Below are 130158 nucleotides of genomic sequence, written 5' to 3' on the forward strand. Positions count from 1 at the left end.
TAAGAAATATGTTTGAAAAAAAGTTTTAAGAATTTAGTGATAACTCAAGTTAATGAGGTCATAGGTCCATGAAATTTGATGCGCTGGGCTTCTTTTATAATTTAAGGTGTACCCTACGTTGAAAACTTTTTTTTATTTTCAATGGTTCTTGAGATATGAAATTTGGTACTTTTTCGCGCGTAATCCATTGTCATCATTTTTTATATCTCAAAAGTGCTTTAAGATATAAAAAAATTTTGAAGGTAGACCTCACTTGAAAACTCATTTGAAGACGATTGCAGAAATCTGATTGCATTTATCTTCATTATGAAGCGAGATATGACCAAGGGCGGAAATTTTTCAAAAATATTCATTGTTCTCGACTTTTCAGTATCTCAAGAAATACTTATCCTATGAAGATGGGACTACTTTCATTCGATTTCTATTCAAAAGTAGGTCTAGGTAAATGATTTTTATAGCTATAGCATTATTATTTTCAGAGATTCAGAAATTGGCTGAAAATTTTCTAGATTTATGATTTTACCTCTAAAAATGCGATCAAAAATGAACAACTTTTTTTGGATTTTGAATATGCAACTATAGTCATTCGATAGCCCTTGAAATGGGATGAATTTTGAATATAATCAACAATATTCTAAAATTAAAATTTCATGAGTTATAAGGATTCAAAGTTGAGGGGCGAAATTGGGGAATATTTTTTCTTAATTTTGATTTCTATGATAATATTGTACTTTTTTTAAATAAATACTTTATTCTAGGTCACATTTTTACGAGAAATTCATTGCTGCTATTCTTATTTTTATAGGACTTCTAAAAATGACGATATGATAAGAAATAAGTTTTAAAAAAAGTTTTAAGAATCTAGCGATAACTCAAGTTAATAAAGTCACAGAATCATGAAATCTGATGCGCTGTGCTTCTTTTGTAATTTAAGGTATACTCTACGTTGAAAACATTTTTTTATTATCAATGGTTCTTGAGATATGAAATTTGGTGCTTTTTCGCGCGTAATCCATTGTCACCATTTTTTTATATCTCGCAAGTACTTAAAGATATAAAAATATTTTGAAGGTAGACCCCACATGAAAACTCATTAGAAGACGATTGCAGAAATCTGCTTGTATTTATCTTTATTTTGAAGCGAGATATGACCAAAGGCGGAAATTTTTCAAAAATATTCATTGTTCCTCACTTTTCAGTATCTCAGGAAATACTTATCCTATGAAGATGGGACTACTTTCATTCGATTTCTATTCAAAAGTAGGTCTAGATAAATGATTTTTATAGCTATAGCATTATTATTTTCAGAGATATAAAAAATGGCTAAGAAAACTTTTTAGATTTCCGACTTTACCACTAAAATTGTGATAAAAAAATTTTTTTAATTTTATTAACTTTTTGAATAAGTAACATCGTATAATAAAAAAGATGGGAATATTATCATAAGGTACATCAATTTTTTTTTGAGATATAGAAATTAATGGCAATAAATAAATACAAAAATAAATAATTTGTCTAAAAATTATTTGGAAATCACAAAATGTTCTTCAAAGTACAGTAAATCAATTTCTATAAGAGGTCTTTTTAAAAAGTATGAAAATAATTGTTGGAATAAAATTGAATATCATAAAAACTAACTTGATAGTTTGAAAAATATATATCTCTTTTAGAAACACATTTTGTGTTAAGAATCTTAAATTCACCTTTGATGAATGTATGCGATCAATTTAATTTTAATTATTAACTATTTTTTATATTTTTTTTAAATAATTGAATTGTTTCCATTAATTTGATATAAATACATTTATACAAAAAAAACTATTAGTTTTACTTATATATAAAGTTTGAAAAGCAATAATTGTAAAAAATTATTTATTTCAACTTAAAAAATTAAACTCTAATTTTTTCAAAATTAATTATTAATATTACATAAAAAATAATTTATTATTAAAAAAACCTAATTATTTACAATTATTTAAAAAATTAACTTTGTTACTAATTATAATATTTCATTCATTAAATGACAAAAGTTGTTTTGCGTGTATTTTCAATATTTCATCTTTATCATCTACACCTTTAAACATTTCTTTGTATATTTTAGTTTGCCTTCTTCTTCTTTTTTTTCTATCTTCACCAATAAATTTCTTAAGTGGCAAAATTTTATTATATGCTGAAAGTGGAAAAGAACTCCAAGGAATAGGAACATATGAATTATCAACTAGTTTGGCAAGAATATGTTCTACATTATTTATTGTAACCAAATCAAAACACTTTTTAATTGTTTCATTTGAGTATTTTTTTGTAGTATTAACTTTATTTTTCCAAAATCCTTCAAATACTGTCATACGGGAATACTTTTTTTTTTCATTCAAATTACCAATCAGTCCTATATTATTATTTTTTATAAAACTGAAACTAGCAGGAATAATAGATTGGGGTAATTGGTCAAAATGATTACGTTTGACGGGTTCTGAAATACTAGAATTTCTATGTTCAAAAAACCCTTTTCCTCCAAATTTTTCCAATATTTTCTTCTTATTATTTGCAACTTCATTTGAAGAATCTACAGGTATTTTAAAGGAAAAATTAATTGCAGAAGCTTCCTCGACGCTAGCAAAAACTTTAATACCATCTTCTTTTTCTAGATCAAGATTAAAGCCACTTTCAGAATCAGATATGTCATAATATTCATCTGATGAAAAATGTTCTTCTAAATTAGAGTCTTTCAATTGAACAATATCATTTGCTATTTTATCTTCGTAGACTATTATATTTTCAATAGTTGTATCATTTTCATTTAGCATTAATTCATTAGTTAAAAATGAATCTTCCATTGACAAAGAATCTTCCATAAAAAAATCAGTAAACATTGTATTATCCATAGTTTTTTTTTATTGGATTTAACATTAATATAAAAAGATATAAAATAAGTTTATATAAAAAACTTTATAAATAATTTTATTATAGTGATGAAAGATATTTTTCCAATAGTTTTGAAACATCAAGTAATGTATCATCCATATCAAAGTTCATCATCAATTGAACAGACAAAGAAATCCCATTTGTTTGATTTTTAAAAGCAGGTAATGAAATAGCGGGTATACCCGCCATATTTGCTGATTGTGTAAAATAATCGTCTTTTCTTTCACAATTAATTTTATCCTCATTGTAAGATTTATATGAAGGAGGTGTTGAAGAGGTAACTGGTGTTAAAATAATATCGCATTCATTTGAAAATGCATTTTGAAAATCATTAAATATTAATCTTCGTACTTTAAGAGCTTCTATATAGTGTTTTCTATTTTGCTTTTTCATGGTAAAATAATTTCCAGCAAATATTCTTCTTTTAACTGTTTCATTAAAATTTTGTGTTCTATTATTAGCAATCCAATCATTAGCAAATAAAATATTTTCATTTATTTTATAATTTGTTGATTCACCATAAAATAAACCTGTATACCGTGCCATATTTGATGTTACATCAACCTCATTAATAATATGATAACAAACTATAGAATATTCAGTATGAGGTAAAGAAATATGTTTGATTTCATATCCCATACTATCGAATATATTTGCCACAATATTTATAGCATTTTTAGCCTCTTCTGTTAAACTATCGGGAAAATATTCTATTGGTATACCAACACGCAATTTATTTTTTTCACGTTTATTTTTTTTTAATGAAGAATCGAATGAAGTACTGTCATGTTTGCAAATACCTCTCATCATATTAAAATAGTTCTTTGTTGATTCTACATTTTTTGCTATAATAGAGGGACAATCCAATGAATTAACTAGTGGAACAAGGCCATATCTTGATAAAGCACCAAATGATGGTTTGAAACCAACTAAACCACAAAATGCTGCTGGATTTCTTGATGAACCACCAGTATCTGAACCAATACCTACATCAGCTATTCCTAGTTGAACAGCAACAGCAGATCCACCCGAAGACCCACCAGCAATTAGCCAATTATTATCTAAATCTTCAGGTTTAGTAAAACCATTTTTTACTCCTCCAAAAATTGAATCATTTGATGATGCTCCCATGGCAAATTCATCCATATTTCCTTTTCCAATAATACAACCACCATTCTTAAATAATCTATCAACAACAGTAGCTGTATATGGAGCCTTAAAATTTTTTAACATATTTGATGCACATGTCAATGGTAAATCTTTAACTCTTAAAGATATATTTTATTAAAAAATTTTTCTTAAAAAACATACGCAAAACAATCTTTTATAACTATAGGAAAAGGTGTTAATCCTTTTTTGACTGCTTCTAATGCTTGTTTTTCAGCTAATTCAAATGTTTCACAAACTAATGCATTGTAAATTCTATTTTTAGCAGCATTTTTTATAGCATTGGTAATATTTTCCATAATATAAAATATAACTAACTTTCAACAAGATTTTTTTTAGAATTACGCTTACTTTTGGAATAATTTTAAAAATGATATTTATTAATAATAATTAATTTTAATAAATAAGTTGGTTTTATTGTGTTAATGGGTTTTTAAAAATTAGTAATTTACAAATCCTTAACATTGTTGTTAAATTTTAATTAATTATTTATAATTTTATATTGGATATATATTTAAGAATTCTTGTATAATTAGATGTAATAAATATTGTTCATAAATTAACTAAATTTATTAACATGAAGATTGTTTCAAAAATGTTAATTTAGAACATTTGATAGAATCTTTCAATTGAAGTTTTTCTATTTTAAAACAAATGTTATCAACTTCTTTGTTTAAAGTTTCATCACCAAAATTATTGTAATCACATGAAATATTGTGAATACTTTTTTTATTTATAATGTCATCTTGAATAATTCCCTTTTCCTTTCGTTGTTCCTTATTTTTAATAAATTTATTTGAAATTTTACAAAATAACATGGATAATTTGTACTTTAAATTTAATATATTATAATGGTGGGTGGCAATTTTTATTCTACCAAATGGAAAAATTATAACGCCTTCTATACTCCATACAGCTTTTCCTGTTTTAATAAATTTACAATTATTTTGAATTCCAATGACATCATTTAATGGTAATACTAATCCTCTATTCTTTGAAAAATATATAATTAATTGTTTTTGCATATTTATGGAACAAAATTGTTTTCGATAATTTTTATTTAAAAATGTAACTTTACAATCATTAGGTCTTATTTTTATATATAAACTATCATTAATATCATAATAATTACATCCTTTTTTATATATCTCTATATTTGGAAGTTTAATAAACTTAAATTTTTTTATTACTATATATTATTTAATTATCAAAACTTACATCACCAAAATCTTTAGAACAAACCCATGAAACTGTTGTATCCATTTTATATATTAAAAATTACAATAAACTATTTAATGAGAATTACAAAAATAAAAAAATATTTTCGCACAAATAAAATTTAAATTTAGTAAAATAAAAAAAATTTAAAGGTCAGTATCAAACCAAGAATTAGTAGCATTACTTTCGTGTTTTATATCCGTGATACTAGAACTATGATACATTTCATTAAATAATTCAGGTTCCAAACCATCGTGAATCCATCCTCCATAATCAGAACCTGGGGCTGGTGGAGGAATCATATTAGATGAAATATTATGTTGTTCATAATTTCTATAATTTTGATAATCTCCAGTTTCAAGTTCAATATTTTTTATGACTCCATATGCATATGTGGAAACTGATTTATGTCTTGATCTTAATGCTTCTTTAAAAATTCCCATTGGCCCAATACGTTCTATAATTCGAGCACCCTCAGGTGATTTTGTCAATTGATAAAACAATCCCATTAATTCACGCATCATTAAGTCATCATCATTATTATTAATTTGTTCCATTGAAACTAAATCTCCCAATAATGATATTATTTGTGGAGATTCTAATAAAAAAACAGCTACATCATGATTTGTAGCAAGTTGATGTAAAGCTGAAACACTACCTTCAACCATTTCCATTTGTGAGACACCATCTTCCATTGCAGTAAAATCCATTCTTAGTTGCATTCCAGATCTAGATAAAACTTCAACTGCAATTACTACAATATTTTCTCCATCTTCAGTAACTTCTTTAAGCATTGATTGTAAATTTTCTTGTAATAAGGCACAATTTCTTAATAATCCTAATGCTGCTTTAACAATAGGTGCTCTCCTTGTTGCAAGAAGTGATAAAATTATTGGAAATGCATTACCAATTCTTACCTCCTTTTGTGCTTCAGTAGCTAAAGAATGTCTGGCAGTGCAATGACGTAATGTACATAAAACAGGTTCAGTTACATCTTCAATATTAGGAAAACGATTTAAAATTTGTGATAAAAGTTTAACTCCACCACTAGCACATACAGTATGTTTATTAAGTGTATTATTACATGTAAGATTAGATAAAATTCCTGATGCACACGCTACTACTTCTTCATTAAATGATGCTTCGATTAATGATAACAAGTCCATAATTAGTTCTTTTAAATTATCTAAACTTGTTGCTACATCAGATAAATTTCTCATGCCATTAAGTATTGCTAGTTGTCTTTTGACATCTATAGAACTTTTAACAAGATGATAATGAAGTGTTTCTAAAGCTCCTAACTGAATAAGTGCTGTCTTCGTTAAAGGACATGTACTGATACTTCGAATTACTCGAATTACAGTAGCATATAACTTTGTATAATTTGTAGGAGTCTTGAGAATATCAATTAATGCAACAGGCCCTTGTAATGATAAAAATAATTGTTTTGTATATGGTCGATCTAGAACAAGAAAATAAATAGAATCTGCAACCAATGCTTGTAATTTAACATTAGAAGATCTTAAGTGTGGTGTTAAAGCTTCTAATCCACCACATGATAAAATTTCTTGTTTACTACTTTCAAGATATAAAAGTAAATTATGAAGAGTTGTTACTGCATAATGTACTACCTGTTCAATTGGCCATGTTAACATTCTAACTAATTCAGGAATACCTCCAGATCTAAAGATATGCATTCGTCCTTCACTATGATCACTTATATGGCTTATTGCTGCAGCTATTTCTCTTTTTGTATTACCATCTTCTGTACAAGCAGCTGCATCAAGTAATGCTCTAATTAATTTATTATTTGTTGCAAGAGTTCCAATAAATTTTTCTTCTCTTGATAATAAATATACCATATGTGCGGCACGACTAACTACATCAGGATCTCTATCACTTAACAAGGCAATTAATTCAGGTATTGCTTTTGTAGTAACTTCAACACCATCTCTAAGACAAAGTAATTCTATTATTGAATCTTTTAAATATAAAGCAGGTGTACCTAATTGAACAACAAGACTTGTTGTAGGTATATCAATTATATCATCATGTTCTTCAAATCCTGAATCAATAGAAAATTCAGGAAACATAACTTTTCTTACTCTATCTGCTTTAATCATATCATACTCATCAATTTCTCCTGCATAACCGTTACTACAGTCAGAAGTTAATGTTCCATTAAAGTTAAAAGATGACATTATAGTGTCATACATCTTATTTATTCTAAAAATAAAAAAAAAAACAGATAGGATTACATGTATGTTATATTAACTTTTAATATCACGTGATAATATAAAGAAATTTTTTTAATCATATATTCTTAATAATAACAAATCATTTATATTACTAATGTAGTATTTGCATATACTTTTAAATTATTCTGGAGAAGATTCCTTCTAAATGGTGATTTTATCTTATAGCGATTTCCTCGTGCTTTCTGGTACCAAAATACTAGTGTAGTATGGAAGAGAGGGAAGAGTAGGAAAAGTATATATTTATAATGGCATTATATTACATACATCTAAAAATTTTTTATCGAAAAATGTTTAGTGATAATTTATAAAGTAGTCTTAAAATTACTATTAATATTTTAAACATATTTTAAATTTATGTAAATTCAAACAAATATAAATAATAATAGGAATGCACAAAGGAAGAATTTAATACAATAATCTTCATTGATTCATAATTCATATTACACGTGTGATATTGACCTACATTTTAAGGCGTTTCACTTTTTCATCACTACATACATTTTTTTATAATAGTAAATATACTAAGCGATAAGGTATATTTTTTTTACTCACCATTTTCTGACCACAGTGAAAACTAAAACGCTTTACCTCACAATATTTTGTTGATTGATAAGAAAAAATACATTGGAATGCGTTCTTTATGTCTTTATTCCTAATCAATATGTTAACGCGCAAGCTGCCATTTTTGGCAAACTTTGTCACAGATATACTTTTACTTTCGATTTATATATATATATATATACATGTACTACTGTAATAATGGTTGTGATGAGGATGCTGTGTTGAAGGTGGACTTAAGAAAATATGAGAGGTCAACTTATGCCTCTGTATCTAGGTCTTTCTTTATCTACATTAGTGCAACTCAAATGTGTTGCGAGAAAAGAATAGTATAACGTGCGCTTCTGTCAATTTATTGCATTCTTTATCAATTTTGTTTTTTGTTACACTGTTACCATGATGATAGAAAGCTTATAAGTAATTTTATTTTAGTATATTTATTTTTTGTTAACAACAACTTATTTAATTTATTTAAACAGCTTTTGTTAATGAAAATATATTAATATAGATAAATAAAAGTTTAAAATAGAAATTTAAATTTGCTTTTAATATAAAATTTTATCATAGATATATTGTATATTACTCACTATAGTTTTTTTTTATATTTCTAATTAAAATTTGTTTAAATAGTTTTTAATCTATTTCTATTATTAAAGTTAATAATTACTTTATTGAGGAAGTATTTTATTGTTTTTTTTTATAATACATTGAATATTTAATAAATGCTTCATTTCAAAAATAAAAGTGCTTCCACGCGTACAATGAATCAAAAAAGAATTATAATATTATTTATCTAAATGCGAAAAAAAAGACATAGTATTTAAGTAAGCCAAATTTAAAAACTATATTATTAATAAAACCCTATATTAGGAAAATAATACAAAACATAAAAATATTCACAAAAAACTAGCAATGTATTTCTATCTAAATCTCATTAACAAGAAACACATATACATTAAAAAACACCTCCCACACTGTATAGTTATTATTTTTTCTTCAATCAAAAGCTTCTCTCTATCAATTTTTTTAATACAAGTTTTAGATAGAACTCCATTCATAAACAATCACTGATTTCTTTCTCTGTCGTATATTTTGATTCACATCTCAATCAATTTTTAAAATATATATAGTTTAATTTTTTTAAATAGATATATAAAGTGCTTTTATATATAATTTTCTATACTAAGTAAAGTTTATCAATTGATAATTTTAGGTATTTTAGTTAATAAAATATTTTTTATCTATTAAATATCTATCTTTCAAAGTAATTATACTCAAAATAATATTTCATTTATTGACTGAAGATACACATAATTTAATAAATCTTTTTTTTTTCTTTTTTTTTCATAATATCAATAAAAACGTAGATAAACATGTATAGATATATTCTACATGACAAAATTATAAAAATTATATTGAAATTTTTTTTTTATTCTAATTTTATTTAGATAGATATGTTTAGGATGTTCTACTCTCAAATATTTCATAACATTATTGTATCCTTTATAAGTTTAAATATGCCCTATGTCAACGATATATTTCCAATGATAGAAATGACGTGTTTATAAACATTCTAGAAGAATGCTTAATAAAAATACATGATTTAGAAATTTTTTAATTTATAAAAGGGGGATTAATTATTAATGTATGTCAGCTTTCATATTTCTAATATGATTTTTTCTTCATAAACTGGTGAGTGTCACATGTATATATGATCAAATAAATACTAAAAGCTTTTAAATAGTTAAAAAATTTATTTTCTTATTTTTTTTTTACTGTACCTAAAATTTATTTCTTTTTTACTTATATTTTTGTCTAAAAATATAAAATTTTCTAATAGTTATATTTTTTAATTATTAGTTATTAAAAACTAATTTTATTTTAAAACTATTACTTATCTAATATTTTTTAATACTGTAATTTTTTTTATTCTTATCAATTGTTACATACAATAAACTACCATAGAAAATTTCCCAAAAATTTAATAAATTAAAAATTATTTTTAAATTTTTTTAAATATCTTATAACGCAAAGGTAAGCTTTGCACCACTATGCGTTAGGAGTACTAAAAAAAACGGTCATCAGTTACTCATTGTGACAAGATGAAAACTGTCACTTGTGTGCTTTGTCTTATGACGAGCGATTTCATTGCAATTTTCGTTACAATAAAATTTTCTACGAGCTTGTGTTGTATTAAATACAATTTATTGTTTAATTATATGTTTACATAAAAAATAAAATTCGTGACTTTGGTATTTTTTTATCTATGTTATTTATTTTTATTTTTTAATTTTTTAAATTTTAAAAATTTTTTTAGTTTTTTGTTGTCAGTCTATATTTGCGATGGGCGCAAAAAACGAATTCTCAGATATGAAGTCTAATAAAGGTGTCAGAAACAGAAATAATCAACCTAAAACAATGAAGGAACTGATTAAAAGTGTAAGTTATAAAAAAAATTTTTTTTTTTTATATTTATAAAAATTATTAAAGGTTGTTGAAACTGCTGGATGTTCAGATGAACGAGCTGAGGCAGCATTAAAAGACCATCAAATGTGTTTAGAAGATGCCATTCTTGAGATTGTCGCGGAAAATGGACAAGAATCTTGGGTGGAAAAAAAGTCTAAGAAAACGAAAAAGCAGGATACTCAAGAAGATTCAGATGGACCTAGATATGATCGATCTAGTAGAGAAAAGTTCAATACAGCAGGAAATAATAATAGAGGTTCAAGTCGTCGCGGACGTGGTGGTATGATAAACGACAGGACAACTGGCCGTGAAGATTCTTCCAATATTGATTGGAAAACCGGTAAGGATGTTAATTTTGATACTCAACCATCAGATGAGAATCAGGGTCCTACATCAGGAACGTCAGCAACATTCAGAGGAGGACGTGGCCGTGGTCGTGGATTTTCAGGACGCGGTGGGCGCGGTGGTCCGAGTAATGGAAGAGGTGGTTCTAAAAGTTATACAAATAATTTTACGAGAGACAACAACACTGATAGTAACAATGTAGCAGAGGAAAATGAAGAATTAAATTGGTCTTCCGGTCCCCTTGTTTTTACTAAAAAAGACGATGAAAAATCTAAAGAGGAAGAAAGTGAGTCTGTTGGAACATCAAGTAACAGAAAAATTACTAATGATCCTATATCTTATTCGTCAGTTTTAAAACCAAAACAAGCTTCTTCACAACAATACATGACATTCACTGCAAGTAACGTTAAAACAACATCTATTCCACCTCAAAGTTCTCCTCAATCAGCAGCGAATAATTCTTTACCGAACAAAGCAGGCACTTTATCATTTGCACAAGTATTGGCTTCAAAACCCAAAGTACCAACAGTAATTTGTAAGGATAAAAATATTGATCAATGTAAACACACTGACAAGTTGCCTAGTGAATCTGATAACTCAAAGATCTCAAATCAATCTGTTTACGATGAAAATCTTACATCTGTGAATAATATAGAGAAACAGCATGAATCACGTCGAAAAGAAGCATCACCGATTACTTCTCCTAAAACAACAGGAATGATGGATGATGGAGTTACCACAAGTACTGGACATCAACAACAGGCTCATGCATGGACGAATCAACTTAAAAAAGATCTTGGAATCCCAGGTCAGGCTTCAAGTACGGTTAAGTCTCCTAAGACTCAGAAAACACTTGAATATGTAAATGAAACAGCTACTGGTAATATTTATGGCGGACAATTTGAGGCTTTTAATAGCAACGATGCATCTAAAAATGTAAATGAATCTGTTTTGTCACGACGACACATTCAACAAGATGTTGGAGGTAACAATAGTCAAGTTGGTGTTGATAATAATCCCCAGAAACAAGGAAATCTGTCTTCTAATACTTATTCAAATAACATTCACCAACAAACAGTATCTCATCGTGCACCAACAGCATTGTCATATGTCGATACTTCTACGATGAGTTTTCCACCAAATGAAAGATCTCTTTCTAATTCTAACAAAGCTGTATACGGTACACAACCTGGAAACAGTCAACAACAAACGCAGCAAAGCCAACAGCAACCTCAACAACATCAATTATATAATCCACCAGCACAGCAAGCTTATTCACCGTATTCTAATGTTCCATATTATAACATGAATTTATTTAACCCGGTTTCTTCAATGAGAGCTGATGATCCCCAATATACTATGTTCCAGTTTCCTCTTAATATGGCACACCTTGATTTAAATTCACTATCTAATTTGGTACCTACAATGAATTCAAATTCTGGTGGTCAATCTGCTGCTCACAATCAAAATAATGTTCCTTCTGCAGGACCATCGCATCAACGTCATAATGATTCAAGTAACAGTTTCAATGATTTCAGATCATATACATCTAATATACCTAATACAACGGCAACATCTGTTGCTCCTGTTACAAATAATACACAACAAAGAGGTATTGATACCTCTACAAGTGTTGCCCCCCCTCCTGGTTTTAATGGACCACCAGGTAATATGGCAGCAGGAAGTGCAGCCTACTTTACACAACCTAGTAGTTACCAGAATTTGTTCCAATACCCTCCAGCGGCGTTCCATCAACATCAACAATATCCATTTAATATGATGTTTCCAGGGGGTGGCCCCAAAATGACGGCAAATCAAATGGTTCCTCATCAAGTTGAAGAAAGTAATGATATAAGGCTATCATCTACCCCTTCAGGTGGTAATCAACAACCAAAGCGCAATACATACAGTGGGCATCATCAGGGACCAGTTGACTATGCATCTAACGTTAGTAATAATCGTGATAGGGAACGTGGATCAAACTCAAATGTGGGTGGTCCCGTACAAAATTCATATACTTCTCAATCATATACTCAAATGAGAGGAAGTGGTAATAGTGGTGGACATCATCAACAAACACAAAATCACCAAAATGAGAGAATGATGCAACCAAAATCTAATTATAACTCACATCATTGGAACACATAGAATTATATTATACCAAGGTGACTGACATATGTTAATTATTTTTTGAGAGATTCTATTTTTCAAAATTTTCAACAACATTTTCCACATGTTATATCGCGCATTGAAGAATATTTTTATCACTTCGCATGGTATTTTCTATGTTAATTATTTTGTATTTGAGTAAATTAAAATTAATTATAATAATTTAATTGTTGTTTATTTCTAACTAAAGTATTTTTTACTAAACAAAAATAATAATTTATTACCATAAATATGAAGTTATAGTAGAAAACCATCCTTTCGATGATGATTCAGCTTTTCTAAGGTCATCGTTTGTGATAATACAGTTTTCAGGGTTAAATATATCAACATGTTCATCCAAATATTGGGGTAAGTTATCCATTAAGTTATCATCATGAAGCTGGTCTCTGTAAAATTCAAAAATTTCCATTTCTCCATCAGAAGTACTAATAATTTGCTTAATCATATCAAATCCTGCTGTAAGAATTCTATAAGCAACATCTCTTGATTCCACTATTTCCTTTACTCTAACAATACATTTCAAATCCTCAGTATCAACTGAAACAGATAATACACCTTTTAAACTTAAAAGTGCCTTCTCAACATCATCTCGTTGTTTTTCACTAAGTTCATCAAATTGATAAACTAATTGTTTAGCATCCTTCAAGTAAAACATCTTTCTACTTAGATTTCTACAAGTTGTATTACGTTGTAATTTACTTGATTCTAAACGTGATTGAACAACAAGTAAATATTTGAGTACCTTAGGAGGAAAATCATGTTCTGTTGCAGAAGCTAATTTAGATTGTAATCCTGATATTGATGCAATTTTTCTGGCATTATCAACTTTCTCAGTTAAAATAAGTAATATCTTTAAAAAAAAATTATGTAAAAATATAAATTAAATAATATTCTTACTTTAGTTAAATATGTAATAATTGAATGCCTTCTGTCATCCATTAATGTTACCAAAATATTATTAAAGGTATCATCCTATAAATCATTTTTTTTAATATATATTAATAATTAAAGAAATAATAAATACCTCTAAAAAATAAGAGACATCTTTAGTTTCCTGTAAAATTTTGTAATAAGAACGTAATGTTTTTAAAATCATTCTTTCATCTTCACTTAAATCCGAAGCTTTAATGGTTGTTTTTCTTTTAATTACATCTTTATTGTTGTCATTGTTAATTATTTCTTTTTCCTTCTCATTTATCTCCATATTCACTTGTAAAATAAACACTGAAAAATATTATATTAAATAAATTTAATATCAAACCGATTATATTTCAAAAAAAAAACATAATGAATAATCAGTGAATAATAATAATGGTATGCAAAAGAAATGATAAAAAAAAACTAATGATCATATAGTTTTAAATTGTCATTTTATAATAAAATAAATTATCCTTTTAAATTAGATGTTTTAAAAAACAGTTTAACAAACAATTTGTAAATAAATAAATACTAATTAAATAAGTTGTCGGAAAAAAAAAAAACATTAAAAGATAAAAATATAAAATAACAAAAATGTTTGAAATAAAGAAATTTACTGCCTCGCATTTCATTATTTCCTTATCTTGCAAAGACTATAATATAGAATTGGAAAGGTATGTCTTGTTATAATATGTAACTATATGTTTATGGAAAGTTTTAATGTCTTCAGAAATTAACAAATAAAAAAATGTCTTCGAACGAAGTTGTATCAGTTAATCCTCCACTGGACGAGTTAACTTTGACTCCAGAAAATTTACAAAGTATTATTAATTTATTAAGAAAAAATGGTTTAATAGTAAGTTTAAATTTTTTTTTCAACAAGATATTAATTGTTTTAGCAAACAGAAGAATCATTAACAAAAGAAGCTGGTCATTTATTAAAAAATATTGGCGGTGGTGATGATGGTCAAGATGAAGAAATTTATCTAGATAAAGTATCTTCTGAGTTTGAAGGACTTTTAGATCATATACAAAAAACTCCTGACTATTTAAAAGGTGACATTGCCACTCTCATATATCCTATGTTTGTTTATCTTTTTATTGATATGATTATGGATGATAAAGCAAATATTAGTGTTACTTTTTTTGAGAAATATAAGGCTAATGTTCCAGAATGGTATCAAGAACAAATTTTTACTCTTTCAAGGATAAAATCAAAAATTCAAGCTCAAAATTGTGAACTTGTTAAAATTTTATGTAATAGTAAATTTACAGTTCGAGTTTCTAAACAATGTTTAAAAAATATTGAAAATTTAATGAATTTATTTCCAATGTTACAAAAAATAGAAAAAGAAAGATTGAAGATAGAGAGTTATGATCAAGGGCAAAAACATATATCAACACTTGAATGTGAATTAGGTGGTTTGTTGGGACAATCTGCAACAGGTGAAAAAGGTGATAAAAAATACAAAGTATTATATGGTACATTAAAAGAGGATATAACAGATAGTTTTGCTTCTGATAAAAAAAGGCAAAAAATGAAAGAAGGAAAAGAGAATAAAAAAAAAGATAATATAATACCTGCAATAGACCGAATTCCATTACCAACATTAACAGAAAATATGAAATCTGATAGAAGGGCTGCTCAAAAAGAATATCAAAAAAGGTGTAAATTAGGTAAAGATCAACCACCTACAATATGTATGTATACATTTTTAAATGGTAGAAAAGGAGTATGTTCTGTTGATATAACAGAGGATTCACAAATTGTTGGAGCAGGACTTTTTGATTCTAGAGTTTATGTAACTTCTATAGGAGATAATGAATTAAAATTAATAAAACCAATTTCTGAATTAGAAGAATTAGATCAAGATGATTTAATAAAAGATGATGATTTATATGATAATAATCATACACAGAAAAATTTTTATATGTATGGTCACAGTGCTCCAGTTTATTCTGTAAATTTTTCACCAGATAAGAAATTATTGTTATCTAGTTCTCATGATAACACTGTAAGATTATGGTGTTTGGGTATAAAAAAAAATCTTGTTGTATATCATACAACTACTCCTGTTTATCAAGCTCAATTTTGTCAACGAGGTGGATATTTTGCTACAGCATGTGCTGGAAATACTGCAATGATATGGAGTACTGATAGACTTCAACCATTGAGAATTTTTGCTGAACCATTATCAGATGTAACATGTATTGATTATCATCCAAATTGTAGTTATTTAATTGGTGGAAGTGATGATAGGTATGTAAGAGTATGGGATATTTTAACTGGAAGTTGTGTAAAAACTTTTGCTGGTCATAAAGGAAGTATAACAGGAGTAAAAGTTTCACCAGATGGAAGGTTTATTGCTTCAACAAGTTCTGATGGAACACTTATTATTTGGGATTTAGCAACAAGTAAAATGATAGCACATCAATCAATAGAATCCAGTAATTCAATGGGTGCTATAGCTTTTTCAAGAGATTCTGAAGTTGTAGCTGTTAATTCACCTTATCATGGTATTAGTTTTTATGGAATGGAAGCTTTACGGCATTCACTTCTTAATCCATCTAATGATACAACTTTAGTAGATCAAAGAGTTAATCCAAAAGGTTTTCATTTATATTCATATGCAACAAAAAATACACCAATGTTGGGAATTCATTTTACCAGACGAAATTTGGTTGTTGGTCTTGGCGCATTTAATCAGTAATATTTAATTTTTATTTACCAGTAATTAATTACTCCTTTTTTTTTTGTCTGTTATAATATACTTTTAAAAAGTTATTTTAATAAAAATATATTTTTTGATATATCAAAGATTAATACAGAGAAAGAAACATTTTACTTGAAATATTACGCCATCCTCTTTCTTTTCCCTTTTTTTTCTATTAGCAGTTATATGAAATTATCCAACAATTTAAATAAATGTACACCCCTTTCAGTCTTCTTACTTTTTCTAGTATTTCTACAATTTCTTTTCTATAGAGAGTATATATATATAAATAGTGTAAATTTTATATATTTTTATATTTTCAGTTTCTCACTTTCTAATTCTTTTTTTTTTTTTAAGAACTACATTTTATAAAACTATGGATGAGCCACGTTTTGACATTTATTGTGATCCTGACAATCCATTAAAACTAGAATATAATGACGTCAAGGAAGCTTTTGAAAGAATAAGAAATGGTGTATTAAAGAGTGATTTGAGATTTAGTCATAAATTATCAAAATTAACAAATGCTAATATATACTTGAAGATGGAAGTAAATCAGGTAACTGGAAGTTTTAAAGAAAGAGGTGGAAGAAATGCTTTATTGAAGATGACTGAAGATGAAAGAAAAGCTGGAGTATTTGCTGCTTCAGCAGGTAATCATGCATTAGCTTTATGTTTCCATGGGCAACAATTAGGTATTCCTGTTACTGTTGTCATGCCAAAAATAGCACCATTAATGAAAATTGATAATTGTGTTAGTTATGGAGCTAATGTAATAGTTGAGGGTGAAAATTTAAGTGAATCTAGAAATATTGCATTAAAAATGGCTGAAGAAAAAGGTGGAAAATATATTAATGGTTATGATAATATTGATATTCTTGCTGGAGCTGGAAGCATAGGTATTGAAATTATGGAACAACTTCCAAATACTGATGCAATTTTGATTCCAGTTGGTGGTGGTGGTTTGTTAGCTGGAGTTGGTGTAGCTGTTAAAGCAATAGCACCAAATGTAAAAATTATTGGAGTTGAACCAGAAACATGTGCAGGATTTAAAAATTCATTAGAACATGGAAAACCAACTTTAACACAAACAAAAGCAACATTAGCTGATGGACTTGCTGTTCCTGTCATAGGATGTAATTCTTTTGAATCAGCTAAAAATGCTATTGAAAAAATTATTACTGTAAATGAAGAACAAATTGCAATTGCTATTCTTCGTTTAATTGAAGGTGAAAAAATTGTATCGGAAGGTGCTGGTGCAACTGGATTGGCAGCATTATTTGATCAACAATTTATTAAAGAAATTGAAGGAAAAAATGTAGTTGTTATTATAAGTGGTGGAAATATTGATACAACATCTCTTGGAAGATGTGTAGATCGAGCTTTATCTCATGATTCAAGATTAATACGTTTTAATGTTGTAATTTCTGATAGACCAGGGTGTATGGCAGAGTTGTGCAAAGTAATAGGTGATGCCGGTGCTTGTATAAAAGAAATATTTCATGAACGTGCTTGGTTAAAAAAAGACATTTTTTGTGTTCGTGTAAAATTTATCGTTGAAACTAGAAATCAACATCATGTTGATGAATTAGAAAAAAAATTAAAAGAACATTATGAAGATGTATTTTTTTATAACAACATTTATTAATAAAAAGTATATATTTTTTTTATGTTTTTACAAAAGTTTTTTTGTTGAATAAATGTTTTCTTTATTATATAAATAATATATAATTGTTCGATATATATATATATTATATATATAACTTCTTTATTGTAACAGATAAGTTTGTATAACTTCTGTTCTCAACAATCAACATAACGATGTTTAAAAATATCTGGCAAGACACATTTTGTAGAATAAATGTTGACTACTCCCAGAACGATTTGGCCAAGATATTGTTGGCATTTTAATTAAAATAATATATTTATATATAATATTATCCAATAAAAATTTTTTTTTAAATGTAAAAATATAATATTTTTAAAATGAATTTACTACTAATTACACTTGGAGTTGTTATTGCTCACCAAATTCTAATATTTGCTCCTTTTACAATATTTTTTACATCTCCAATATTAAATATCAGTAGATCCCATGAAATTTCAACTCAAGGATTAGCCAAAAGATTAGTTATTTTTAGTGCTGGTAGGTTATATTTTATTTCATTGTGGTAAAATTTTTAGGTGGTATAAGAGAAAATGTATTTTATCAAAATTTACCTAATATAACTTTCTTAAATAAACTTATTGTTGATGGGAAAGCATTATTTGGAGTTGGTGAAACTCATTTATTTACTCATGATACAAGAGGAAATTATATTGTTTCAACAACTGGTTCATATGAAGATATTTTAGGAATGATATTACAAACAACTCCAATTAAAATTGATACAATTTTTGATAGATCAGCAAAATCTTATATTTTTGGTAGTCAAAGTATTGTAAAATTATTTGATAAAAATAATGAAAAAATTAAAACTTTTCCTTTTATTCAAAAAAGTAAAAAATATCAAAATTATGAAATATCATCAAGATGGATTTTTGAAAATGTTAAACAATTTTATAAAAATGATTCATATAAAATACATGAAAGTAAAATAATTACATTTATACATTTAGAAAGTACAGATATTGTAGGACATATATTTAAATCTACTTCTAAAGAATATCTTAATATGCTTATTGAAATTGATAAAAATATATCAGAAATATATAAGATAATTGAAAATATTTATCCTGATCGTTCAACAGCCTACATCTTTACTTCAGATCATGGAATTTCAGATTTAGGAAAACATGGTGAAAATTCAGAATATGAAAAACAGATTCCTTTTATTGCATGGGGTTCAGGTATTCAGGTTTATAGAAGAAAACAACATATCAAACAAATTGATATTTCTTCATATTTATCAAGTTTAATTGGTATAGCTATTCCTAAAAATAATCTTGGTATTGTTCCTCAACAATATCTTAAATCTTCACCAACATATAAATATCAGGCATCATGTGGAAATTTAAAACAAATGGTTGAACAATATTTAATTAAAAGAGAACAAATTTATAATCATACATTTTTTTTTAAAGAAAATACTCAATTTACAAAAGAAACATTATCAACATTAACAAAAGAAGTAACAAGATTAGTTGAAAATCGTCGTTATGATATTGCTGCTTCAATGTGCCTTAATATGATTCCACGGGTAAAAAAAGCTTTATATTATTATCATAACTATGATAGAAACTTTTTAACTTATTGTCTTTCAATAACATTTATTCTATGGGTCTTTATTATTCATGAAATAATTGGAAGATATAATTATTATAATGCAATTGAATATCATGATTTAATTCCAAAACCTTTATTTCAAGTTTATTTTTTTATAGCAATTATTATTGATATTTATTTAGGAAAATCATTTTCATACTCTATACATCATCTAATTCCTGTTTACCTTCTTTCTCTTTTTAATAATATTTTTTCTATAACATCATATATTGGATTTTTATTTAGAATTCCATTAAATATAGCAAAAGGTTACCTTATTGAGATATTTATAAATTTTATTACAAAAATAATTCCTTTAGCATTATTTTTATGCTCATTTTATGATCGACGTTTTCTTTCATTAATTTTATTAGCACTAAGTTTACTTCCATATTTACATCATAATAAAACATATCCATATAACATTATTTGGTCTATTGGATGTGTATTTTTATCAATATTTCCATTTTTACCATTACCCGTTTCACAGGAATATTCAAAAATTATTCTTTTTATAACTTTTATTATAGGAACAATAATATTTATTTATCATTCATGTAAGATTTCATTAATACAAAGAAAACTAAAAAAATCTATATCATATATACTTATATGTTTTCCTTTTATATTAATAATAGCATATTCGATTGAATCAACAGTTCTTACTTGTATTATACTTTTAATATTACCCTTATATATCATAATATTTCCTTTTCTATCAATTTTAAATTTGTCAGATAAACTTATTATATCATTTACAGGCCTCTTTTTATCATATTCTATTTTAACTATTTCATATGAATTACTATTTCTTCTTGTCTTTATAATTATTCTTTACTCTTATGTCAGACTAGAACATGGTATATATTTTGAAAATGAATTTTTAAACATAAAATTAATTTCAATACCATCATCATCTGATGATGCAATTTTTGGTAGATTCTCTAACCAAGAATATCAAAGAGCATATATAGCTATGTCTTTATTTCTTGTAGCATTCTTTTCAATTGATAATATAACTTCATTTAAAATTTGTAATATTTCTATTCCATCATTTTTTAAAATCTTTCCATCTACAACATTATATTGTTTATTATTTCTTAAAAAAATAATACCTATATTTATTGTGACATTAGCTATTTCTAGTACATTAGCTAGAAGAGCTGGTGCTTTATATAGATTTTCAATTCTTATTATGATATTATCTAATATAATGGCATTTTTTATGTTTCTTAATCTTAAAGATGAAGGAACTTGGATAGAAATAAGGGTTGCTTTATCTAATTATCTTATATCTATAACTTTGTCACTTCTTGTTTTTATTCTTTTAAATATATCTAATATATTTATGCTTTGGGATTGTCCTAATATAAGAATATTCTTTCAATTACAAGATCCATTATTTGAAAATGAAAAAAAAAATAAAGAAAGTGTTTAATTAAATAAATATTTATATATATCAATATAACAAAATTCTTGAATAATAATTTTATTTTTAAAAATAATAATTTAATTTTTTTTTTTAATTTAATTTTATTGTTTATAATTTTAAATTTATAACTTTTTTATATTTAAAGGCGAGTTCTGTCACTAAAAACTCTCATTATACCACCATGTCCACAACGTTCAAAGGCATGAGAATGCCATGATAATAGTGAATTACACACACTTCCATCAGGCATAATTTCCATTCCTTTATAAATATACTTCATTAAAATATCTACTTCATCATCATTCAATTCTTTTATTGATTCTCCAATTTCAGCATTTCTATGATTTGTTAGTGTTTTAATAACTGTTCCTACAGCTTTCTCTAATATACCATCCTATAATAATTTATATATATATAAAAATTATTAAAAATTTTTAAAAATTACTACATTTTTAACATTTAAAGGAGCATTACATAATGCAGCCTTTAGAGCCTCTGTATTTTTTCCACTATTTAATAATTGTTGTACTAACTTTTCATCAGGACCAATAGCAGAAGGATTTTCAACAAACATTTCCTCATTTTCATCATATTTCTCTGGATCAAAAGCATCTACATCTAACTTTCTATAACTAGTATTTGAGGTATTTTTAGCCATTTTTTCTAAAAAAAAAAAAGAAAAAAGTATTAATAAACAAATATGCCAAATATATAATATATAAATAAAAAAAACATTGTAGTATAAAAGATTAAAAAATCAATAACTATTTAGTTATTTCACCATAAATATCTTATTAATATGCCATTTAATTTTTAATAAAACTTTTCAATATTATTATTTAAAATATTTAAAAAAAATATATATATATTAATTAAAAAAACAGGTTATTTGTTTTTTTACATGAAAAAAAAAAGATAAATACATTTACTTAGAATGTATAATACTCCAATATTCTTCCATTTAAAATAAACTTAACATTATCCTTCTTCCTGATTACATTTTTTTTTTTTCTTTCATCTTTATATATAATTTTAACATTTGTATTTTATGGTTTAATTATTTATTTTTAATAGATGTAAAATAAATGACATCTTTTAAAATTCAAGATGAATGAATAATTTAAATGTTAGAAATTTAATTAATTATTTTATCTCAATGAATAAATTATTTACTTCTAAAGAAAATATTTTGTCTTGTTTGAAATATTAAAATTGTGTATAAATTTTTATTATCTTTCCTTATAATTAAATAAAAAAAATATATATTATATTTATTGATTAATTATATAGATATTTTAATAAAATTTAAAGAATCTATATATTAAATAAAAACTTATACTATACTTTATATTATTATTTAATAAATTCAATTATATATATAATATATATATTTAATATTTTTAAAATTATATATATGGAAAGATTTTTAAGAAAATTTAATATTAAGATTATCGATATTTAAAAATTTACACAAAATTTTGCGTTATTTTAATAATACTACATTGTGATAAGCAAACAGACATTTCTCAAATGATAACAAACAAAATCAATTATATATCATGATTTTTACAAAGTATTACCCTAAAAATATAATACTATATAATGGTGTAAAATAATAATATATATAATACATACTAATAGAGATAACAACAATAAAAAAAAAATAGAAAATTTTACTAAGTTAAAGTAAGAAAATTATTCATTCTAATGTTGAATAATTATTATCTTATCATTAAATATAATTATAAAGATTTATGATTAAAAAATTATTATTAATGGTTTATATATATATTTATTAATAAAATTTTAATTTCATTTTTAATATTTTATAAAAGTGGTTTATACCATTATTATTATTTTAATTTTTATTATATTTTATTAATATAGTTAATAAAATAATTAATTATATATAGCCTACTGCAATCATTAAGAATAATATTGGATCACCATTAAAATATTATACGGAAAATAATCGTATAATAAATTCACCATCTACATCTTCATTATCAAGGAGGGCAGTAGATGATGAGAAGAAAATTCCTTTAATTGAAAATAAAGAGGAGGAAGATTTTGAAGAGTGTAGTTGTTTGGGTAAGAAAAAAGGACAAAAATTTGATATAATGGGAATGTTAATATATTGGAGAAATTTCACCATTATTGGTGTTTCAATATTTCTTATCATAACATTATTAATGATATTTGCAGATGAAAATAAAAAAGCAATGATAAAAAGATTACAAATAATTATATTGGCACAATTTGGAATGTTTATTGGTTCAACAATTACAATGAAAAGAATTATTCTTCTTGGAAAACATTCACCAATATGGTTTAAAATATCTACACGTATTATAGCATTTACAATATGTTTAATGACACATTTCTGTTGGTTAACATTTTATATCAAATCTCCTGAAAATTCATTTTTTATAACATTATGTTTTATTGCATTTTCTATATATTTACATTTTAATTTTTTAATGTTATTCCTTTTAATTAGTGAATATATTGTATTATGTATTATTTCATTAACAAGACAACGAGTTGTTACAAAATTTATTCCTGAATACTATAGAAATATTATAACTATTTTTGGAATCTTTTTTTCTATTATTCTTACAATACATGGATATACTGTAACTAATTCTGATTATACATTAAAAAGAATTGATGTCAAAATACCTAATCTTCCTCCAGAATATGAACATTTTTCTATTGTCCTTCTTACAGATATTCATATTGGTCCAACTGTTTACAAAGATCGTGTTAAAAAAATGGTTAATACTGTAAATAAATTAAATCCTCATATGATTGCAATATCCGGTGATTTAGTTGATGGGTATGTTGAATATTTAGGTGAAAGAGTTAAATTAATAAATAATTTAAAATCAAAATATGGAACATTTTTTGTTACTGGAAATCATGAATATTATCAAGATAATATTGATAAATGGATGAAATTTTTTGATAATAATGTAAATATGACTATATTAAGAAATTCAAGACAAATTATAAGAAGAAATAATTCAAAAAATGTTATTTGTGTAGCAGGAGTTGATGATATCTTTTCAACAAATATAAAAGTTCCTGGTCATGGAACAGATGCTAAAAAAGCATTAGAGGGATGTCCTGATACTAATTCAACAAATATTTTACTGGTACATCAACCAAATGCTGCAAATGCAATATTAAGGTCTTCATTAATACGTACAAAACCGGTTCATCTTACTCTTTCTGGTCATACTCATGCAGGACAATTTTATGTTGTATATCCAATAGCTTGGCTTTTAAATACCTATATTTCTGGTCTTCATACAGTAATAGGAAATTCACAAATATATGTTTCAGCAGGTATAATTTTTGTTATTTTTGATTAAAAAAATAAAAATAATAAAATATTTTTTTTTTTTAGGTACAAACTTTTGGGGACCACCAATTAAACGTTGGGATTCTTGTGAAATAACGTTGATATCATTAAGAAAAGAGTAATTTTTATTTTTTTATACTAATTGGTAAAAAAAAAAATTTTTATATATTTATGAAAGTTTAAAATTTAAAAAAATTAATTTTTTTTTATATATGACAAATGAAGTACCAATAAAATCAGATAAATATTTTATTTTTTTTTTAGTTTTTTAATTATTTGAATAAAAATGTATAAAAATTTGTTAATTTTATTGTCTTTTCTTTTAAATAAATTAAAATAATATGATTTTAATACATTAATAACATTTGGGTAGTTAAGATAGGGAAGTAAATCAAATAACTTTAAATAAAATTTATAAGTTATCTTAAACATTTTTAAATATTCAAACAAAGATTTAGTTTGTAAATATATGTCTTTTTCTATTCATAAGTTTATTGTAGCTGAAATCCATTTTACAAATATGAAAAGTTAATTACTTTTTAAGTATTGTGTTTCATGGTAATATTAAATGCCGTAAAGGTCAATCACACTCCTATGGATAGAGAAGTGTTTACAGAAATGTTAGGATGCCGTTGTGTAAATAAAAGAATAGTCAATATTATTTCTTAAATCTTATTTGTAATTTATGATAGATTACATGTATATGTTATTCTTCTTAGTATATTGTTGATTCTTTATAATATTTGGCCATTTTATTATTTAAATGAACTATTTAGGAGGAGATTATCTCTTTTAAATATCCACTCCTTCATAACTTATTAAGTACCTTTAAAGTTATAAAAATTTTAATATATAGACTATTTTAACAGTTTATATAAAATATCAAAGTATGATAATTTATAGTTTTTCAATAATTTATATTATAACATTTTTATTTAATGAAATTACTGGAAATACTATAATTATTCCACAAACTACAATTGATAAAGTACCATTATCAAAATCATCATGTAATATAATTGAAGAAGGAATTGCTATAAATTGTAGTGCTAATTTATTAGATTATGTTGATATTATGAAAGTTTCACTTCATCCATATTTAAGTGATATTGATATTATATGTGAAAAATTAAACATTTATAAAAAATGTTCAAAAAATATTAGTAAAAATTGTTTGTAAGTTTAATAAAAAAATAAAAATTTATTATACAAAAAAAAAAATAAATTTTTTATTATAGAGAATCTATAGCACCAAAACAAGTACATCTTTTTGAATATCTTTGTCAATTTCCAGTTAAAGATTCTATACTTGCTGAAAAAAATTGTTTTATGAAGGTAAAAAATGAAGAATATATGAAAAATTGTTTAAATAATATAACATATGTTTATAATTCATCAACTTCAAATTCACTTTTTAATTATGATAATGGTGTTCATTCAAATTTTACCATAAATAATGATGAAGGAAAAGATGAAATATGTAAAATTATTAAAAGTACATCTAAATGTTATACTCAAAGCAAATTTTTAAAAGAATGTTCTAAAGCAAGTAATGTAGAACATGATATTTTAACATTTATTTCTGATAAAATTAGTCAAAAAGGTAATTGTGGTCTTGAGGTATTCAATCAAATTTTAAGAAAATTTGAAGAAATAGAATTAGAAAAAAGTATTGGTACATGTAATGAAAATGGAACATGTACATGTATTAAAGGATATCGTGGAAATAATAAAACAATGAGTTGTGAAGATATAGATGAGTGTATTGAAGGAAAACATTTTTGTTCACAAAAATGTATTAATACAAAAGGATCTTATATATGTAGTTGTTATGAAAATTTATTTAAACTTGGAGAAGATGGTCATTCATGTCATCTTATTGATGAAGAAACACAACCATGGCTTTTCTTTGCCCATGGACAAAGTATTTGGAATATTTCTGATGATGGAAAAAATTTTCAACTTCAACGATCTGGTTTACAAAAAGCAGCTATGATAGATGTTGATATTAAAAATAAAAAAATATTTTATGTTGATATAGAAACAAAAATAATTGAAAAAATTGATATTGATGGAGCATTTCCTGAATCTGTTCAAACTTTTGAAGTTGATGGTGTTGAAGGAATAGCTGTTGATTGGATTGCCAGAAATTTATATACTGTTAGAAAATCTGATATGTTTGTTCAAACACTTGATGGAAGATTTAGAAGAAGATTATATAAAAATATTTTTACAACACCAAGAGCTCTTGCCTGTCATTCATTAATTGGTAAAGTATTTGGTACTGATTGGTCATCAAATGCTTTTATTGCATCTGCAAATATGGATGGAAGTAATTTTAAAAAAATTATAACTGATGGAATTGTATGGCCAAATGCTTTAACAATAGATATTTATAGTAATAAAATATATTGGGCTGATGCATTTTTAGATACAATACAATCAGCTAATTTAGATGGATCATTAAGAAAAACAATTATTTCTGATCCAGCCTCTGTACCACATGTATTTGGTATGACAATTTATAATGATTATATTTATTGGACTGATTGGACTTATAGAGGAATTTTAAAAGCAAATAAAAAAGATGGTAATAATGTTACAGTACTTGCACAGACAGCACTTTTACCATATTCAATAAAAATATATCATAAATCTGTACAACCTGAAATAAAAAATCCATGTGATGAAATGAAATGTTCACAACTTTGTTTATTAAAAGAAAATGCTACATCTGCTGTATGTAGTTGTAGTGATGGATTTACACTTAGTGATGATGGTAAAACATGTAATTCTAATTGTGATAATCAAACTGAAATACTTTGTGGAGGAAGTGATCCTCGTTGTATAAGTAAACGTTATTTATGTGATGGTGTTGTTCATTGTAAAGATTCAAAAGATGAAGAAAATTGTGATCCAAGATTATGTCTTCCAAATCAATTTCAATGCCATGACAACAAAAAATGTATTTCTGAAAAAGAACTTTGTAATGGTATTTCTGAATGTTTAGATAACTCTGATGAATTGTATTGTTCAAGTAAATAATTAATTATTATATTATTTTTTTAATTTACATTCCTTTTTATCTAATTAAAAACATTTTTTAATACATTTTTTTTTTATAAAAATATTAATACTTTTTTTTTTTATAAAAAATAACAATATAATATTTAAAAATTTAAAGGTATTTGGAAAACCTACAATTAATATATATTGTTTTTATTAACAAAATATAAATTTTATTAAATAACAAAGATAGAATATATAAATATTATTATCAATTAAAATTATTTCTGGAAATTATATCTTTTTACTAAAATTACAAGTACATTATTAAAGTTAATAACTACAAATTTAAATTATGTTAAGTTATATATTATAAATTTTTATAATTAATCAATGTTTAATTATTTAATTTGAAAAAATTTATTTTACCATAAGTTTAAAATAAAATATCATTTTGAAGAAATATATTAAACTTATTTTATTTAATAAACTATAACATGTGATATAAACACTATCTAATTATATATTATTTCTAATATGTTACTTAAAAAAAATTAATAAATAAAAAATAATTATTTTATTAAATGAATTATATCAATTTTATACATTTAACAACTAGTAAATATACATTATATTATGTACTTTATTTCTAACATAGTGATAATAACTAAGTTTAATGTTGTAAAACATTTTTTATTACTTAGTTTTTAAATGTTATTCATTAAAATGAATTATTGTATATTAATAATAATGTATATTTTTTAATATAAAAGATAAATTTATAAAAATTTGAAATATACTTTTAAAAAAATTTTTTTACTTTTTTTTTTAAATAAAATGATATCATTATATATTTTCAAATTTTATATTTATAATATTGTTTATTCACCTTCTTATAAATAAAATATCTCATTAAGAAATAAAATATATTTAACAGTTATAAATAATCTTAAATATGATAATAAAGATATATTGTTGTAAAAACATTTATTATACTTTTATGATATATATATATATATATACATATATATATATGATAAATAGAAAAAAATATATATATATATAATTCTATGTCACAAATGCTAATTTTTGGTTAGAGGCAACCTGATCTGCCTCCTGTTCTCCTGATTGACGTACAGATTTAGCGGGTATCTCTTTTGCCTCAAAACCAGAATTTCTATCTGATAATTTATTTTCAATTTCTACCTTATTTTCTTCGTTTTTATCTTCTTTATCATTATCTTTAACTTTCTCTGTTTCTGGTTCAATTTCTAAAAAAAAAAATAATGTATAATTTATAAATACAACAACAAACAAACTATTTTTTAGAATTGTCCCAGAAATTATATCATTTTTTGAATCGGAACAACATGGTAAAAAACGAAACATATTTGTATAATAATGTTATAAATTTGATTTGAGGCACTTCTAAAAATTTTTTTTTTTTATTACATAAAAATAAATATACATACCTTAAAAAAATTTAAGTTTTATATACACCAATAAAATTTTTACTACTAGTTATCTACACGACAAAAGCAAAACAAAAAAAAATAGTAATTTTAAATATTAAAAAATATTTTAAACTGGTGTTTGATTTTATGAATTCAAAATATAGCAATAGTTTAATTGGTCAAATATAGCAAAATATGTCATTTAATATAATATTATTTTATTTTTTATTTTTGAAAATGTTAATAATATAGAAATGCGATAAGAATATAATACTGTATGTTTCTCTGAAAATATAAAGAAATATTACTTATTATATAAAATAATTTTTTAAAAGAGAATAAAAATTTTATCCTACTATTTTCTTGGTTCAGTTAATAAAACATATTATTAAAAAAAATCAGAAAAATAATTGATGATTTTTTTTAAAATAAAAATTTTGTCCAAATTAATGATATCATATTTTAATTTTTTAATCTATATTTATTTATATGTATATACTAAGATAAAAAAATTTTTTCTTCAAATAATAATAAATTTCTATTAGTTTATATATAAATACATGTAGTCACACATATCTTTTCAAAAAGCATAATATTCTGCTTCTATTACAAATATATTTTTGGCTTTTTTTTACCTTATTGTGAAAATAAAATTAAAATTTTGAGAAAATATATGTGAAATTTAATTTAAATGAACTGAAATATATAAGTTTGTTGTGCATATAAAAAAATAATTGATTATTAAGGTTAAACTTTAAAGACATAGAAAACAGATAATTTAATTATGGTATCTTTAGGATAAAAGATAATAACATCATATTTACATATATAGAATTAACATTAATAATTATTTTTATTATTAATATTTTAAATTTACTAAAAAATAAATATAGACATTTAAAAGTGTATCCTTAAATTTATTTAATTATTATATACTTATTTCTTATAATATATGAAATAAAAAAAAATTATATTATTACAGTAAGGTAAATGAAGTATATTAATAATTATATATTTTAAGGATAAAGAACAAATTTATTATATATAGTAATATATTTTAATTTTTATATTATACTTATATAAATGGTAGTTAATTAAAAAAAAAAAGGTAAATTTACATAAATTAATATATGTATTATATTATAAAAATTGTTTTTTTTTTCTTTCCTTTTAACTAAAACTTATACAAAGATAGGTGTTTTTTTTTAACAGACAAAACAACTTTCACCTTCAAATGAAAATGATAACGGAAACAAGTATTTTTAATGATATTCTATATAATCCAAATTACCTTTCAATTAACAATTTGTAAGCGGAAGGATAATAAGGTTTTGTATTGGAAGCTATGTGAAATTTAGTACATTTAATACATTTTCCCTTTCATTAAACATTTTAATTTCAAGAACGTTAATAAAAAAATTTTTTATGATAATTTTATATAACAATGGTAGTTCAAAGATCTTTTTAGTATTTTCCCCAATTTTAAAAAGTAATTTAATAAAAAGATATAGAGCGAACAGATAAAATATAGAGTGATATTCAATATATAAACTTACAATTATTAAAAATAACTTCCATGATCCTATCAATTGAAGCGTATCGTATTTCATTATTATAAAAATATTTAAAATGATAAGCAGATTTTCAACTATTTAAGGTTTATCCGTAATATGTAAGTTTAAATATTAATGATATAAATTCAAAGATTTTTCATTCATTTTATCATTATTATAATTTTTTAAAATAATTAATTTTGCAGAATACCATTTTTTTTTTTCAACTATTATTTTATCTATTATTTATTCTTGTTAGTTTATGATTTTTAAATTTTAATATAAGTTTATAAAATATATTTTTTGTTTTTTAAATAAAACTTAAATTGGTAAAATAAAATATAAGTTTCCTTGACTACAATATTTAATTTAGAAATATTATTTTTTTTATTTTGTTAAATATATAAGAATATAAAATATTTGCGCTTTTTTTTTATAAAATTTTTATTTCTTTTTTATATTAAATATTAAATTATAATTATTTTAGATTTTACACATATATAAGAATTAAAAAAATGACATCATTTTCAAGGGAATTTTTAATTTTTACTTTTTTTCTATCAGTTTTTTTAATAAATAATGAATCTCTAATCTATGGTGTTCAGATACCAAGTAATTCAACTACAAATACTACAACAATTCCATTGACTACTTTAAGTGATAAAAATATTAAAAATATTTCACGTTGTTCTCCTATATCAGATGTTCCAAATGGAAAATTACGATTTTCAAATTCACTTGTAAATAATACTTATATTCATGGGACTATTGCAACATTATCATGTAATTCTGGATACCAACATATTGGTGATCTCATTGCAACTTGTCGTGAAGGTACAAATTGGACAAAAATAGGAAATTGTGTTAAAACAGACTCAATGGATTGTCGTCCAATGAATGTAAGTCATGATAATGGCTATATAATTTATGTTTCTTCATCTATTGATCAATTAATGAAAAAAGGTACAATTGCTAAATTAGTATGTAATTCAAAATCTAAACCTACTGGAGTTACAGAAATTAATTGTACTAGTAATGGTTGGGATAATAATGTTTCGTTTGGTAAATGTTCTTTAAAAACAAGTGTAAGTTAATTTTTATAATATTTTATTTAAAAAATATATATATATATTTTTTTTTTTATTAATTATTTTTATTGTAGGATGATAGATTAAAAAGAGATTCAGACGATGTAAGTTTTATATTTTCAAATATTATCTATTAACCTTGAAATAATTTTATATTTTATAATTAAAAAAAAAATATTTTTTAGATACTAAAATTTAATACACAAATTACATGTCCTCAATTAATCATTGATCATGGTGCTATACAATATTATCATGATGGTATAACTAATAATGGAAATTATCCACAAGGAACAACAGCAATTCTTTCATGTGAATCTGGTTATGAACCTGTTGGAGTAACTTCATGTATGTGTTCTAGTGGTGTATGGAATCCAGCAATTGGTTCATGTAGATTAATTACAAATATTAATTTAAATCAACAAATTCCAACAATAGTTCCTCCAGGAATTGCAACAAGAAAAAGGAGACAAGTAACTCTTCCATCTATTATTGGAATTGGAACAACAACAGGATTATGTTATCTTCCAATGCCATTTGTTTTAGGTGGTACAATTTCTTATAGTAACAATCAAATTTTTCCACCATTTACTTCTGGTACTGTAGCTACATTGACATGTAGTAATGGTGCTGTTCAAGGAATTTCAACAGCTACCTGTAATAATGGATCATGGAGTAGTTCAAGTCTTGGAACATGTAATACAACAAGTAATATAGGTATATCTGGTTTATCAGTATTTTCACAATCATCATGTACACTTCCAGTAGGAAGTGGTCTCGGTGGATCTATTACATATACACAAGGTGCATCATATGGACCATTTCCACACATGACTATAGCAACTTTAACTTGTGATTTGGGAGCAACAGTATCAGGTACCTCTACAACCACATGTATGAATGGTGTTTGGACTCCATCTACTCTTGGAACATGTGTTTCATCTGGATCAAACAATTTACTTGGATCAACATCAATGGGATTAAATAATATTATAACTCCAACATTAACATCAACAACCAATGATCAATGTTTTTCTGGTGTTATTGATCCATTAAATGGTAGAATTACATATTCAAATGGAGCATCATTTGGTCCTTTTCCAGCTGGAACAGTAGCTACATTAACTTGTAATGATGGATATGTTCCATTAGCACCTTTCATTTCAACATGTACTTCTGGTGTATTTAGTCCACAAGCAACAGTTCCAACTTGTGTTACAAGTTCCCTTTCTAATGGTACAGGACAATTAAACGGTAAATAAATGCTTTAATATACAATTATGCTTTGCTTTTTGCTTCTCACATTAATGCTTTTCAAATATTACATATATAAATCAAAATTTTGTTTTATAATTTTTAGGTTCTTGCTTTGCATTAGCAGCACCATTATCAGGAACAATAGAATATTCATTACCAATTTCAAGTACCACACAGCAATACCCTGCTGGAACAGTTGCAACATTAATTTGTAATTCAGGTTTCATTGCAAGTGGGACAATTTCAAGTACATGTAACTCATCTGGTTGGACACCTTTTGGTTTAGGAACATGTGTTCCTTCAGGATAAATTTATATTTAGAAAAAAAAAATAAATATATATTTTTCAGAAGAGTACAATTATCTCATATTTTTTTGTTTGTTTGTTTGTATTAATTGTAAAAAAAAAGGATTTTTCTATAATCAATCATAACCTCACCAGCTTTTTTTTTTTTTAAAAAATAAATATTTTTTTATTTTTATTTAAAATATTTTTTATTTAGACTTTGAGATAAAAAAAATTAATTGTTTGAGTATAGGAGAAATTGAAAATGGAGTTATTACTTATGAAGGTGAAGATATATATAAAAAAGATAATTTATATCCTCATGGTACAACAGCTTATTTATTTTGTTATTTTAATTATAATCCAATTGGATTTGGAAAGACATCATGTAATAATGGTAAATGGAAACCAAAAAATATTGGTAAATGTATTTTTGAAAAGAAAAAATGTGATGAAATAATAATTGATGGTAATAATAATTTTGAAGGCGTATTATTAAAATATTTAAATGAGTATGTTGAAATTAAATGTGATTATGGGTATCAGTTAAATGGAATTAAAAAGATAAAATGTCTTAAAAATGGAGAATGGGATATTGATATTAAAAAACATATATTTTGTACTAAAATAAAAAGTAAAAATGAAACAAAAGAATTTCAAAATACTTTAAAAAAAACAAAAAATATATATAATCATAAACCTTGTATTACACCATGGGATGGAAATTCATTATATAATTATAAATATAGTGAAATATTTTTATCTCATTCATTATTAAAAAATGGAATGCTTCCACATAATACTTATATATCATTAAAATGTAAAAATAGTCAATTACATGGATCAAATGATTCTTATTGTGTTGATGGTAATTGGTTTCCACACCTTGGAATATGTAAAATTATTGAAGAAAAAAAATTTTCATCCACTAGTTGTCAAGAAATATCAATTCCAAAAAATGGGATAATTAAATTTATTGAATCTTCAAAAATATATAATAATGAAATAGGAACATATGGAGTGTTACATTGTGAAAAAGGATATAGAATAAAAGGTAATCCTTTAGTCACATGTACTATAAATGGATGGGTTCCAATAACAGGTTTAGGAAACTGTGAAATATTACTTAGATAAACATATACTTAATTGTAAATATACTTACAACAAAAATCATGTTATATTTATTTTAATAATAATTTATTACAATAAAAAATTTTAAAGTATGACATATTTTTAAAATTTTAATATAATAAGTGAAACTATGATATAAAGTTTTTCATTTTCATATAAACTTTATCACAATAATTATATAGATATTTTTCTTATAATGAAACTTCTACATTTATTTATTGAAATAATTTTAATTAAATTATTATCACCATTTTGGTGGGGTTGCTGTGGTGGATGTTCAAGTTGTGGTGGGATGGCTTATCAACCAACTATTAGCTATTTAAATTTTCCAATTTATCAAAGAATACCTAATCAAGAAATTCCAGATGAACCACAAAATCCACTTGTAATATTACATAGAAAAACAATAATTAAAGAAGTACCATATGATGATGAATCTGAAGAAGAAAGACCACGTTATATTTATAGAGCAAGAAAAATTAGACCACAATATGAAAGTGAATATGAACCAGAAAGATATATTCCTGAAAAACCAGTAGAAAAAATTGTATATGTTCAACAACCACCACCAAATTATAATATATATACAACACCACAACCACCTATGTATATACCACAAGGAGGAAATATAAATATGGGACAATCAGAGATACCATATAATTCACAACAATATCAACAAAATGTACCTCAAACTTCATATCAACAACCTCAATTACAACAATCATATCAAAATTCTCCCCAACCAATTATGCAGACTGGAAATCAACAACAATATAGAAAAAAATATTCTTCGTAAATAAAAAAAAAAAAAGTGAATTTATATTATTTAATTATTGTAGTAAAAAATATATATAAATATAAATTTTAGTATGGTATATCATTTTGTAAATACTGAAGTTGATCATACATTTTACTTCTTACATTCATATAACAATTATTGATAACAGTCATCATGTATCTTGCAGCTTCTCTTTCATTAGTATCTGGAGAAAATCGAGCTCTAAATTGTTGAATTGTTTTACCTCGGAAACATGGTAAACCTGTATCTAGCATTAATGAAACTAAAGCTATAAATGATTCATAATATGGTCTTATTGCTAAGTATGATTGAATACAATACTGTACAAATTGTTTAAATGGTGCTGCTTCCATTTTACCACCCATTATTGCTACCATTTCTTGAGATAATTTAAAGTCTGGTTCAAAACCAAGATTTCCACCTGGACTTGATTCAAACATAAATCCAAAATCAATATGTATAATATTACCAGAATCATCTATCATTATATTACCATTATGTCGATCTTTTATTTGAAGAAGAAAAGAAAAAACACTATATGCAGCCATTGATCTAATAAAATTTCTTCTGGCTTTTTGAAATGCTTCACCAGTTTCTTCTCCATATAATTGTCTAAAATAATCATATAATCCATAATCTGTTTGTCTTCCTAATTGATCTCTTGATTTTGAATTTGGTACACATTCAATAACACCACATCCTGGAGCTGTAGCAACAACTCTATATGGAAATAAACATACATTTATATTATTTACATCAAAAATATTTTTCATTAATTGCATTAATTGAAGAGCTAACATATCTTGTCTAACATCATCTCCAACTTTAAATATAGCACATTTCCATTGAATTGAATGTTCATAATCTTGTATAATAGTTTTTTTAAAAGCATTAAATGTTCTTATACGTCTTTCCTCCTCTTCATGATCACAATTTTCATCATAAGGATTTAAACGATTTCTTTCTAAACATATTGATTCAAGTTTATCAACACCACATTGACATACTGAAAATCTTGCAAGAAATGGTGCTTTTGCTGCAGATTGCATTGGTGTACCAGAAGCATAGTCAATTTCAAGTAAAAATGATTCTGGATTAGATGGTAAATAAGAAATTGTATCAAGTTTTACTTTTGCTAACTCTGCTAAACAAGCTTTTTTTCTTTCAGGACCTTTTGGAAAACTTTTTATAATACCTGATATTCTAGTTATTTTATTAAATAAACTAAATTCAGCTGTATGAAAACTTCTTGCAGCACCCTCAAGATTAGATAAAATTTTATTGGTAATTTCAGTAAGTGGTTCATATAAAACTGAATCTTTTAATTCACCCTCTTCATCTAAGTAGATATTAGCTTGCATATTCCATAATAATTGATGTGCTAATAATTGTGAATGTCCTGCTAACCAAATTATAAAATCATGAACATATCCCATTGTGTCATGGCGAATTGCTTGAACAATTTGTGGAATATATAAAAGTAAAACATTTGGTGGATATCCTTTTAAAACACGTATAGCATATTGAACAGTAATTGAATGAGTTGGATAAAGACGTGAATTTAAAAGTGATAATGCCATTACAGGAGAACATTTTGCCCATGTAAGAACATGAGATAATATATTATCATTTCCACCATTTTCAAAAACACTTCCATCACCAAGAAGTAATGGTAATGCTTCTGGTAAATGAGATACATATGATGGATTTTCTTTTGTTAATTCTTCTAATGTACTACGTATACATTGAATTTTTCTAAATCTAGATGGTAAAAATATTGCCATTTGTGGAGATATTTCCCATGCATTTTTTGTAACATCTCTCATTGTTTTTTGTTCAGTTCTAGCATCTGGAAATGTTGTTTTATACCAAATATCAATTGATTGTTCACTTTGTTCTGTTGGTATAAGATCAATAGAAGCTTGACTTGATTGAATCCAAACAGATAATCTTTCAATTTCATTACATAAAAGTAAAAGTAATAAATGTCTTCTTCTTGAAGACTCTTTTATAGCTTTATCATATTCATTAATTTTATTAGTTGTTCGATCTCTACGTTGTTGTTGTTGTTGCTGTTGTTGATGTTGAGAATCTGTCAAAACACTTCCTCTTGCTATTGTTTTATTATGTGCTGCTACAATTGTAATTGTATTAGCCCATGATGAATTATTATTTGTCAAATTATGCCAAGTAAAATTTTGTGATACACCTGAACTAACTGGATTTAAAACAGATGGATTAATTGTATTACCATTTTTAATACTTCCTCCAAAATCACTAACATTATCAAAATTATTCAAAAATGTTGCTTCTTTTTTTATATATTTTAAATCACTATATATTGCCTGCCAAAATACAATAAGTTGTTTAAGATCATTTTTTAATTGTCCAATTGATTGTGTTGGTACCTGAGGACCAACAGAAAAATAGTCAAAAGCAGCAGCATATATTCTTTGTCTAAGAACATTTTTTGAAATTCTATTAGGAGATGTATCTCCTTGAATCATTGATAAAACAGCATTTAAAATATTAAATCTTACTCCAATTGTTTCAATATTTCTTGTCATTAATGGAATATGATTTGTAAGATAAGATCCACTATCACAATTACCATTACTTCCATCATATGAATAAGAATTTTTAGTTATTTTATCTCCAATAGCTAAAGAAAATGATTGCATAAACATCATTTCAAATAAATCCATCTCTGCTTGATTAGAGTATTTGGCAAGAGAGACACGTTCAGCAATAAATGAAATCCATATTGCATGTGGAGAGACATCTGGACTTTGACGTTTTTTAGCATATTGAACAGTTAATGGATCTTTAAAATGATCCTCTCTCTGAAAAAGTCCAATTTTTTTATGTATTATCATTTGCCAACAAGAAGACATTTCTTGAAGAAATTTTATTTCAATTCCTTTTTTTGCTACAAGAATCCAATTCCAAGAATGAACACATATTTTCATTGTAGATTCAGTAAAACTTTTAATTGGAGCACGAACAAGTGTTTGAAGTAAAGAAATATTTATTTCATTTAATGAAATAAATAAGGCTGTCATTAACATAATTGATGTTTTGATTCCTTCTTTATTTTGAGAAAGGCAAGCTTTATCAAAATCATTTTCTAATTTTAAAACTAATTTTTTAGACAAAAATTCTTCATCTATATTTACAGATGAAAGTTTTAACATTTCAAGCATTCCATTAACTTGACCTAAATATAAACTTCTCATATTAAGAGATAAAAAGAATTCTGAGATATCAGGAGAGTATGGAGAAGAATGATAGATGTCTGAAGAATTATTTTTACAATTTTTAAGTACTGCTTCAATAGTAATTTGTAAACTATTATCATTTGTTGAATTTGTTTTACAAATATAATCTAAAATATATGAATGTGTACTTCCAGGAGCCCAACGCATTGCTTCACTAAGAATTTGTTCACAACGACCTGTAAAATCTTTAGCTATTTCTTTTCTTTCTTCTAATGTTGATTGTAATTGAATTTTCCAAGGTAAATCTTCAACTGCTAAAAATATTTGTTTACATTCATTGTCATTTTCAAGATTTGTAGATAAAGATTGAAGTAATTGAAGTCCTGTAAATAAAATATCACCATTCCATAAAAGATAAGGAAAAGCATCAACTAATTTAGATAAACATGCATCAGCAATTCTTCTAACTTCTTTCATATGATGATTAAATTGGACAAGAAAAAATCTAGCATGATGTACTAATTGTTTTTTAAGCTCTAATGAATTTGAATCTTGTTTTATTTTAGCTATATTTATATATTCCTCAAATATAATATGTGATGCAGCCATTATACAGGTCCACATACCATTTTTGTCTTTTTTTATAGCTGGATTTTCTACATATTTTAAAAAAAGATGAACAGCTTCTACATCATTACTGTAGACAACTCTCATTTTTTCCATTCTAATAACTGATAAAAGATAAATACAATAAGTAAAATCTAATCTATTTATTATTGAAACAGCATCAGGATTTTGGCGAAGTTCATTACAAAGTGTTAATCGAAGTTCTTGAAGTTCTGTAGCAGATATCATAACTGTACTTATACCAACATTATCAATTAATTCAGTTTTTAAATTTTCACTAGCAATAAATATTGGACTTTTTGTAGAAATTTCACAAACAGCTTGATGCCAATCTTCAGGCCAAAGATTAGCTGCACTAACATCAAATCCAAGAACGGTACAATAACTCCAAAATTCTCTAAACATATTTATTAACTTTTGATTAGGTGTTTGAATAAATTTTGGAAATTTTCTTAATATGCTTGCAATTTTAGGAATAAGAACACCTAAATTTCCAGCACTTGTTGTAATTTTCATTGTTCCTTTTGAAACTTTTTCTCCGGATTTCTTACTTTCAATAGCTAATTGAACAAATAATTCAAGATATCTTGTTAACAAAATTTCTTTTATACTTTCATCTATTGTTACTGAATCAGCAATTTTAGATAAAATTTTATCTACTTCCAAAGAAACATGTGAATACTTATTCTCACTTTTTTCATTACCATCTGAAGAATAAACATGATTACTACTTTCAACAATAACTTGAGTAAAAAGTTTCATAATTTGTTCAAAAATAGTTGTCGCTCCATTTAACCACATATCTGCTAAACAATTAACTATAACAATATCTAATTTTCCTTTTGGATTAGCAAATCGTTGAAGAAAAATTTGAAGAACACTTTCAGGAACACTTGGAATATCTTTAAAAAAAATACCTAATTTTCCTAATATTAAAATAGCTGTTTCAGCAACAAAATAATTTGTTGCATTTTTAGTTATATTAGCACTTAAATATAATTTAACAGATAATGAAGCCATACATGATTTTTCACTATTTTCTTCAACTTTTTTAGCACTTTTAACAGCACAACATAATGCATCAATGGCAGAGTTTCTTAAACATACTAATCCTTGATACTTATGATGACTAAATTCATCAAAATCTCTACTGTCTACAGATTTACCTAAACCGTAAATATCTACAATAATTTGTTTTAACAATAAACATGGTTCAAGAAGAAATTTTTGTAATAAAGGAACAATTGAAATATTGGAAATTGTTGGAAATGTTTCAGACAAAATACCGAGGCCTCGTAAAGCCGATACAACAATAGGAATATATGCAGTAACATTTCTATGTGGATGAAACATATGATCAGAAATAGTTTCTATAATAATATCTCCATCACTCTCATCTATAGCACTTTCAGCAATAATATTTAAACAAATGGAATTTGCTATTATAATTTGTTTAATTTTATTACTCCATTGAACACCATCATTTTCTTCTTCTTTCAATTTTTTAAGTATTTTTTCACCACGTTCAAACATATTCAAAGCATATGTATTTAAATATTTAATAAAAGAAACAGGTACTGAAGAATTTTCTAAAGAATTTTTTGTACATCTTTTTAAGTATTCCTGTATTATAACTGTACAAGCAAGTGTTAACATTTCAGATACAGACTTATAATGAAACTTTTTAAAATCATTACATTTATAAACTTCACCAGCAATTATATCTAATTTTTCTAAAATATTTTCTTTTAAGAGTCTTTCCATTCCTTCCATTATCATTTCCATATTTTGTAATGTTAAATTTGTTTCAAAACCTTTAGAACCATCATCAACTATAATAAATGAACTTCCTGGTCTTTGAAAAATTTTTTTATCAACAGGAATATCATTATTTTTATCATTTACATTTATTCCAAACCAATTAGAAGAATCTGTACTTAATTTTATTTTTTCTATTTCATTTTCTTTAATACTATTTTTAAAAATTGATGGATGTAAAATAGATATAAAAGGGAGACTATCTTTATTACAAAATCTTCCACAACTTCTAACAATACCAAGAAGAATACATATTAATTTCATTAAATTAACCTTTCCTAATTCATCACAAATTTTTGATTCATCACATGAATTTGTTATCATACTTATTAAATCATTCATTAATTTTATTTGACTACTTATAATCATATCTTTAAGTGAAGGTAATCGAACTGCTATATCAGATAATGCTGTATTAAAAGTAAAAGTAAAACGTTCATAAATTGTCATTTTTTCAATTAATCCACCATTATACTTTTCCTCCTCATTCCATTCCACTTCCCAAATTTTTTCTAAACATTCTAATAAAAATTTTGTTAATGGTTCTGATAACTATAAATATAATTATTAGATAAAAATAATTTTTTTTTATTATATTGAAAATTACCTTTCCATTTGAATTAACAATAAATATAGTAGTTGCAATAAGACAATTTCTTGTATTATCATTCAATCCTACATTTTCAATACCAGCACAAACTTTTCCTAATAATTTTTTTTGTATATCTTCTAAAGATAATGAATCTATTTTAGCACAACATAATGCCGTACAATGTAAATTATTGAAGCTAAACTCTTCTTCGCATACATTTTTACCATTTAATTCCTCGGAAATAGTCATTTATTATAAAATAAAATATTTTTAACAAATATTTATATAACAATATGATGATAAAAGAAGTTATTATAACTATTTTAAACACCTATAATATGATACAATATGCTAAAAATAGTTTAGGAAAAAGTTTACATGTACACTTTTTAATGTTTGTGTAGATGTATATAGGTTGCACGTATATTTCACAACTTTGTTTTTTTGTTAGGAGGAACCAAATTGGAAAAATGTTTTCAAATATTTTTTTTTTATCTTAATAATAAAATATAATAATAATAAAATTTATTAAATTTAAAAAAAATATTGTTTAAATATTAATAAAATAATTGTTAATTTAATCTAGAAAAATTAAAGGTATCTGATATTTAATCGATGAAAAGATTTTTAATTTAATTTACACATATTAACTTTTATAAAAATTTCATTATTTATTTATAATTTATTTTCTTTTTTTTTTTATTATAATTAACAACAATCTTTCTTCAGTAATTTGAATTGTTAAAATATCAACAAAATTTGTTCTTAGTTATTTAATTTTAACTTTGATTTAATAGTAAAATATCATATATACTATTTTATCTTTTTTTTCCAATAATTCATACGAAAAAAAAAACAATTCATTAACATTTAGAAATTTGGTAAAATATATATATTGAATGCAATTTACTTCTGTTATTGAAAGAAATCAACATTGTTTTTTTAAATCAGATATAATTTTGATATTATGTAGATGTGGACTTCCATACAACTTCATATTAATCTAAATTGAATATTCCTACATGGAATATATGCATATTCTTGGAATTTAGCAACTATTATAATTTAAAATTTTATTTTATTTTATTTTTTTCTAGTATTATTTTAAAAATGACACACTATTATCTTGAGCAAGAAATTTCTTGTTTAGCTATGAATCCAAAAGATTCAAGACAATTGATTATTGGTCAATTAGATGGTGTTTTTTCAATGTATGAAATGAAATTAAAAAATTTAACACCTCTTGGAAGTTTTAAATTAGATGGTGATAGTTATGTTCGTGATGTAGCATATATGGGGGATGGGAAAAAATTTACCTTAACAACATCAGATAATTCATTAGCATTAATGGATACGGTTACAATGGAACCTTATCATTGGGTGAAAAATGCAATGGATAGTAAGCCTTCCGCATTATTAACACTTGGTGGAGATAAGGGTATTCAAACAGTAGTTGGTGATGATGACGGAAATATTAAAATGTTTGATTTTCGTACACAAGAAGGAGCAATTTTAGAATTTAAAGAACAAGAAGAAACAATAACGGATCTCAAATTTAATCAGGGAAGTATTTTAGCTACTTCTTCTGATGGTTTCTTATGTGTATTTGATCTTCGTAAAAAAAAGTTTACTGTTAAATCAGAACAAGCTGAATCTGAATATAATTGTATTTGTATTACAAATGACAAAACATACATTGCAACTGGAAATGGTGTGATAGATGTATATAAAAATGGTGATTATGGTTATATGTTAGAGAGAATTGATACCAAAATGAAATATGGAGTAGAATCAATTGTTGAAGTTCGTGATAATTTATTAATGTGTGCTTCAATGTTACAAGATTATGTTAAGTTTGTTAATGTTCAACCAAATAAAGTTTTAAAGAAGAAAACAGTACCTTTTCCAATAGGTAAAATTATTTTAAGTAGTAGTAGAAAATTTTTTGTTGGTTATGGAATGTGTGAAAATTTCTATCATTCTTCAATTGCAGAAATGATTAATGATATTCCTTTGATCACAAGAGACAATGTTAAAGATGTTAAAAAGTTAGTCAAAGAAGATAATAGTAATGGATTTTTTAATGATTTAATTAAGGATACATAAATTGATAAAATGTTATAGTAATAAAATTTTAATTAAAACAAAAAAAATATTTTTCTTATATTTTGTTTTTTTTTCATAAGGAAATTTATGTATATATATTACCAATTTTTGTACTTTGATTGTTCATGGTATAAAAAAATAGTTACAAAGAAATACATAAATTAAATTTTTATCAATTTTCCAAAGCTTTTACATACCTTATTATATAGTAAAAATTCATTAAACTATATTTTATATAATTTTTATGTAAAATATATTTTAATTCTAATTTTTGTTCTAACTGGACTTACAAAGGCATTATATATAGTTTGTATTTTTTTATCAAAAAATTCTATAGTTTTATATGGAAAACAGATATTATAATGGAAATTGAAATATTAAATGATATTTTTCAAATTCCACCTGCACTTTTTATGTTGGACGATTTGGATGCTAGTTTTTCTGAAAGTGAAGGATACGTTAGCGAAGAAGTCAATAGAAATTATGATGACGATGATGATGATGATGATGATGATAGTAATATTGATGTCATTGATTTTGATTCACAAGACACGGACTCAGGATTAACCTATGAATCAAGTTTTGATTCATCTTCTTATGGAACATTTTCAAGTGATATGGATATTGGCTTTTATTTTAATTCTTCGGATGATGATTCTTCCTTGTCTACTGGTATGATGCGCTACCAAGATTATTTTTATGTGGAGGATGATGATTTCTTTTCTTTCGAAAGAAACTCAGAATCATCTGTTGTTCTTGATAGATTGGATACTCATAGTTTGTCTAACGTGCCTACGGAAGATGAAATTTCTGAAGAAATAGGAATGGAAGTTAACGAAGGTTTATTTTTCTCGGAAGATGGAGATGCCGACGATGAATATGAAATTGAAGAACACTGTGTAGATTATTAAGACCTATAGAAAAAATACGAAGGTGTAAAGTTTTTTGAATTTATATAATATAATGTCTTTATTCACGTTTTTAATATATAATTATCACATACATATAATATATATATATTTATTATAAAAAATTAAGATTTTTTTATCATCATCTGTTTTAATTTTTATTTATATGTGTAGACATTTATTTTAACTAAGTTGACTATTTACCAAAGTTCTTTATAGGATTTCTTTGTGAGGTTTCTGTAATCAAGTTTACCCGTAATTTATGATAGATAATTTTAATACCTATATAGCTCAATTTGTACAAATAACTCGAGGTATTTTTTTTTATTTATAATTTAATTTATTATGTTTAATTTTTAGTGCAGAATATTACATTTGTTTTTTGAAAAATTTTAATTTATTCACCTCTTAAAAGTATTATGGAGATTTGTTTTTTTTGTAGTTGTACTTCAACAAGTATGAATAAATGCCCTAGATGCAAAAAAAGTTTTTGTTCTTTAAAATGTTACAAATGTCAAAAACATTTTTGTTCAGAGCAATTTTATAAAGAATGGATTGATCTACAAAAAGAAAAAAAAGAGAAACCTTTAATAATGCCTTTTGAAGAATATATGAAATATCAAGATGATAATGTTGAAAAAGTAGACTTACCAATTAATGTTGATGAGGCAGAGGGAGACAATTTTGATTCAGATGATGATGATTTGACATATCTAGATAATGTTGTAAAAGATACAACAGAGGATTTTAATAAATTGTCGATGTCTGATATCGATGCTCAGTTAACTTCTAAAGGTTTAAATTTTATTGAGGGGGATGAAGAAACTAATATGAATAATCTTTTTTCAAAATTAACACCTGAAGAACAGAAGACTTTTAATACATTATTTGAAGAATATCAAATGTCTTTATCAGGAGTTGGAAGATCATGTTTTAAAAAAAAATAGTACTATTTTTCGTGAGATTTCTAGTGGTTTAATCCATTATTTATTTTTTGCTTTTTTTTAATAATTTGTTATTTTGAAATTTATTATTTTAGAAAGATTATGTTACGTTATATTGGTTGTCGTACTTTTTCAACTGCTAAAAGTGAACTTGTATCAACTAAAAATGTGAATGTAGTTTCATCTCTTATATCAAAACAATTATCAAATAAATTTACTAAACTTTTTGCTATAGTTCATGTTAACGGAAGGCAATTTAAAATTTCTCAAAATGATCTTATAGTTTTAGATCAAAATCAACCTATTGAAATTGGAGATAAAATTAAATTAGAGAAAGTTTTAGCTGTAGGTGGTAATGAATTTACTGTAATTGGTAGACCATTATTAGATAAAAATAAAGTTTATGTCAATGCAACTGTTGTGGAAAAAAATGTCTCATCACCAGAGGTTGAATATATAAAGTATGATGGAAAAAATGTTAAACATTTAAAATGTAAGAATTATAATTTAAAAAATATTATTAATATTTTTAGGGTTATCAATGGAACAAACTACATTAAGAATAAATTCTATATTTGTTGATCCATCTATTGTTGAAGAATAATATTCATTTGTAAATGATTTTTGTAGTTGTTTTGTTATAGTAATATTAAAATAAATCCCATCATTATATATTTCTTTTTATAAAGTTTTGTATTAGTCTATTTTATCAACTAACTAAATATTACATGACGCATTGTTGAATGTTTATTGAACGTTAAAATAATTAAATATAATTTGTTAAAAGTGTTCTTATCAATTTTATCTTAAAAGTTGTACAATATATGTATAACCAATAACCACTTGAGATCCTCAAAATTATTTCTAGATAGTTATAGGTTTTCGTCAATAAGGTATGTATAAAAATTGTAGTTTACCTCTTATCAGTTAAGTTGATAAATTGTTTCTCTCTCCTTACATTTTCTTAATACAAAAATAAGTAACTTTAAAAATTGCTACATGTATTCATTTATTGACATACTTCATAAAATATTGTTCCATAATTTTATAATTTTAATAATAAGTATTTTGATATTTTAAAATAAAATTTAGGTGATTCATTTCAAATTTTACATTCCTCCTTATAGGTAAAGTTATATTTTGTATTATATTATGATGGAATAAAGATTTTATCAAATTACTATATAAATAATTCTTTTTAAATATTTAATAATATTTGAATCATTATTACTGGTATAATATTATAAAATATAAATATATATTTTTTTTTATCTCAACTTATTATTTTTTTTTAAAATCTGTTTTACAGATTATTTATAAATAATAGCTTTAGTTAAATCTTTTAAAAAACATGATTTTGTTTTAAAAGTTAAGAGTCCATTTATTTTTTATTCATCCAACTATATAGTTTTAATTTTTTTTTTTTTACTATTCTTAAATATTTTTGAAACATAAGTTAAGATTAAATAATATATGTATAGAAAAATGAATTGTATACGTAACTAAATCATGTTTCTATTAAAGGTACCTTTAAAATTCCTTATTTACTCATGTCTTTTTATCTTGAATATATTATATATATATCAATGGTAAAAGTTTATTTTTCTTATATATACATATTTGTTGAGAATGGGCCTCTTTTGTTAGCAGATGTATATGTATGCAAATATTAATCCATTAAAGTAAGCTTATAATATATATATATGTGATATTAGACACTAAAAATTAACCTCATTTTGTTTTTTGATTGAATGAAAGCTCAAAATTACTGATTCGTATAATTATTTTAAATGATTGGTCTACTTTTTTCTTTTTTTTTTTATTTATTAATATTATAAATAACCTTTATATTTTTAGTTAAATATATTTATAAAATAAAACCACAAAAAAAGACTAATTTATATTTATATAAATATAATAATAATCTTACAATTTTTCATCTATACATCAAATTACATTAATCCATTTATTTTCAGGAAGAAAAAAATTTTTTTTTATTTTTTAACAAAATAATAAAAAAAAAGATATTTCTATTCAATTTAGGTAAACTAAAAGTTAATTTGATAATGGTAATATTGTCAAAAATGAATCATACATATAGTGGTACTTCTCAAATATATCATAATTATTTAGATTCTGAAAATTATAAAAGACATTGTGCTAATGAAAATAGAATAGTAAGTCAAAAATTATTAAAAAATTATTGTCAATCAAGGCATAGTGTAAGTTTAATTAAAAAAATTAAATTTTTTTTTGTTACAAAAATATATATATATTTTATGATTAATTGATTTTTTATTTTATTATTACTTTTATTAGATAATTGTAAAGTTTAATTAATTTTTATTTTATTTTATACATAAATTATAATACATTCATTAAATATCAAATTTTAATTAAATTTTTGTTACGAAGAAAATGTAAATGATTTATAACTATACTATATATGAAATTTTTTTCTAAAATATTTTGTCTACTTATTATATTGTGTATTTAAAAAAGATTTAAATTATTATGGTTCTATCTAACTTTAATTCTTTTATTTTTCTTGAAAACAGAATAATATACCAGTAAGACTGTATGCTTGTATTTTTTTTTTTTTTTGCTTTTATTATATTTATTAAAGTCCTCCATCAATAAACTTCTTTTTCATTTTTCCGTTCATCTCATATTGACAGGTGTCATTCTTATTTGATATTTATATATACATATTGATATTACAGAAAAATGATTTGGTATTTATTTTTATAACTTTGTTACATTTTTCTTTACAAAATCATTATAAATTTAATAAGATTGTTCTATATAATAAACAAAATTACTTATTGTATTAATTTTAAAATATAATTTTTTTTTTTTAAATAACTACCTATTTAACATTTTCTTTTAATGGAATATGAATGTTCTACTAATATTTATTTAGGGAAAAAATAATTTTGTTTATATTTTAGAATAATCATTTTTGTTTTATTATTTTGAGGTTAAATTTTTTTTATGTTAAATATTAACAATAAATTTTAATTTAATTATTTTGTAATTAAAAATAACATCAATTTTTAAATACCATTTTTATTTAATCTTTAAAATTGTTACAAATAAAAAAGTATTCATTAAAATTTGATAAGAGGTACTTTTTTTTTAAAAATTAATACATTGAAATGGAGAGAGTATATAGTCATTTTATTATTGTGTAAACAAGATTATTATATTTATGAAAAGATCTTTTATCTATATTTAATTGCTTTTAAGTATTTTTTATTTATCTTTTTCAAGATGTTTTCTTGTCTAGCATTACATTTCTTTATAATATAATTATTTAATAATATTAATATAGCGGAATATATATATATATATTTTAATATAAAAAAAAATATTTCAAATAAATAATTTTAATAATGAAAAATTTATGATACCTAAATGAGTTATTAAAATATAAAAGTTAATAGGATTTTGACCTTGCTCCAGTCTTCTTTGTCTTTAATACAAAACTTGTAAATAAAGAAGATTATCTTACTTTCATAATCACAAGTATTATTTTTAAATATATATTTTCTATTTTAACTTTAAGTAATATTTATATATTTTAAAATAAATAACTTTTACCTTGGAAAGTAAATCATGTTTTTTTTTTATATTACAAAAAACATCTTACATAATTTATTTTTTATAACAATAAAAATTTAAATTTTCTGTTATATATATTAATAAAACTATATTATCAATATCTAGTTATTATAATATATTTTAAAAAATTAAAAAAATAAAATTTATTTATTGTTTAATAGCAGATGATAGTACTATTTAATCTTATAATTTGAAGACATTTATAATTATAAATGGCAAAATTTTTTAGATTAAATCAAAGCTATTATCATAAGGCATGCAACATATATTTCTTACAAATGACCTTGTCCTTATGAAATTTTATACTTATTCTAGTGTAATAAAATTTCTCTTTTGTCTTTAAAAGAATTAAAATTTTTTAGATATTTTAAAATAAAAGATGCTGAATTCTTTTATCTTAATATTTTTAAGGAAATATTTTTATACTTTTAATAAATATAATTTTATATAAATTAATAAATTTATTAACTATATATATATGTGTTTTTATGTATTAAATCAATTTTACTATAATTTCGTTTACTTTTGAATTCCTATCACAACTAAATACATATATAGATATAGGTATACTGGCCTTTACATCTCTCTAAACTTTATTTATATGCCAGAATTGTTCTTATAATTTTACTATATAACCTAACCACCTACGACTTTCAATTATTATCATTATAAGAGGTAAATATCTATTTGGGTACAAAAGTCTTTCCCTATAAATAGAAGAGCAGTTTTATTAAATATTATAATACATGTTGTTTGTATGTATATATTTCTTTATTATATATCTTACTATATAACTTTTATTTTAATAAATATATATTTTTAATTTATAAGTAATAATACATTGATACAATATCAAAATTATTATGCCAATCTGAAGGTTTCTATTTACAAGGTTAAAACATTTTTATTACAAATTTTAATATTATTACTTTTTTTTTTTCTTCTATCTTTTATAATTCTTTTTTTTTTTAGCCTATAGATAATTGTCAAACTACAACAAACTCTAATTTAAGAAAGGAAAAATCATTATTACATCATCAGTCAACATTTCCTATCAATACAAACAATTTATCTAGTGATTCATCAAATAACATAACTTCTTTTACTCAATCATCAAAAGTTACTACTTTTCCTATTACAAATCATTCAACTATATCATTAGAAAATTTAAATATTTCACAAAAATCATATTCATCTTTTGGAAATAATTTAAGTACAACATCTTTTAATAATTTTGTTTCTTTAAATAACAATACATCATTTTTGATATCAAAGAAAATTGATAATATTGATAATAAATTAGAAGAAGAAAATAATAATAATATCACAAGACCTGTTATTCGTAAGTTTTATAAATGTCTTTCATTTTTATTTGTTTATATGGTATCTATCCTTATTATATGTAAGCAAATAAACTAAACTTTCTTAGTATTTTAATTATCACATGTGATTTTATAGTTTCATTAAAATTACTTATAAAAAATTTTTTTTTTTACCATTTATTATATGTTTATTTGTAATTTCTTAGTATCATTATACATCTTCCGTAGTATTATTATAATAAAAATACAATTTATCTTTTTGGTGAGTCATTGATGAGTGATTTGTAAAAATTTATAGTATTGATATACTTCATACATTTTTAACCTCTCCAATACTTAAACTTATATTACATTCATTTTCTATTATATAGATAATATATTAGTTAAGAAATTATAAAGAATTTTCTTTTTGTATAGACGTGTATTTATTATTATTATTATTATTATCATCATATTAGACATCTATATATTTGTTTATACCTGTTCATTTTATCTATTGATAATTTTTTTATCAGTTAAAATATTATTACAAAAAAAAAATAGTTTAATTTTTTTAGTGATAAAATATTAAATTTTATTTATATATTATTTAATTAATCAAAAAAAAAAACAAAATATATATATATATCCTTGAAAATTATTTTAGTATTAAAATTTATATCATAAAAGGACATTTTAAAAAAATTTATCATTTGATATAACTATTATTTCATAATTTAATTCTCGTCATATAGCCTTCGATTTTTTAAAATATATTTTGTTATTGATATCTTAATAAAAAAAAAGGTGTTACAATATGAAAGATTAGTAATATAATGTTTTTTTTTTAAATTAAATAATTTTATTTTTTTAGAATCACCATTAAACATGTTACATAGAAGTCCTTCTGGGGCAGCTAGGCGTATACGACAAAGAAGAGAAGAAAAGTAAGTTTTTAAAATATTTATTTACTTACACCTGTTCTATAAAAGGTGAAACCAGGTTTGATGGAATGTTTGATGTTATCATAATGTTATGAACATCTAATATTTCTTCATATTATATATATCAATTTTTACAAATATATATTAATATTATTTATATTATATACAATGTAGGAATATTATAGAAATATTTTATAATTTTTATTTATAAAAAAAAAAGAATTATTTTAATATTTATTAATCATCTAATTTCTATATATAATATTTATAATACTATAATAATGTAGTAGTAATTTTTTTTTTGTTTTTTAGTTCTCAACGCCAATTTCCAATTTTGTCATCTCCAAATTCATCCTCTTTCAATAACAGGTCTTTTCAATCTGAACCTGTAGTAGGAACTTTACCATCAAGACAAACTATGATTGAAGGAGATAATGAATATGTAAAAAATGATTCTTCACAGATGGATTATCGTGATTTAATGAACTCATCCTCCTATAAATCTATACTTCCAGAAGATGACTTTAATATCTCCTATTCACGTCCTCCACAACGGTAAGTAATTTTTATTATAATATTACAAAAAAATTAAAAGTAAAATCATGTCTAGTTTATAAGTAAAAAATTTATTCTTATATTATACATTTATAGATATTACCAATTAAAAAATCTAAACTAATTTTCCATTAAGATTCTTATTATATTTACTTTTTCTTCAATACAAAATAAAAATGTAAAATTTTGTCGATTGAAGTATGTCTGACACATTATGTCATTCTATTGTCCTTTTTAATACCATTACTTTTTTTTTACTTTAATCTTTTTTCAATAATGATAGATTTTTATTCTTAAAGATTATTTTTCACAATTAAGAACAAGATTTCTAGGTGGAGTTTTTCTTAAAAAAAAGAAACTTTTTTTTTACCATTATAGTATACCCCTCTTCATTATTTTTATTATACCTGTTATCTTGTATTCTATATTTTTAATATATTTAAGTATTAATGTTAACATTAAAAAATTGTGAAAAAAAAGAGAGTATCATACAACTTGATCCCTCATTTTTTTTACATGATTACTATTACTCAAAGAAAAAAATAAGAAAAACGCTTACATCATGTAATCAATTTGAAATATGTCACTATGGTGATATTAACAATAATGATATTCATTTATCAACAATTTTTGAGGTTTCTGAGGATGACGATAATGAGTCAATGAAGAGTTTAGAAAATAGTCATAAATGTCATCAAAAAAATATTAACATTTTATCAATAAAAACAGTTCAAAGATTGCAAAAAATTTTAAAGAATTTTTACATTATGTTTTTTCATTTTATTTATAGGTTTGATTTTTTTTTTTTTGATTGCCTAAAATTTCTATTTTTTTTTTAAAATGTCTTAGGTTAAATTTAATATATCCTTTCTTTAAATATATATATTATGATTATAATATTATTCTTTTTTATTTTAGAATTCTTTGTAATAATTCAACTTTTACATCTAATGCTAGTAAGGCAGAAGATTCTGGTTCAGAAGAATCTTCATATCCTGAAACAATGTATACAACACCAACACAATTTCAGGAAATAGATCATAATATTGTTACAATGGAATCAAACAAGTTTTTAGATAAAATAGATTTTTCATCTTTACTATCTACTACTACCACTACAACAACAACAACAACACCACCAACAAATGATGAGTATAATCAACCTAAAGTAATTGTACCACCAGTTCCACCAAAAAGGACTTCTTTAGCATCTTCAGGTGATGGTTCTTCATACTCATCATATACAAAAACTACTGGTACAGTAAACAATAATATTTCAAATGATCATAAACCAATTATTGAGGTACATCCCATGCCAGTACCAAGAAAAAGTCATATTCAATGTGAAGAATCTTTATTAAGTGTAGAGAAAAATAATGACAAAAAAATTCCACCTCCTCTTCCTAAAAAACCAAGTAAATTTATATTTAAAGGAGAGGCAAATTCACCTATAATATTTAAATCAACTGAACCATATTATAGTCATAATCAATCATATTCCTCACCAATTCCACCATCACCTTCATTAAAAATATGTGATCAATACAAAGAAAGTCCTATGGTTAGACAACGTTTTGATTCCCTACCATCTCTTTCATCATCTAATACACCACATGGTAATAATAAAGAAAATGAAAGAAATAATGAAAGTAGTGAAAAAGAATCAACATATAATAATTTATTTATTAAAAATCAAAATGGAACATCTTCATTATCTATGTCAACATCAAATCTTTATTCCTCTGCTTATATGTCAACTTCGACAACTGTATCATCAGCTCAATCAACAGAATCATTAAATCAATTATTTACAAGTCCTTCAATGTTATCATTACAAAATGCCTACAAAAATTATCCATTGATGACAGAACAGGATCTTGAGATGCTTGAAGAGAAACGCAAAAATTTAGTTGAAAGTTTAAGTAGAAAAATGCGGGTATTAGAGGAGGAGAAGGTAATGATTGATGAAGATATATATGAAAATGAAGAATTTAAAAAACGATTTTTTCAAAAAATTGATTTTGATCCACAAATGTTAATGCGCCTTAATAATCATATTGCTCAGGCAAAGACTCTTTCATTATTAGAAACAAAAATTAATCTTCAATTGGAGAGACTTGATAATTATTTAACAAATGAGAATGATGTCGATCCATCACTTTTTGAATTTTGTCAAACTAGAAAAAATAGACTAACTGAACAATTAAGTGATTCATCAATGTTACGAAATTTACATAGATCAAGAGATGTAGAAATTGAGAATATCTTATCATCAAAATACTTTTTACAACCAGAACAAATGGATGAATGGAGAATTTACAAAGATTCTTTAGTTAGATTATTAACAGAGAAACGACAAATGGAAGACCGGTTAAGTCAAGCAAAACATCAATTAGCAATTCTTGATACATTGGCTTTACAAGCAAGTGCTTTAATGAAAAATTTATCAACATCTAATATTCATGGTAGAGAGATTTCAAGTGGCGGTAGTAGTATGATTAGTAGTAGTGATAATAGTAGAGCAAATACTTTGGATAGTGGTGAAATTATTGTAGGAGACTTGAGAAGTAGCAACACTATCAATAATAATAACAACAACACTTCAACAGCTCTTATTGTATAATGTTAATATGAGTACAGAAACATTATATTTATTTGCAAAAAAATTGTCCATTATGCTAACATGCTTATGGGGCAATATTTTTGAGTATTTTTTTTTATTATTTAGCTTCTCAGTACATTATTAAATTTTACCAACATTATTTAATATTATAAATAAAATTTCTATAAGAATTTTTTATATTAAATTTATTTTATAGAATCTTTTTAATGATAATTAAATAGTAATTTTATTTTAACAAAACTTTTATTCAAATAAATACTAATAAATTATGTAATATAACTTTAATATTAAAAAAAAAACAAAGCTAAAATTAGATTAAATTTTATTAAAGAAATTATATACAGTTATAAGTTTTGATAAATAAATATATTTATTCTTTTTTTTTCTTGAATATTAACCATTCATCACGTGGAATTTTTTGGAGATTTTGTATTGGTTTCCAAAGAACTATTAACCATATAACACCAAAAATACATCCTAAAGCTACAGATAAATAATATCCATCAATTATAAAAGAACATGTATTTCCATTATCAACACAAATTTGATGTGCTTTACTTGTTTTACATTCACCAAGAGTTACTCCAGAATCTTTATCAATACAATTTTGAACAGTTAGCATATCAATGATAATTAAAATTATTGTTCCTGACATTGTTCCACCAAGATTTGTTATTGTATTAAGGAGTGTCATATATGTTCCTCCAATTTTTGGATCAGAAATTTTAGCAAAAAATGCCATAATTGATAAAAACATTGTTATTTGAAGAGAATCATTAATTAACATTCCGACTAACCACATAATATAAACATAATATGGATATTCACCATTTTGTATGACTGTTGAAGATATATATAAAAAGAAACTATAAACAATATTCATAAACATTCTTAATGGATATGCATGAATAAAAAGATTTAATGGATTTTTACCAACAATATATTTACCAATTAAAATTGGAAAAAATATTTGTAGAGGATACAAAAATACATTCATCATAGCTAAGTCTTCTTTTGGCATTCCTGATTCAATTAATCTAATTGCTGTTGTATTATCAGAAGCAGCAAATGAAAATTTATTTGTAAATAGTATCAAAAGAAGAATCCACATTGGTTTTAGTGTAATAATTTTCCATAATGTTATATATGTTTCACCTATACCTAATTCAAGTTCATTCTCTTCATCTTCATTTTTTTCATCATTTTTTCTTAAAAAAAAAACAAATTAATTTTTATCAATTTTTTATAAAACTTACTTTTCTTCAATTGAATTATCAACTTCTTTTTTAAAAATAAGAACTAAAATAGTTACTAAACCAAAAATAAATCCCCAAAATGATAAAAATGAAGAAAATGGTACTAAACCACCATGACTAGGGGTATCCCGGAAAAATTTATTTGCATATTTTTCTGATGACAAAAACATAAACATATTATATCCAAAGAAAACACCAAGATATTGTCCTATAGCATTACATGTTGAAGCAAGACCAACATTTTTTCTTGATAACATTGTTAATGCCCACCCATCAACAGCAATATCTTGAGTGGCTGCCAAAAAATTTAGTGGTAAAAAAATTGCCGTTAAAACTTTAATATTAACTGAAATTCCATGAGTATACTCTTCAGGAATTATATCATCAATAAAAATTGATAATATTACTAAATATAATGAAATTAATAATTGTGTTGGAATTAACCATGTCTTCCGCCTTCCAATACTTTTAATCCATATAGAATCAACAATTGGAGCCCATAACAATTTTGCACTAAATGGATAAGAACAAAAAGAAAAAAATGATAAATCTGTTAATGAAATATTTCTTTCACTTAAAATAAATGGTATACATCCAATAATTCCAAGAGGAATTCCTTGTAAAAAATAAAGTATTAGTAATAATGCTATTGAAGATTCATCACCATGATACTGTTCAATCCAATTTTTATACCATATTTTCTTTTTTTTATTAATATTATTATCATCTTCATCACATATTTTTTCTTTTAGATTAATATCATTAATAAATACCCCAGTTCGATGGTTTAATTCATTAGACATATTTTATTAACCTAAAAAAATTAATTAAAAAAAAAAAATAATAAATAATATATTTAATGAATTTTTTTAAATATAACTTTATAATATATAAAAATATTACAATTTTATAATAATGACGTAAATATATTTTTTTTTATAATTTTAAAATACTTCTTTTTTTTTTATAGTCATATATAATATCCACATATATAATTTTAATAATTATTATATTGGGAAGGGGTATACTTATGTATATAGGGAAATAGTAAATTCATATATGAATAGATAAATATTTCTTTTTCCAAAATATAACACGTGGAGGAAATTCTATTAAACAAATAAACGCTTACTTTAAATAATGATAAAGTTTTCAATTTAAATTTAATTTATCTTTAATTTAAAATATTAATTATTGATAAAAACTAATAACGATTTATAATAAAAAAAAAGTATTTATTATTAAATAAAATGTATGTAAATAATATTTTTTTTTTCCTCTATACATTATAAAATGGTGATGCAGCACTAGTTTGAAGTTCTATTTGACTAATTTTAAATCTAACTCTTTTTATCCATGAATAAATATCATGTATTTGTAATGAAGGTTGATTTTCACATGCTTCTAATTTAACTCTTAATTGAGTAGGTATTTGATTATGGTATGCTGTAAGTATTGGTTGCCACATAGGATATAATTGACAGAGGACAGCTGAATTTACTTGTTGAAGTGCTTGCATTGTATTAACAAAATGAAGATTAACCATATCTGCTAATACTTTTGAATGAGAAAGTAATTGAAGAATTGCTGGAGTTACACGACTCCAAAAATCTAGTATATAATTCATTGTCTTTGTGGCAACATCTGAAGAATTACATGTTATGGCATGCTGTTCACAATAAACAGTCCATATTTGGCATAAATGAAAAGCATGAAATAAAGCTGACATATGGACAACTGATTGTTTTGATTGATCAGCAAATCCAGCTAAAACAAAATGAATATAATCAGCCATCTGATTTGATGATTCAATAGGAATAGGAGTACAACCTGCTTTTGAATGTAAAGCTCCAAGTAAAAGCCATGATAATATTCTAACATTTGTCACAGATTCAGCAAATGCACCTGGTGCAGCTTGTGTTACATTTGGTGGTGATAATAACCATGGAATATATCTTATAACAGGTCTATTATCTCTTCCTGAATTTCTTGACATTTCTACAGCTACAATTTTTGCTAAACCTGCTTTAAATTCTCCACCAACAGAGTCAGTTTTTGTTTGTTTTTTTAATCGTGATAATACATGTATCTCAGCAACAAATTCTAAAATATCATTCATATAAGGTTTTACAGCATCTGATGCTCCTGTATTATATTGATCATCTGTAATTTCAACAGATACTAATTCACCTGTATCTTGAAGAATTAAATCAACAATTCTAAGATAATTATTTTCATGTAATTTAACTTTAAATTTAATAGCTTGAATTAATTCAAAAACAACAGCTTTAGTTATACATTGTTTATCACGTTCACGTATTAAAGCTCTATTACAAGCAGTACAAATTCCAAGTAAATCAATTAAATCAATTTTAGTATGATGTAAACTTTCAGTTAACCATTTAGAATATGCTTCAACTAATGAAGCAGAACTTTTAAATGTTGAAAAATTTTGAATTTTCATAACTTTTTTCATAACAATTATAGAACATTTTAATTCTGATGTTATTTTTTCTTCTCCTTGATTTCCATTATCTCCACTAGATATTATACTAGAATAATATTTTCTAAAAAATGTTTCTAATAGAGATACAGCTGTTGACCAGGTATTTAAATAATTATCTGTTGGTAATGTCTGAACATAAGCAGCTAAATTAAATAAAGCTCTTCCTAATCTATTATTTTGTGGCCAATCATTACTTAAATCTTCTAGTAAACAATTTATTAATGAAATTGGATTTAATTCATTAAAATCAGTCAAAGAAAATGAAACTGTTGTCCAGAAACGTATAGGATTTTCAATTTTACTATCAAATAATTGATAAGCAATTCCACAATTTGAAAGCTAAAAAAAATATTTATTAAATAAAAATAAAAAAGAAGTGTTTGAAGTCATGTGATTGGAATTCTACTAAAGGTAATTCCAATTGATTTATAAACTTCAATCTTCTCTCCGGCTACTAATGTAGGATAGTAGTACATTAAAATACTTCTAACCGAGGAATTGCCGTTTAATTATAGTATTTGTCAAATGACTTTGAACTTTCAATGATATGGATAGTAATTTTATAATAATATCATTTCCCACATACACTAAATTTATATGCTAATTATATCTGATAATTTTTAAACTTTTTTTAACTATATCTCAAAATTAACTATAGTTTATATTGTCTCAAATTTATAGGTAATTAAAAGTTTGTCATCTACAGTTAATAAAATTAAGAAAAAAAATAATATGATAAAATGTATATCAATTAACATTTTTTTTTATATTATTTGATATTATAAATCTTACCTGATGAAAAATAACTCTTAAAAGTTGTTTTGCTGTTGATCTTGAATTACCAGGAACAAATAATGTTGTTTCATGCCATGAATATAAGGGTGTTTCAATAAATTTACTTACAGTCATTAAAATTTTTAATAATATTGGAGCAGCCATTGTTGGTTCACGTTGACAAAATGTTTCTAAAGCAATAACACACAAAGATAAACTTTCCTCATCAAAATTTTTTAATGGTTCATTACAATTTCCACAACGAAACTCTACTAATTCATTATAATTTGGTTGAGAAGATACATTTTTTATTTTTTTTGTTTTTTTCATTATAACATGATCTTTCTTTTTTCTATAGTTTGAACTTCTATCTTTAAGTTTTTGGTATTCAATTTTATCAGAAAATGTATTAGTAGAGGTAAAATCTTTTGATTTTATAGATATTGCTGTTAATGAATTTGGTCTACTCATCGATAATTTTTCTCCTACATTTTCATCAACAATACTTGATATTTTTAAAGTTTTTTCACATTCTTCATCATCAACATTCTTTGTAAGTGAATATGTACTTGTTCCTTCTTCTACTTCTTCTAATATTGTTTCAGAGGCTGGATTAATAGAATATTCTTCTATATCTGATGCTCCAGATTCATCAGAATATTCACTCCAATCAATTAAATCATCATTATTAATCTTTCCAACAGTACAAGTATGACATTGAAGATCTAATGTTCCAAGAACAATATTAATTAGTTTTATCATTATATCTGATATTGGAGGATTATCAAAACGATATTTATATAAAATTAGAATTAAAGTATTTAACCATGTTTGTCTAACTAATGGAGTTAATAGTGATAAAGTATATTGATCATTTTGTGTTTGATTTATTAAAGTATTAGGTGATGGTAAATGATGTAAAAGTTGAACTATTATAAGAAGCATTTGATTACCAATAAGAAGATTACAATCTAATATTTCTGGTAAACCATTCATAAAAGCATTACATACTGCAGATTTTCTTAATCTTATAGCAGGAACAATAAAACATTTTTCAGAATGTGAATATCCTAATAATGTATTAAAATGACGTAAAAGTATACTTTGTTTTTTTGCAGCTGACTTTTCATCACATGCTGATTTAGTATTACAAAGAAAATCACAAAATAATGAAATAATTAAATATAATGTATGTCTTTCTGGATTTTCAAGATCTACAACACGATTTAATAATAAACATAAATTTGTCTCTTCTTCTACATAATCTTTTACACCACCTCCACAAGTATACTTTTTATTGTTTGTTCTTCCACTTCCTTCAATTAAACCTTCTCTAGAACTAGGAGAATTTTCATTTTGATCACCTGAAAATAAAAATATAAAAAAAATGTATAAAATATATTGATTAAAAACCAAAATTAGTTGTATAAATAATCATTTGTAAAATTAAAAATTAATTTAAAAAAAATTGTGAAAATAAAAGCAAACAAATTATTAAGAAATAAGTTAAAAAAAAAAATTAGTTATAACATTCAATGAAAAAAATTAAACCATTGTAAACAAAAAACACTCTTCATTATAAAAACGAAAACTTTCTCACTTTTATAATATGTAATTGAAGCTTTCTCGTTAACACCCTCCCCAGAATCCTGACAAGCAGAAGATTTTCCATCATTTTTTTGACTACTTCTTTCATCATTTGTAGATAAACCATTTGAAAATTTAAATAAATTATTAATTCCATTAACATTTTCTAATTCACCACAAATCTCTTTTTGCTCAGGTCCTGGGGATGGACTTCTTCTTGAAAAAATATTACTAGAAAAAAAATTTGCAGCAGAAAGGGAGCCACCAACTTTTTTAAAAGCTCCTATTACTCTAAGATACATTAATACTTTTTTCAATTTGAAGCGTGCAGTTGTGCCTAGCGTACTATCACGAATAGCACTTCTACGACCTCGTCGACTTGAAGCTTTGGCAGCTTCCTCCTTTTGAATATCTAAGAAATGGGATGAATTATAAAGCGCAATAATATATTAATAAATATATAAGGAAAAATTAATTAAATTATTATGGTAAATTAAAAGGATAATATTTATTTTGTAGATATATTAGTGATATATCAATAATTTAGGATAAAATAAAATTTACTATTCCATTTAACATTGGTTAAAATAGGAAGCGCAGGAAAATAAATATTAATACATAGAATATACATGTTATTTGTATTTTTTAAACTTACCATTTTCTTTAATACTTGTAGATAATTGATGTTTTAATGAATTAATTCTTAATGATTTAACAATACTTCTAACATGACTAGCTTCATTTAAACTTTTACGTGCTTTAGTTACTTTTTTTTGATATAAATCTGATGTTGGATTTGTATGAAGTAAATCTTGTACAAAAGTACTTTCACCACCTTGATTTTTTATTTGTGCTTCTAAAGCTAATGTTTCAAAATGTTGAATAAAAAAGTCCCATGATAATATTTGTTGATCATTTGGTATAAGTTGTGTTAATAGTTGTAACCGTTGAATAATGAGAGGTCTATCAATAATACATGAATCAAATTGAGCTTCTAAACATAAACTTATAATTTGAAGAGATGTAGATGGAAGTGCTTGTATTGATAATATTGCTCTTTGTGATACAGAACAATTAGGATCATTTGCACTAATGATAAGATGACAAAATGCACAAGATAAACTTGTCATAAGTAGTTTGTTTAATTTTAAAGGTTTTATAGCAACAAAATGTGCTAAAATAAAAACTCTTTCTACAGCTTTAAAACGTATTTTCCAATCTTCACTAGTAAATTCATCATTTATAATATTCCAAAAAATTTCTTCTCCATAGGGTAGTGTTATAGCATAACTTATTAATTTAACTGCTAATTGACCAACTTGTGAATAATCACTACGAAGAAGTGTATAAAGTTTTGGTATTAGTAAATTTTCTTGAAGCCATATTATAAAACCACGATGTTCTTTTTTAAGTTTACTAAAAGAATCATAATGCAAACAAAGATATTTAAGACATTCTAATAAAAAATATTGTGCATCAGGATCTACTTCTTTATCAATATTTTTTAATAAAGAATAAATTAATCGAAGTTGTGATGGTAAATCACATAATTTAAATTTAAATTTTCCAGCTGCAGTTTTCCATATTTGTCTATTATTCAAATTATCAATACCATCACTATCACAATTAGAATTACTTTCATTTTTAGATTCATCTCCAGTAGAGAGTGACTCTACTTTAGTTTCATTTTTTGAAACTTCATCATCATCTACTAATGGTAAAGGTGGAGGTTCAGCTAATTCTATAACATCTGATGATGATAAAATAGCTTCAGTAAATTCACTATTTCCACTTGTTGGAGATAAAACATTTCCTTGTGTTATACCACCTCCAGATAATGTTGACATAAGTGAAGTATTTATTATTGTTCCAGAAGCATCAAATGATAGTAAAGGTGATAATGCACTAGAACCTTTAGATTGTTTAATATTACCATCATTTGTATAATTTTGATCTGAATTATAAGCATTTCTTTCCATTTCTTCTTCTTCTAACTTTCTAAAATCAATTTCATTTTGAGGTACAATTTTTATTAAAAGTTCCATTAATGATTGATATAAAAAAACAGCTTGTTGGCAAAAATCACAATCAGCAAATTGATCTGTTTCTGGATTTTGACATGTATGACCATTTTTTATAGTACCTTCTGAATCGTTAACTTTTACAATAGGATAATCTAAAAGTAATGCTTCTATGTGAAATATTTTTTTTGTTATATCATTAAAAGAATTTTCATTTCCAGTATTTAATTCCATTTGTTTTAATAAAATATCTGACATTATAACTTGAATTAATAAAGGACTATCAACTGGTTCCAAATCATTTATCTCATCTTCAGGTATAGAATTAGCACAAATAAAAAAATTTTCTTTCATTAAATGTAAAGCACATTTATTAAACATATCAAGAAGCATATTTAATTGTATTGTTATATCTATTCTTGTTAAAAGATGTAACCATTGAAGTACATTTAAAATGTCATCTTTATCACCATTTTCTAAACGATCTGACATAAATCCATAAACTTTTTCAGTTTCGAATGGTAATGGACATAAATCTGGTTCAAAAATTTTACATAATAATATTTTTAAATCATTAATTTCATCATCACTTATATCTTGACACATTGCTTGAAGCCATAATGGCATCAATTTATTCCATGCATCTAATGAAATAATATCATATGGCATTAATGCTAACAATTTTGATAATCCTTCTTTCATTTGTTCTTTTTTATGACATAATTTGTCCCAAATACCACCAACTTTACCGTATTCTGGTAAATTTGGACTTAAAATTTCTATAAACACATCATAGTGGTTTGTTAAAGCCATATTTACCCAATTTGAAACAAAATCAACCTTCAATTGTTCCAATTGTGAACCCATAGTATCATTAGGTAAAAGTGCAGTTGTTGTAAACCATTGAAATATCATTGCAAGTATATAACCAACAGATTCTTTAGTTGCATCTATTGTTGGTGGACATAATGCAGACATCATCCAAACACCAAATCGACTTAACATTCTTCTTTCATCATTCATTGTATCAACATCTGTTCCTATTGTTTGCCCTGCTTCCAATTGACGAAGCCATTTTGGTCGTTTAACATCAACTTCTGATGATTCTAATTGATAAGATGTTTCTTTTAATAATTTAACAATTGCTTCAATCATTAAAAATTCTATTGGATTTCCCCAAATATTTTGAATTGTCATTTGTCTTCTATGTTTATTTGTTTTTCCTTCATGAAGGCATGTTATACATTCTTGACAAAGTCTTATTGGAACAAAAGAATGAGCTCGAATACAATCTTCATCAAAGCATGTACCTACTGCCATTCTATTTGAAGATTCACAGCCTTTGTTTTGACATATAACTATATTAGCAGAAGTCATTGGTTGTTGAATATATTTTAATGGAACTTCTGATTGTATATCAGAAGAACATCCTTTACATATAAATAATGGTGGTGCTAAATCACCATATTTTGCACAAATTTCTGGATCATAACAAACTTTAACACTTTGTGCTTTATCATTACAATTTAATATTTCACATTTTACTGGACTCCATGCCTGAACACGATATTGAATTTGTTTTCTATGCAAAATATTTGGATTATTTATTGGCCAATAATGAAAAAGTAAATTTGCTGCTGTGATTCTTGATTCAGAAGAACCTTTAGCAATAACTTTTATAACATCACTATATAAATCATTTTTTATTCCCATAAATGATTCTAATGCCCAAGTGTGAAATGATCTATTTTTATTATATTGAAATATCATTAAAAGTACAATTATAATATTTGGTTCTCCTGCTCCATCATCTGTTAATAAATATGGCATGATACAATCACAAACAACATGTACAATTCTTCTTCCTAATTCATCAGGAAATATTTCCAGAAGTGAACAAATAGCATAAGGTAATTGATCCAAATTTTCACGATCCAAAAAGTAGTACAACGCCCGGAAAACATCTAATATTGCTTCACCAATTGCTAAAATTATTATTTTAATAAATTTTTACAAAATGGGAGTCTATGAATCCAAGAAAATTGCCCCATACCAGGCTCGAACTGGTGACCTTGGCATATCTCAGTCAACTTATAAGTACCACGCGCTAACCAACTGCGCCAATGGGGCACGGAAATGGGGTATTTAATATTCGTTATGATAATATTAAATATTATGTAATAATAAATATTATTATCATAAACAAACAATCAAATATATAATCAATATTTAACATTATTAATTATTAAATTTTTTTTAATTTACCTTGTTGGCCTGATGTTATTTGAGGGAAAATATCTAAAAGATTTATTAAACCATATAATAATCCAGAATAATTTAAATTTGGAAAAACTGATTGTCTGCTTACTTCAGGCGTGTATTTTTTTAATATATACCGCTTATCTTGTGGAAGTTCTTTAAGAAATCTTAAAATTATAATATTTAATAAGTAAATTAATTTTTTTCTTACCCAACAAGTGTTTGCTGAAAATATCGTAATGTTGTTATTATTTCGGCATTACTTGGTATTTGTTGGTTTGTTGCAATTCTTGTGTGAAACTCACTTAATGTTTTAATTTTTGCAGAAACTAAAATATCATAAATTATAAATTAATATATTTTTTTTATACAATAAATATTATTTCTTACATGTATAATACTTTAGTAAATAGGCCATTTTTAAATTTTACCTTTATATTTAAAAAATGATTTATATCTATAAGGCAAAAATTTAATGATAATGGAAAATTTTTAAGCTATGTAATAAAATAAGAAATTAAATAATGTGCTAATGGAAAATAAAGAATTTTATTTTAGTTTATATTTACTTTAAAAGTGGTAATATTAGAATTTAGGGAAATAAAAAGTTTTCTATTGCTTTTCCTAAATTATGATATCAAAATTTTTTTTTTTACTAAATTTTTCAACGCCTTTAGGTACCATTATAAGATATTGTTAGGAAATGAAAAATAAAATTATACACTAATTTTTGTAAAATTTATTCTTAACACTTATTTTTTTTCAAGTATTAATTTTATTGTTATTCTTTTCTATTTTGTTTATTCTTATTAACTAAAATAATTTTAAAAAAATAATTTTTTTTACATTTTAAGTATATTATCTATAGAAAACTATGTCATTAATTATTATAATATTTAAAAGAAAAATTATTTTTTTTACGCTTTATTTAACTTACTAATTTATATCTACATATTTATAAAAGATCTTAGTATTTTTAATACCTTATAAATTATTCATCTACAAAATATTTATATATTTTATTATACTAATTATCATTTAAAAATGGTATAAATAAAATTATCTACTATTGTTTTGAAATGTAAAATAATTGTGAATCAAAAATAAAATTGTTTCATTATTTACACTAAATTTATTTTCAAATTCTTTTTCCATTATCTTTTACTAAAGCATATATTTGGCATAAACATAAAATACTATAATTCCATAGCCATTTATTTATATTATTCATTATTTTTTGATAACGTTAGAAAAACTTACAAGTAGCTGCTCTTGTAGTTGACATTTTTACTGTTCTTCTTTTTACTATAAATTCTACCACTCCTCTACGCCTTTTTTTATATATTTTCTTTGTTAAAAATAAAATGATTTAATTAAAATGTTTGATAATTTTAAAAACAAGATAGCTTTTTATGTTCTTCATCTATTTAACATCCGGTTTATTCTTGATTTCTAAAATTGAAAAAAAATAAAATAGACAAAGGAAATTAATAGAATAAATAATGAAATAATATTTTTATTCATCAATTTTACAATAGATTTGGTATTTAAAAAGAATTTTTTCAAATAAAAATAACAATAAAAATAAAAGTATCATTCAATAAAACATGCTTTGGTACTTCGAATTCATTCAATAAAATTTTCAATAAATACTATATACTGCCATTTTAGTTTACTCGTATAAGGATGTATATTTTTATAGATGTATGCAGGAGGCATTTATTTAATATTAAATAAAAGAGACACTAAATACTTTGTTACAAATATTAAGAAAATACGAAAATGGCAAATTTTAAATAAACTCTATAGTATACTTTCAAAAAAAAAACGATTTTATATCATAAAAAATCATATATAAATATTAAGAAGTCAAATGTAATTTCAAAATATATTTCCATTAATATCATTTCAAAGTAAATTTCTTTAATATATTTAAAAATAAAAGTTTAAAAGTTTTTTATATTTATAATATTTTCTTTAACATTTATTAAAATTATTGTAGTATTTATTTGAATATAATTTAAAGTAAAATTATATTAATCCTTATAGTATAAAGAAAACCAATTTTAAAATATAAACTATAATCAGAAAAATAATCTGTTTCTCAAATTTAACTTAAAATGAACTTTTTTTAATTCACTATAGATAACTTACTATCATATTAGAACATTTGAAGAAGTATGTTTATGTAAAAAAATTTTGGTTATTTTATCTGTAACTTTTTTATTGCTACTATATAACTTCATTTATTTTAACAAAATGTCTAACTTTGAAACATTAATTTTTTTATCTCTATTTTTATTAAAAAGGTGTAATAATTATTAAATAATATTGAAACTTTTTTTTTGCTATCATTCTTAAAACTTTCAAAGAGGAAGCCATAAATTCTATAAGTTTTGAATGATTATGGGTATAAATATACTTAGAAATATTACAAAAATAAAATTTTAAATTAAAAAATTTCTTAATATCAAATTTTAGTATAGTTTTTTTTTTTTAAATCAAGTAAACAACACTTTTAACAGTAAGGCTGATAATTTTATTAAATAATTTAGTTATTTTGCTTTAATTTATGTTCTTAATTTGTTCTTAAATCTACAAATTTCTGGTATTTTGATAAATTTGGACATACACTTTTTGTATCCCTTATATTTGGTAACCATAATCGTGTTTGACATACATTATGTTAAAAAAAGTATTTTCTTTAAAAATATCATATGAAATCCAGTCAAATTTATTAACATAAAAAACTGTATATAGTAAGTTAAAGTTTATTCTTGTATTTGAAATATAAAACTTTGTTTATAGCATAAAAAGATTACATGGAAAACATAGTTTTTCATTTAAACATTTGTGTTTTAAAAAAAAAGAAGTTTAAAGAAGCAAAAGTTTATATTCAGAAAAAAATTTTAACGTTGTTAAAAAGTGATAAAAAAAATGGCTTTGCCCCATACCAGGCTCGAACTGGTGACCTTGGCATATCTCAGTCAACTTATAAGTACCACGCGCTAACCAACTGCGCCAATGGGGCGGAATGAGACCACCCAGCTCTTTTTGTCAATTCACTTTATAAAATTCTCACAAATGATTATTAATAAATAAGAAAAAATAAGTAAATAATAATTTCTATAAGAAATATTCTTAGTTTATTTTTTAAAAAAATAAAAATCTATTTAAAATCATATTTTTTAGTTGTCGTTTTTTTTGTTGTATAGAATAAATAAAAGTTACTTTTATCTAATAAAATTTTTAAATAATTCAATTTTCCGTTTAAAATGTGTTTAAATATCATTAAATAAACAAATAATAATCAAGAAAACCGTAAGAACAAGCTTTTCTTCAATATCAGTAGATGATACTAAAGTGTCTCTGACGTATTAACAACATCACTTGGTGTATATAGCTAAAGTCCTACAACAAAGTAAAAAAAACATTTATTTTTTTTATCTTCTTTAATAATTTTAATACAAGTAAAAAGTCTTTATCAATCCTAACTTTTTATAAGTAATCAGTTTTTTAATTTCAAATATTTTTATTACATTAAATATTTACTTTGCATTATAATGGGTAATATTTTTGTATATAAAATGATATCACTCAAAAATTATATTATATACTTTTTGTGGAAAAAATGAAATAATTTTATCATTGCATTATGAAATCAATTTTTGAAACATTTTCTTAATTAACAAAAAAATTGAATAAATTTTTTGATTTTTTTTTGTTTTTACTAAAACAATCAAAAAAGATAAAAAAATGAGTAATTTTTTCTCTTGGAGTAGATAGCAATGTTTTTGTTATAATTTTTTTTCAAATATAAGTCTTTTTTTTTATTCTTCCCAAAAGGCTTAATTTGAAAATTTTTTTTAACTGTGGAAAAAAAAAATTTAAAAAATAAAAACGTTCCTAGTCTATATTTTTATGATAAAATTCTATTTATTAATCGATCATCAAGTTAAAAAATTACTTTGTGAAATGTTATAATCTTTTGATAATTTAAAATACATAAAAATTAACAAAAACAAAAATTGTTTTTTTTAAATATTTCAAGGACAAACAAAGATATAAAATTTTAATAACATTTAAAATGTGAGATTGTAATTTTTCTAACAATTTTTTTTTGATTTTACTGATAAATAATTTTTTTATTAAATATTGGGTGATTTTTATTTATTTCATAATGTTGCATCTGACATCGAGATTAATTTCTAGAAAAGTTAATATCATAAACAGCTCTACCAACATTTTATAACTCTCATGCTAAACTCTACTTTAAATTCATCTGAAGCAACCATTTCACATTAAATGCTAATGTTGCATACTTTGTTACAATATCTATGTGAAGACGTATTTTTTTTTTAAAATAATTATATTTTTTGTTATCAAGACACTTTTTTTATGTTAGAAAAATTTATTAAAAATTAAAAAATCGAAAGTAATTTTTTAGTATTCTATGTTGTTCTGGCATTAAAATTTGAACCAGCATCGCGTACTTTCTTGTTAATAGTATCAAGATCCTTTGATGGAGACTGATAGAAAGTATACATGTAAACGTTAGTTTTTTTTTCTTGTTGTGGTTGTTGGAGATTACTGGGATCACGATTTCTTTGTGGAACTATGGTAATATGTTCAGTTAATTGTTTTCGTGGAGATAGTGGGTTTTGACGAAGAGGAGGAAATGGAACAATTCTTGATTTTATTTTATCATCAGCTTTCCTCATTTTATTAGCAATATCAGCCATGTTTTCGATAAAGATTTTATTGTAGAAACTTATTAGATGCCCACGCTTACCGGGTAGAATGTCATTTGGATTATATCTTCTTCCTTCAAAATCTCTCGGATCTCTCTGTATTTCATCTGGTCCAGAATTCTGTCCAGGTTCCATTAAAACATGTTTGATAATAGCTTGGCAAGCTTGTGGTTGAAGACGATACGCTCCAAGAATATCGTTAAAAGTCATTTCTAACCTTCCGACTTTAGCCACAACATAACAGCAACATAGAATAATTTGGTCTAAGTGCCTACTCCTAAGCATTGTAATATGATTTCTAAATAAATATTCAATACAATTCCATATCTTTAGTTTATTTTCCTCGTTAAAAGAAAGACGTTCACAGAGGTGAACAACCCGAATTGCTGCTAAATAATAAAACTTTCTTACAAAAATCTTTGTATTTTGAGTAATTGATGGTGGTTCAACAGATACAGCCTCTTTTTCTCTATTTTTCACTAAATCTTCATAATCTTTCATCTGTCGTCTATCTATTTCACTTAAAGACGAATCACCAGCCTGATATTGAACTGAATAACTGGATGGAAAATTTGTTGGACCATCATCAACAACTTTCCAAATAGGCGAATCTTTTGTCCAGGCAAGTTCTTCCAAAATCTTTTCTTCAATAATGTTAAGATGTTTGACAAATTCACGTGCTAAATGATCATTTGCTTTTATGACTAATTCAATAATTCTTGAAAAATTTATTGCTTGAAGTTCTGTTACCCGCAGACTCCAAGGAAAATCACGTAAACTGTTGTGAGCACATAACACCAGTTCAAGTGCTACATTAAATACACTTCGTATAAAATTTTCTTGAGACATTATTTTCCAATACTCCGAATTTGGATCTTGAATTATTTGTCTTTCTCTGGTAACAAGAGATTCAAGAACCCTAAAACACAAAGCTAAAATACTTGTTGTTCTTTCATCAGCATAATCAGTTATTTGGTCATCAAAAGTTACATCCCCTCTGCACTCCTCTTTAACAATTGAACAAAACCTCTCACTAAGTCTTGTAAAAAGGTTTACAATAAAATCTTTTGGTTTATCTGGAAATTGGTCAAGTAAATCTTCAAGATACTTTGATGGACGAGGAGGATATTGATCTATAAGCATTGCTAATTGTGTTCTTTTATAGTTTGCTGCTGAAAATGGTGTTGTTGGACAACCACTTTCACTATCAAAGTATAATGTTTTTGTTAAAAGAGGAGTTCTAGCTTTACCTTTCTGAATAGATGAAAGCAGTCCTTCCAATGATTGATTTGACATAAAATTAGGTCCTTTCGGTGGTGGTGGATGGCCATTAGAGGATAACATTAAGCTTGCATTAGTATCAATAACATCAACTTTGTCTCTTGAAATATCTAGGTCCAGAAATATTGTTTCATTTAGAAGGCGTTCATTTAAAATAGCTTCTGTATAATTTTCCATTATTTTTGTACAAGCTTCCTCAAGATAATCTAAGTAATCTTTATCTGATGGTTTAGATTTCAATAGTTTTACTAAGTCTTCAGTTTTATAATAAAAAGTATGTTCATTAAAATGTTTTAATTCAACTGGAACCCCACCAAAATCTCTACAAAGATCATCTAAAATTGTATTGTTCTTATTTAACAATTCAGCTGAAAAATAGAAAAAATAATAATAATATAAAGTGGATAAATTTACCATAAGGTTGATTGATCATTTCAATTTTTCCTTCCTCACGAAGCCTGCGACAAAGATAATCAAAGAAGCACATTAAAGTATGATAAGCCGTCATTAAAATATCTCTACAATTGACTTGTTGTTTAAAAGCAATATAATATTTCCACATAATATGTAATGAAGTTTCATGATTCCATAATCGATGAGGCCGATGTCTTGAGTCAACATTCTTAATAAGTTTATAGAAAATAGATAAAAACTTTTTAAAACAAATAATAGTAATTGCAATCCTACTATTAACATTATCAACCTTAGTTAAAACACGATTAGGTGCATCAATAAATTTCATCCATTTACACAACATAGCATAAAAATCTCTTATTGATACATCCCCATCTTTGGCAATGTTGAGAATCTCATAATGTGAATGATATTTTTCACCTTGATCTTCATACATAATAATATATGCATGAATATAAACAACCATCCATCCTAATAAAGGTTCAACTGTTGTTACTTTACTTTTTATAGAACGAAATTCTTCCCATCTTGAGGTGGTAAAAGTTAGGCAATCTTCTTTTGGTTTTAAATATTTTATTACAAGTTCTTTAAATTGTTCAAATGTCTCATTATCATAAATTTCATTTCTAATTTGTAATTGTTCAGGAATACTTTCCTGAGAAAAAGAATGTAAATTAGAAATTGAACAACTAGTGTCCATAACTTCATCCATCTTCTAAAAGAATTGACAAAACTTTTAGAAATTATCAAAAAAAAAAAATATATTTCAAAGATATAAATTTTATATAGAAAGTGAAAAAAATAAAATTAAACAAAAAAACATAAAAATGATAAATAGAAACTTTTCGCGGGCCTACAAGACCTAGAATGGGGGCAATCTTCTATAAAAGAAGTGGCGCGCAAGATATTGGAAATAACACGAAGCAGTTAACAAAATTCGTGATAAGACAATAACTTTTTTATCCTAAAAATTACTCAAGTTGTTTTTTATGTGATAAAAAATTTGGGTTAATATATAAAAATGTACATCACAAACAGTAAAATACCATACTCCTTATTTAATTTTTTTTTTTTACTACCGACAATCTATACGTCCATATTTTACCCGCTCAAAATGTTTTTTATTTTAACTAAGCCTTATAGTAAGGTAATCTTATGTGTTCATTAATTTTACCGCCTTCAGTAATATTGCATTTCTTAAGTACCCTTTATTGATGATAATAAAATTATATATTGACAAAAAGAAAAATGATATTAATAAAAGTAAAAAGTTTTCGTCGTTATCAATAAGCAGTAAAGAAAATGGTATTATTTAACAAATATAAAAACGAAAATTTGTAGTTGCATCAATTGCGTCTAATAACTAAGAAAAGATGAACCAATTAGATACATATCATTCATCATAATAATATGTATAAAATTGCTATCACTAAAAATTTAATTTTTGGAGGGAGATTTAAAGAAATATGTACATACATTTAATTTATACGACTATATTTTTTATATTTTATACACATTCGTATAAAATATAGTTTGATTTGTCGACTAAAAATTATGATTTTAATTTTTTACTTTTATAGAATGTTTCCATAGTTAGTAATTTAGAGAAAAAATTAGAGATGATTGAAAATTTAAAAAAAAAAATTTACTGATTTTAAGGAAAGTGACTTATCTTTATATAGGTATAGGTTTTAGAACACAACAAAAACATTATTTTTTTTTTAAAATAAATATATTTATTTTAGAAATTTACAAAAGGATAAGAAATTGTGAAAAAATTGATTTTTTTAAAAAAATGTCAAAAAACCCAGGTTATATTTTAAAATATTTGTTAATGACTATAAAATTTCTTTAGAAATATTTTTAGAATGACCATAATTTCATTTACTTATGTTTTTTAGTTTCAGAGAAAGTTATTAAAACAATTATCTTTTAATTTTAATGTGTTATTTTAAATATTATTTTAGTTTTTTGAAGAAAAGTAGTTTTTTAAAAAAGAATAAATATAGGTGAATTTTTACAACAAGGAAATATTTTTAAAAAAATACTTTTATATGTCAATTTCAAATGTTAGAATAATTTTTTCAAATTTCACTTTAACATGATAAAATTAGAAAAATAAAATTATATGCTGGGAAAGTTAACAATATTTTTGAAAATAAGGGTAATTGTGATTATTTACTACATAATTTTGAAAATAAAAAAACCTTCAAAAACAGCATATTATGATTTACTATTTAAATTTCCCTTTGAAATACTCTATTGTAAGAGTAAAAAAAATAAAGTTTAAGAATAAAATTTTAAAATATACAAACTGATATATAATATAGTAAATAACTTATCTAAACAATATATAAAATTAGATATGAACTTTTAAGTATAAAAAATAGGCATTACGATAAGAAAAATATTCATTTTAAAAAAGTTTACAATCATATTTCAAATATTTATTGAAATTAATGATTAACTTTAAAAATGATAAATTAGTTAGAAATAAGAATGAAGTATAGATTGAATAATTTTTAAGAAAAAAAAGCGCATCTGTTTAAGTTCAATTTCAATTATATTAATTGACATTTTAAAAGATAATTTAAATTTAACAGTATCTTTTAGTGGATATTGAAAAAATTAAAAATTATAGTTTTTTTTATAACAATAAATTTTTTATGTATACATTAATAACTTTTATATTAATACCATTGATGCATTAATTTATCAAATTTTTTGTTAATTAAAAAAGTCTAGAAATAAAATATCGTCTTTTAATTCTTTGAGTTTAGTAATTCTCTACTATGAATTATATCTAGACAGAAGCCCTGTTTATTTATTTTTCTTATCATTTAAATATTGTTAATAACTATATTTATTTAAAAACGAGAAGCATTATTCAAAAAAAAAGGAAGTTGTCTTGTCAAGATTCCCTTGTCTTACAATTGGAAATATGTAATTTTTACATTTGTTCTATTTTTTCTCTTTTAAGAAGTTATTTTTGTGGTTGTTTTTTAAAGTTTAACTATAAGTATTTCTATCAACAATTTATTCTATATATGTTGTAAATGTTTTTTGCACTTTTTAAGTTTATTTTATTAAAAAACAATTTCTAATTTCTATTATTTTTTGCATAAATTTTTTTATTCATACAAATATCTTGAAATAATGCTTTTTGCCACGCCTAGTTTTTTTTTTATCATTTAAAAAAAAATAATATTTCGAAATTTCTTACTACCATACGTAATATAATCGTTAAAAGTTTAAATTTTCGTCATAATAAAAATATTTATTTCAGAGGTTTTAACACACGTCAACATGCCTTTAGCTAGAGATTTACTTCACCCTGATCCAGTTAAAGAACGCCAAGCATACAAGCTTCATAGACTTGTCCAGCACCCAAATTCTTTCTTTATGGACGTCAAATGCCCAGGATGTTTTAAAATTACAACAGTTTTTTCACATGCTCAATCAGTTGTTGTATGCATTGGATGTAACGCTATGCTCTGTCAACCAACAGGAGGAAAAGCCAGATTAGTCGAAGGATGTGCTTTCCGTAAAAAGGCTCACTAAATTTTTAAATATGTGCTTGTTTATTATTTGTTGGCTGTTTTAATTAATTTTAAAAACCAGAGTTTGGATAAAATTTGTTAATCTTCTGATTTCATTTATTGTATTATTATAACTACTTTTTAATTGTAAATTTTTATTTGATAGTCAAACTTAAACGAAACAATATAAAAGAGTGATATGAAAATTAAAAAAAAAAATTAATTTATGTCCCTTTTGGCAAGTTTTCTAAGATCCTTCTTTTTCATTCGTCGAAGTTTTTCAGTGTTCTTGACAACTTGTACAATTTCATTCTTTTTAGTGTTTTCCTCATATCTCCGTTTTTTCTCCTCTAAACGTTCACGTTCCATGCGTTTCTTTTCTGCTACCTGATCTCTCATGTTTTGTTGAAGTTTTTTAGCTATCTCGAGTTGCTTACGCTGTTCAAGTTTTTTTTCCCATGTCTTTTTTGCACCTTTACTTTTTATGATAACTGATGTAAATCTAAAGTATTTAAAATAACTATTTTAATTGTACTTCCAAACCAACCTCTTTACTTCAGGTTTCCACCATTTGCCAGATTTTGCTTTTCCTTGTGGTGCAGCATTCGTGGATTCTTCTTGTTTAGTAGTGCTTGAAGGAACAACTTGTTCACAATCCATAACCTTTAAAAACTAGATTAAAAATTTATAATTTAGAAATATATTAAAGGTACATTAACCGAAAATAAAAATAATCACAAAGTAAAAAACTTTAATAACCTAAATTAATATAAGTATTACAAGATGTAACCCAAACTTCATCTTTAGGTAATAATTTAATTATAAGGGTGTTTCAAGTTTCTGATTTTTAATCTTCGTGTCATGATTCCATCCCAAAAATGTTTGTTCCCTTAAAACTCTTCTCATTGTCATTAATCTACCACCATATGTTTTTTGTCTAGCTTCGAAAGATCCCCATCTAAGTTTTGGTTTCATATGAAAAGGAAAATAAGACTGTGTAAAATTACTTCTATGCCAAGGACAGTTGTGGCGAACTGACTGGTAAATAAAATTTACTGGTTCTATAGATTTTTTTAAGCTATTTAGAAGCATTTGTAGTATGATTTGATGTAAATATAACGTTTTTCTTTAAAATTTTGATAAATTGGAAAAATGTTGTTGTAAACAGGATATCGTGTTGAAAGTACTCTTCATGCGGGAAGTAGTTTTGTTTGCCTTTTGATAATTTTTTTTTTAATATCTGTATTATGGATGTAAATGCTATTGAAACTGGAAAGAATTTCGAAAATATTAATGAATCTTTAGAGAAATCAAATGTATCTTCTACAGAAAATACAAAAGTGGTGTTTGGGCAAGAAAAAGGTATTTCTAATAACGAAGATAAAAAGGTAGAATCAGTCATAAATGTCAAAGAAAAAGATTCAAATGAAGATTTCAAAGATTCTGAAACAAATGTAAATGATAACAAAGATAATGAAGAAATTCATGCAGAAGAAAAAATTCCAAATGATTCTGTTCCTAAGATAAGTAAATTGTCAAAAAAGAAAGAACGTTTACTAGCAAAATATGGAATTGATCCTAACAAAAAATTACCTAGAAAACCATCAGTATACGGAAATTTTATTGATATAGCAGAAGTTAAGGTAAGTGGAATTAATAGTTTTTGTATAAAATTTATCTAGGATTCTTCTGAAAGAAAACACGTAGATCCTTGGTTACAAGAATTTTTAGAATCATCACAAACGAAAAAAACATCACCAACAAAATATCGAACGGGTATAAAAGGTATGAGTCGTGCAGAATGGTTAAAAAGACGTGGAAAACAATTGGAGAAAATTAAATTTGAACCAATAAAAAAAGCAGAAGCTTGGTTGAATCAAAATAATATTGAAAAAGAGGAGAATGAAAATAAAAAAGATGAAATTATACCTGTTGAAAAGCTTTTAAGTGATGAAGAGGACAAATCTGAAACTACTGAAGAAAAAGCGGAAAAAAATAAGGAAGAAGATGATGTAGATAGTTCAGCTATTTATCTTGATCCTGATGTAGATTTCATGGCTTTTTGTAGACAAGAGGAAGAAAACAGAGAAAAAAAACAAACGTTTGAAGCTTCTCAGTTTAGAGATATTAATGATTCTGAATTAGATTTGCTTATTACACAAGGAGCTGTGTTTAACATTCCAATTGAAAGAAAAAGAAAAGGTACTGATGAAAATTCTTGTAGTGAATTTAAAAAATTGAAGTTTAATGAAGATGAAAATATTGAAAAACAAAAAGAAGATAATATTCATAATGATGAAGAAGAAGATATTATCGAGAACATTCCTAAAAAGAAAAGTGGGAAATTAATTTTCGATGATGAAGAAGAAGTATTTGAAGAGGAGGTTGAAGATGAAGAAATAGAAAGTGAAGAGGCGGAAGAAGATAATGACGAAGAAATGGAGGAAGAAAATGAAGAAACACTTCTTGCTTTACAATACAAACAAGAACGTGAAAAAAAATTGAAAAAAAGTGATTTTTACGATGATGAAGCATCTTTATCAGGAGAAGATGTTGGCTCAGATGATGACGAAGAAGATGATAATGATATAGATGAGTATGAATTAATGGATGGTGACTATGATGAACTTGGTAATCAAAAAGAAATAGTGAATGATCTTGCAAAACAACAAATGCTTCAGGAGTTGAAAGCAGATGAAAAAAGATTAAAAAAAATTAAAGAAAAATTGAACATTTATGATGAAGATGATTCAGAACAAACTGCAATGATTTATAGATATCAGACAAGATTTGTAGCTGATGATGTTGAGGTAGACGTTTTAGAAAGGAATTCTGATACGGAAGATCATCTGGAAGTTATGGAAGTACCATCAGAAGATTCTAATACAGTGTTGTCAAAAAAAGCATCTGAAGAAAAAGAGGAAGATGAGTGGGATAAAGAAATAAGATTAGGTAAAATGATTATGGAAAAAAACAAAGCAGCTCAATTGGTTCAAAAGAGGGTTGCTTCTAATAGTATTAGGAATGCTCTTGGATTGAACAACTTTTTAAACAAACTAAATACAAGTGAAGAAAAAAATAAATTGCTTCTGATGGATTAGAACTTCAAAATATATACAATGTAATTCAAGAAATTTTTTTTATTATACATAGCATATGTGGTACTATGTAATAATGTTTTCTAAATCAGTTTTATTAAATAAAAGATTTTAATATTGAATTGTGTTTTTTCGACAATAATAAACTAATAGAGAGAAGGAATTGTTTATTAATTATTAAAATGTTAAAAAAATTTTTTGTAAAAAGTGATAATTGATAATGAAAATGGATAGTTATAAGGAATTATAAAATTGAAAAGAGATGACAAATAAAACAAGGAAGTTGGAATTGGTGTGAGTATTTTATTAATTAATGAAAGTAAATTGGTATAATAAATTTTAAGTTATGATAATGTTTAATACAATAATAAGAAATTTAATTCGTTTTCAAAACAATTGCATGTTTTATATTCGAATTCAGATATTCATTCACTAAATTAAAGTACCTTCAGGAAAGCATTAGTAATTTGTTAATATCAAACTTTTATACTTTAAACATTTTTGAGATAAAAAGCGATAATAATAAATTACCCACGATAAAATAAAAATCATTATGTTTAAAGAAACACAAGAAAATTAGAAACCGTTTTCAACAAGTGTTATGGCTGAAGTTGTGAAAAAAATCCTAATGCATTTGATTTAATGTTTATATGAAATCTTTAATTAGTGTTACTAGTATATTTTAAAAACTTTTTTAACCAATATTTAATATCTTATCTAACATCAACGAAGTCTTAAAACATTGGGATTAGGTTTAATAAATTTGAGTACAAATATTAATTGAAAATCATCTGTTTATAATCAAAAGCTTTGATAATATCGTAGAAATCAAATTTTTCACTTTTACGTCCAAATTTTAGTTGCCTATAACTCTTGGAGCTTCAAATTTCAGATATAGCTAATTATATTCAAATTCATAAAAAAGTTGTTTTTTTGCCATATTTTTAAGGTAAAATTAGAAATCTACAAAATTTTTAGCCAATTTCTGAATATCTGAAAATAATGATGCTATAGCTATGAAAATTAAAATTCTAGACCTACTTTTAAAAAGAAATCGAATGAAAGTAGTCCCATCTTCATAGGACAAGTATTTCTTGAGATACTGAAAAGTCGGTAACAATGAATATTTTAGAAAAATTTCCGCCTTTGTTTATATCTCGCTTCAAAATCAAAATAAATTCAAGCAGATTTTTGCAATCGTCTTCAAATTACTTTTCAAATGGGGTCTACCTTCAAAATATTTTTATATCTTTAACCACTTTCGAGATATAAAAAAATGATGACAATGAATTACGCGCGAAAAAGTGTCAAGTTTCATATCTCAACAACCATTGAAAATAAAAAAAAGTTTTCAACGTATGGTATACCTTAAATCATGAAAGAAGCCCAGCGCATCAAGTTTCATGGACCTGTGACCTCATTAACTTGAGTTATCACTAAATTCTAAAAACTTTTTTTTAAACATATTTCTTATCATATCTTTATTTTTAGAAGTCCTATAAAGATGTGAATAGGTTTAATGAATTTCTCGTAAAAAACTGATTTAGAATCATATGTTTTTTTTTAAATTTTCATTTGTTTCATGGAAGTCGAGATTTACAAAAAAATATTCCCCAATTTCACCCCTCAACTTTGAACCCTTATAACTCCTGAAATTTTAATTTTCGAATATTGTTGATTATATTCAAAATTCATCCCATTTCAAGGGCTATCGAATGACTATAGTTGCATATTCAAAATCCAAAAAAAGTTGTCATTTTTTAATTACATTTTTTGAGGTAAAATCATAAATCTAGAAAATTTTCAGCCAATTTCTGAATCTCTGAAAATAATAATGCTATAGCTATAAAAATCATTTATCTAGACCTACTTTTGAATAGAAATCGAATGAAAGTAGTCCCATATTCATAGGATAAGTATTTCCTGAGATACTGAAAAGTGAGGAACAATGAATATTTTTGAAAAATTTCCGCCTTTGGTCATATCTCGCTTCAAAATAAAGATAAATACAAGCAGATTTCTGCAATCGTCTTCTAATGAGTTTTCATGTGGGGTCTACCTTCAAAATATTTTTATATATTTAAGTACTTGCGAGATATAAAAAAATGGTGACAATAGATTACGCGCGAAAAAATACCAAATTTCATATCTCAAGAACGGTTGGAAATTTAAAATTCTTTTCAACGTAGAGTATGTCTAAAATTATGAAAGAAGCACAGCGCATCAGATTTCATGATTCTGTGACTAAATTAACATGAGTTATCGCTAGATTCTTAAAACTTTTTTTAAAACTTATTTCTTATCATATCTTCATTTTTAGATGTCCTATAAAAATAAGAATAGCAGCAATGAATTTCTCGTAAAAATGTGAGCTAGAATAAAGTATTTATTTTAAAAATGTACAATATTATCATAGAAATCAAAATTAAGAAAAAAATATTCCCCACTTTCGCCTCTCGACTTTGAATCCTTATAACTCATGAAATTTTAATTTTAGAATATTGTTGATTATATTCAAAATTCATCCCATTTCATGGGCTATCGAATGACTATAGTGGCGTATTCAAATTCCAAAAAAAGTTGTTCATTTTTGATCGCATTTTTAGAGGTAAAATCATAAATCTAGAAAATTTTCAGCCAATTTCTGAATCTCTGAAAATAATAATGCTATAGCTATAAAAATCATTTATCTAGACCTACTTTTGAATAGAAATCGAATGAAAGTAGTCCCATCTTCATAGGATAAGTATTTCTTGAGATACTAAAAAGTCGAGAACAATGAATATTTTTGAAAAATTTCCGCCTTTGGTCATATCTCGCTTCATAATGAAGATAAATGCAATCAGATTTCTGCAATCGTCTTCAAATGAGTTTTCAAGTGAGGTCTACCTTCAAAATTTTTTTATATCTTAAAGCACTTTTGAGATATAAAAAAATGATGACAATGGATTACGCGCGAAAAAGTACCAAATTTCATATCTCAAGAACCATTGAAAATAAAAAAAAGTTTTCAACGTAGGGTACACCTTAAATTATAAAAGAAGCCCAGCGCATCAAATTTCATGGACCTATGACTTCATTAACTTGAGTTATCACTAAATTCTTAAAACTTTTTTTCAAACATATTTCTTATCATATCTTCATTTTAAGAAGTCCTATAAAGTTGTAAATAGACTTAATGAATTTCTCGTAAAAATGTAATCTAGAATCATCTGTTTATTTTCAAAATAGCTCATTGCATCATGGAAATCGAAATTTACAAAAAAATAATCCCCAATTTCGCTCTCATCTTTGAGTGCTTATAACTCATAAAGTTTCAATTTTAAGATAGTGTTGATTATATTCAAAATTCATCCCGTTCCAAGAGCTATCAAATAACTATAGTAGGATATTCAAATTCTAAAAAAAGTCTTTTTTTAAATTTTACTATTTCAAATGTTATTGGAAATTTAGATTTATTTTGAATACTTTTGAATCTCCTTAAGAAGTAAAATATTATTTGTAAGATGTTTTTTTTTAATTGATTACTGTTATTTCTTTTACCATGTGGTTTTTTTTAAAGTAAATTAAAATTTTTTAGAATCTTGTATATTTATGATAAAAAAAATCATCATAATTTATATCGAAGTGTTTATTAATCATTTTAACATGTATAATTAATTGTATTGTTATAATTTTTAACAATTTAAATGAAGCATTTTTTATGATAACTTAATTATAAATGTAATTTAATTACTATTTCTTGAGGAAATTTGGAAACTAAAATTACTGATTGTATCATTTGCATTCATTGTTTTCCACTTTTCTTCTCCACCAATGGTTGTAAAAGTAACCGTTTTTTTGTTTTCATGATTATCATAGCAAGTACATTCGGTTTTTGTTTTTAACTTTGTATCTTTTAATTCCTTAGAATTGCAGTGTTTTTCTATAATTCTTGGTTTTTTTATAATCTTTGGTTTATCATTATTAACTTGTACTTTTTTCTTAATACTAATGTTTCGAGTTGGTAAATAAACATCATTAACTAGTTGAGGTTCATCTATCTGAGCAACTTTTTTAGAATCTTTATGAGGAGGTTCATTACTTGTTTCGTCTTTAATTTTAAAAGATTGAATAGGGTATGATTTCTTTTTTACTATGGAATTAATTTTAAAAGGATTATCAAAAGATTTTTCTTCTAAATTAGCAATTTTATCAATTTCAATTTGAGGTTGATTATTGTCCATTACTGTAGTAATGTTTACTTTTTTTCTTGCTTGATTAATTTTATTAACATTAAATTTTATATCTCTCATTACTTTTGCTTGTTCTTTTTCACATGTATTCATATGGTCATAAGGATTGTAAACGTGCTTTTTCTTCATTTTTCCATTGCGTAAATCTTTTTGTTGCTTAAACTCTATTGATACTGATTCTTGTGAACACTAAAAAAATGCTATAAATAAATTTTTAAATTTCCTACATGTTGTTTACTGCGACACAATTTATGTAGACAGTAACAGAATATAATAAAAAGTATTACTAAAATAAATAAAAAAATAATGTAATAATAAGTAACTATTGAAGAATTTTTTTGATAATTTGTTGGATCTTGTGTCGTTGAATTTATTATTCCTTCAGAAGTAGTTTGACTTTCTGGTGGTTTTTTAACATCTGTAGTCTCATAAAAAGGGTAAGTTAATATCTTATAAGTTTTGTTATTATACTGATTGTTTTTTTCTACGTTGCTACTATTTTCTATCATAATTAAAATCTATAAACTCTATTAAACAAATACATAATAATAATTGTCATTATATAGTAAAATTTAAATTTAATTATAATGAATGTGAAAAAAATATTTATTTTTGAATTTTTGTAATTATTTGGAAATTTTATTGTATATAAAATAATTTGATATACTAAATAATTAATAATGTCTGAATTTTTGTGTATTATTTTGTTTGCTACAATAGTATACTTACTTTATTATCCAAATGATCCTCTTGGAATAATTAGAAAATTTAGAAATGTAACTTTATATCCTATGTATAATAATTGCTACCATATAAACGATATTATTGAAGAATCTAAGTCAGGTAAGCAAGTAACAGCAATAGAAAAAAGTGAAGACAAGTCAAGAAAAAACAATAAACCAAAAAAGATTAATAAATCTAATGATTCATTAATAAAAAATGATCTTGGACTTACTCCTGGGCCAGGAGTTATTGTTGACAAAACACAACCAAACTTTGATGAAAGTGAATTTATTAGAAACTCATTAAGAAAAAAAGCTAATCGTGGAAAATAATAATAAAAATATTAACATTTTTCAATAATTTTATTAGATAAATAATAATAAAATTCTACTAATAGATTTAATAAAAAAAAAATTAATATCATATAATTTATCTAGTTTTTTTTTTGTCAATATGACTAACAGAGGTTATAAATATTATTAATTTGATAATTTCTATAATACCAATTCTTCTTTTTCTACACTTTTTAAAATTTTAGTACATATATACGGTACTTTTATATATTTTTTGTATGGACGTTCTCTATTAAAAGCTAAATAATATGTTGGTAAAGGTTTAAATGAAATACCTTTATCATTTTGATTTTTTGATGTTTCAGATTTTTCGATCATTGAATCTTTATCTTCTATAATTGCTACAAGACTTCTTATAGTATTAGATACAATATATTCCCATTTAAATAAAAAATCTAATTCACATGATACAGAAACATTTTCTCTAAATGGAAACATTGAATAGGAAGGTTTATGATCAGCTGACAAAAGTTTCAATCTATCATTATATAAGTCTACAAGTAATGCTGAATCAATGTTCAAATTAACATCAGTTTCAGATTCTGAATTTTCACTATTTTCAAATTCTAATTCATAAATCCACGGTGGTAAACCATCTTGATTAAATAGATTATCATTAAATTTATTAATTTGAAATTTTATATGTGGATGTTTTTTAATTTCTTCATTTGTACTCAATGTAAAGTATGGATGTATTTCGGTAGATGTTAAAGATACTACTAATCTAGGATCAGCTGAAGGTTCCGACATCTCTTTCCTCTTTTTTTTAAACAAACGTGAAGAAGGAAATAAATCTCCAAAAGAAAATGAATTTTTTTTTGATCTCAATATTTCATCCATTGCTTCTTGTTCTTGTTTTTTTTTCAAAACTATTTGAGCATAATTACAAATTTTTTTAAATATTTTTTTGTTTATAATAGAATAAAATACATTTACTTCAATTGGTTTTTCAATTTGTGGATTAACGTAAATAAATGTTGAAATCCAAGCAGATTTCTTATTTTTCTTGCTTTTACTTGCTATTTTAACATTAGTGTTAAGAGTATTTATACCTACTTTATCTTTGACTGAAATCAATTTATATGATGTTGAATAATTTGAAATCGTATAATTTTCATTTGCTTTTTTATCTTTAGTATCTGATTTGAGTGGCCTTATCATATTAAAATATAATTTAAAACACACGTCATATATAAAATAATTTTTTTTTTAAAATCTATATATTTATAAAATACTAAAATTTGTATTTAAGAATATGTAATTTTTTTTGATGATATAACAAAAAAAAATTACTATTATTTTTAAAATTATATTTAATTATTTTATTTAAAATATAAAAATATTTTTTTTTTTATCAATATTCTTCTTGTCCATCAAAGGTATCTATACCAACTTCTTCATAATCTTTTTCAAGAGCAGCAAGGTCTTCTCTAGCTTCACTAAATTCACCTTCTTCCATTCCTTCACCAACATACCAATGAACAAAAGCTCTTTTGGCATACATAAGATCAAATTTATGATCAAGACGTGCCCATGCCTCTGAAATTGCTGTTGTATTACAAAGCATACATACAGCTCTTTGAAGTTTTGCCATATCTCCACCAGGTATGACTGTTGGTGGTTGATAATTAATACCAACTTTAAATCCTGTTGGACACCATTCTACAAATTGTATTGAACGTTTAGTTTTTATTGCTGTAATTGCTGAATTGACATCTTTTGGTACAACATCTCCACGATAAAGTAAACAGCATGCCATATATTTTCCATTTCTTGGATCACATTTAACCTATAAATTAAATTTTAATAAAATTTATTTTGTAATTTTTTAAAAAAAAATTTACCATTTGATGTCCAGGTTCAAAAACTTGTGCAGTAATTTCAGATACAGATAATTGTTCATGATAAGCTTTCTCTGCTGAAATAATTGGTGAATATGTAGCAAGTGGAAAATGTATTCTTGGATATGGAACAAGATTTGTTTGAAATTCTGTTAAATCAACATTCAATGCACCATCAAAACGTAAAGATGCTGTAATTGATGAAACAACTTGAGCAATTAATCTATTAAGATTTGTGTAAGTTGGTGATGTAATACCAATATTTTTGATAGCAATATCATAAATTGCTTCATTATCAATCATAAAAGAACAATCAGAATGTTCTAAAGTTGTATGAGTTGTTAAAATTGAATTGTATGGTTCAACCATTGATGTACTAATTTGTGGGGCAGGATAAATAGAAAATTCAAGTTTAGCTTTTTTACCAAATTCTACACTTAAACGTTCCATTACAAGTGAAGCGAAACCACTTCCTGTACCACCACCAAAGGAATGAAAAAGAAGGAATCCTTGAAGACCTTGACAACGTTCACATAGTCTTCTAATTCTATCCATAGTTACATCAATAATTTCTTTTCCAATAGTATAATGACCACGAGCATAATTATTCGCAGCATCTTCTTTTCCAGTAATAAGTTGTTCAGGATGAAAAAGTTGTTTATATGTTCCAGTTCTTACTTCATCAACAACAGTTGGTTCTAAATCAACAAAAATTGCTCTAGGACAATGTTTACCACTTTGTGTTTCACTAAAAAATGTATTGTAAGAGTTGTCTTCAATACCAACAGAAGAATCACTTGGCATCAAACCATCAGGACCAATTCCATGTTCCAAACAGTAAAGTTCCCAACAAGCATTACCAATTTGTACTCCAGCTTGTCCTATATGAATAGAGACAACTTCTCTCTAAAAAAAAATTATTTTTTTTTTTTTAATAATTAGATATAAATATTTAATTTACCATTTTACTATTTCTTGACATTGTAACAATTTTGTAAAAAAATATTATAAGAATAATATACTGTTACTTTGTTAAATTAATACTCAATTTTTAAAAGTAAAAATATTAATTTATATTATACATTAATTCCATGGCAACAAAATATTTTATACATAACATTTAATTACAGAATATTTTAATTAACTGTCTATTTCACAAGAATATTGAATCCAGTAGTACATAAATATATTAAATATGTATAATATATATATATATAGATAGATAGATAGGTATACTTTGAGATGGCAAGTGATAAGGCTTTTTAAAAAAAAAATTTACTTTAATTTATTATTGAGTATATAAATAAAATGAAAAATTCTAACTTTTGATGTTATAGTTTTAATTTATAAAAATTATTTTTTAATTTAAACAAAGTAATTATTTGCTAATTAATCTTTTAAAATTTTTCATAATAATTATTACATCATAACATTATTTTGTAATCATACATCTATCTCTAAAAGACAACATAAAAAATGTTATTATTTAGTAATTACAGAATTGATAATGTTAAATATTACTACAATAGAGTGTTAATTTATAAATCAAGATTTTTCTAATTTTTTATACAATAAAAAATTATAATATTGCTTTTAAAGAGAAACTAAATTTATTCATAAATAATTTTTCTTTGATTTATAAAGTGTATGATATGATTCATGATTCAAAAAAAATGTTTTTTTTTTGTATTTTAAGCACTTTAAATGAATTAAAAAATTATTAAAAAAAAATTAGCATATATTTTAAATTTAAAAGATTGAAAATAATTTCTTTTATCAGTAACTTAAAAATTAATATATAAACTCTGAACCGAAGTTTGATCATTAGTTAAATTCTTTTGCAAATTAATGTATTAACTGAAAACATATTACTTTATAGAAAGAAAATTAGCTTTTTGCAAAGCCTTAGAATTCTCTAATGACAACAAATTATTTATATTACAATAAGATAAAGAAAGAAAGATATTCATATTTCAGAAATAATTTTTATTATATATATTATTAATAAAAAAAAAATTTTATAAAGACTTTGAAATAAAAAGTTTTATTTTATAAAAAAAAAGTAGTAAAAATTAAACTTTTAAAGATTTTTTTTTAATGATAAAAAAATTAATCATTATAATATAAAAATTTTTTTTGAATACTTTTGAAACACCCACATAAATTAAATGAAAAATAAGTACTAGTAATGAATTAATGTTTATTATGTTGAATGGCAAAATAAAAAATATTTATTAAAAATAGAATGTTCAAACAATTTATATAATAATATAAAAAAAATAGTTACCAAATGACAATTTATTTTAAACTACGTCATAATTTATACCAATTCTTTATATAAAAAATTTTTGATTAAAACAAGTTTATATAAAATAAAATTTATATAGAGATTAAAAACTAAAAAAAAATGTTTATATATAATAAAAATAAAAAATATACTTTTTCATATGTATATGTTTTTCTCTTTTATTATTATAAACAAATTTGAGTTCAATTATAATACGTCTGAAGTTACAATATCAAAATATTATTTTACAAAAAAAATATTTATTTTAAAAAAATATCAATGATAACAATATATTTAACAAAGAGAAAAAAAAATTTCTATAAATGTATTAAATAAATACAATTAACCTTTGCTCTTTTAATATACTGAATCTTTTTCACGTCATCTATGTAAATATTTAACAATATAATTCTTCTGATAATAACATAAAAATAATATAATATTATCTAATAGTATTTCAAGAATAAGAAAATTTTCTTTGATAATTTAAATATTTCTTAAAAATCAGCATCAACTGAATTGATAAGAAAAGTCATTTAAAAATATGTAAACAAAATAAAAATCTTGATATATTAACTAAAAGTATCATAGAATATAATCATTATAAACTATTTTTAAAAGTTTATACATTGATCAAAAGATAAAAAAAGATACAATATCATAAAAATTTGCTAACAAAATTATAAAAAAAATTATTTATTACTATTTTAAGGTTATATAATTTTACATCACAAATATAAGTTATCTTTTATCATAAAACATATTAAATAAAATTCAACCAATATCATTAATTTCTTATTATACAACAATCTTAATACAATATCATTAACTCCTTAAAATTTTATGATAATAATGATAGGAATGTTATATACAGTTAAAATTGATCCTGTTACCAGACACGCCATCTTAAGAATAATCAAAATTGATTATAACAAGAAGGATATCACTGAATATTTCTCTCACATTCATTAATAAATTTAAAAAAAAATATATTTTATACATATATTTTTTTTATTTATATTAAGTTTTTTTTTTTATTTCTATAAATTTGATACTTATTTAATAATAAATATCGACTTTAATTTTTTGATCAAATTATTAATTATAATACTATTTTGTAGGATCAAAAGTGGAAATAAACTTAAAAAAAAAAATAAATTAATACAACTTAATATTTTTTCCTTATCTACTACCTAACTTTATACATATTATATTTATATAAAGTGAACATCAAAATTATCATAATATAAAATATCAATAAAAATCCTCGAACTGTATGTTTATAAAACTAAAAGCATTTTGTACTTTATTTTTACAAAAAAAAAATACAAAAGTTATGCCTTCAAAAGAAAAGTTTAAAATTAACGGTAAACCTCCTAATTGATTTATCCTAATTATTATTATATATTTTAATAATAACAACAACAAAAAGTTTTATTATATATAAATACTCTCCTAAATTTTTTTTTTTTTACAAAATTCAAAGCAATTTTCTATATTTATATAGTATTCTTAAAACCATTAAGATATATATAAATTTTATATATATTTACAAATACATGAATGCTTCCATTTTTGAAGAAGGCAAAAAAAACTCTTACATTATTATTATTATTGTTTGAAAGAACCTCTCTCTTTTTATTAAAACCATACATATATATTATACATATTCCAGTCAAATTATTCTTCTCACTTTTTTTTTTTTTTTTGTTGTAATAATACAAATTAATCTTTCTTACCAAAAATCATTTTTTTTTTAATTTTAAAATACTTTAATCTATAAAATTATTAAATTTCTCTTGTAATATATTAAACTTTTGTTAAAAAATTGTCTCTATAACTAAAATACATATATGTATATTTATATATATATATATTTATATATATATATCAGAATTTTATTATGATTGATGGATTAAAAATAGTAACAATCTTAGAATATACAACAACATTATGTTCAATATTATGTTTACCGGTAAATATTATATTTTTAATTATGTTATATAAAAGGCATAAACAACCATCATTGGCAAGTTCGTTTTTTATTCTATGTAGGCATTTGACTGTTGCTGATATTTTAATGATGCTCTATTCAACAATACTTTTTAAATTTCCTATATATGGATGGATACCATCAGATTTTGTTTGGGAACTAAAAGATTGGTCAGTTCTTCCAGTTCTTGGTGTTCAATATTTTGGACATGCTCAAGCTATTGGAATTATTGGAATTGCATTAAATAGGTAAATTTATTAATTTTTTTTTTTAATAAACTTTTTTTAATCTTTTTTTTTTTAGATTCACTGCCGTTTATTCACCAATAAGACATAGAGATTTTTGGTGGAAAAAAAGTCATATAAATCTTTTATTATTTCTACAATGGATATTACCTTTATTTTGTATCTTGCCATTATTTTTTGCTGAATTTAAGGTTGTCCTAAATTCTCATACAGGAGGAGTTTTATTTTATGCTTCTGATCACACATTTCATCGTGTTTATTTTCTTGGTATGTCAGTTTTGGATGGTGGTATAATAAATGCATTTGTTAGTGTATTGTATGGAAGTATATTTTATCATATCAAAATGCATGTGACAATAAAAAAACCTCATGAAATTGCATTAAGATTAGCTTCATCGGGATTTCTAATATTTTTATGTTATTTAGCATTGGGAATATTTTCTTTGTTATCAGCACTAGCACCACCAACAGATCCATGGATGTATAGGACGATATGGTTTATTGTTAATGATATTTTATGTAGTACAAATGCACCTATTTTATTGGCATTAAATAAGCCAATTAGAAAAGAATTTTTTAAAGTTATTGGAACAAAAAATAAGAGGAATATTAAAAGGAAAGAAAACTTACTTATTGAACATGTTTAATACTGTTTATTTTTAATTTCAAGCAAATATACGTTGTTTTATCTGTGATAATAATGCCTTTTATTAATTGTTTGTATACAACTTCTTTAAATAAATAATTGTACATTTATAAACTGCTTTTAATTTTTATAAAGAAAATATAATTTTTTTTTTCATATTATTAAAACACTTATTATATCAATTTATTTTTTTTTTGGTCCATTATATATACAATATGAATCATGTTGAAAAAAATTATTTATCTAACTTATTATTTAAAAAAATTGAACCAATAATTACTTTTAAATTTCATCAACGCAATTTTTATTTGTACTTTATTTGATAATAAAAAACTTTTTATTATTACTTAAGTGCATATTATTCTTTCCTTTTTGTTAATTTGGAAATTTTTTGTATAAATACTTATGCACGTGAAAATAAAAATTTTCGAACAATAATAGTCATTTTATTTTGTTCAAGTAATTGAAAAAAAAATATTTGGAGTTTTCAATAAAAATTTTTTAATCGTTTATCTACTTTTTTTTAAATTATAATTTGTCTTAAAAAAATTAATTTAAACAATTAAAAAAAATACAAACAGTAAAAAAGTTTAATATTTTTTTTGTTAATAAAATAAAATGATTAATAAAAAGAAAAATTTAACATGTATACAAAAAATAGAATTTGATATGGCGGGAATTTATTTCATGAATCTAATGGAGAAAATATTACAGGAAAAAAAAATTTACAATTAATTAAATTATTTCTAGAACATTTATATGAAATATTGTAATGTTAGTGAATAACCACATTCTATTTAACAGAAATATTTGTTTGACTTTCATTATTCCGTTTAAAATACTATATTCAAAAGTTCCAAAAAAAACAAATTACAAAATTGCACTCAAAAAGTGTTACAAATTTGTGTTTTAAAATAGTGTTGTACATTAGTTTCATTCTTTTTAAATTAACCTGATTATATAAATACCAATTCAGAAGTTTTATAAATTATCAAGAAAAAGGTTTTTATTAATATTTTCTCCTAATATAAACTTATAATTTTTTCAATTTATTGATTAAATTAGATAAATTTTTTCTTAATTTTTTTTGTTGCTGAAAAATATACAACTAAATATTTAAAGTTATTTTTGATCTTTTGATGAATTTGTTGTCATGCAAAATTTTACAACAGTTATGTTGAAATTTCAATTTTATAACAAATATTATTGATAAAGACAAATGAATTTATCAATTAGTATATATATATGATATAAAAAAAAATTGTTTATGACCCTTATTTTTAAATCATCTGATGTATTTTTTCCCCCTTTTCAAAGTATTGGAATATCGTTGTTCTTAATGCCGGCATGTTTCTTTTATCCTTTGTGCATTTATTATTGTGTTTTGGTTTTTTTTATTTGATGAACAATATTTGTTTTAGTTTTTAAAAATGGAAGTTGAGGATGGAAATTCTCAATGGATCGAGAGATTTAAAAAATGCCTTGAAAACCCAGATTCAAGTAAGTTGTTGATTTAAAATTTTTATAATTTTTATGATTATAATTATTTAGAAGAAGAAGTTTCTGAATTAGTTTTGGATATTGAAAAACTTGCTCAACAAATAGCTAAGAAAAAACTTACGATAGATCCACATATCTTTACAAAATGGATCGTTGATCTTGGTATAAAGACTAGTAACCTTGAACAAGGTATACGCTTATTATCGGCTGGAATAAAAATGAATTTTGCGAGTGTTAATTTATTAGAAACTGATCTCAGTGCTTTTTTAGAGATAATTTGCTATGATAAAAAGCAAAAAAAAAATTTAAAGGATGATGAAACTCTTAGAAAGGAAAAAATGGATAAAAAACAACGTGAAGCAGAACGTAGAAAAGCTAAGTGGAAAATAATTTGTGATAGTATTTCGGAGAAATATGAAAGTGAAAAAAATGAATGTTGTGTTCAAAAAAATTTTGATGTTAAGAAAGAATTATTAAAAGCTTGTATTACTGGGGGTGATAATTCATTTGAGACTGTATTTAATGAACATAAACTTTTCATTGATGAAAGACTTAACAAATTAAGAAGAACACAAAAATCAATAAAAATAAGGAAACAAAAAAAGAAGGCTGAAAAAAAAATAATAGAAAAGGTTCATTTTGATGATGCATATTTTGAGGTGGCTACTTCTAACTACGAAGAAAGTAATGTTCGTGGACTAATATCTCTTAATGCTAGACGTGATGTTCATGGAAAAATTTTAAAAATTAATGGAAAATGTGAATTTAAACCAAAACAACATGAATTAGGTAAACCTTCTTGGTTTGTAAGAGATTTTTATAATGTGGTTTGTGAATGTTTAAAAGAAGTACCTTCTAAAGAATTATATCGCGTTCATGCTTGTTTCCCTGTACCTCCTCGAAATATTGAAAAACCATCTGGATTTTTGTATGATAATTATATACCCTTTGTTCCTGAAGTTCCAGTGGAAGATAGTGCACGTGTTTATGCTGATTGTATGTATATTAGAGGTTTATCTGAGGAAGATGCACTTAATATATACGGAATTGACAATAATCTTCTTAGGGATTTAAATAAATTAATAAGAGGTGAGGGTAATTTTACTGAGGTTATGGAAAAATTAAAGAATGCTATTCCAAAAGAAAGTATACGTAAACTTATATGGTCTAATGAAAATTTTGATATTGGAAATAAAGATAACTTCAATAAAGTTTTTAATCCATATTATGATTTTGAAACTATTAATATGATGTTTCTGCCTGATTTAACAAACTTCGAAGAAATAAAACGTGGAAAGTTTAGAAAGTTTGTTGAGTCAAATGGAGAGGCAAAAGTATTTTTTGGACGTGAATTTATTTCGGAGGTTTCAAAAGAATCTACAAGAAGGTCACAAATGTTTGAATCTTCTGAATATTTTGATATTTCACAACATATACATGATTTATCTTTAGCTAATGAAGAGTGTGATGATTTACATGATGGTGATATAAATGAAAATGATGAATTGGATAATGATGAAGTAGATTTGGATGTTTCTTTTACCAGTAGAAATAGCGTGTTATCATTTGCTAATATTTCTATTTTGGAAGATTCAATTAAACGTAGTACTGATGTCATGGAGTTTTCTCAATTACCTCGTGGTGTTGATCAATCACATTGGAAATACAAAGTTGGTTCTGGAAAAAAAATTGTACGTTCAAAATCAGCTTCTTCTAATAAAGCGTCTCCTAAATCTAAAAAACGTATGAGTTCTACTAGCCTTAATCAAATTACTCCTAAATCTTCAAGAATATTAAGATCTCAAAACAAGAAAGGAACTGAACCAACATTACCTGAAATAAAAGAAGAATTGATTGATGATATGGCAATTGAAACGGAAGATGAATATGATATAGCTTCAAATCCCCGGAGGATTCCTGATTCTGATTTGGAAGAGGATTCAAATGGTCAACGTATTAAAGAGGAATTGGTAGTTCAGAATGTTAGTGAACAGTTGGTACAGCAGAATGTTAATGAAGATGAATTACCATCAAGTCGAAGTGCTGGTACATATGATGTTGAGGAGCAACAGAGTACACGTTACAGAGAAAATGACGATGACGAGTTTTCTGATTTAGAGGAGGTTCCTGAATATAATGATGCAGAATCTGTTAAAAGTTCTACATCGACACCAATGGAAATTGATGATATAAGTCCTATTAATTCAGATAATGAAGATACACTAATGGAAGATTCATCCAATAGGACAGTGAAAGCTGATGTATCTTTTAATAATGAGGAAGAACGTAAACTAGAACCATCTTCTGAGATTCGAAAACCATCTCAAGAGATTATTAAACAAAGTATTAGTGCTATTTATAATGATGATAACGATAATAATGACGAAGACTACTTTGGACCATTTGGTAATATTTATGATGAAGACGAATTAGAACCAATATTTTTGAACCAAGAAGTTCCTAAAGGATATACAAATGTAGTCACAGATGATATCGCTCATTCTTTTGGATATATGGCTATGAAATACTCTGCCAATGCATTAAAAATCGAATGTACCACAAATATTTCTTATGTTAATGCTCCCTTAGTAAAACTTGCTATAATTGATGTTTTGTCAAATAGTTCCTTAAATGATTCAAATTGGCAATCATTTAATAGTATTACATCATTACTTCAAACAGATAATTATAAGAATTTGGATCGTAAAGCACTTTATGATCCATTTAAAAAATTTCAAGAATTTAAAAAAGCTTTGGAGAATTTGTGTTTGGTTTTTAAATCAACTTTCAGGACGCGCATAAAAGAAAATTTTCCAAATGATATTTTTATTAATGGTCACCATACTTTAAGATCCATTTTCTATTGTGTTAGTCAAATTATACCTCAAACCAAAGATAATAAACTTCATTATCTTACCTTCGTTAATCTACTCCTTCATATGAACAATAAATTTGAAATGACTTTTATTGATCCATCAACAAATAAGGAGCCAGATGGTGCAGCTCCAGTTAACTGTTATGTTAAAAAACACTTTAAATCTTAATTTTTTTTTAATTTTATGCGACATTTATCCTATATGTATATAGGCGGAAAATTGTTTTTGGAGATTTTTTAATCACTAATAAATTTTTTTTAACAAAATTACATTTTGATACATATATTGAAGTAAGATATATAATGTTATCATTTGTTATAAAATTATATTTAAATTAAACTTTGCTTAAGGATGAAAAAAAAATGTGGTGTAAAATTTTTGTAAGAAATAATTTTGCAATTTCACAAATTTTCAAAGATTCATAATTTTTCTAGAGAAGTGCTTGTAAATTAAACCAAAAAAAAACTTATAGGAAATTTTTTGTTTATATATTTTTAATATTATATCAAATTTATATTTCTTTTAGTTCTTGAAATATTTTGTACAAATAACAATTTTTGAATTAATTTTATTTTTTCAATATAATGATAAAAGAATATCTATAGATTTCTTGGTGTTACTTTCACTCAAAACAAAAATGTCAACTGTAGTTGACAATGTCTTAGCTGAATAAAAATTTGCGACTTTGTCAACTACAGTTGACATTTTCGTTTTGAGTGTTGAGTATAATGCTATCACTGAAGGTGAAAATTTTGTTCTTATGATATAGTCTATAAAATGTTTTATATTAAAGTTCATATTGTGATAAAATTAATTTATTTTTTATTTCAGATGTTTTGGAATTTGGCGGTTTTTTAATTTTATGATATCTATATTAAGAACGGTAAGTTCAACGAAAAAATGTTTTTACCAATAGTAAAAAGTACCTTCATATAATATTTATAAACTATATATTTTTAAATTATATTAAGCATCAAAAACTTAATTTTTTACATTTTTTTTTAAATACGCACCATTCCACCAATCATTAAAATAAAAATTATCACTTAATGTTATTTTAATTTTAAAGTTTATATACCAAAAATATTTTAAAAAAAAATTATAATAATTACCTAATAATGTCATTTAATAATGAAGCTGTTAATGAATCAAAAGAATGTGTAAAGTCATTAGGAAGAATAATAATTGATCATTTAAATATTTTTGAAAATGTTCGTAAATTATACAACAACGTTCTTCATGGAGATGGGAGATCAGTATTTAGAAGCACAGTAAAGGTAACATTTAATGTAATATTATTATATTCATTAAGAAAAATGATGTTTCCAATTTTACTTGCATTGGCTGTTTTTACAATTCCTAAGTTCTTCTTGACACCTAAACAAAAAAAACGTTATATCATTGAAGCCAATGGAAATGAAGTAATTATCATTGAAAAGGGAAGTAATTTTCAGATGTAATTTTGATATTTTTTAATCAGTAGATGTTATATTTTGAAATAAATTTTAACCATCTTGTGTTTCATTTTAATGTTTATTATTAATAAGAAATCATGTATTTTTTTGTAATTAAATAATATTGTCTTCTCTTACAAAAGTTTACAAAGATAAAACACTCTTCCAAATAATCGTCATCTGAGTAGCGCGGAAAAAAACAAGAAAACAAAACTAATATTTGATTAATTAATATATTTTTTCGTAATTGAAAAAAATACATTCCATCATAATTGAACGATTATCAATAAAATAATGGATAAACAGACATTAAAAGAAAATTGTTGTAGGTTAATAATATTTATTTATTTAATTTATTTAGGCAAACTTGTTAATACTGAATTCTTGACACCATTAGAAGAAAGGCCAGTAGCATTAAAACCAGACTTCTACCTTCACGCCCTTGGTAGAACATCTCCAATAGATTTTAAAAGCCTACATGAGAGTGAAACTCCATCTCCGGAAAAAAAAAATGAAAAACCAACAAATGTACCAAAACCAGATGTTGTTATTAAACCTTTGACTAGTATTGAATTTGATGAAGATAAATTTCTTAGAGAAGAGGAAAATAAACGAAGAAATAAATTAAATAATATAAAAGGAATACTAAAAAAATAGTTTATTATTTTTTGTTTATTGTAAACATTTTAATGATAAATTAAATATTTGATAAATTAAAAACAATTTTTCTAACATTATTTATTATGATAAATAAAAATCAAGATAATTCAGTGTAAAATGCGGTAGCTTTATTTACTTAAGAGAGATAAGTCTTATAAAAGCATAGTACAATTATTTTATCATTAATACAATTTAAATTAAAAAAATAGCCAACGACAAAAGAAAAAAAAAATATACTATACATATGGAGTTTGTGGCCACCCTGTATTTCCTTGTCTGTGAAATAGGGCAAGTAAATTATTATATCGATCTCTTTCTCTTTTTAAATCTTCATGAAGCTTAATTATTTCACCGTGTGCTTCATGCAATTTTCGTTCTAAATTTTGAATTAACCCGTAATTAGGATGATGGTACTCTCCAATTTGGGGATCATAATGCATACGTTTAAACTCAATCGGATCTGAGTATGTTGAAGAAGATGGTGGTGCTGGTCTACGTATGCCACGCATTGAAGGTACCATATAATGTCCCTGTGAATTAAAAAAACCTCTTCCATATTTTTGATCTTTAAAATATTGTTCACGCATCAATCTTTCGTGTTTTATATTTACATGCCAAAAACGACAACGAGGACCACGCGTACATTTTCTAATCTGAAATTCCTTACATATAGGTATTCCATTGATGGTATCATCTTTAGTAACTGCTGCAATAGCGCGCGCTAACTCTATAGTTACTTCTCCAGTGGCTCGGTATGCTTCAACATCATATTGTGGTGCATGAATAAAGCGACAATTTTCACGCTTGCATCCATTATTCTAAAAAAAGATAAGAACAATGGCCAAATATTGACAATCTCTATGATTGATAAAAAAAACTTACTTGAAAGTCAATACAAAAATTATAATTTTCAATATCTTTTTTATCCTCGTGTTTTGGTGGATGAGAAAATTTGCAATTTTTTCCGCGATTACAAATATTATGAAGGTAATCACGACAAACCTGATTCTTGTCGATACCTTTATTGTCACTTTGTGAACCAGGTTCTTCAAGTTTAGAAGTATTTATATGTGCTGTATCATGAATGTCGCTAGTATTAATAACTTTATTATCACTTTTCGCTACGCTTTTTGAAATAATATTTTTACTAGTTATTGCGTCATTTTCAGACATTGTAAAATTATAATTAATTAAATGTATATAATATTAAAAAAAAAATAATTATATTGGTGGTATCCTAAATTTCAAACAAAACAAATACATTAGTCTTTAGTATTTATTATTAATATTGTTTTATATACAAATTTCACATAAACGCAATGTTAAAAATTAATATAAAATTAAAAGCTAAAGAAAACTATATATTTACATAATTCTCTTTACTTTTTTTAATAGAAATATTCACAAAAAATGTATATATGCTTTTGCAATACGTACCTAAATAATAACTAAGAAAAAAAAAGATATAAAAACACTATCTTGCTATGGTAAAAAAAATATTTCGGAATATCTTTAAATGAATGGAAAAATTAAATTTTATATTATTATAAATAACTAACCATAGAAGGTCACCTTCTTCTTTTGATTAATTGTCATATACATCAACAATATAAGTAATAAATGGTAATCTCTGATATTTTATTATATTAAAATATTTATGCATATAGAAAAAAAAAGAAAGAAAAAATTGTCATTTTACACATATATATAATTTTGTAATCGATGAAATGAAACCTTCTAATAATGGACACACTTTTCCAAGCGCAGTCGTTTATATACATATATATTTTGTTATGACAAATGATATGTTTATCACTACTTTCTTTAACTCCTTAACTGTAACAAAATATTATCATTTTATAAAAAATAATTTTATTTTAACATTTTAGACTTTAAAACAAAAAATAAAAACTTTAAATATCTATATAATTATTTGTATACTACATTATAAATTATCTATAATATTTTGTATTTAACATATATATATTTGCCCATCCTAGTCATACTGATTGTAATATAAGATTGTTATTAAAATGGTCAAGACACGCGCTCTATCAGGTATGTTTTGACGTTATGTTATTTTTTAATATTATATTTTATCTATACATTAATCTATTATATTAATTGTTTGTTTACAGCAAAACAACCTACACATAAAGTTGGAGTCAAAAGAAAAAGAACTGAAATATTATCTATCAAATCATTAAAAAAAGTTTGTGACTTGAGGAATGGTGATGAATATTCTAATGAAACACCACGAACGCTACGGAATCAATCAAAATATGGTAGAAAACTAACTATTGATTGTTCTTCAATTAACCCTAACTCTCCAAGCAGTCGTGAAAATATAACACCTTCTCCAATTCCAAAAGATAGTACAAAAGAATTGGAATCAAGGAATACTCAAACACGAAAAAATTCTAACAAATTACAAAATAACAAAAATACTACTATTCCAGGCAACAATACTATTGGTACACCGTCTCTCTATACACTTCCATCATCAACAATATTATCATTAAAAAAACCAGCCCATCCTTTAAATATAACTGGTGTTAAAGATGCTGCCGAAGTTTTTGATGCACATATAGTATCAGAAATGCGAAGGCAAAACTTGTTTACTGGAAGTATTGATAAAACTAATAAAATTAAATCAATACCAATGAGCGATAAATGGGAATCTCGATGGGATACTGGAGTTCAAATACCATGTGGTAATAAAGAATATTCTTATAATGCTATTCCAGAAATAATATTACCTAATGATGAAACATCTGAAATACCTGAGGAATTTTCAAAAAGGATTTGTGCATATGAAAAAAAATATATAGATAATAATTTTGTTATGAGAGATAACTTACAATATTTGGAGTATAATTTAGATAGACAAGATATTATGTGGTTTAAAGATTTCAATGAATCCCATTCAATAGAAAATTTAGTTATTTCAATGATGTCAGAATGTTTTAATTTTATGGAAAAAACATTTTATATAGAATCTAGAAAAAAATTAATTGATCCTATTATCAGGCCAGCATCATCAATGTGTAATGGTGAAGAAATTTGTGAGGTTTGTCGTGATTATGATTCAGATGAAGATGACAAAATAGTTTTTTGTGATAAATGTGATAAAGGATTTCATCAACATTGTTATGGTATACTTGATGTTAATGATGTTTTTATTTGTAATCCATGTATGTTATTGGATGAACAATATCCAACATGTATGGTATGTCCAGTTCAAGGAGGTGCTTTAAAAATTCTTGATAATGGTTATGATTTTTGTCATGTTAATTGTGCGAAATTTATTAAAGAATTAAAATTTGGTGATGATGAAATATTAGAACCTATATTAGGTTATATGAATATTTGTGATTCTCGTGGTATGGAAAGGTGTTCAGTTTGTGATATTGATTTTGGATATACAATTAAGTGTGATCATCCAAAATGTAATATTCATTTTCATGCTGAGTGTGGAAGGCGTGCTGGTTTTTATCTAAATTTTCTAGAACGTGAAGATGACGATGATACTCCATTTGTTTTATGTGAACGTCATACGATGGATCTCAGAAATCTACTTCAAAATAATAAAAGTACATCGTCACGTAATAAAAAAATCACATCTGAATTTGAAAAGTTAATACAAAAATTTATACAATTATCCGGTGAAACAAGAGTATCAACTTTTAATTTATCTTTTTTGGAGTATATTAATATCCCTATGTTATTGAAGAAATTTCCTGATTATAATAAAGAATTTATTGAATCTCTATATGAATATTGGAAATTAAAAAAAATTAATAATGATGGTAATTGTTTACTAAAAAATTCAAATTTACAAATTACTTATAATATTAAAACAAAAGATTGGAAAAAAACAGAAGTTTTATATGATATACATCGAGAGGACAATAAAAGTCGACTAGAAAAAGGTTATTTAGGTTTTTTAATGAAATCATACTTAGCTTATAATGATTATAAATCAGTTGTAAATGCTAAAGCTAACCTTTGTGCATTAATTGAAAGAATTGAAATAACAAAAAGAACCTTAGATGAAGAAAAGTTTGGTAATTTAGAAAAATTAAAGTTACATAAATCAACATCACTAGTAGAATCATCGACATTATCAGTAACAACTATTATGAAGAAAAACCAAGATACATTCATTCGGGGTCATCGTCAATCACTACGTCTAGACGAAAAGTACAAAGGGGGTCATCCTAAATATTCACCGAAAGCTAATTTTGATGAAATTTATGAGAGGTCGAATAGCAGTAGCCGTCGTCGTCAACACTGAGAGCAAAAAGATGGCAATATCGTCATCGATATCGTATTTTATTTTTTCTAGAATAAATAACGTTAACGTTATCTATTTTAGAAAATTTAAATTAATGGAATAACTGACTATTTCGTCATTTTTTCATTTTTTTTTAAATGTTTTAACGACTATAAAAACAATAAACAAAACTTTAATAAATGGGTAATTTTATTAGTAATAACTCTTAAAAAAACAATATTTAAAAAAAATTAATAGTAACAATTAATTAAAAAAAACTTCTTCTTATCTGTATTCCATGGGCCTTTAAAAACCTAAAAAAAATTGTCAATCACTGTAGCACAAATTTGCAAACTTACCTATGATAACACAATTAAAAGTTACTTTCATATCGGGAAATAAAAAATAAACGGACAAATGACATTTTTATTGTCCATTGAAATGTCTGAAAAAGTAATAATTAGACAACATAAGAAAATTACTAAACTTACATAAAACAGTGTTTTTATATAAAAGTCATTGTATAAAAACTTACCTAAATAATAATATTTAAAAATATATTCTAAATTAATGTCATATTTTAATCTAAAATAAGAAATATTATAAGAAAAAACTCACCTAAAATTAGAAAAGATCTATATATATTTTTCAACAAAGTAAAACAGCTTTCTCTAAGAACGCATTAAAAATACTAAAAAGTTAGTAGTTAGTATTTAAACAATAAATAAAATTTTTATGTATATTTAATATTTTATTTAATCTCTTAAACTTTACAATAATAAGAGTATAGATTTCAAATAATAATTAAATGATCTTAATAAATAAATAAAATACAACCGGAAAATTTACATACATTTAATATTTTTTATTTCCTATTAATTTAGAGTAAAGAATTGATATAATGTAATATTTTATAATAACATTAGTTATCTAAAACTAAAAAAGGTAATAGTTATCAAAAGATTACAAACAATAAATATAACCATTTAATTGATCACTTTAATAAAAAATTTCTTAATAACATTAAATGATTGTGGCAATCTTTTTATTTTTGTTTTATGTTATTTATAGATAATACAAAAAAATTACTGAACTTACATAAAACATTAAACTGTAGTTGCTAGAAAAAACAATTTAATTGAACAATTAAAATAAAAGTTTATTACAAAAAAATTAATAGAATATTAAAATAAATAAAAAAGGATTTTTTAAAATTTAAGCTCCAATAGCATCATTCTTTATTTTTTCCCATTTCGCACAGACTGTCTTATTGTAAACTCTTTCATTTCCATGAACTTTTTCTACTAGACAATTCTTGTTTATCATTAGTTTCAGCAATAAGTTGTGAATCCTTAAATAGGCATATTAAGACTCTTCACAAATTAAGCTGCAACTATATCAAACCCATTCTATACTGTGACAAAAAAGTTACTTTGTTGCTGATTTTTTCAAGTCAATTTTTCACCAAGAACATCGTGGTCTACAATAAAATTTTTAAGTGTAGAAATTCTTCAAATGTATAGTAGTTATTTACTTTCATAAAGTAGAGATATTCAGATGTAGGTACACAGCTACTACAACTACCTCAGAATAATTTTTGGTACTATTCAGTTTTGGTAGGACAATGTTATTAATAAAATTAAGTAAATATATTTTTGTTTATTCTTAATGTGCTAATTTTTAATTGTGGTTTTCTCTCAGAAGATAAATAAAATCTTTATATAATATTTTTAAATATCAAACTAATGAATAAAATGATAAAGAATATCGTTTTTGAAAATAAAAATAATTGAAGTCAAATAATAAGCATTTATAAAAAAAAAAACTTTTGAGAACAACATGTTAAAGATTGTACAAGGAAATTTTAACATTGAAAATTTTTTAAAAGAAAAAATAAAACTAATATTGACTAATTTTTTTTACCTATTATAGAAATATATTTTAGACTAAATAAAAGTAATCAACAATTTGTTAGAACATGGATTTTTTTTAAATAAAAAAATATAAAAGAATGCTGATGGAGAAACAATAAAAAAACGAGATACATCAAAGAATATAGTTAACAGGCATATTACTTAATTTATTTAAATGAAGAAAATAAATAGAATCAAGAAAGGTGGAGCCAATTAAAAAATGTCCTTACAAAGATTATAACGTATCTAAAGTTTTGTTTATTTTTCATGTGTTAACTTTAGTATTTTTTCAATTTTTTTTTAATATCTGTAGTATTATTGTGTCTCTGAACAACGTTATATGTAGAAAAAGTTGTAATTAACGTCAATTTTTTAAGTTTTCGAATGTGTTATAAACTCGCATTAGTAATTATCATACTCAATTCATAAACAACTAAATATTGTTAAGATAAAATATTTTATTTCGTGTAATAGTAATATTTTTCTTACAAAGAATAATTTTTAAGTAATATTGCTTTTTTATTTTTTGTTAATTGTAACAATTTTCAATTTTATTTTTTAAAAATGAAATATTGATAATATATAAAATTTATGATTAAAAAAAAATTTTTTTTTATATATTTATTAAATTTTATAAAGTTATCAAAAATAATTTTATTTTAACCAATAACAACATAAATAACAAAACACACAATTTAATACTTTAACAAAATTCATAAATTAATGTTTCATAATTAAAATAGAATATTGATAAAATATTTAGATGTTTTTTAGCCTTAATATTGAAAAACATTTTTAAATTAATAATTCAATATAATTATTGAAAATGTCGCTAACAAAGACTTTTACTTTATTTAGTATATTTTTTTGTCGTTTCTAAGAAATAATTTTTTTTAATACTTAAAAAATGATTAAAAACTTGGTATGATATTTTTCAATTTGATTTCCACTTTAATATATTTCTGAAATTGTGATATCTGTACATATTTGATGTATTCTGTGTATTAAATTATTCAAGTTTGAAAAAATGGAACACAATTAAAATATAGTACTTTGTGGATTTTATAAAACCAATAGTAAAACAACAAAAAGTAAAACATTGAATTTTTTTTAAAAATTTTTATTTATATGTGATGTTTTTTTTTCATTTATTGTACAATAAAAAATTTTCTTTTAGTAATATAAACATTATTAGATATGCATTTTTAGAAATATTTTTTATTTCTATAAAAATTTCAAAAAATTAAAAAATCAAAAAAAAGTTTTCAAAGTTCAAAATTCCTTTATATATATTTAGAAAAAGAATACCTTCTTGCATTTTTAATTTACAAATAAAAAAAATTTTTTTTTTTTTGAAACAAAAATAATAATTCTTAATAAAAAATACTTAAAATATTTTATTTTATTTTAATTTGTTTTTCTTAATATAAACTTGTCAAAATCAAAATTATTGTTTTATTAAAAATAAGTTAAAAGGAAACGAAAAAAATAAATACTTCATAAACTTTATTATTATAAATTATTTTTATGAAAAAGAATATGAATAATAACTGATATTTTTTAATAACAAAGAAGTATCCCCAAAAATTTTCCTATTAGTTCTTTTAAATTAGAAATAAATATTTTTAACTATAAAATTTTAAGCCTCAATAAAACATGCTTATATTTGCATTATATACATATATATATTTTTTTTTAAATTTATTTTTACATAAAATATGTTTAAAAGTGTAAGTCTAAAATGAAATTGGATATTGTTTAAAAAAATAACAAAAAAAGAGAGAAAAGTTTATAGAATATTTCTGTCCCTACTCCTTCTCCATTTGATGGGATAATGGATGATGATAAAAAAAAGAAAATTTCAAATTTTGGGTATAATTTAATTTTTGATAAAATAAATTATGTTGATGTCTTTTATCTTTCAGTTGTTAAATATTAAAATATGGTAAATTTTTAACTAAAATTTTGATGAAAGTAAAATAGATGGATTTATAATATTAATTGTTGATATTTGTTTTATGATTCTTAAGATTAAAAAATAAAAAAAATTTTTTTTTCAAAATAAAAAAGAAAATTTTGTTAACCTTCTATTTTAATATCATTATAAATTCAACATTTTTTTTTACCAGATAAAAAATTTTTATTTTATGCTTTTGATTGTTTATTCATAAATTTCATTAATATATTATATCTCATAATACTTTACATAAACGTCTTTTATCATAAAAAAAGATAAACTTATCTATCATTCCATTAAAATAAATATTAAAATTTTATCATCTTTTATTTTTTTCATTTTTTTTTTATGAAACAGAAAGATATTAATTTTTGTCTCATCTAAAAAGGGTCACAAAAAAATTTATTTTTTCTTTGTTTTTATTAAAAAAAAGAGGTTAATATTTGGGCAAACAGAAGTTGCACTCTTTTAAAATATATAAATATAAATATATGTATATTTAAAATTTATTTTCTTTGAAACAATATATTCACACTTAGAAAATTTATATATATATTTCTAAACCGAGGCAATAAAATTGTTTGTACAATTTTGAAAATGTATTTTATGTTATTAATTTAAGAAATATTTTTTTTTATTTCTAAAGCATTTTTTACCAGTTTGCCCTTTTTAGTCTTCTCCTTGCCAGCATATTTTTTTTTTTTTTTACTTTTTTCAATTTTCTACTACTCCACTCTTAAAATTTACTTTTTTTTTGTAATATGCATTTTTAATATTTTTATTTGTAAAAAAAAAATTTATTTATATATACCTTAACTTTGTTTTTAATAATATAAAGTATAAAAATTATTTTTTTTTAATTAAAAATTTACTATAATATTTCAAATTTTTTTTTTATTGTAACAATTTTTATATGGTAAAGTTTTTAAATGTTATTGAAATATTAATATAGTAATAGTTCTTTGTATTAATAATTGAAATAATATATTTATTTTTATGATAAATTCAATTCATCAAAAAACATGCAATCAAAAAAAATCATTTCATTTCATTATTACTTTTTTTTATGAATAATGTTATTATTAAATTCATATTTTATTAATGAAATATTTTTAATAAAAGAAGACACTCAAGAATTTATTTTTTTTTTCTGTTAAAGTAAAACTAGCCAAAAAAATATTTGACTCAAAAAGAGAGAGGGAGGTAAAAAAATATTTTTATTCAAAATTATTATTTATATATTGTATTTAAGTTTCTCATTTTTATATGATCAACTTTCTTCTTAGTGTATGTATGTATGTAGCTCCCTTACATTTCTTTCTATATATTCTTAATAATAATAAAAAGTCATAAAATCCAGTCCCATATATCAAAAAGTATTTTTTTAAATATTTTTTAAAAAGCAAAACTTTGTGTCCTTTGATTGTACTTTTTAACTAGTCACACACCAAAATTATCAACCCATTTTTCAAGACAAAATTAGACAAAAAAATAAATATATAATTTTACAAAATAGACTTCTTTACTCCTTTCATCATTAAAAACTTAACGCAAAAGTTTAATTCTTATTTTAAATTGTTATGTTTACATAACTTTTTTTACCTCAAAAAAATATATTTCTATATATATTATAATAAAAAACAAAACGAAGTTAATGGAGAGATAGGAATATTTCATAAAGAATATGAATGATAAATATTGTATAAATTATAATATGGTAATTGTAAACTCATAAACACATATATATGCATATATCTAAAACTCTTTCGTACAAAATACAATATATATTTAGTTATAACAAATAATAAAAAAAAAATAATATTACAATATTTTTTTTTTAATAATATCATTGGACTAACTAAGGCAAGTTCTTTTAAAACATTATTTTTAAAACATTAAATTTCACATTATTTGTTTTTATACTTCCATTTATAATAAACCATTGCACTTTAAGAAAACAATACAATACTTTACAATTGATCTAATGTATTTTTTTTTTATTGGTTTTATTCTAAAATTTATTTTTATTCTCATTTGGTACAATTATACATCAACCTTCTTTTTTTAACTTTTTCTTTGATAATAATAACATTTTCATATATCAATAGAGATGACAAAAATTTTTTTAACACCTTTCGTTTTTGACAAAAATCAGTTTATAATAGTTATTATTACTCTCTTAATCTTGTTTTGTTGAAAAATGAATAAATTTATCACAAAAATCAACTAAAAATTAAAATATACTTTTAGTCGATGATGGTAAAAGTGTTCATACTTGTACTTTTATTTCTTCTCCTCTTTTTTTTTCCATCAGCTTCAAATATTTTTTTTTTTTATTATGTTAATGGGATGATAGTAATATTAATAGGTATAAATATTATTTATTGTTACTATATCATTGAATATTTTTCTTAATATTTATATATAACCTTTAAATTTTTTAATGAAATAAATATAATATGTTTTTTTCTTTACTTTTTACAATAAAAAAATAAAATTAATGATTATCTTTTCATTTTATTTTTTTTTATGCTATTAATTTAAAAGATAAGATTGTTTTTTTCCCTATTATATTCTTCAAATATTGGTAACGAAGTTTTGATAATTAAGAAAGACATAAATAAATATATCTATATAAAAGTCCCTTCATATTATATAAACAATTTAAACATCCATTTTTTATTTTTGTTTAAATTAATTTTTTATTTAATTTAACTAAGAAGTATATTTCATAATTTACGCTTTTTAAAGTTTTTTTTTTTATAAAATAAAAATAATATTTAAATTTAAAAATAATTTTTTTATTTATACTTATATTTTGACACTTTTAATTTTATGCCATTATGTCTTACTCTTTAAGGTCATATTTCAAACTCTATTTTTTATTTAAAAAATATATAAAATTTTATAAAATGTATAGATGAAATTATGTCTTTGGTAAATATAAACCAAAAGTCTAATGATATTGGTAAATTTTTTTAATGCACTATTTTTCTACATATATAAATTCTATCTCCATTTTTCCATTGAATTTTTTTGATTCTCTACACATGTTTATGAATATATATGTAAAAATGAAAAAAAAAACTTTTTAAAGTTCAATTTGATAAATATATATATATATGTATATTGCTTAATGACTAGATTTAAATTTAAGTATAATTATATTTTTTTTTTATTAAGATGTTAATGATGATGGTGATGATGACGACCTCCAAGGAGATACAATAAAAAAAAGTATGGCCAAAAAAAAAAAAAAAAAGTGAAAAGACAAAAATCCTGTCTCTCCCTCACTCTTTTTCTAACTAATATAATTTTTCTCTTTTATTACATCTCATTTACTTGAACATTTTAATTTGATATTAAAATTATATTCATAATTTATTTATTTTTATATAAATATATACATTTATAATTCTTCTTTTACAATAATTAATCGAATCTTTTTTTTTGTCATTTAATATCATTAAAATATTCATATTATTAAATATAATAGAAAAAAATTTTTTTTTATTATTATTTATTTATAAATCAAGTAATGATCTTTTTGTACTTAAGATAAATGTTTTTACCTTATGATTGTTTAAAACTATAATTAAATTTGCCATAAAAAAATTTTACTTTTCAAGCTTATCTAGGTCATAAAATGATGAATAAAAACATAAATTTAAAGGATATATACTTTTTACATTTTATAACAATAATAATAATAATACATATACTTAAAACTTTAAATCTTTTAAAAAAGGAATCAAATCAAGATTAAAAAGAATATGCCACAAAAAAAAAGGAAAAAGAGGGAGAGAGAGAGAGAGATTATGATAGGAAAAAGAAATAAATAATGAAGGTGGAGTAAAAATATAAAAATAAAAAGAAGGTCGACATTACCATCCTCAGTCCGTATACAGTTATTTTTATTCTTTTATTTATCTTTTAGTTTCACCTACTAGCTTAAGAAACATCACCTACAATAATATAATTTGTTTATTCATTTCTTATAGTAAATATACATATAAAAAGTAAATACAAAATGTGAATTAAATTTCACGTTAAAAATCAGTTTAATGATGACCTACATATATCCAAATAGCTTCTAACATTTTATCTTTTTTATTTCCTTATAATAATAATATAAAAAAAAAACAACAACATATACTGTCAAATTTTTTTTGTACTTATTCTTCTTTAATTTAACTTTTTAAAATTTGTTGTCAAAAAAAAGTACGGCTTCTAATTAAATATATACATATATCTATCTATCTTTTTTAAATATTAAAAAAAAAAATATATATATATATATATATATTCTTCCATAACATTTTTCTCCATAAATACTATATGAAAATTTTTATTCATCTTTTCCTTCAACGAGACACACATATTTATACATATTTTAAAAATATATTTTTAATTGACGATTGATACAATTAGTGATTTTTTGTGAATTAATGTAAAAATAATATAATTTTCAAGTGCAAAAATAGTTTGCCTTGGTAAAATAAAATAAACTTCCTTATTAGTAAAACATTATTGGCTTATTTTAAGATAAAAAAATATTTTTTTTTTTTATAAATGATAAATTTTATCTTTGTAAAAAATTTTTCATTTTATATAAAAGATTTTTATCTTTTGTTTTCTTTTTTTTTTTTTCTTCTCATCTTATACTTTGATTTTGATAAAATAATAAAATTTATTAAAAAAAATGTTATTGTTCTTTATGTATAAAGGATATTGAAGGAAAAAAAAATTTTTTTGTCCTTTTTAAATATGTGTTTTTAAGAGTTAGATCAAACAAAAAGCCGATACTATGGATTTAAAATTTTTAATCATTAATTATTTAGTATTCCTGTAGAAAGGAAAAAAAAAATTAATAGCATCTTTTATGTTTAATTAGCAGCTTTTGTAATTTTTGTAATCAATTACAATTAAAATTAATTTATTGATAGATATAATTAATATCTATTTCTCTAGTAATTTATATCTTTAAATTTTTTTTTATATTCCAATTAAATAAATAAATAAATATATAGTTGATATTTATTTTATGTATAATAATCATAATAAAAGATATTAAAAAAAATTAAACATTTTTTAATTTCTCACATAAGATGATGATAAAATTCAATAAATTAACTTTTTTTTTTTATCTTTTTCTATTTCTGTGCCTCTTACTACTCTCTTTTAGATAGATACATTTATTTATATTCCTAAAAATTTTTAATAAGTGTTCAATTTAAAATATATATATAATCTCATTATTTTATAATGGTTTCCAATAAATTTGATTTTTTTTTTGCCTTTAATTATTAATGAACCATAGATATATTATCTCTACATCTTTTTTAACAATTTTAAATCATGATTTTTAGAATTTTAATATTGTTATTTTAGGCATTTTATTTAATTTTTTTTTTAAAAATCTAAATATGATAATAAAAATATTAGTATCAAAAAATTATAGATTACCTTGATTATGGATGTTTAAAGATATTTTTATTTAATAAACATACATCATTTTACAATTCTTCAATGACAAAATTTTATATGTATTTATTTATATTTAATTTACCAATAATATTAATAAAAAAAAAAAGATATATATATAATATTTGTTTCTTTAATTGTTAAAATGTCACATTACAATATATAATACATAATTACCAAAAAAAAAAAAAATTCTCTTTATTTAAAATTATATTTATTAAAGAAAATTAAATTAATTTTATGACAAAAATTTTTCTTTTCCCCATTTTACCCATACGTAACCTTAAATTTATTTAATATTTTGCCTTTTTTTATGATTTTTTTTACTAAACAAATAAAGATTAATATATTATTTAATTTATATATTTAAAGAAAGAGTATAGTTTTTATGTGTAAAAAAAACTTCAATGGCATGATATGTATAATTGTTATAAACATTAAAATTTTTATTACAAACAATTGTTGTGGTATATAATATATATTTATTTATTTGATACAAAATATTTTATATTTTAATTTTCTAAACAATATATTTATATATATATATCAAAAGGGTGGAGTTTATTCTTTTTTTTTTTAATACTTATTAGTGTCATTATTTAGTAAATTTAGCATATGAGAAGATACTTATTAGATTGGTCATTATAACGGTATCTAAAGTTTTTAAAATGTTTGTATTTTATTTATATTTATAGTATTTATTTAAAAATGAGCTTAAGTAACATTTTTGTGAGGGAAAGATACATTGAGTGGAGTGAATGAAAAAAAAAAAGATAGATGATGGCGATCACCATCATTGCGCCATCAACCCTTAAATTTAATATGTTTAAATTAATAAAAAAAAAAAAAGATTACCACATTGTATATGGTGAAGAGGATAGGTTTTATGTTACAAAAAAAAATTTTTTTTTTTTTTAAGTTTAATGTCTATATACATTTTTAGTTTTTAAACATTTAATTATCATATATAAATAAAAAAAAAAAAAGACTAACCAATGTATACCTTATTTAGATGGATAGGAATTAAGGATAAGATAGTGGTTATATGACCTTGTCAGTAAGATTAGTATAATAAAAATCAGAGGTTACAATGGCATATTTAGAGAAAATTATTTTTATATAAAATCTATTTTCTACTTTATTTGGACAATTAATTTTTTTTTTTTTTCTTATAATTATAAAAAAAATGTTTCATTATTTTTTTTTTATTAATAATTTTAAATTAAATATACCTTTAATGAATATTATTTTTAATATTTTTTTTTTTATAATTATAAAAAAATATACTTTTACTATATTTTTTTTTATCAATTTTTATTAGAAACGGAAGAAAAGACAAAAATAATTCCTGTTTCATTCATTTTTCATTACATGTATATAGATTTTTTTTAAAAAAAGTACACTATCAAACATTTCATTTAATAATAAAAAAAAAATGAAAATAGCCATATATATATATATATATATATATATATTGTTAGTTTAAAATTAGTTTTAAAAATAGGGAAAAATATATGAATGTATATAAATAATATTATGTTGTCCTATAAAAATACTTCTTCTTACCTCTTTCTTTTTGATAGATATTAGTAATAAAAAAATTCTTTTTTTTTTTCTAAAGACACAGGGGTATTATATATATAAAATGTACCACAACGAAGACATCATGTTTCAATGGATATATATATGTATTTATGTATATATTTGATATATGAGAATATAAAAAATTTTAATAAATTTTAAAATGAAATTTCTTTTATTTACACTTAGAGTTAATTAAAGAAAATATCTTGTAAAATTATTTTTTTGGTTACCATAATTTTGCATCAATCTCTCTTCTCTTTCTTCTTTTCATTCTTCTATAATTTTTTTTTTTAAATAATTATTTTTTTTTTTTAAATTTTAATACTTTTAAAATGATAGTAATTGAAAAATGATGCCTCATTATAGATGTATTTTTATAGTTAGTCTTTTTTTTTTATTTATTTTTTTTTTTTCTGCCTGATTTTATATCAATTTTCTTTTATCTATCTTATTCTATTCTTAGTTTTATAATAATATTTTGTCTTATCAATTCTTAAACAATTGGATCATGTATGAAAATATTTTTTTTCCATTATTAAATATGCTTTTCTTAACTAGTTTAACTATTTGTCAAAACTATTAAATTCTTTCTTGCCTTTTTGATTAGGTGGAGTCTAAAAATATTTATATTTTAATGGCAAGTTTTGTTTTATATATGTATAAATATTTAATATCATTTTGTAGGAAAAATAATATATATATAAATTTTCTTGATATAAAATATATTTTGTTATATTTTTAAGTTAAAAGTTGTTTGTACTTTTCAAAAAAAATATATATAATTACATTTTCTTATTTTATTTATAATATAATATTTGTAGGTTGGTTAAAAAAAAATATATGTATATATAAATTCTTATGTTAATTGTTTATACAATTAAAACATTAAAAAAAATATTTTTAACTAAAAAAATGTGAAAGAAATTTTTATTAAAATTATTCTTCTATCTCATAATATTTTTATTAATATTTACCAATCAAACATCTATTGGTTTTAGTTTTTTTTTTTTCTTTTATTATTTTTTTCTTTTTTGATTACTTATTTCTATATATCACTTCATTAGTACTTGTTAAATAAAAATAATTGTTATTTAAATGTTAAAATGAAATTAAAGATATTATATCTAATTTGTCTTAAACAAATAACCACTTTAACGATTAACCTTTTTTTATTTTTATAATATTTGTACTTTTGATTAATTTTTCTATATCTCTCTCTCCTTTATATTGAATATTTTTTAATAAAATTTTCGCTTCATTTTTTTTTCAAATATACTTGTCATTTTGTAATGAAATAAAAAAGGATAATGAGAATTATTATTGATAGTATCTTTTTTTTTTCCTTCTCTCATCATCCCACCATTCATTTTATTGAAATGATGAATAATTATATATTTTTTTTTGTTTCTTAAATCATATTTTTATTTTATTAACATTAGAAAAATTTCTTCTTTTTTTTTTTTTTAATAAAATTTTATTATTTTAATAATAATCATCTTTTTTTATCTTCAATTCCTGTGTATGTATGTTTCTTTGTTGTACTTTTTATTCCAACAAATTTTTATATATATTTTTGTTAATTAAAAGAGAGAGAGAAAAATAATAAAAAAATTTTTTTTTTCCTTTTCTTAAATATTTTTATAACATTTTGTATATAATATTATATATGTATATATATATATATATATATGAAGTATAATATTTTTTGTCTTTTTGCACTTTAATCATACTTTCCATCAAAACATTCTTTTTATTGTATACTACTATTTTCAATTAATGTATATAAGTTTTTTCTTTTTTTTATATCTCTCTTTATTGTTGTTTTCTTTTAAAATTTTTTTTTTATGTGGTTTCTTTTATCAAGGGAACCGAAAATTAAATATTACTATAAAAATTTTGTTTCTTTTTTTTATTCAATTTTTTTATATTATTGATGGATGTAGATTTATGAATATTTAATAAAGATGTTTTTAGTTTTTATCAAGAGATTCTTATAACATTTAATAACTTTTTTTGAAAGATCTATTGTTTTTTCATTTTATTTAATGATGGATAGTTTTTAAGAATACCTAATTGAAAAAAAGAAATTAGTTATTATTATGAAATTTAACAAATTATTTAATATATTTTGAAAATAATTATTATAAAAACTTTTTGTGAATATCTATTATTATAACTACCAGAAATCATTTTATATTTTTTTTTATTTATTTATTTATTATATTTTATAAAAATATAAAAATTTTAGCTTTTAAATTACTTGTAGTATTTAAAAATTTTTTTTTTTTCTATTATTAGTTATTTTCTAAATAAAAAAATTATTCTAAGGAAAGAGTGATAGATAAGTATAAGTGGTTTATTTTTTTGTATTTTAAAAATAACGAATTTTTTTTTTGTTATAAAATTACTTTAATTTGCCTTTTTTTCCCATTAATATTAAATTCTTTTTCTTATTAATTTAATTATAATGTAACACTTTATTTCACTCTTTTTTTTTAATTATTTTCTAAACAATTTTTATTATTTACTTATTCAAAAAATTTTACCAGGAAGTAGTATATATATACATAAATATATTGTAAAAGGTAAATTATAAAAAGAATTATTTAAAAAATTTATCTATCACTATGACCTTTATTATATAGGAGAGTACATTGATAATAAAAAAAATTAGTTCTTTCAATAATATTTCAAGTTCAGTAATATTTATAGTTTTATAAGTTGACATAAAAAAATTTTTATATACATAAATTATTATTTCTTTTTGGATAAGACGTAAATGTTATTTTTTTTTTTTAAAATAACTTTCATTGTTTATACTTTCTTTTTGATTTTTTTTTTTTATTAAAATACTAATATTTTTGTCACGATCTTTTGAATTATGTTAGCTCAATCTGTGTATATTTTTGATTTTTAAATGTTCTGGTTTAAAATAATGTATATTATATACTATATAACAATATATGGGTGATTAAAAAAAATTTTAATATTTATTATTTTTACATTTATACAATATGCACTTTAATGACTCTTTTTTTTTACACTTATTCGTAATGTTTATGTACATAGTTAAACAAGTGATGTTGATTTTAAAAAAAAAATTAATAATATTTTATATTTATATTGAATTTAAATAAAAAAATTATTACCATAATTTTTTTTGTAATTATTTTTTTTACAAAAAAAAAGATTTTTTTTTTAATATTAGTAAACTAGAATTAAAATGTTAAATTTATATATTGAAAAATATTATCAAAAAAAGTTACGGTCAATTGGTTTATATGCTCCTATTCGTATTTATGATGTAGAAAAAAAAAAAAGAAATTTATGCATATAAATATAAATGCAGGTGTAAAATAATATATATCATACATACCATTTATTTAAATTACTCATTTTTTAAATGATTTTATTCACATACATTAATCCTTAAATTTATTAAATTATTTCATGAGTAAACTAAACAAAAATTTGCCTTTTATCTTTTTTTTTTTCTGCACTACAAAAAAAAAACATTTATGATCTAAATTTATTTTTATGATGGTAGGGATAGTTTATTAGATAAAAAAAAACTTTTAAAAATTGTAGATGATTCTTTTTAATGATTATTTATATTTTGAAAAAGAAATAAATAAAAGATTCATTATTTTAAATAGCTAAAAAGAAAGAAATGAGTAGGGCATTTGTAATTTGATGCATCATACAAAAATCTTTTTTCATATTAAAATATATTTTACTGATTTACTCATCAAATATGTTATTTTAATAGTATATATAAATAATATAAACAATTGCCAAAAATGAAAAAAACTAAAAAAAAAAAGAATGAATGAAAAAGAATTTATTTGTTGATCTTATTTATATACGTAAATATATATATGTATAATATTTATTATCATTATATTTAACAAAAATATATTGTAATATTTTTTTTTATTATGAAACATATAACAATGTTTTCTAAAATATTGTCATATAAATAGATTAACATTATAATTCAAATAAAATAATATATCAAATTCGACCTCATTTTTATAATAATATTTTTGTATACATTCTTGTAAAAAAGTTATCATATATATTTGATTTTTAATAATATTAAAAATTTTACTCTTTTTTATTATTTACAATAATTGTACAAGAGAGAACACTTTTTTTTTTTTAAAAATAATTTTATTCTTTACCTATCATTATTTGATTACAACTAATATGTAAATATTATAAAATAAAATATTTTGATTAAATTTCAGGATTTATTGTTATGTTAATATATACATTTCTTTTTTTTTTTACATTTTAAAATTAAATAATATATATATTAATATTAAAAAAAAATATTATAATATTCATAGTAATAATAAGAGATATTATATTTAAAAAAAAATGAAGTGTAAGCTTATTAATTTTTTTTAATACATATTTTTTTTCTTTTATTATAACAAAAATACTATTAAAAATAATTAGTGTGGTTCCTCAATATGTTTATAATAAAAATTTTTATTTTACATTATATATATATTTATGTTTCCTCGATTAAATATAAAATATAACTAATTTTATCTTTATTTATAGTTATAATCTTTCTTTTTTTTTACACTAGTATTCTTTAAAAAAAATTTTTTTTACTACTCTTTGTGTTATGATATAATAGAGAAAAATTTTGTTATAGATAAACGAATATTTATATATCTCTAATTTTAAGAGTTTTCCTTAATTTTATCATTATTTAATTTTTTTTTCTCAAATATGTGAATTTAAAGATAAAATATATTTAAAAAAAAAAAAGAAAAGAAAGATAGATAGATATTAAATAGTAGTGAAAAATTGGAAGAATAATTTAATGTATCTTTTAAACTGTTTCATTAAATGAATATTTTTATTATAATGATATTTTAGTTTAACAAAAAAAGACATCTGTGATTTTTAAATTACTTCTACTTTTTAATTTTACTTTTATAAAGATTTATGGGGATTTTTAAAATTTATATGTTAGATATATTTACGAATTTTAATGTGACAAGTGATTTTTGGTAGAGATAGATTATTTAGATGAGTAAATATATATATATATTTAATGGCATTTTATATGTAATTTTAATATATTTAATCAAATATATATAAATTTATTTTATTTATAAAAATCTGCGCATAGAATAGATAATTTATTACTTTAACTCATTAATTTTTTGGTATTATAATGAGAAATATTAATTTAAAAAAAAAAATAATAATGAAGATAGATAAATTATTATAAAAATGGACCCCTGTAGTAAAAATGATCTATAAAATCATAATTATGGAAATATAATTAACAGATGTAGTAATGCTTGATTGAGGTATATAATAAATAATTTATCATTTCATTATTTAATGGTATGTTATAATTTTTCATACCATAACAAAAATGCCATTTTATATTTATAAAAATCAAAATTATTTTAATTTTCTTCCATTAAAGGTGACCTTTTCTTCATTTTCAATCTTTTTTTTTTTTTTTAATCTACCAAAAACTCATCATTCATTTTGATATTTATTCTTAAACCTGTAAATATATACAATTAACAATAACTATTCAAGATTAATCATATACAAAAATTATTCACAAAGATATATTTGCCTTTTTTTGACTTTTAAATGATATATCTCTTTTAAATGTCCTTTAAAAATATTATATACATACATATAATATTTCTATAATCATAATAAATAATAATGATATTACATTGTAATAAAATTCATGAAACATATTGTAATTTTTATTAAAGTAACAAAAAAAAAATTATACTTAAACTTTAGTTAGCTACACATGATTATTATTTACAATATTCTTATTATCTATTCTTGTATAAAATATATTTGTAAATATAGATATTTAATAAAAGATAAATCTTGTTATAAAAATTTTCATCTAACTAATAAAAATCTTTTTAAAAATAATTTTATATATATGTATATGAAAAATTTTAAATATTTACCAAAATCGCCAAAAATCATTTGACGTCTATTGAAAAGATTTGTCCTGTTCAATGTTTTATGACTTTTTTCTCATTCATAAAGTGCATATCAGTTTAATTTTTTTTTAACCCCCTTCTTTGTGATAAATATATATATATATATATATATCTATATCACAATATAAATGGTCTCTAATCTAATATATATTTATATTATATGGGTGATGACGGGTACACAACACCACCTATCACTATTTTTCATCTCCATTTTTTTTTTTTTTATTATTATTAAAATATATATTAAATAATCTCGCAAAAGTTTCATTGCCCCCAGACGGTACAAGGAATGAAGAAAAAATGTGAAGATATATATATATGTTGAATTTTTAAGTATAAAGGAAGAATTTATAAAGGTGAGGGTGTATGTGATATGAAGAGATGATGATATGTATATTTTTTTTAAAAAAAGGTATATATAATTTTATTCTTTTCTCCTATCTCAATACCTTTTTCTTTTTTTTTTTTTTTTAATATTACTTTTGTGATTTTATAAAACTTTACAAAATATATAAAGTTCCTCCCCCTTAATTTTAGTAGATTTTTATTTTATATTTGTAAATATTTTACAAATAAAAAGGCTAACTCTTTTTTGAATTATTTTAATGTACTCTTAGTAAGTGATATTTGTAAGTATTAATTCCATTACCTTTTTGTCAATCACCTTATCTTAATAAATAAAGATTGTCTAAATAGAGAGAATAAAATTTTCTTTATGTTAAAATTTGTATATTTTTAACAATTTTTTTTTTTTTTTCAACAATTTTTCTTTTCTTTTTGATAACATAACTTATTTAAGTTTTATGAAAACTTTTTTTTTATTTAAATTTTATATATTATTGAAGGAGGACAACTAAATATATATATATATTTTTTTTTCTGTTTTAATTTTCTAATCATTTTATTTTATTAATATAATTCTGTTTATATAAATGTTTTTTAAAAAAAAAAATATTATCTTTTTTATTCCATTATATTAAGGATGTAAGAGATTGCGGTATTCTGGATTTTTATTTGATGATTTTAAAATTATTAAACAATAAAAAAAAATTATACATTTTATTATGCTAAAATAAATTTTAATATATTTACTATTTTAAAATAATATATATTTATAGCAAAACTGTTTATGATTAAAATCATTAAAATCCCTATAGTTTGTTTAACTAATTTTATTTTATAATATTTATGTTATTTTTATAATATATATATATATCCTTTATATGTAATCATTAAAAAGATGAATATTTATTAGATTTTTACATTATTTTTTTTTAATGTATACAATATTAAAAAAGATTTAATATACCTTGAATAGGCAGGTTTTTTAATTAGGAATAGATAGATAGTTAAAATATCTATACACAACTATGTTAAGTGTCATTAGAATATTTTATCCCCATTTTAAATTGCTTATTTATATGTTTCTTTTTAAACTAAAAGTGCGAGTATATATGTGTTTTTTTTTTTGTTATAGAAAACTCTATCTTTATCTTTAAGTTCTTATCATTTTTAAGTACATAGAAATAAAAGCAGTTAGACAAAATATAATATATTTAAAGCTGCTTTTTATTAAAATATTTGAGAAAGTGAATTACTAAATATGCCTTGACATGTTTTTTAGATTTTTCTATTAATTTTTAACATTCTTATTTTATATTATGTTTTTTTTTTCCCTTCCAACCTCTTATTTTTATCATCTTCTGTATGTATGTATATATTTTTTGTCACAAATAGAGAAAAGATAATCATAAAAAAAGTACGAATACTTTAATGACAATCACAAAAATATTTTAATCTTAAGTAAACTTTATAAAATTAAAAAGATTACCTCCATAAGATAAATATTAAATTTTCTGTAAGAGTAAAATTTTTAAAAAAAAAATAAACATTATTTATATTTTTGCATTTGATCATCTCATCATAACCATACCAAAAAGGAGACAAAAATCTTTTACTTAGCTGTATTGAAATAATTTTTGTTTAAGTTTTCAAAAAATAAATTTAAAAAAAAAAAAAAACATTTTTTTTTTTTGGAAAATGCAAATATATATTTTTTGTATTTTCAGTGCAATTACATATCATGGTAAACAAAGTAGATATCATTCGTTTTGAAAATTAAATAACTTTATTTGAAATATTTTGTCTTCAAAAAATAAGGCAAAACTCTCTATTTTTGATGTTTTAAAATAATTGCACTTTATATTTCATTACTTTTTGCATCTTTCTTCTTTCTCCTAACAAAATAAATATGTGTATTTTTTTTGCTGATAAAACATCACGAAGCAGAAAATGTTTTCAATTTAAATTTCAACCCTTTTTTTTTGATAAAAAAAATATATAATTTTGTTTTACACGCATAAATTTATCTTTATTTTTTTTTTAACTACAATTTTATATTTCAACAAATTGCATTTCAGTACAAAGTAAAAGTTTAGGGAACGATAAGAGACAAAAAAAAAAATAGATATTTGTTATTTGAAACTGGATTAATATCTATATATATTAATATATATTTATTTTTAGTAACAAAGTTTAAATTACTTTTACTTATTATTAATTTTTTTTTTCCTTACATTTGACTTTTTATTCTATTTTTTTTCTTTATTGTAGACAAGAGTGAAAAAAGTTATTGTATAAATTCCTTTTTTAGTACATTAATAGTGTAACAAAAATATATCTATTCAATTTTAAAATTTTTTAATGAACGTTTCAATGATCCTTTTGATAATATTGTAACTACAAATATATAAAATTATAATTTTTTTATCATTAAAATTTAAAGGTCATTACTATAAATATATTTCTTTAATGTATCTTTTAATGTATATTTACAAAACCATAATTAGAAGTGGTCCATTGGTAATTTTAATAAAAAGGTACTTTTAAAATAATAGTTAAAAAAATTAGTTATTCTCTTTTATATTATTATCGTTTCATTATCTTTTTCTTTCTCTCTACCTTTCTTGTTAATCACCTTCTTTTAAAATTAAAATTTTAATATATATTCACTTTTTGACAATTACAAAGAAAAAAATCATTTCTTTTTAATAAAAGTTAAAAAAAAAAAAATTATTTTTAAGGTTATGGTAAAAATTATTTCTTTAATTACTTTTAATCATACTCTCTCTATTTATCACTTTTAAAAATGAATAAAAAAATTAAAGATAAAAAAATACTTTTTCCCGAATACCTTATAATTTAAAAAATGCTAAAAATCATTTAATTTATGCTTCTATCAAAATAGGTCACACTACTTATAACTTTTTTTTTTATACAATTGTAAATTTATTTTTTTTTTTTATTTTCTTAAACTATATACATTAAGTAAAGACAAATTTTTGGGAGACAATCTTTTTTATATTAATAGTTTTGGGTGTAATTTTTTTTTATACATAACTTTTCTAATAATATTATATTAAATTGGTATATTAGATTTTTGTGGATATATATATAAATAAATTGTACCATTAACTTTTTTTTACTCTTACTAAAAATTTATTTCATTTTAATTCTTTTTTGTTGTTATACTTTTTCTCATTTATTAGTTTTCATTTAATTTTAAGATATAAATTTTGATTTATCCATTCATTCATATATATTATATTACTTTCATTCATTTCAAATTTCAGTTAATCTTATATTCATTTTGAGATATTATTAGCTGTAAGTTTCAATTTTTTATATTTACTTAAACAAAAAAAAAAACAACGTCTTTGCCATTTATGTATATTTTTATCATACAACTATACTTATTAAAATAAAAGTAACCACAATTTTAGAAAGTAGATAATGATACTTCTTGTAATTATGAACCTTAACTATGAATTAAATTGTTGTTTTTTTTTTTTTAATTTTACTTTTTGACATATATAACTTAAGTATTTGTTATTATTTTATCTTGGTCCTTAATTTTTTTTTTTTTTCAATGGTACCACAAATTTTTTTTTTATATTATTATCAATACTTTAACAATTCATTTGCAAAACTAAATTTAAAATTTTGAAACAAAAATAATACATATACATGTGTAGAGAATTTACAACAAAAACATTGGCTTTTATAGTTTTTATATCTTTATTGCTTATTTTTACTTGTCTTTTAAAAATACTCATCGTTCTTAAATATTAAAATAGAAAATTGAACAGGACATCATAATGTCTTTTTTGACAAAAAAAAAAAAAGTAAATGAAATTTATTTTAACTTCCTTTTTTTATGCCATCTTGATAGATTTATTTTATAAATGTATCATTTTTTTTTTTAGACCATCGTTGTCATATAAGTGATAAATATTAAAATAATATAAAATAACAATAATATGAAGATGATGAAAAATTAATTAGCTTTATAATATATAATTATAAAACATTAATATTTTGATATATTAATATATACTTGTATTTATAAATAAAATACAAATAATAATAAAGATACATAATAGATAATATTAGAAAAAAAAAAAATTTATTTACATTGTATAATCTTATTTTTTTTTTAGTATTGTTAAATAAAAATCATAAAATTGCCCTCATCTTTTTAATATTTGCGACTGTTAATTTTATTTTTCAAGTATATTAAAAACCTATTATCTTTAATTCTTTTTATTTTTCATTTTAAAGAAGACCTTTACTATTTCATGACCCAGACATTAATATATTATCTCAAAATTGTTGTACTTTTATATTATATATAGTTATCTTTTTATATACATAATGAATAGAAAATTTTTATTTAATTCAAAAACTCACAAAAATTGTATTTTGGTAAAAATTTTCTATTCCTGTTTTCTTTTTGATGGTTTTTAAAATTCTTCTTCTTTAAGAAATAATTTTAACAATTATAGACATTTATTTCATTAGATAAATTAAAAAGTTAAATTATTTATTATTTCATAAAAAGAGACAAATATAGTTTAACTTTTTTTTTTAGTTATCTTTATTTATTTATTTTTTTTTAAATAATTTTATTTACACATATTTTTTTTTTCCTTGATCATTAGCTGTAATATTATAATGTTTTTATATTTATTCAATTTATATACAAATTCATTTTTTTAATAATCATCTTCATCTTTCTCATACAATTAAATATATTTTTGGTTTTGATAAAAAAAAAAAAATATATAAATTTTTTTATTGCCTTTTATATTTAATATTGAAATAATGAAAAATAAAATAATACTAATAATGTATTCAATATATTACATCAACAATATGCATTCATTTCTTTTCTAAAAATAATGTTAAAATTTATTAATAACAAGTTAGTTTACATTACTATTATTAGAAACCTCCTATTTGACATATTAATTTTGGTTTTTTTTATTTTTATTTTCTCTCAAATATAAAATAAATATTAAAAAAAATATATATTTAATAGTAATAGATTAAAAAAATTGATTATTTTTAAAGTTTTTTATATAAACGAGAGAAAAAAAAATTGAATTAAACATTTTTTTTTTTATTATTTGATTATTTAATATGGTTATATATGTAAATTTTCTTGAAACAAAATATCCACAGTATCAGACAAAAAAGTTGATTTTAATTATTTATTAACTTTTTTTTGTCCTTGATCGAAAAATTTTTAGTAATTATACCATTAACTAGATAGAATAGATATATTATATTTAAATAATATGTCTCAAAATGTAATATTTTAGGTTATATTATAGATATATAATAAATATATCTAATAAAATATATTTGTCTTTGCCAAAAATTATTGGTTAATACAGACATATATATATATATATATATATATATATTCTATCTATAGGTAATTTTCAATAAAGTACGTCTCCATTAATTAAATTTAAATATATTTCATATAAACTTGATATATATTATATATATGTAATTAGTCATATATTAAAATATTTTTAGAACACATATATAATCATTTTGCAAAAATTTTATCTATTTTAATTTTTATAAACAGACATCTTTAATTTAAAAATTAAGTTTATAAATAATTATTACTTTATTTTATATATTTATAATTGTTTAAATTTTGATTGATAGATTTTAATTAATATATTTATATACATTTTTATTTATTATTAGTTTTCAAATATAATAACAGTTTCACTTATTTTATTTATTATTATTATTTTTTTTTTTTTTTGATAAAGAAAAATAATTTATTAATTAGTTTAAAGAAATATTTTTAACAACTATCATATAAAAGTACTATATCAAAATTAATATTCATTTTTCTATAATTTTTAATATTTAATACTATTTAAAAATTATATTTCATAAAAAAAAGTATACATTCTCTTTTAATATTAAATAGGCATAGAGGCACAATATATGCACAACAATAAATATTTTTCAATATATATATATATTAAAAATCATAAATGATAATTTTTTTAATCAAAAACTTTATAATATATAAATATAATTTAATGATAATAATAAATATTTATAACAGGAAAGAAAAAAAAAAAAAAAAAAGTTTTTCCAACAATCTCACCAAAATTAGTATATATGTATCAAAATACATACTACAAATTTATCCAAAAATTCATTTAAATACTATTGTACTATATCTTTATTTCCCAAAAGAGGAGAAAACTTTATTATTATTTTTTTTTTTTAAATAATGATTATACTTTGCATATAATATATTAGGTATGTATATATCAATTACTATAAACAACTATTTTTAATATGCTTTTAAACAAATTTTTATATATTTAAGTTAGTTTTAATAATATGTATATATATATATATTATTTATAGAAATTATTATTTTTTAATATTTTACATTGTCATATAATAATAATTTTGATTTAAAAAATTTATTTTTATCAATTACAAAAGAAATAGTTTTGCTATATATATATATTTTTTTTTCTTGATCTTATTTTAAGTTTATTCTTCAACACTATTCATATTCTTTTTTTTTTTTTTAGATATTTTATTATACTTGGCATATATAATATATTTTTAAATAAAACTTTAAATAAATTAATTGAAGAATTGATATCTATTTATTTTTTGTTAAACTAAGAAAATTGATAAAATCATTTTATTATTGAAAAAATAGTTTTTTTTTTTCCTTTATTATCAGTTATGGATATACTTATGACTTCCAGTAACGAACATTCATGTTCAAGTAGTACTGCAAAACATAAATTTATGGAAACAACTAGGAAACATTCTAATTACCAAGATGATGAAACAGCTTCATCTTCCTCCTCCAATTCAGAAGGAGGTTTTACAGAGGATAACGAACACCAAAACACAATTGATAAATTATCATTTCAAGTAAGTGTTACATACATTATTTTTTTTTTATTAACTTACTCCTTCAAACCTATCATTCTAAACAATTTTTAATTTTTTTTTTTAATTTAACCATCTTTGACTATTAAATTTAAAATAATCATAAAAAAAAATTGAATATAATTAACAATTTTACATAAATTAAAATAGATCTTCTTTCCCACCAAAACACTTGCACTTTTTTCCAATAAACCTCCATTTATTATTATTATACTTTTAAAAATATTATAATTATTTCTTTATATATGCACAAAAAATTAAAATATATCACCAACATTTTGTCAGACAAAAAGTATATCAGTTCTTCTTTTTTTTTTTTTAATCTTTCTTTCTCGCTCTCACCCCCTTTTTTTCTAATATATATTATAAGTTAACTTTTAAAAAAAATTTTTTTTTTTAAATTTACTAGTAAATGTTATCATATATATATATATAATTTATATATATATATATTAATTATAAAGAATATGTGTTTAAATATATGTATTTTTTTTTTACAATTATATTAGCAATAAAATGTATAGATGATCATAGTCCTATATAATAATAATAAATAGATAAATAGTATATACATTATAATTTAAACAAACTATATTAAGGCAAAATAATTTAAAAAAAAAAGAATACATTATAATGTCTTTTTTAGGTATAAGCTTATAAAATATGTAATCTTTTTACTTCTATTTTTTTTTTTTTTAGTTATAATAAAATGGGGATAGATTTTTTACCAATATAATATTACACGATTATTAAGATATTTTAAAATACAAAAAGAAATATCTTACTTTAACCTCTTTAAAGAGAGGGTTTTTTTTTACGGGGTTATTTGTCAGAGAAAGAAACTTTTTTTTTTTTTTTTACCATTATATCTTTTTATTTAAAATATAATTTTAATTATATATTAAGATAAATTTATTATCTATTATAGAGATAGATACCTCCTTTTTTTATTTTATATTTTTGATTATCTCTTTTAGTTTTAGGGAATGAGAAGAATTTAATATATCTAAAATAAAATTAAAAAAAAAGATATTTTGATCTTTCTGGATAGAGACCCTTCTTAATATATATATAAAGATAAAAGAGAGTATTATAATTATATTTTATATAATATTTATATAATAGTAACATTTACATCTAGTAACAAGAAGACATACGATGAAAGATTGATAAAAAAAAAAAATAATATTTTATAGTCATTTTTATATAAAAATTTTACCTAGACACTTACATATATATTTAATTACTATATACAAGTTTAATTAATATTATTTTTTATTACTTAATTCTTTAAATAATAGTTTTAACTATTAAAAATTTTTCTTTATCTTTTTTTTTAAAAATATAACGCGACTAAGTTTTGTAACATATAAATATTATTTAGTTGATCAAAAAATATAAAAATAGTTTTTTTTTTCTTTTATTAGATAAGGATCATGTTATCTTTTTTAGTTTTTGTACTTGTGCTGTCTATACATTTAATTTCTAATAAATTTTTAAAAAGCTTTTTTATTACTTATTAAGAACATATACATTTATATATAGATACATATATATATAATTATAAATAATAGTAATTTTAAAAATTAAAAGATTTTTTTTTTTTGATCATATCTTTTTTTTAATGATCAAAAAGTATTATTATTTCATTCTCTTTTATGGTTATTTAAAACTATTTATATATATCAATGGTCAATTCTTTTGTTATAAGTATATTTATATTAAAATGAACTCTCCTATTTTTCAATATATCACTTTTTTATACTTTTTTCTTTTTATTGGTTTTTATTATAAAGATTTTATTTTAAATAGTTTGTTAAATTATTTCATCATTTTTGTTATAATTTTTTTTTTTTCTAACTGTTTTATCAATACATATACTTAAACATATTTTTTTTATAAATTATATTATATAATTTCAATGATAATTAATTTAAAGAAAAAAAAAATAATAATAAGTTTTTTCATAGTATTATACATGATTAAGTTGTTAAATTAGATAAAAAAAAATTTTTTTTAACCTTCCCCCCTATTCTTATTTTATTAGTGATTTTTCTTTTATACAATATATAAATATTTCTTTGCATTTCTCTTTTTATTACATATAATTTATAGATGTATTTTAATTTTTGTTATTTAAGTGTACTTATTTTTTGATTAATTTTTCATTTCTATCTTTTTAAATTTTTCTTATCATTTTTATTAATTTTACTATTACATATATATATTTTTTTTTTGTATTTATTAATATTATAAGTAGAAGTGATAAAAAAAAATTAAATAAATTTTTTTTATTTATTTATAGAAAAATAAAGACATAATGGTGTCTTTGGCAAATGAATTGGGAGGTAATGTAAATGGGCATTTTGATTTATCAACAACAAATCCTGAATTTTTGGCTTTATTAACAAAGTCATTTGTTGAGAATAAGGATATTTCTTCAAGTACAGGACAACAACAACAACAAACACCATTGACAACTATACTTACTGCCAATAATGGGAAGACGGGAGTTATAAATAATAATAATATTAAAGATATAGATTGCCTTATGAAACCATCATCTAATAGTAGTAATAGCCATCAATTGGTATTAGGTATAATTGGTGATGATACAAGTTCTAATGGTAGTATAGAAGGAACAGAAAATTTAGAATCAAATGATGGTGGTAATCGTTCCTCACCCTCTGATGATTATCATCAAATAAATAATCATGAAAGTAGAGGAAGTAGTCAACAACCAGATGGTTCTATACTTCAAGGAAATGGTTTAAAACAAATTGTTAATGGTACATCACCATGGATGAGATCTGCTGGAAGAAAAAAAACTCATCCTGTTTGGCAATTCTTTAAAGATCTTAAAGATTGTGGTATGTTTTATTTATATTACTATAATGTTGGTAAAATTTCATCCATCAAATAGTAGTTTTATAATTTAATTAAATGTTAAGATTATCTATTGCTAAGTAGATTATATTAAATGTTAATATTATTGTACTTTAAGTAATCTTAAGACAAAGAATAAAAAATTATTTATTTAATATTTAAAAAAAAAATATTTTCTTTTAGGTCTCGATGAAAATGGCGTCATCTGCTTAAATTGTGATTGGAAGGGAGATGATAAAAGTCCCAATAACCTTAAGACTCACCTTAAACGATGTCATGAACATGATGGTATTTATGAAAAATTTACTCAAGCTCTTGCTAAGGTATGTTTATATTATTATATAAAAAATTAAAAATTAAAACATTATTATTATTATTATTATTATTATCTTGGGATCAATATACTTATTCATATAATAATTATTAAATTTCTATATAGTATAATTAACCTTCCCTTTAATTTTTATTTATAATCAACCTCCTTTAATAACAAATATTTTATTAAATATTATATGGAGAAAAAAATTTGCACTAAAATAATAAAAAATAAAAAAAAACGTTTTGTAAATATTATAAAAGTAAGAATTTTATAAAAGTAGGTAAATTCTCATATATATATAAAATAAATATATTGTAATAAAAATAAAAAAAAAAACTTGTGATATCTAAATTTTAGAAGTTATATTTAATTTTTATATACTTCATATAAACAAATACTTACATATTCTAACTTTAATAAAGTACAAAAGTAAAAAAAAAAAAAAAATTTTTTTCCTTTTTTTTTTCTTTTTGTTTAATATAAAATAACAAAAATTTTTCTCCTATATATTCCTCCTCTTTTGTTTAAGTATTATACATATATATATATATATATATTCATATTCATATGTTGAAAATAATAATTTACCTAAATTTTTGAGGTCTACTTCTTCATTATTTTTATTTGGTATATTAATATACATATATATATTATATTATAATATTCTTTTGATATAGATATATTTATAGATAACAGGAAATTGTCATATATAAAAATTATATGTACTTCCCTATATAATAATAATTTTATATTTAGGTAGAAAAAAAAAAGAACATTTTATAATAGACTAATTTTTTTTTCTTTACTTTTATTATATTTTAACTTTTTTATATATAATATACTATTTTAGGTATTTATTTGACATTTAAAAAATAACTAACTTTAAAAATTTTATATATATATAACTAATTGATAGGATAATTGAGGTATACATTAGGAAAAGTAAACTTTAATAAAATAAATAATTATAAAGAAATTTATATTTTGTTGATTCATATAATATATACCAAAGTAACCTTTTAAAGTGTGAAAAAAATTTTTTTTTTTTATAAATTATGATAGAAATTTTTTTTTATTAATCCAAATCTTTTTATTCATAAAAGAATCTTTACTTTCTTCAATCTTAAAATTATAACATCAAAAAAAAAAGTATATTTTTAACAAAAGTTTATATAAATTCATTTAACCTTTCCCACAAAAGCCCCCTTTTTTCTTTTGATTGCACTTTTGAAATACAAATATATACTTGTATAAATATATAAAAGGAGCAATTTTTTTTTTTGTCAAGTTAACGGATGACTGGTGTTCGGGTAGTACAATAATATATATATATGTATATTTTCTATCTTGTAAACAAGTACAAATTTTTTTTTATTATTAGTCTTCTATACCCTAATATATGTTTGTTGTGTAAAATGGCACAAAATATTATTTATATCTATATATTGAAATATATATCCATACACATATAAAAGTACAAATATATTTTTTCTTAACTTAA

The 130158-nt window shown here is 22.6% G+C and overlaps 39 protein-coding genes across 39 annotated transcripts; 21 read left to right on the top strand and 18 right to left on the bottom strand.

The window, feature by feature from the left end:
* Positions 1 to 2009: 2009 nt before the first annotated feature.
* Positions 2010 to 2882, bottom strand: SRAE_2000040200 (Hypothetical protein; the record flags this gene model as incomplete). Its single annotated transcript, XM_024651227.1, has 1 exon — positions 2010 to 2882. The coding sequence occupies one exon, from the start codon at positions 2880 to 2882 to the stop codon at positions 2010 to 2012; it is 873 nt and encodes a 290-aa protein (XP_024504926.1).
* Positions 2883 to 2961: 79 nt separating this feature from the next.
* Positions 2962 to 4388, bottom strand: SRAE_2000040300 (Glutamyl-tRNA(Gln) amidotransferase subunit A, mitochondrial; the record flags this gene model as incomplete). Its single annotated transcript, XM_024651228.1, has 2 exons — positions 2962 to 4189; positions 4234 to 4388. 2 exons carry the CDS (start codon positions 4386 to 4388, stop codon positions 2962 to 2964), a joined length of 1383 nt encoding a protein of 460 aa, XP_024504927.1.
* Positions 4389 to 4661: 273 nt separating this feature from the next.
* Positions 4662 to 5352, bottom strand: SRAE_2000040400 (Hypothetical protein; the record flags this gene model as incomplete). Its single annotated transcript, XM_024651230.1, has 2 exons — positions 4662 to 5261; positions 5308 to 5352. The coding sequence occupies 2 exons, from the start codon at positions 5350 to 5352 to the stop codon at positions 4662 to 4664; spliced, it is 645 nt and encodes a 214-aa protein (XP_024504928.1).
* A 101-nt stretch (positions 5353 to 5453) lies between these two features.
* SRAE_2000040500 (Armadillo segment polarity protein) lies at positions 5454 to 7523 on the bottom strand (the record flags this gene model as incomplete). Its single annotated transcript, XM_024651231.1, has 1 exon — positions 5454 to 7523. The coding sequence occupies one exon, from the start codon at positions 7521 to 7523 to the stop codon at positions 5454 to 5456; it is 2070 nt and encodes a 689-aa protein (XP_024504929.1).
* A 2943-nt stretch (positions 7524 to 10466) lies between these two features.
* Positions 10467 to 13082, top strand: SRAE_2000040600 (UBA-like domain-containing protein; the record flags this gene model as incomplete). Its single annotated transcript, XM_024651232.1, has 2 exons — positions 10467 to 10562; positions 10614 to 13082. 2 exons carry the CDS (start codon positions 10467 to 10469, stop codon positions 13080 to 13082), a joined length of 2565 nt encoding a protein of 854 aa, XP_024504930.1.
* Positions 13083 to 13283: 201 nt separating this feature from the next.
* SRAE_2000040700 (Hypothetical protein) lies at positions 13284 to 14307 on the bottom strand (the record flags this gene model as incomplete). Its single annotated transcript, XM_024651233.1, has 4 exons — positions 13284 to 13287; positions 13328 to 13953; positions 14001 to 14075; positions 14128 to 14307. 4 exons carry the CDS (start codon positions 14305 to 14307, stop codon positions 13284 to 13286), a joined length of 885 nt encoding a protein of 294 aa, XP_024504931.1.
* Positions 14308 to 14769: 462 nt separating this feature from the next.
* On the top strand, positions 14770 to 16732 carry SRAE_2000040800 (TAF5-like RNA polymerase II p300/CBP-associated factor-associated factor 65 kDa subunit 5L; the record flags this gene model as incomplete). Its single annotated transcript, XM_024651234.1, has 2 exons — positions 14770 to 14877; positions 14921 to 16732. 2 exons carry the CDS (start codon positions 14770 to 14772, stop codon positions 16730 to 16732), a joined length of 1920 nt encoding a protein of 639 aa, XP_024504932.1.
* Positions 16733 to 17111: 379 nt separating this feature from the next.
* Positions 17112 to 18383, top strand: SRAE_2000040900 (Tryptophan synthase beta subunit-like PLP-dependent enzymes superfamily domain-containing protein; the record flags this gene model as incomplete). Its single annotated transcript, XM_024651235.1, has 1 exon — positions 17112 to 18383. One exon carries the CDS (start codon positions 17112 to 17114, stop codon positions 18381 to 18383), a length of 1272 nt encoding a protein of 423 aa, XP_024504933.1.
* A 338-nt stretch (positions 18384 to 18721) lies between these two features.
* Positions 18722 to 21438, top strand: SRAE_2000041000 (GPI ethanolamine phosphate transferase 1; the record flags this gene model as incomplete). Its single annotated transcript, XM_024651236.1, has 4 exons — positions 18722 to 18881; positions 18920 to 19327; positions 19373 to 20557; positions 20762 to 21438. 4 exons carry the CDS (start codon positions 18722 to 18724, stop codon positions 21436 to 21438), a joined length of 2430 nt encoding a protein of 809 aa, XP_024504934.1.
* Positions 21439 to 21571: 133 nt separating this feature from the next.
* Positions 21572 to 22090, bottom strand: SRAE_2000041100 (Actin-related protein 2/3 complex subunit 5; the record flags this gene model as incomplete). Its single annotated transcript, XM_024651237.1, has 2 exons — positions 21572 to 21826; positions 21881 to 22090. 2 exons carry the CDS (start codon positions 22088 to 22090, stop codon positions 21572 to 21574), a joined length of 465 nt encoding a protein of 154 aa, XP_024504935.1.
* Positions 22091 to 22543: 453 nt separating this feature from the next.
* Positions 22544 to 24921, top strand: SRAE_2000041200 (Transmembrane protein with metallophosphoesterase domain; the record flags this gene model as incomplete). Its single annotated transcript, XM_024651238.1, has 4 exons — positions 22544 to 22558; positions 23346 to 23523; positions 23638 to 24783; positions 24845 to 24921. The coding sequence occupies 4 exons, from the start codon at positions 22544 to 22546 to the stop codon at positions 24919 to 24921; spliced, it is 1416 nt and encodes a 471-aa protein (XP_024504936.1).
* A 767-nt stretch (positions 24922 to 25688) lies between these two features.
* On the top strand, positions 25689 to 27844 carry SRAE_2000041300 (LDLR class B repeat and Epidermal growth factor-like domain and EGF-like calcium-binding domain and Low-density lipoprotein (LDL) receptor class A repeat and Six-bladed beta-propeller, TolB-like domain-containing protein; the record flags this gene model as incomplete). The annotated part of the gene is made up of 2 exons (XM_024651239.1): positions 25689 to 25975; positions 26038 to 27844. The coding sequence occupies 2 exons, from the start codon at positions 25689 to 25691 to the stop codon at positions 27842 to 27844; spliced, it is 2094 nt and encodes a 697-aa protein (XP_024504937.1).
* A 1029-nt stretch (positions 27845 to 28873) lies between these two features.
* On the bottom strand, positions 28874 to 29194 carry SRAE_2000041400 (Hypothetical protein; the record flags this gene model as incomplete). The annotated part of the gene is made up of 2 exons (XM_024651241.1): positions 28874 to 29076; positions 29125 to 29194. 2 exons carry the CDS (start codon positions 29192 to 29194, stop codon positions 28874 to 28876), a joined length of 273 nt encoding a protein of 90 aa, XP_024504938.1.
* A 2133-nt stretch (positions 29195 to 31327) lies between these two features.
* On the top strand, positions 31328 to 34576 carry SRAE_2000041500 (Sushi/SCR/CCP domain-containing protein; the record flags this gene model as incomplete). Its single annotated transcript, XM_024651242.1, has 5 exons — positions 31328 to 31897; positions 31975 to 32004; positions 32086 to 33154; positions 33261 to 33449; positions 33660 to 34576. The coding sequence occupies 5 exons, from the start codon at positions 31328 to 31330 to the stop codon at positions 34574 to 34576; spliced, it is 2775 nt and encodes a 924-aa protein (XP_024504939.1).
* A 193-nt stretch (positions 34577 to 34769) lies between these two features.
* Positions 34770 to 35369, top strand: SRAE_2000041600 (Hypothetical protein; the record flags this gene model as incomplete). Its single annotated transcript, XM_024651243.1, has 1 exon — positions 34770 to 35369. The coding sequence occupies one exon, from the start codon at positions 34770 to 34772 to the stop codon at positions 35367 to 35369; it is 600 nt and encodes a 199-aa protein (XP_024504940.1).
* A 68-nt stretch (positions 35370 to 35437) lies between these two features.
* Positions 35438 to 41876, bottom strand: SRAE_2000041700 (Phosphatidylinositol 4-kinase III alpha; the record flags this gene model as incomplete). Its single annotated transcript, XM_024651244.1, has 2 exons — positions 35438 to 41587; positions 41643 to 41876. The coding sequence occupies 2 exons, from the start codon at positions 41874 to 41876 to the stop codon at positions 35438 to 35440; spliced, it is 6384 nt and encodes a 2127-aa protein (XP_024504941.1).
* Positions 41877 to 42737: 861 nt separating this feature from the next.
* Positions 42738 to 43733, top strand: SRAE_2000041800 (WD repeat domain 55; the record flags this gene model as incomplete). The annotated part of the gene is made up of 1 exon (XM_024651245.1): positions 42738 to 43733. One exon carries the CDS (start codon positions 42738 to 42740, stop codon positions 43731 to 43733), a length of 996 nt encoding a protein of 331 aa, XP_024504942.1.
* A 362-nt stretch (positions 43734 to 44095) lies between these two features.
* Positions 44096 to 44644, top strand: SRAE_2000041900 (Hypothetical protein; the record flags this gene model as incomplete). Its single annotated transcript, XM_024651246.1, has 1 exon — positions 44096 to 44644. One exon carries the CDS (start codon positions 44096 to 44098, stop codon positions 44642 to 44644), a length of 549 nt encoding a protein of 182 aa, XP_024504943.1.
* Positions 44645 to 45234: 590 nt separating this feature from the next.
* SRAE_2000042000 (39S ribosomal protein L21, mitochondrial) lies at positions 45235 to 46189 on the top strand (the record flags this gene model as incomplete). Its single annotated transcript, XM_024651247.1, has 3 exons — positions 45235 to 45558; positions 45685 to 46078; positions 46119 to 46189. The coding sequence occupies 3 exons, from the start codon at positions 45235 to 45237 to the stop codon at positions 46187 to 46189; spliced, it is 789 nt and encodes a 262-aa protein (XP_024504944.1).
* A 1480-nt stretch (positions 46190 to 47669) lies between these two features.
* On the top strand, positions 47670 to 54632 carry SRAE_2000042100 (Apx/shroom, ASD2 domain-containing protein; the record flags this gene model as incomplete). Its single annotated transcript, XM_024651248.1, has 5 exons — positions 47670 to 47807; positions 50182 to 50551; positions 51385 to 51457; positions 51767 to 52009; positions 52928 to 54632. 5 exons carry the CDS (start codon positions 47670 to 47672, stop codon positions 54630 to 54632), a joined length of 2529 nt encoding a protein of 842 aa, XP_024504945.1.
* Positions 54633 to 55002: 370 nt separating this feature from the next.
* On the bottom strand, positions 55003 to 56691 carry SRAE_2000042200 (Major facilitator superfamily domain, general substrate transporter and Acetyl-coenzyme A transporter 1 family-containing protein; the record flags this gene model as incomplete). Its single annotated transcript, XM_024651249.1, has 2 exons — positions 55003 to 55840; positions 55889 to 56691. The coding sequence occupies 2 exons, from the start codon at positions 56689 to 56691 to the stop codon at positions 55003 to 55005; spliced, it is 1641 nt and encodes a 546-aa protein (XP_024504946.1).
* A 476-nt stretch (positions 56692 to 57167) lies between these two features.
* On the bottom strand, positions 57168 to 65453 carry SRAE_2000042300 (Protein unc-79 homolog; the record flags this gene model as incomplete). Its single annotated transcript, XM_024651250.1, has 7 exons — positions 57168 to 58733; positions 59187 to 60532; positions 60769 to 61167; positions 61411 to 64761; positions 65042 to 65202; positions 65247 to 65364; positions 65426 to 65453. 7 exons carry the CDS (start codon positions 65451 to 65453, stop codon positions 57168 to 57170), a joined length of 6969 nt encoding a protein of 2322 aa, XP_024504947.1.
* Positions 65454 to 69486: 4033 nt separating this feature from the next.
* SRAE_2000042400 (Retinoblastoma family protein) lies at positions 69487 to 71629 on the bottom strand (the record flags this gene model as incomplete). Its single annotated transcript, XM_024651253.1, has 2 exons — positions 69487 to 71435; positions 71482 to 71629. 2 exons carry the CDS (start codon positions 71627 to 71629, stop codon positions 69487 to 69489), a joined length of 2097 nt encoding a protein of 698 aa, XP_024504948.1.
* A 52-nt stretch (positions 71630 to 71681) lies between these two features.
* On the bottom strand, positions 71682 to 73703 carry SRAE_2000042500 (Hypothetical protein; the record flags this gene model as incomplete). Its single annotated transcript, XM_024651254.1, has 3 exons — positions 71682 to 71689; positions 71755 to 72196; positions 73689 to 73703. The coding sequence occupies 3 exons, from the start codon at positions 73701 to 73703 to the stop codon at positions 71682 to 71684; spliced, it is 465 nt and encodes a 154-aa protein (XP_024504949.1).
* Positions 73704 to 74787: 1084 nt separating this feature from the next.
* SRAE_2000042600 (Ribosomal protein S27e family and Zinc-binding ribosomal protein domain and Ribosomal protein S27e, zinc-binding domain-containing protein) lies at positions 74788 to 75042 on the top strand (the record flags this gene model as incomplete). Its single annotated transcript, XM_024651255.1, has 1 exon — positions 74788 to 75042. The coding sequence occupies one exon, from the start codon at positions 74788 to 74790 to the stop codon at positions 75040 to 75042; it is 255 nt and encodes an 84-aa protein (XP_024504950.1).
* A 197-nt stretch (positions 75043 to 75239) lies between these two features.
* SRAE_2000042700 (Hypothetical protein) lies at positions 75240 to 75680 on the bottom strand (the record flags this gene model as incomplete). The annotated part of the gene is made up of 2 exons (XM_024651256.1): positions 75240 to 75522; positions 75568 to 75680. 2 exons carry the CDS (start codon positions 75678 to 75680, stop codon positions 75240 to 75242), a joined length of 396 nt encoding a protein of 131 aa, XP_024504951.1.
* Positions 75681 to 75839: 159 nt separating this feature from the next.
* SRAE_2000042800 (Hypothetical protein) lies at positions 75840 to 76112 on the bottom strand (the record flags this gene model as incomplete). The annotated part of the gene is made up of 1 exon (XM_024651257.1): positions 75840 to 76112. One exon carries the CDS (start codon positions 76110 to 76112, stop codon positions 75840 to 75842), a length of 273 nt encoding a protein of 90 aa, XP_024504952.1.
* Positions 76113 to 76267: 155 nt separating this feature from the next.
* SRAE_2000042900 (Hypothetical protein) lies at positions 76268 to 78121 on the top strand (the record flags this gene model as incomplete). Its single annotated transcript, XM_024651258.1, has 2 exons — positions 76268 to 76663; positions 76703 to 78121. The coding sequence occupies 2 exons, from the start codon at positions 76268 to 76270 to the stop codon at positions 78119 to 78121; spliced, it is 1815 nt and encodes a 604-aa protein (XP_024504953.1).
* Positions 78122 to 81846: 3725 nt separating this feature from the next.
* SRAE_2000043000 (Hypothetical protein) lies at positions 81847 to 82862 on the bottom strand (the record flags this gene model as incomplete). The annotated part of the gene is made up of 2 exons (XM_024651259.1): positions 81847 to 82542; positions 82581 to 82862. The coding sequence occupies 2 exons, from the start codon at positions 82860 to 82862 to the stop codon at positions 81847 to 81849; spliced, it is 978 nt and encodes a 325-aa protein (XP_024504954.1).
* Positions 82863 to 83033: 171 nt separating this feature from the next.
* SRAE_2000043100 (Hypothetical protein) lies at positions 83034 to 83408 on the top strand (the record flags this gene model as incomplete). The annotated part of the gene is made up of 1 exon (XM_024651260.1): positions 83034 to 83408. The coding sequence occupies one exon, from the start codon at positions 83034 to 83036 to the stop codon at positions 83406 to 83408; it is 375 nt and encodes a 124-aa protein (XP_024504955.1).
* Positions 83409 to 83570: 162 nt separating this feature from the next.
* On the bottom strand, positions 83571 to 84590 carry SRAE_2000043200 (Hypothetical protein; the record flags this gene model as incomplete). The annotated part of the gene is made up of 1 exon (XM_024651261.1): positions 83571 to 84590. The coding sequence occupies one exon, from the start codon at positions 84588 to 84590 to the stop codon at positions 83571 to 83573; it is 1020 nt and encodes a 339-aa protein (XP_024504956.1).
* A 193-nt stretch (positions 84591 to 84783) lies between these two features.
* SRAE_2000043300 (Tubulin alpha-4 chain) lies at positions 84784 to 86252 on the bottom strand (the record flags this gene model as incomplete). Its single annotated transcript, XM_024651262.1, has 3 exons — positions 84784 to 85218; positions 85274 to 86176; positions 86232 to 86252. 3 exons carry the CDS (start codon positions 86250 to 86252, stop codon positions 84784 to 84786), a joined length of 1359 nt encoding a protein of 452 aa, XP_024504957.1.
* Positions 86253 to 89460: 3208 nt separating this feature from the next.
* Positions 89461 to 90442, top strand: SRAE_2000043400 (GPCR, rhodopsin-like, 7TM domain and 7TM GPCR, serpentine receptor class v (Srv) family-containing protein; the record flags this gene model as incomplete). Its single annotated transcript, XM_024651264.1, has 2 exons — positions 89461 to 89798; positions 89854 to 90442. 2 exons carry the CDS (start codon positions 89461 to 89463, stop codon positions 90440 to 90442), a joined length of 927 nt encoding a protein of 308 aa, XP_024504958.1.
* Positions 90443 to 91871: 1429 nt separating this feature from the next.
* On the top strand, positions 91872 to 94985 carry SRAE_2000043500 (Hypothetical protein; the record flags this gene model as incomplete). Its single annotated transcript, XM_024651265.1, has 2 exons — positions 91872 to 91941; positions 91993 to 94985. The coding sequence occupies 2 exons, from the start codon at positions 91872 to 91874 to the stop codon at positions 94983 to 94985; spliced, it is 3063 nt and encodes a 1020-aa protein (XP_024504959.1).
* Positions 94986 to 95935: 950 nt separating this feature from the next.
* Positions 95936 to 96277, top strand: SRAE_2000043600 (Hypothetical protein; the record flags this gene model as incomplete). The annotated part of the gene is made up of 1 exon (XM_024651266.1): positions 95936 to 96277. The coding sequence occupies one exon, from the start codon at positions 95936 to 95938 to the stop codon at positions 96275 to 96277; it is 342 nt and encodes a 113-aa protein (XP_024504960.1).
* Positions 96278 to 96565: 288 nt separating this feature from the next.
* SRAE_2000043700 (Hypothetical protein) lies at positions 96566 to 96928 on the top strand (the record flags this gene model as incomplete). The annotated part of the gene is made up of 2 exons (XM_024651267.1): positions 96566 to 96596; positions 96633 to 96928. The coding sequence occupies 2 exons, from the start codon at positions 96566 to 96568 to the stop codon at positions 96926 to 96928; spliced, it is 327 nt and encodes a 108-aa protein (XP_024504961.1).
* A 239-nt stretch (positions 96929 to 97167) lies between these two features.
* SRAE_2000043800 (Zinc finger, CCCH-type domain-containing protein) lies at positions 97168 to 98104 on the bottom strand (the record flags this gene model as incomplete). Its single annotated transcript, XM_024651268.1, has 2 exons — positions 97168 to 97749; positions 97814 to 98104. 2 exons carry the CDS (start codon positions 98102 to 98104, stop codon positions 97168 to 97170), a joined length of 873 nt encoding a protein of 290 aa, XP_024504962.1.
* An 860-nt stretch (positions 98105 to 98964) lies between these two features.
* Positions 98965 to 101228, top strand: SRAE_2000043900 (Zinc finger, PHD-type domain and Zinc finger, FYVE/PHD-type domain and Zinc finger, RING/FYVE/PHD-type domain and Zinc finger, PHD-finger domain-containing protein; the record flags this gene model as incomplete). Its single annotated transcript, XM_024651269.1, has 2 exons — positions 98965 to 98989; positions 99070 to 101228. 2 exons carry the CDS (start codon positions 98965 to 98967, stop codon positions 101226 to 101228), a joined length of 2184 nt encoding a protein of 727 aa, XP_024504963.1.
* Positions 101229 to 125239: 24011 nt separating this feature from the next.
* SRAE_2000044000 (Zinc finger, BED-type predicted domain-containing protein) lies at positions 125240 to 128786 on the top strand (the record flags this gene model as incomplete). The annotated part of the gene is made up of 4 exons (XM_024651270.1): positions 125240 to 125434; positions 127758 to 128322; positions 128522 to 128661; positions 128778 to 128786. 4 exons carry the CDS (start codon positions 125240 to 125242, stop codon positions 128784 to 128786), a joined length of 909 nt encoding a protein of 302 aa, XP_024504964.1.
* Between the last annotated feature and the right edge of the window lie 1372 nt (positions 128787 to 130158).

Source organism: Strongyloides ratti, assembly GCF_001040885.1.
Source record: "Strongyloides ratti genome assembly S_ratti_ED321, chromosome : 2".
In the NCBI taxonomy this organism is placed as follows: domain Eukaryota; kingdom Metazoa; phylum Nematoda; class Chromadorea; order Rhabditida; family Strongyloididae; genus Strongyloides; species Strongyloides ratti.